Source organism: Oreochromis aureus, linkage group 15, assembly GCF_013358895.1.
Source record: "Oreochromis aureus strain Israel breed Guangdong linkage group 15, ZZ_aureus, whole genome shotgun sequence".
Taxonomy (NCBI): Eukaryota; Metazoa; Chordata; class Actinopteri; order Cichliformes; family Cichlidae; genus Oreochromis; species Oreochromis aureus.
The window spans coordinates 20,577,448-20,684,207 of NC_052956.1; the positions used below are offsets into that span (position 1 = coordinate 20,577,448).

General features: G+C 39.9%; 5 protein-coding genes and 1 non-coding gene across 8 annotated transcripts; 4 read left to right on the forward strand and 2 right to left on the reverse strand.

Annotated features, from left to right (window-relative positions):
• The first annotated feature begins 8,111 nt into the window (after positions 1-8,111).
• LOC120433211 lies at positions 8,112-11,760 on the forward strand. The gene is made up of 4 exons (XM_039599105.1): positions 8,112-8,228; positions 8,423-8,764; positions 8,919-9,203; positions 11,660-11,760. The coding sequence occupies exons 1-4, from the start codon at positions 8,174-8,176 to the stop codon at positions 11,758-11,760; spliced, it is 783 nt and encodes a 260-aa protein (XP_039455039.1). The 5' UTR covers positions 8,112-8,173.
• Positions 11,761-13,471: 1,711 nt separating this feature from the next.
• LOC120433102 lies at positions 13,472-19,948 on the forward strand. Of its 3 annotated transcripts, none has more exons than XM_039598674.1 (10): positions 13,472-13,568; positions 13,764-14,102; positions 14,249-14,533; positions 14,642-14,716; positions 14,845-14,919; positions 15,418-15,504; positions 15,579-15,607; positions 15,759-15,815; positions 17,102-17,161; positions 18,856-19,948. In XM_039598674.1, exons 1-10 carry the CDS (start codon positions 13,508-13,510, stop codon positions 18,976-18,978), a joined length of 1,191 nt encoding a protein of 396 aa, XP_039454608.1. In that variant the 5' UTR covers positions 13,472-13,507; the 3' UTR covers positions 18,979-19,948. The 3 variants fall into 3 exon arrangements, with proteins under 3 accessions (XP_039454608.1, XP_039454607.1, XP_039454609.1); XM_039598673.1 differs by having other exon boundaries at positions 13,482-13,568; positions 13,752-14,102; XM_039598675.1 differs by having other exon boundaries at positions 13,482-13,568; positions 13,752-14,102; positions 14,249-14,521.
• A 1,095-nt stretch (positions 19,949-21,043) lies between these two features.
• Positions 21,044-45,788, reverse strand: cad (carbamoyl-phosphate synthetase 2, aspartate transcarbamylase, and dihydroorotase). The gene is made up of 45 exons (XM_039598672.1): positions 45,652-45,788; positions 45,382-45,554; positions 43,850-43,989; positions 43,543-43,672; positions 43,265-43,407; positions 42,790-42,931; positions 42,528-42,699; positions 40,148-40,333; positions 39,912-40,021; positions 39,555-39,697; positions 39,283-39,414; positions 37,389-37,622; positions 37,076-37,297; positions 36,796-36,984; positions 35,891-36,015; positions 35,206-35,339; positions 34,725-34,837; positions 33,945-34,109; positions 33,777-33,862; positions 33,364-33,610; positions 32,977-33,075; positions 32,242-32,466; positions 31,862-32,044; positions 31,557-31,775; positions 30,427-30,594; positions 30,137-30,319; positions 28,860-28,964; positions 28,169-28,417; positions 27,974-28,055; positions 27,374-27,540; positions 27,041-27,205; positions 26,824-26,955; positions 26,431-26,632; positions 26,154-26,344; positions 25,885-26,025; positions 25,706-25,795; positions 24,950-25,088; positions 24,414-24,607; positions 24,237-24,311; positions 23,871-24,083; positions 23,576-23,701; positions 23,334-23,489; positions 23,139-23,240; positions 22,509-22,603; positions 21,044-22,251 (listed from the first exon to the last, which is right to left on the reverse strand). Exons 2-45 carry the CDS (start codon positions 45,470-45,472, stop codon positions 22,152-22,154), a joined length of 6,705 nt encoding a protein of 2,234 aa, XP_039454606.1. The 5' UTR covers positions 45,473-45,554; positions 45,652-45,788; the 3' UTR covers positions 21,044-22,151.
• A 1,477-nt stretch (positions 45,789-47,265) lies between these two features.
• On the forward strand, positions 47,266-47,337 carry trnaa-ugc. Its single transcript has one exon. It is a non-coding gene; the product is annotated as a tRNA-Ala (tRNA).
• Positions 47,338-47,721: 384 nt separating this feature from the next.
• Positions 47,722-102,649, forward strand: ift172 (intraflagellar transport 172). The gene is made up of 48 exons (XM_031746194.2): positions 47,722-47,912; positions 48,519-48,662; positions 49,201-49,313; positions 49,408-49,447; positions 50,276-50,341; positions 50,784-50,863; positions 51,296-51,383; positions 52,628-52,842; positions 52,930-53,053; positions 53,345-53,440; positions 54,293-54,454; positions 54,940-54,993; positions 55,229-55,332; positions 56,271-56,356; positions 57,899-58,011; positions 61,605-61,772; positions 63,973-64,109; positions 66,512-66,619; positions 67,719-67,803; positions 68,219-68,311; positions 69,206-69,283; positions 70,084-70,332; positions 71,794-71,872; positions 72,017-72,137; positions 72,641-72,785; positions 77,468-77,557; positions 77,719-77,816; positions 78,003-78,138; positions 79,633-79,749; positions 80,194-80,336; positions 80,842-80,935; positions 81,304-81,368; positions 82,572-82,752; positions 84,279-84,388; positions 87,980-88,109; positions 91,687-91,785; positions 91,930-92,039; positions 92,257-92,320; positions 92,786-92,872; positions 94,293-94,409; positions 95,501-95,611; positions 95,728-95,847; positions 96,987-97,082; positions 97,423-97,482; positions 97,681-97,779; positions 98,451-98,604; positions 99,680-99,771; positions 101,167-102,649. The coding sequence occupies exons 1-48, from the start codon at positions 47,874-47,876 to the stop codon at positions 101,254-101,256; spliced, it is 5,250 nt and encodes a 1,749-aa protein (XP_031602054.1). The 5' UTR covers positions 47,722-47,873; the 3' UTR covers positions 101,257-102,649.
• Positions 102,650-103,029: 380 nt separating this feature from the next.
• Positions 103,030-104,418, reverse strand: LOC116325345 (nuclear factor 7, ovary-like). The gene has a single exon (XM_031746193.1). The coding sequence runs from the start codon at positions 104,416-104,418 to the stop codon at positions 103,030-103,032; it is 1,389 nt and encodes a 462-aa protein (XP_031602053.1).
• Between the last annotated feature and the right edge of the window lie 2,342 nt (positions 104,419-106,760).

The following is a 106,760-nucleotide window of genomic DNA, read 5'->3' on the forward strand; positions in this document are numbered from 1 at the left end:
ATCAAACTTATTGGTAATGTCACAAGAAAAATAATGGTGTGCTTGGTTTCAACGTAACTTTATTCTTTCATGAGTTATTTACAAGTTTCTCTTTGTTCACAGCTATTGACATGTCGAAGAGGTTAACACATGAGGAGCGGATCGAAATTGTGTTGATATCTGGTGAATGCAGTAACCGGGTCATTGCAGCAGATTTCAATGCAAGACACCCTACAAGACCACCCATCTCCCATGCTACAGTTTGGTGAAACCGGTTCAGTGTTGGATTTGCCAAAATGTGGACGCAAGAAAACTGTCACTAATGAAGAAACATCAGTGGCTGTCCTAGCTTCATTCAGCAAGAGCCCACAGCGTAGCACTCGCTGCATGTCACTGGAGAGTGGCATTAGTCGAACATCCCTTCGGTGGATATTAGCTACTCACAAATGGCACCCTTACAAACTCCAGCTACTGCAGCATCTCAACGAGGATGACACAGATCGGCGCACAGAATTTTCAGAATGGGCAAAACAAAAATTGGAACAGGACCCTCAGTTCACGCAGAAGATTTTGTTCAGTGATGAGGCAAACTTTTATGTGAATGGTGAAGTTCACAAACAAAACCACCGCTATTGGCCTGACACTAACCCACATTGGATGGATCCCTCCAAGACTGTTGGAACAACAAAAGTGATGGTTTGGTATGGTATATGGGGTACAGCGATAGTGGGTCCATTATTCATCAATGGAAACCTCAAGGCCACTGGATATTTGAAATTGCTACATGATGATGTGTTTCCCTCTTTATGCACTGAAGCTGGCACGTTCCCTGAGTTTTTCCAGCAAGATGGTGCACCACCACATTATGGGTGCCAGGTCTGAGCATTCCTAGATGAACAGTTTCCTGGAAAGTGGATTGGTCGTCGTGGGCCAGTTGAATGGCCCCCAAGGTCTCCCGATCTGACCCCTTAGACTTTTATCTTTGGGGTCATCTGAAGGCAATTGTCTATGGTGTGAAGATACGAGATGTGCAGCATCTGAAACTACGGATACTGGATGCCTGTACTGGCATTTCTCCTGCAGTGTTGCTATCAGTGTGTGAAGAGTGGGAGAAGAGGGTTGCATTGACAATCCAACACAATGGGCAGCACATTGAACACATTTTATAAGTGGTCAGAAACTTGTAAATAACTCATGAAAGAATAAAGTTACGTTGAAACCAAGCACACCATTGTTTTTCTTGTGACATTACCAATAAGTTTGATGTGTCACATGGCCCTCTTCCTATTGAAAAAACAAAAGTTGTATCCAAGATGGCCGACTTCTAAATGGCCACCATGGTCACCACCCATCTTGAGGAGTTTGCCCCCTCACATATACTAATGTGCCACAAACAGGACTTTAATATCACCAACCATTCCCATTTTAATACGGTGTATCCATATAAATGGCCCACCCTGTATATACAGCTGTGCTCTAGTTCTACTTCTTGTCAGGTTGTTTACTGTAGTCATATAACTCACAGCTTATTTACAATATTTCTGTTTTTTACATTTATCTATAAAATACCTAAATATACTTTCAGGATCTCTGGACCCTTTATCCTGCTTTGCTCACACGACTGTAAAAGGCAAAACACTACAGCTTTACAGTATTCATTTTCACAAGGGGCCACATTATAAACTCAGACTATTTTGGAGGGTAGCACCAATTGGCTTATAAAAAGATTGAATACATTTTGAGTAAAGCTGAGTTCAGTTTACTGATGCAGCCCACAGGCATAACTACTCTGTGAAAGACCTCAGGTCAGATGAATTAGGGGGTCATTATCACCACATTTTACTGAAGCAAGCAGCATCCTGTATTCTTTCTCTCTCACTCAAACACACAAATACACACATAAATTCAAAATGTGACTATTTTAGTCCGTGGAATTTTAAATGACTGATTACTTGAAAATGTAATCCATACTTAAAATGTATACTGCATAAAAAAGTGTGTTAGTTCACATGATAAAACCATGAATTAAACCTATAGTGGAACTCTTATATTGTGTCCACTTTACCATTACCCTGTGAATATAAGCACCTTAGTGGAATGTAGATGGGTCCCTCACAAAATCTGGGCTATGACGATTGATGCAAAAGAGATACTAAAACGTCATGTTTGACATATATTACAATAAAATAATCAATTTAACACACTTCAGTGGGCTGAATACATTAAAATAATGTCTGTCTTTAATTAATCAATTAATTGATTAATATCTTAGATAAACAATCTGCTGAAGTAACAACTATGATAATTATTTGAAAGTTAACATTAACTAACTCTAAAGATCTGACATGACTCCTGACTTAAAGTGGAAATGAAACACTAAATGTATAGAGGCAAATTTACACCATTGAGCCCTGCTCTCAAAGACTGACAGATGTAACTCTGTCTGTGAAGTTGGATTTAACAAATAAGTGCTTAAAGTTTTAAAAGCATGTTTAGATCCATCTTCTGTCATTATGGAACCCCATACCCCTTGTGGGACTAATAAAGGTATAATCTTATCTTATCTTATCTTATCTTATCTTATCTTATCTTATCTTATCTTATCTTATCTTATCTTATCTTAACATCTCCTGGTTGGTTCGCTGCGGTCAGTTAACTTACATTAGAATATGTTAGCTAATGAGTAACAGAATCAATAACTGGGGTGAATATAAGGATAATAAAACTAAAAATCAGTCTCAGAGGATCAATTTTGTTTTGTCCCTGGCTGCAACAATAAGTTTTATGTTAAGAAACCGATGATATGCTGTCCACTTTCACTTTGTCTCTTTAACTGTCAGTGAGTCTTTATTGTTTGGCTAGCTGCACTGACATGGGAAAGTTTTATAAATGAGAACAGTGTGGAGCAGAGTGTTTGAATTACCAGACCGAAAAGCTAGAGGCACGCAATCTGGCTAAACAAATGTTCACAAAATGCGATGAGCACTATTTTATGCAATAAAATAATCTCTTTTCCTAAGCACAACAAACTTTTAACAACACCACAAAAAAATAAAATAAAACTCCAGGCATTTTTTTTCCTTCACACACATCAACCTATTTTCCCTGTGGACATGCTGATGGGATTCCCGATCGTGCGTTGGTAAGAAATCTAGTTATGTTTGTGGTGTAATGAACATGTAGTAAGATGTTATGTTGTAAAGTGGTTGGATGTTCTTGGGGGAAAAAAGGTTATTTAACTGCATAAAATAGCACTAATCGCATCAGCTGATTGCGCTGCGTTTTTGCATTCGATTCTTTCCTTTACTGTATGTAAGACGACCCTCATCAAAGAGCTGCAGTATGATGGTGAGGACATCAGGTTGGGCCTTATCCACTTCATCAAACAAGACAACGCCGTTGGGACATGCCGTCAACAGCTGGTCAGCTGACCCCCTTCTTTATGTCCCACATATCCTGGTGGAGAGCCAATGAACTTTGCCACCCCGTGTTTTCCTGAAACTCGATCATGTCCATACAGATAAAACCTTTTTAATGTCTTTGTGCATGTAGTGAGCCACCTGTTTGGCCAACTCCGTCTTTGCTGCACATTACAATTAGAGGAGCTGCTCGGCCATGGAAGGGCACACCTTGAAGCTCCTGGTGCGCAGTTCTTGTGCTGATGTTAATGGAGCTGCTGTTATCCCCGGCAGGCCCTCAATGAACTGCTCCAACACGATCTTTTGTCAGCATGCGCGTCTCGGGAGTCGTCGCCCTCCCCTATCTGATGCAGCAACACCGCCAGCAGGGGAGGGTGGTAAGTAGAGTTGGATGTCTCGATACCGGTCTCGAGACCACTTTTACGTGGTCTTGGTCTTGTCTTGGTCTCGATGGACTTTGGTCTTGGTCTTGTCTTGGTCTCGGATCCCTCGGTCTTGCTGTCTCAGATCAACATAGTGGTCGGGAGATTTGGAGTCAACAGTATCCATGACACACAACGTAATGTTCGATAACGTGTCATGCGCAAAAGCATCAGCTCTAAGAGCCGTGCTTAGAGAGTGCTTTGTAGTGAATCAGAAGAGTCGACTCCCATTGAGCGAGAGCAGGCTCCTCACTTAATTTCCTTTCGCTGCTCAGCTCTCACACAGTGGCTCAGCTATGCTCCAATCCCTCTATATTGTGGCCAATCACATCGGAGGATATAGGATAATATCATTATGTGAAAAATAGAGAGGGTGAGACGGTCAAGTAGAGCGTGCGTCTGTCCTCTCTACTGTGAGTGAGACAGTAGACAGCGGTGAGGAGGGCTGTGCGAGTGCATCGCAAAAACACATAAATATGCCTGACAGCCGTAAACGAAGCAGCATCTGGCTGCAGTTTAAAGACTTTTTTGTCTCGGTCTTGGTCTCACCTCAACTTTGTCTTGGTCTTGACTCGCTCTGTCTTGGTCTTGGTCTTGTCTTGGTCTTGGTTTAGGCGGTCTCGACTACAAGTCTAGTGGTGAGACGTGGCAGTCTCGACCAGCCTCTCTAACACGCACATCTACTGCTCAGCTTGGTCCTGCAGTCTGTCCAGCTGCTCATGATGAACCGCCGCCTGCTCCTGGTGAATGGCTGCCATCTCTGCCAGCAGCTGGAGCGGCTGTGCTGGTGGTGCAGGCTGGGGGTCAGGCATGGCGGCTGGGTTTTGGAACCACTCTGAACACCGCGTTCAATTCCAGTTCAACTGTTTATTTTACAGCTTGTTACCAAACTCAGTGCTTTCTTTACAGCAGCTCAGCCCCAGAGCTTCCTTATCAGCATCTTAACTGCTCTGTCTCTGCATGCACACACACCTCCTCGCTGGTCCTCAGCGTCACTGCAAAAACAGGACCATCCATCAGTGGAATCAACTCCACCTGGCCCTCAGTCTCCCTGGCACCAACCCTCCACTGCAGCGGAGCCAGAGACCACACCCCTGCACACTCTCTATCAATGACCTCTGTCTGTCCCACTACTCTGTGTTTTTCTGAGGAATTTCCCGCCTCCTGAGTTCATTTCTTTTGCTGGTCATTCTCGGGGAACAAACGTCTCTTTTCACGTTCCTTCCTGCATGCGTCACTGTTTGCAATGTTTTCGCTTACAGCAGTAAAATACCTTCACATGACACTCACTTTAATTCAGTCGTCTCAGAGTGTTGACCATTTGTGTTTCTGATTTTATCTGGTTGTGGTTATTAGACTAACACCTCCAGAGCTCTGCTGCTGTGGCCACATTCTTACTAAAAATAAAACCCTCCTAAAATGCCATTATTAGATGAACAGTGATGACCATGTGGTTTCAGACTTGTATGCTGTATTTTCCTATAGCTGCAACTCTATAATTAGGCAATCTCTCAGACATAAAGAGGACATGTTGTGGTGGTTGAGGAGTTTGACCTTGCAAGTACATGTTGTTATTTGCTGTCTGTTTTGTGATATGTAAAGAAAAGTGTGCTGCATTTATTGGAAACATTTATCTTAACTGATGATCTTCACACATTCAATTTCCTTAGTAATCTTTTTATGTCCGTGGTGTCATTGTCACAAATATGCCGCATGAGTGGACCCAGTGTCAACCACAATGTGCAATTTCTCCTACAAAAATTGTAATACCACGGATAAAAAATGCTGAATATCAAAAATGTGAAAAAATGATGTACATGAGCAAAAGAGACAACTTACTAAAGTTTACTGAAGTTGTAATTAGGAAGTGACATTTCACTAATCACAGGAAGTACAAATAGTCTTAAAGAGTCATCATTTGAGAGACTGACAGTCAAGAAGAAGAAAGACGTGAGACAGAGAAGCACAATGGATGAATTCAGATGGATTCAAATGTTTTTATGTCTGATTTAAGTAGCATCTTTATAGATGTCTTTATTATTTAGTGTGGTGAAGAGAGGATAGGAAAGCAGGGAGAGAGAGAAAAAGTGGGGGAAGACACGCAGCTAACTGTCAGGCTGCTGCATTTGACTTTGTGGCATAATGTCACCTGCTTAGCTTGTGAGCTAAACTAGTGCTCAGGCTACAGGAAACAGTTTAATGACAGGAAAACTAAATGTTAGCAATATTACAATCACTTAACTGCAAATTAATGAAAAAGCTGATCATCCATGTTTTAGAGGAGCATTGGACATGTTTATAAGGTTGTTTCTAAAAGTTTCTTCAATCTTCTCAACAGTATCTGAAAATGAAAAATCAATTTTTATGAAAGTTGGAGATGACATCACTCTGCCTTATGTAAATGTGACAGATGAGCAGAATTACTGTGATGGTACTACGTGGACCTTTACTCCAACAGAGAAACAGTAGAGCTGATCACACTTGGACAGATTGGTGAAGAAGCCAAAACCAAATCAGACAGACTGAGTGTTACAGCGAACTGTTCTCTGCTTATAAAGAAGCTCACAGTTGAGGATGTTGGTCTTTATTACTGTCAACAATACAAAGTCAAATAGAAACCTGAACTCACACTCTGGTTTAACTCTGTTATTACCTGTGAGCATTTAAAACAGGATTTTTTTTTTTAGCTCAAACTCTTCTTGGAACAAAAACAGGAATCACAATGAAACTGATTAAGATAACATGACTAATTTGTCTGTGGTTATCTCACAATATATCATTATGTTCACCAGTGACTGACCATACAAGCTGATTTTAAAGAGTGTGATCAAACAGTGTTACAAAATGTCACCATAGTGACTGAAACTGACACATTCAGCCCTCAGGTATGGAAACAGGTGAGATCATGTTTTATGTTGTGTTATTGAATTTCATTCATCTGAATAAAAAACATTTTTTATTCATTTTTATTCTTTGTTGCAGGTGAAATTGTACTGCAGAACAAATTAATAATTGTCACAGTTCAGTTCTGTTAATCACACCTACATCACCTTCTTCCAAGACTTTTCTCATTTCCATAATTTGTTCCTTCTCGTTTTGTTCCTCCTTTGACTCAGTTTTTACTTTCAGGGTAAAAATTCATTTCAGTCAAACTTCATATTTAATTGACATCACTTCAAACTGAGGCTCCAAAGCAAAGGATGTTTCATTTCATTAAACACTTGTTGCCTCAACTTCTCTCTACTTGTGTCTCTTTCTCACCCCTCCAACTTACATTTCCATCCTTAGTTGGAGGAGTTTAGATGGAAGGAGACGAGTCAAAGATGTAGGAAATGAAAAATGGGCAGTTTTCAGTCAGCTCTCCTCAATCTATCTGATCTCGAGTTCCACTCATTTTCTCTGAACTTTTCAAGCTGTTTTTTTGTTTGTTGCACATTTCTTCACAACGTGTTTGAGCCTTTTCCTTCTGCTTGAAGACAATTTCTCTTTTTACATCCACCAAGAAACCACATACAGACTGTTTCTGTGCATTCAGGCCCTCCTTTCTGATCTCTAACATACATGTGACAATAAATACTTCATGTTTCTGTACATTTTTTAACTGTAACTTAAGAAATAAATTGATATTTGAAGTGAGAGAACAGATAGTTGGGTGGAGAGAGAGGCTCAGAGGCTTTGTGTTTCTGATGTTTATCTGATCATCATTACAGAGTCAAGCGTCCAGAGCTCTGCTGCTGCTGCAGTTCCCTCACTCTCACAGAAACACTTTCTCTCAGAAAGAAATTGCTTCATGTTAACAATGAGGAAGAGGAGGGTCTCAGTCCACTAAAATATCTTATCTGCTGTATTTTCTATAGCTGCACTTGGATATCTTTATCTCTTAGACATCAGTCAATATGTAGGAGTTTGACGCTTCGACTGTTTGTTCTTATGTGCTGTCTGTTTTCTAACAAGTTCTGTTAAAAGAAAGAGGATGGAAACATTTATCTTTACTAACAATCTTCACACATTCATCGTCCTCAGTCATCTTTTTTTATTTTCATGGTGTCAAACACGTCATTGACACAAATGGACACAATGTGCACCTGCTGAGTCTTCTTATCATTTCTCTTTACAATAGTTTTTCTTTATAAAAAATGCATTCATGAATTTCAGAGATGTAAATAGCTGATGAACCCTCTATGAAACATAAACATCAACAAAAAAGGGAAAGATCTGATAATTACTAAAGTTGTGGTGAGAATGTGACGACTGACAAATAACAGGAAGTACAAACAGTCTTAAAGAGTCATCAGCTCAGAGACTGTGACAGTCGAGATCGAGAACAAGAAAGAAGTGAGACAGAGAAGCACGATGGATGAATTCAGATGGATTCAAATGTTTTTATGTCTGATGATTCAGATTGCAGGTAAGAATACAGGAAACATTTTAATAGCAACAAAACTAAATATTGTCAATATCGTTACAGTCAATAACCTTTACAGTAAATAAGACAGCTGAGCATGCTCTGTTTATAAACTTGTGCCTGAAATGATCTTCACTCTGTAAAAGCTGCTGAACTCTAATTTATTTGTCTTTTTTTCTCTTCAATCTTCTCAACAGTATCTGTAAATGAAACATCCATGTTTATGAAAGTTGGAGGTGACGTCACTCTGCTTTGTCTAAATGTGATAGATGAGCAGAATAACTGTGATGGTACTACGTGGACGTTTGCTTCAAGAAACAAAGAAACAACAGTAGAGCTGATCAGACTTGGACAGATTGGTGAAGAAGCCAAAACTAAATCAGACAGACTGAGTGTTACAGCGAACTGTTCTCTGCTTATAAAGAAGCTCACAGTTGAGGATGTTGGTTTTTATTCCTGTCAACAATACAAAGTCGAGGAAACACCATCTAAACACACTCTGGTTCATCTGTCTCAGGTTGATCTCTCTGTTATTACCTGTGAGTATTTACATCAAAATAGTTTTAGCGCAAACTCTTCTTGGAACAAAAAACAATCATATTCATAACATTTAAATAATAATTAGTTAAAGTGATTAATATATCTGTCCTAATGCAGTTTTTGTGTCTCACATTTTTACATTATGTTCACCAGTGACTGAACATAAGGACACTGATAAGGTGAAGTTAAGCTGCTCTGTAGTGACATATGAACAGTGTCATCACACAGTGAAGTGGCTGCTTAAAGGTCAAGCTGTGGACAAAGAGAACAAACAAATAGTGACTTCACAGACTGACTGCTCCACCACTCTGTCTATTCTGGAGCATCATTACTTTAACTCATCACGTCATAAAATACTGAAGTGTGAAGTGACTGATACTAAAACAGGAAAAGTGCAGCTGTTTACCTTCAGCCATCAGACCTCAGGTGAGGAAACAGGTGAGATCATGATCAACTATTTAATATGACTAAAATCACCTAAAGCTTGAATTTACAACAGATGAAAAACATGGAAAAGTTTTAAGATAAGATAAGATAAGATAAGATGGCCTTTATTAGTCCCACAGGTGGGAAATTTGTTTTGTTACAGCAAAAGTGCAAAGTTATGTAGCAGAAATTAGAAAACACTGGAATGCAATAAAATACAATAAAATAAAATAAAATACTATATACAATAGAATAAAATAGAATAGAATAATATATACAATAGAATAAAATAGAAATACAAATACTATATACAACTGAGTAGGAAAATACAAAAACACAACTTCGTCAGAAGAAGAATTGCACGTATAGCAGTCTTATTGCACATGTGTGGGTTTGTGTGTTTGATCAGCTGCAAAAGTCTTTATTGTAGAGTCTGACAGCAGTGGGGAGGAAAGACCTGCGAAATCTCTCCGTCCCACACCGTGGGTGCCGCAGTCTCCCACTGAAGGAGCTGCTCAGTGCCTTCACAGTCTCATGCATGGGGTGGGAGATGTTGTCCATCAGGGATGACAGCTTAGCCACCATTCTCCTGTCACTCACCACCTCCACTGGGTCCAGAGGGCATCCTAGAGCAGAGCTGGCCCTTCGGATCAGCCTGTTCAGTCTCTTCCTGTCCCCAGCAGAGATGCTGCCCCCAGCAGACCACACCATAAAAGATGGCTGAGGCCACCACAGAGTCATAGAAGGTCTTCAGGAGTGGGCCCTCCACACCCAAACGACCTGAGTCTCCGCAGCAGGTACAGCCTGCTCTGCCCTTTCCTGTAGAGGGCGTCTGAGTTATGAGTCCAGTCCAGTTTGTTGTTCAGATGAACACCAAGGTACCTGTAGCTGTCCACAGCCTCGATGTCCATACCTTGGATGTTCAGTGGTTGCAGTGGAGGATGCTTGTGCCTGCGGAAGTCTACCACCAGCTCCTTGGTTTTACTGGCGTTGATCTGGAGGTAGTTCAGCTGGCACCAGTCCACAAAGTCTTGAGTCAGTCCTCTGTACTCCTTGTCGTCCCCCCATCAGTGATGAGGCCGACTATTGCAGAGTCATCAGAGAACTTCTGCAGAAAGCACTGGGTGGAGTTGTGGGAGAAGTCTGCAGTGTAGATGGTGAAGAGGAACGGAGCCAGAACCGTTCCCTGTGGGGCCCCGTGCACTGCAGGCGACCCTGTCTGACACACAGCCCTGAGTCCTCACATACTGTGGTCGGTCGGTGAGGTAGTCCAAAATCCAGGTAGTGAGGTGATGGTCCACTCCAGAGTTCTCCGGCTTGTCCTTCAGAACCGTGGGAAGAATAGTGTTAAAGGCACTGGAGAAATCAAAGAACATGATTCTCACAGTGCTCCCAGCGGTCTCCAGGTGAGCGAGGGAACGATGTAGGAGATGAATGACGGCATCATCCGCTCCAATGCCAGGCTGGTAGGCAAACTGAAGTGGGTCCAGTGATGAGCTCACAAGGCGCCGAAGCTGAGCCAGGACCAGCCGCTCCAGGGTCTTCATCAGGTGGGATGTCAGAGCCACCGGCCTGTAGCTGTTGAGGTCCTTGTGGCGTGAAGTCTTTGGCACTGGAACAACACAGGAAGTTTTCCAGAGCTGTGGGACTCTTCCCAGCCTCAGGCTCAGGTTGAAGAGGTGCTCCATCACACCACACAGTTGGTCCGCGCAGGACCTGACGACCCTCGAGCTGATGCCATCTGGACCCGCTGCCTTCTTGGCTTTAATCCTCCTCAGTTCCCTCCGAACCTGGGTGGTTAGTTCCTCTAGTCAGTTGGTTTTATCAGTTCCACGCTCCCAGCTCAAATCTAGAGGTGACAGGGCTTTCTCCATTGCTGCCCCGAGACTCTGGAATAGTCTTCCCCCCTTTATAAAATTCTCTTCATCCTTGGAAGTCTTTAAATCGAATCTTAAGACCTACTTATTTTCCAAGGCTTTCGGATCTCTTTAATATCCTTTTTAATTTGTCTACCTGGTCTCTTAGTTTACTGGATGGTGGTGTTCACATATGTGTGCCTGTGTGTGAATGCGTACAGTTTTGTATATGTATGTGCATATTTGCACTTACATTATATGCTATATACCTTTACATGTTTTACAATTCTTTTTAAAAAAAAATGTTTTCTTTCTATTTTAATTCTTTCATTATATTATTCCTTGTTCAGCACTTTGGCCGACACATGATGTCTTTTAAATGTGCTATATAAATAAAGATGACTTGACTTTATGTTGTGTTGTTTCATTTATTCAGGTGACGCAAAAACAACAAAGAAACCAGCCAGAAAAACTGAAACAACAAATTAAGATGTTACTAAAATTAAAATGACCAAAAATATTTGTTTATTGTGCTTTAAAAGTGGCCTTTTAAAGTATTTTTTAGTATCTTAAAGCACATGAAAAAATTATTATCTTTACTTTTTGTTCCAGATGATACATCAACAAAAATCCCAACTATGGAAAGTGAAAGCATGACAGCAAACAACAAATCATCAGGAGATTCACAACATGGTAACTCAACCATGTGTTAGTAAATGAAAAGTTAAAAATATACTGTAATGTATATTTGACTTTTTATGTTTCTATTTTGGTTTTTATATTTGTATGCCAGTCGTTTCATTACATTTATGTACATTTAGCTGAGTGACAGTCAGACATGTATCCTACAGGAAACATAAGATGGAAACTTTTGGTCTGACGATGTTTTCATTTTGTATTAAACATAAATATTAAATATAAATATCTGTCTCTGAATATCATGGCTGTGGGTGGAGATATATTTATTCATTGAATCACTGTCAGTAAAATCACACGTCTGAACTCAAACTTCAGACTGCACTGATCAACAACTTGCTCATAAAATCACTGCTGTTATGTTATCAGTATCATCTCATCTGGTTTTACACATTAAATGTCTTAGATATGATGTGTCCATTTTGCCCACAAGTGTGTGTGTGTGTGTGTGTGTGTGTGTGTGTGTGTGTGTGTGTGTGTGTGTGTGTGTTTCATGGTATTTTTGTTTTAGTCTGATTAAAGATGTTTTTAATTTCCCAATTGTGTTTTTGTCCAATGTACATTTTATAACGTGTTTAATGATCTTTAGAATCTGTATAAATATTCTGTTTTGTTTATGATAATTTGATCTCAATATTAAGACAGATTTCTATCCAGTTTCAGTGTTTGCTGCAGGTGAAACTGTATTTATGCAAAATAAATTATTAATTGTCACAGTTTAGGGCTGAGCTCTTTTTCATGTAGTACCCTTTTCTGTCCACCAGAGGTCCTCGGTCAGTCACTTTGTGTACAGTCACCTGTTAATCACACCTGCATCTCCCAAGGAATTTCTCATTCCTCTCATTTGTGCCTCCTCATTTTCTGTCCTGCATCCTCCTGACTGTGACTCATAAAATATAAATATCCTTAGTACACCATGATGAGAGGGTATTGTAATTCCCCAAACTCATTTGTAGAACAGAGGAGAGAGAAGAGAGAGATCCATTTAGTGATTGGTGAAACAAGACGAGTCAAAGATGGACAAACTGCAAAATGAGAAAATGGGTCCAAAACAGAGGCTTCATCAGTGTTTTAATCATTTATGTTTCTGATGTTTATCTGGTCATTAATACAGAGTCAAGCATCCAGAGCTCTGCTGCTGCTGCAGTTCATTCATTCTCACAGAAACACTTCCTCTTCAGCTCTCAGAAAGAAATAACTTCATGTTAACAATGAGGAAGAGGAGGGTCTCAGTCCACTAAAATATCTTATCTGCTGTATTTTCTATAGCTGCACTTGGATATCTTCATCTCTTAGACATCAGCCTGCATGTAGGAGTTTGACGCTTCGACTGTTTGTTCTTATGTGCTGTCTGTTTTCTAACAAGCTCTGTTAAAACAAAGAGGATGGAAACATTTATCTTTACTAACAATCTTCACACATTCATCGTCCTCAGTCATCTTTTTATTTTCATGGTGTCAAACACGTCATTGACACAAATGGACACAATGTGCACCTGCTGAGTCTTCTTATCATTTCTCTTTACAATAGTTTTTCTTTATAAAAAATGTCTTAGTGAATTTCAGAGATGTAAATAGCTGATGAACCCCTCTATGAAACATGAACATCAACAAAAAAGGGAAAGAACTGATAATTACTAAAGTTGTGGTGAGGATGTGACGACTGACAAATAACAGGAAGTTCAAACAGTCTTAAAGAGTCATCAGCTCAGAGACTGTGACAGTCGAGATCGAGAACAAGAAAGAAGTGAGACAGAGAAGCACGATGGATGAATTCAGATGGATTCAAATGTTTTTATGTCTGATGCTGATGATTCAGATTGCAGGTAAGAATACAGGAAACATTTTAATAGCTGTGAAACAGAATTTCATCAGTATTATTAGAATCACAAACCTTACAGTAAATAAGACAGCTGAGCATGCTCTGTTTATAAACTTGTGTCTGAAATGATCTTCACTCTGATTGTAAAAACTGCTGTATTCTAATTTATTTTCATATTTCTCTTCAATCTTCTCAACAGTATCTGTAAATGAAACATCCATGTTTATGAAAGTTGGAGGTGACGTCACTCTGCTTTGTCTAAATGTGATAGATGAGCAGAATAACTGTGATGGTACTACGTGGACCTTTACTCCAAGAAACAGAGAAACAGTAGAGCTGATCACACTTGGACAGATTGGTGAAGAAGCCAAAACTAAATCAGACAGACTGAGTGTTACAGCGAACTGTTCTCTGCTTATAAAGAAGCTCACAGTTGAGGATGTTGGTTTTTATTCCTGTCGACAATACAAAGTCGAGGAAACACCATCTAAACACACTCTGGTTCATCAGTCTTTGGTTGATCTCTCTGTTATTACCTGTGAGTATTTACATCAAAATAGTTTTAGCGCAAACTCTTCTTGGAACAAATAAACATTAATCATATTTATAATAATTAAACAATAATCAGTTAAAGTGTCCTAATGCCGTTTTTTGTCTTTCACATTATTACATTATGTTCACCAGTGACTGAACATAAGGACACTGATAAGGTGAAGTTAAGCTGCTCTGTGGTGACATATGCAGAGTGTCATCACACAGTGAAGTGGCTGCTTAAAGGTCAAGCTGTGGACAAAGAGAACAAACAAATAGTGACTTCACAGACTGACTGCTCCACCACTCTGTCTATTCTGGAGCATCATTACTTTAACTCATCACATCATAAAATACTGAAGTGTGAAGTGACTGATACTAAAACAGGAAAAGTGCAGCTGTTTACCTTCAGCCGTCAGACCTCAGGTGAGGAAACAGGTGAGATCATGATCAACTATTTAATACGACTAAAATCAGCTAAAGCTTGAATTTACAACAGATGAAAAACATGGAAAAGTTTTATGTTGTGTTGTTTCATTTATTCAGGTGACACAAAAACAACAAAGAAACCAGACAGAAAAACTGAAACAACCACAACAATTAAGACGCTTCTAAAATCAGGTGATGTTACTAAAACTAAGTTGACCAAAAATATTTATTTATTTTTCAGTTCAAAGTGGCCTTTTAATATGATTTACAGCACATGAAAAATACATTCTCTCTCTCTTTTTTTCAACTTGTAATTTCAGATGATACAACAACAAAAACTGTGGAAAGTGAAAGCACGACAGCAAACAACAAACCGTCAGGAGATTCACAACATGGTAACTCAACCATGTGTCTGCAAATGAAAAGTTAAAAATATACTGTAACGTATATTTTACTTTTTATGTTTCTATTTTGGTTTTTATATTTTTATTCCAGTCATTTCATTACATTTATGTACATTTAGCTGAGTGACAGTCAGACATGTATCCTACAGGAAACATAAGATGGAAACTTTTTTGTATGAAAATGTTTTCACTTTTGTATTAAACATAATAATCTGTCTCTGAATATCATGGCTGTGGGTGGAGATATATTTATTCATTTAATCACTGTCAGTAAAATCACGCGTCTGAACTCAAACTTTTCTGTTCCTGGGATTTTCTTTTTTTGTGGATAGAAATAAACTGATTTTGGTTCACATAATGTGAATGAAAGTGAATGTCTCTGACATTATACCAGCTGACCTTTCAAACATAGCAGCCCACTTTAATTATATTTTCCATATTTTAAACTAGAAAATGCTTCAGAGGTTTTTGTTTTTCTCCTTTTGCCAGGTGTCCTGTGGTTCATCATTCCAGCTGTGGGTTTGGTCTCACTCTTGATAGTTGTTGTGTTTTTCATCAGATGGAAGAGAACTAGAGGTGAGAAGATTTACAAATAAAACTTCTATAAGTTTTCAAGTGAATGTTACAGTTGACTTTTTGTGTCTTTACAGGAAACAAAACACAGATGGATGAAGATGCTGTGAGTTTTACTATAAATAATTAAATGTTTCTTCAACTGACATTAAATAAACAACAAATCAGATCATCTCTGAGGGATGTTAACAAGAACTAAACTGCCTTCACAGACACAGTTTACCACCTGATGTAACCAGATTATGTCTGTTTTTCAGGGACTGAGTTTAAACCCTGCAGAGACTCGGTCTGCTCCTCAAACCAGTCAGGACTCGGTGAGATCACACACTACACCCAGAGCAGAGTTACACCCACTTCTTCTTTAATGTGTTCTCTAAATGTAAATGCATGACACACTGAGACTCTGATGCTAGTATTACTATATTATACACATAATATATGATAAAATAATAAAGTATTTATGAAGAGTTGTTATTCTGAGAGACACATAGCAGATGATATCTGTTACCATGGTGCTGTGCTGTGTAGTATGCTGGCCCACAGCATGGCCTCACAGACTGCTGTGTATTTACTGAACTACATTGAGAGGACTTTAACAGTTTGACTGGCAGTATCACAGAATAGATCAATCTTACTAGCCAGGACTGCATGCTGCACTCAGAACAACGGGTCTTGGATCAGTGTGACCTGAAAAAACTGCTTAATACAAAGACGTAAGCCTTCAGGTCTGTGGAAATGGAGGAACTGAGGACCTACGGGTGCAGTTGAGAAACACCCACTGCTTGACTGTGACTTCTGAACAGATTAGAAAACTTCTGAAGAAACTACATAAAAACAATTCCGCTGAGGACCTGTGCTATCCAGCTGTCTGTCATCCTGAGTCACATTTACAACATGAATCTGAAGCAGGACAAGATTCCAATGTTATGGAAATCATCCTGTCCAGTTCCTATTTAACACCATCAGAGCTTAACAACTATCAAGTTTCTTCATTCACCTTCTACACCTCAGGTTCTGGGTTATATGCCACCTACACTCTGACAATTCTACAGTGGTTTGAAGTATTACTAATTGTAACAGCACAGAGCACTAGTGGATGATTTTGAGGAGTGGTCTGGGAGGAATGATCTGCTTCTGGATGTGAACAAGACCAGACAGATGGCAAAAGACTTCAGAAGGAAGATGATGGCTACATAACCAGTGTCTATCCTGGGAGGGTATTATTGTCTGTCTCTCTCTGTTTCCCCTGCGACTCCCCTGGTGACCTCTCCGTCTCTCACCCTATTATAGCTGGGATAGGCTCCAGCCCCTCTGTGACCCTGATAAAGATAAGAGGATTAGAATAGATATATGGAGTATGTTGATGTGCTGGAGGAGGTACAAGCATCTGGGCATCCACATCTGGCCATCTTCTCTAACAGACTGATTCAGCTCCACTGCACAAAGACTGAAACAAAAAACATTTCATATCCCGCATGTGATAATAATAATAATAATTATTATTATTATTATTATTATTATTATTATTATGGACAAATGGGTTAAATATTTCTCATCATCATTGGTCATGTGTCTGTATCTTCTTGTCTTCACTGTGTAGGTGGATCCTGAAGTTTCCTACGCTACCATCAGCTACACCAAGACCAACAATAAAGTTCGGGTAAGGTTTTTGTCTTTGTGTATTATTTATTTATTTATTTATTTGTTTGGTAACAGACAGTGTTGGGGAGTAACGGAATACATGTACCGCCGTTACGTATTCAGAATACAAAATATGAGTAACTGTATTCCGTTACAGTTACCGTTTAAAAAGGTGGTATTCAGAATACAGTTACTTTGTTGAAATAAATGGAATACACGGCGGTACTTTCCTGTTTCATATTGTCGCGGGTCCGGACTGTTTGGGTTTGTTTGACAGCTACGTTCTGTTGTTCCAGGCGGGAGCATTACGGTTGCCATGGTTACAGGGTGACGCGCTCTCTCTGCGTGTTTCCTGGGTGAGAGAGCGCTTTTTTTGTTGTTGTTGTTGTGCTAAGCTAATAGACAGAATGCTACAGGCATAGCTCTAAAGCATGTAGCCTGATGGGCAGTGTAGTCCGTGCTGCAGGGAGAATGGACTACCATACCCGTTATGTGTCTGTGAGCGAGGGAGGAGAGAAAGGAAAAGTCCGAGCTGTCACGGAGCAAAAACGGGAGCTGGAAGCATGTAAATATAATAATAACCACAGCAGCCAAGAAGAGTGCCTGACGAGCCCAGCTGTAAGTAAGCTATTAAGACTCAACTGTACACTGTGTTCGTGTTTTCCTCCGGAAAAATAAGTTCCGTTGGAGCAGCCTTTCAACGCCTCTCTCTGTCTCCGCAAGCAAAGTTGACCCAGACAACAAAGTAAAGCTAGTTTTTCGCTACCAGCCCGACACGAACCCGACGTATTAGCCAGAGGTCCCTTTACTACGTTTAGGAGCCGCGGACCTTCAGTAACAGTAATAAATCACAGCAATAGGACATTCATGTAGTTGTAAACAGCATGATAATATATTAAGTATTCCAAAGTATTCAGAATACGTTACTCTCATTGAGTAACGTAACGGAATACGTTACAGAATACATTTTGGGGCATGTATTCAGTATTCTGTAGTGGAATACATTTTAAAAGTAACCTTCCCAACACTGGTAACAGAAGTAAAAGCAGTAACTCCCCCCATAAGGGCAAGTGCTATATGTCAGCTATACACCATGCTAACGTCTGCCTGATGACATCAGCATTGTTTTCATAATCATCTGTCAGCATTGTTAATATGAAAGTCTAGTGTAGTGTATGAATCTTTGTGTGTCATTGTGAAGTCATGTAATGCACATTTGGTGTGACTCTGACCCGATCTACCTCCAAATTAAATCAGCTTGTGCTGTCATTGGTATCTACCATCGAAGACTCTGGGCTGCTAACAAACAGTCAGACAGTCAGAACCGATTACATACTTGTTTCGAGCGGAGAACTAGTTGAATAAAAGACAACAGTATATCTGTCAAGGCGCTGGATAACAATGAAAACGAGCCATCTCAAAAACATATTAATGTGCAATTTGTCCAAACTGTGATTCCGATTTAAACTTACATGTTAAAGTTAACTGAGCTGCAGCAAACATGTGAGTACAAAAGACTTGATGGACGACTTTAGCATGGGCAAAGAAAAAATACATCATGTTTTGGAGGTGATCCACATCACTGTCTTTAAAACTGAAAAATAAGGCATTGAAAACAGAAGGATGTGATCTCTAAGCGCCCTTCCAGTACTTCCATCAAAGTGCTTATCCACTTCAGGGTCACAGTGTTATGTTGCTTTTGTTTTCATGCAGGTTCAGGGTGATGATGAAGGTGATGCAGTGACCTACAGCACTGTGAAGGCTCATTCCTCTTCTGTTGCAGCCACTGCTGATCCCAGCAGCCTCTACTCTACTGTCAGTTTTTCAGCCACATAGTTCAAGTTGTTGACAAAAAGGACTCGCATTTAAGTGAAAGACTAATTTTGTGTTTGCATACAACAGATTGATAGCAACATGCTAATTAACGTAAATGATTAGATAGATACCATAATTATAACAAATATTTGGTTTCAAATCCAGAATCCTGCCTTTATAGCCTCCATTAAAATTAGCAATAAACTATATAAATAAATGTAAATAGAAACTTTTTGTTTATTTTCTTAATGAAATCAGACCAGTGTGTTTCTTTAATGTAATCCAAATGTGAATATCTAAATGCAACCACAAAGCCCTTTGTAAATATTATTGATGTAGTTATGCAATTATATTTTACAATATTTCATAGTAAAAAACTTTTCTGCAAACATTTTTACAATGTTAATATATTTGTAACTTACCAAAAAATAGAAATTGGTCCTGGTTAGTGCATGGAGTCTGGTGTAATGCTGAGCCTTATTTTATATGTATTGTTTCAGTTCCAGAGTTTTGGTGTCCGTTTTGATGACCAAGATGAAGTCTTGGTGGGTTTTTTCTATTATTAAGAGTTGGTGTCTTTTTCTTTTCTTTTTTAGATCCCTCAGGGTTTCCTCTGTCTCATCTCCATCCTTTACTCTCTCTGTTATCATGTTTAGTGCGAGTCCTGGCTCTAGTTTTAGTTCCCATTTATTTCCTGTTGTACTTTGAAGTTGACTGTTCTTTCATATCTCGCATTAGTCCTATTCGCTCTGCCCTGATTGTCTTCATCTGTGTTTATCCTCAACCTCAACTAGTCCTCAGTGTATATAAAGTCCTGTCCTCCCCCTTTATCTTTCCCTCATTTGTTAATCTTGTGATTCTGGTGTCACCTTGGACTTTTGCTCAGTTCCTTCCACATTCAGTTCTCAATCTTGTTTTTGTTACATTTTAATATGAGCAGTTGAATAACATTTTTTAAAGTCTACTGTGTACTATTTTTTTCTGCACATAAATAAACATCTATATCTTTTAACTCATTTGTTTATTTTTTAATACTGTTTTATGCTACTAATGTCTTGTCACTATTACAGCTAGCATCCACCTGACCGTGTGTAGGTCTCTGTTGTCCCAAGAGAATAGCTCTGATAGGTATAAGGATTTTCTCAAAGGATGTCTAAATAGCCTCTTGATTTTAAAACTTGACTTGGTGAGCAATAATTAACCCCCTGGTTAGTTTAGCACAGCTTTATTGGGTTTAGGTTTTGAAACACTGGGATTTACCACTGTAAGGGCAGATTTCTTTATTCTATTGATAACATATTATAACAATATCACTTTGTCACTTAGGATAGCTTTACATCTGTGTCTTATGTTTCCACACACACAGTGAGGTCACTGTGAGGAGGTCAGAGATCCAGGCGCCGTGTGTGGGGGTGTTGGACAGAGAGGTAGTGGGGGCCTGGGGTTTGTCTGTGGGAGGCAGGGAGGTGACGGCAGGGTTGTAATTCTTTGAAGGGAAAGTTTTCCACAACAAGCTGAACTGAAGGTATAGACTCACGTGATGTGTTGTGTAACGTTTTTATCTGTGTGTGTATATAAGAGGTCAGGGCGGCCATCATTAGAGACCTGTTTGGCGTTTGACCGGAGCGTTTCTCTCCATATTGCAACATGTAATTAAACCCACCTCAAAAAGACACTCACCAGGTGTTTGTAGTTTATTCACAATTTCCACGACACCACACAGCCAGCCTGAATGCATTTTAGATGCATCCTGAAGCTAGATCAGTTTAGTTGCAAAACTCATTGTCAAATCAATGGTCAATTTTCAATTTCCATTACTGTAACTATAAAATACTGAAGCTGAAAACCTTTGTGGATCCTTGAGCTGTTAAATGAGCTTTGTAGTATTAAAATAATTTATATAGTGAGAAACTTGTTCTTAATTAAGTGGCCAATTTAGACATGACCTTTGCCAGTACTGAGTCAGGATGATAGATGACCAATCATCCGTAACTACAACAACAACATTCAAACAAGCCATTAAATACTTATGTTACTAAAAATTCTGAAATAATTTAATAAATGAAATCAACCACAAAGAAAAACATCCTTTTTTATCATTTATTTCTCCACATGACACAGAAGTTGTTCAACACTTTACAAACATCTGTTTGGATTTTGATAAAAAAAAATTTAAAAAAAAAGTTTATGTCAACGCTAGCAGTGTAAGAAATTACTGACAGTTACGGAGATTACCCCAAAATCATCAAAGACTGTGCTCTGAGGATGTTTGTGCGTTTCCACTTTCAGCTAATGCAACACATTTGAAAACAAAAAAGGGGGAACAGGAAACAAACATTTCATAAAACAAAGGTGTCACAACTCTGAAACAGACTGAAATCATGATACAAACGTGTGCAGTAAGTCGTATCGTACCGTTATACCCATGTAGAGCTGGAAGGATGAAAGTTTTCAGATAAACTAGAAATATGTTAGCGTTTTATTAGTTTTGCTTTTGTTCATGAAAAAAAAACAACAACAAGCAATTGGATTGTTAGATGTGGTAAAAACATTTTTTTCTCTGTATTTTGAAATTTTCTTTATAAAAACCTCGAGGTGTAAACCACCATCGCTGGTTTTCAGAGCACTGTGCCAACCCAAACAAACATCTGATGAAGCAGGTCCAGTAAATTGGTCTAAACATAAAAATGTGCACATTCAGGATTTATCCCCTTTGACATCCTCATTGGTCCCTTTAAACAATTAATCAGACGCAGCAGCTGCAAATTTTACTCAGATACCAAAAATATATATAAAACATATATATTGATAGTAACAACCACTTCCTGTTTCTTCCCTTTGCTCCTCGATTTGGCTCATCGATGCACAAACACTGATCATCTCATTTCATTTTAAACAAGACAGATTCTGGTTCTATATGTTAATTATGTTAATGGTTTTAAGACATGTAAAAATAAAGGAATCTTGAAATACAGCAGGAAAGAAAACAAGTAAACATTTGTGTGACTGGAGAAAAAAAAGTTCTGTGTTACAGCAGCATTTTATAAACTTTGACTCCGTATTAAATCTAGTATTTAAACCTACTTGCACCCCTCGGGGCAGGAAATGAGAAATGTATAGATTTCAGAAAAGATACTGTGTCTAACATTTTTGTTTCTCTGACAGTTTGTAGGACAAAGAAGCAGCACACTGAGTTATCGGCCCAGTACGGTGGCCAGCAGGGCCATTCGGATGTACATGCCATTCTCCGCCTGACGGAAATATGCCGCCCTCGGGTCTGTGTCCACCTCCACACTGAGAGAGAAACAACAAAGAGAAACAGATCATTAGTCCACTTAATCAAGACAATAGCAAATAATCTAAGGTGGGTTTAAAATGGACTACAAATAAAATTCAGTTCAAATTTAAGTTAGTTAAAAGAAATCATACTGAAATTAGACATTGTACACAAAACATGACATTTTTGAAGGCCATTTAAGGGCTCAAGCAACATTTAAACAACACAGCTGGAACTGATATTGTTGTCAGATATTTGACTGAGTGTGTCTCACCTGATTTCATTGACTCTGGGCAGCGGGTGCATCACTACCATCTTCTGTTTGGCTCCAGTCATGATGTGAGGAGTGAGGACGAACTGATCAAAACACTGAGAGAAACAACAGAGTCACAGTTAAAGATCAAAAATACTCTAATCTTATTTTACTACAAATACTTCAGGATCATCCAGTCACATGAGACCTCAGCTGATTGGTTATGTCTGCACCTATGAATGCTTAGCTAAAGGCTTCCACGTCCATATTTCCCCACACATCTGTAGAGGGGTGAGGGAACGCCTTCTTTCACAGCATATCCTCTTGTTTTAAGACAATTCTATACAATAGTTTTGCCTCCAGAAATATTTCATTTGGAAAGAACTTTGTGATGAATAACTGAACAAATCAGCTGCTTTCCACTAAAGATGAACTCCAAATGCAGACAAACTCCAGCTTCACCACCACTGGAGTTTGCAGTCCAGAATAGTGGATTAGGGAAAATGTCACCATGAGACCAACTGAACGATATCAAAACCGATTACCAGGCCAGCATGAGGCAGGAAGCATCAGGCCTAACTACAGATGTGCTGTGAGGATATGTCAGTATCTGTGTCACAAAATAAAACCCGTCAGTGAAATGAAACTTACGGCTTTGTATTCCTCCTCAGACGCAAACCTCTCCTTCTGGATCCTCGTCATGTAGAGGACGTCGGTGTCAGGCAGAGCCTCCTCGATGCTGTCAAACTCCTCCTGCAAACCAACATTTTTTTTTTTTAAATTAGCAGGTTTTCATATATATTTGTGAACACTGCTCTTTGCTGTGTAACCATATTTAGTCCTCACCTGTTTGATGCCCTTTGAGGCTACGTAGCTGATGATCTCTGCTGGCATGTGGAGGTTTTTGGGAGCCACGTAGCGCAGGGTGATGCGGTACTGGGTCAGCAGTTTGGCGAGGGAATGAACCGTGCGGCCATGTTTCAGATCTCCAACCATCGTTATCTGACAGACGCCACAGTTTTAACATGTTTTCATGTCAAGTTTTAATCTGGCTGAAGATTAAATTAAAAATGAATCATGTCGCTCACCGTCATGCCGTTGACCGTTCCCAGCTCCTCTCTGATGGTGAAGACGTCCAACAGGGCCTGAGTGGGATGCTCCCCGACACCATCGCCAGCATTGATCACCGGCTTACGGCAATGACGGGACGCGCTCTGAGGAGGAGTCACGTGCATAAAATATTAAAAACTCATCTTCAAACTAAGCAAGCATCAAAAAACACAACAGGATGCTGCTGCAGTTACTTTTATGACCAATTAGTGTTTATTTTCTGTTATGTAAAGACAAGTTTTATTTTAAAAAATCTATCCATCTAAAATCCACCTCTACAGCTCCAGGTGTTGGGTGACGCAGCACGAGGACGTCAGTGTAGCAGCTCATGGTCTGGACAGAGTCCGCCAGCGATTCTCCCTTCTGCGAGGAGGAAGTGGCCTCGCTGAAATGGATGACGGAGCCGCCCAAACGCTGCATGGCCGCTGCGAAGGAACTGCTGGTGCGAGTGCTGACCTCATAGAACATGGAGGCCATTACTTTACCCTGAACAGGAAGGCATGAGGAATGAGGGATTACTTTAAGGTACCTCATCATTCTATAACTTTGGTCATGTTTGATACGAACATCCACCATCGTAACAGCATATAACTGAAATTAGTGAACAGTGCAGTAACATGAGGCACGTTTACGAGATACCTTGAGTATTTCCAGGCTTCGTTCCTTCTGAACCATCAAACGTAAAGAGTGAGCAACATTGAACAGGTGTGAGATCTGAAACAAAAGAAAGACACAAAAATAAGCTTTTTCTCACACCCGAGATCTTGTTTATGCCTGTCAGCATTCCCAGAGTGTGTGCTATCTTCTTCAGCGTACCTGCTCCTTGCTGAACTGTCTGACAGACAAGATGTGCTGTCCCACCAGTGGGTGAAGCAGAGGAGACATCTGCAGGTGTGACACCTGACCAGGAGGCACCTGTCCTGACCCAGACTGTGGGGACAGCAGCCTGGACAGTGGGGGAGGATGGCTGTAACCGTCAACAGCAGCGGCTGGTGGGAGCATGACCATCTCTGCGGGGGATGAGAGTCGCAGTTTATCAATGATTGGAATACAGCAAAGATGTTTCGCTGAGAATCAGCAGGAGAACATCAAACAACTTTAATTAACCTTGTTTTTATACGGCAATGAACAGTTCTGCCATACTTGATTAATGGACATAACAGCTGAACATGTGAAATGATATGATAAGATAACATCTGCTTCATTTTTCAACCCCTTGTTTTAACTTATTGATACCTTTTGCCTAAAGAAAGCTTTAAAAAAATCCCAGGTACAAAGGCCAGGCAGGCTGGTAGGCTGGAAGGCTTATAATACACTGTTAGAAACTCAAAGCATTATGGGAGCTGTAATACCTGGTGGCAGTCCAGGATCAGAGGCACGGTGGATGCGGGGCGGCAGCAGGTAGCGGCTTTCTCCACCAATGCGTCGTGGGCTCGCAGCTCGAGTCCGCACTCCATCCCGGGGTGGAGTTGGACGCCGACGCTCAGGAGTCTGATGGAGCAGAATTAATGTACATGAAACACATGAAATAATACCCACATAGAGGAGTTCGATAAACACTCGAAACAGTTCTAAGTACAGGCTTTAAATGTTTTCATCTTACGTTTGTAATTAAACTCTGTTAGCTGTGCGTTCACCAAATTCTGTGAACTCTTTAGATGTCATCTACGTTCATAAGACAGAAGACCGGGGATATAAGCACCGGAAAAGAGCTTCCTCCAAACGGTGGCGTCTCAGACCTCTTTCTTAGAAATAAAGTGAGGAGCTGCTATTCCTCCACATCTCAAAAGGAACAAGTAGACGCCTGCTGTTTGCCTCCTACCAGACATTTCAAGCATGGAAGAAACACCAACTTTAATCACTGATCTGAACCTCTCGATTGTGTTTGCTGTGCCTTTTACAGCATTTTAAACTAATTACATCTAAGAAGTTTTTTTATTCAATGTGTTGAATGAAATTCTAGTGTTTTCTTTCAGTTACCGTTACTTAGCATTAACTAGCAGATATCTGCTGCTGTGTGCACTTTCTTCATGGCTATTGCTGTTAAAAAACATGTTAGTGTTGGCAGTGTTGGTCAGCTGCATTATTACCACATTCACTTTTATTACCATTGGAGTTTCTTTGACAGGTTCTGGAGGATGGGTGGAAGAAGTGGGCCAAGTCTTCACATCCTCACCGTAACCTGGAGGCACGAGCACCTGAAGGAGCCAGGACACGTACTTTATTAGATCAACTACATTTATTCTCTTCGTTTTCTTGTTCAAAAGCAAAATGCATGAATGCTGACCTGGCCGTCGATGTAGGCCACCTCTCCTCGCAGGACCACGCGGCGAACTTTACCTTTCACCTTCATACCTTCAAAGGGAGTCCACTTAGACTTAGTGAACTGCATGGCCTGAGGAATAACCCACTCCTGCTCCAGGTCCACCTGAAAGACACGTAATTGATAAATACATAGGAACATATTTCGTCAGAGTATGGATAAGCTGTTAACTGCATAAAAATAATGTCTCCTTAAAATGAATTCCCTATAATTGTGCGTGTTTGTCTGTGTACCTCCACGTAGGTGTTTTCCTGAACGGGCAGGTTGAAGATCTTGCGTGGATTGTCATAAAGACGTCTGATAATATCATCCAGAGTCAGACGTCCATCACTGACGGCGGTGAGCAGCAGAGGCAGCATTGTTTCCAGACCGGGGTAACCAGGAGGAGGACGCTCACTGTTCTTCTCGTCTACAGAGTGAGGAGCTAACAAAACAACAACCCTACAGTTCAGGACGGTCGAAGACAAGTCGGTCTGCATGATTGGTGACAGAAAATGAATGCTCTCTAACCATGGTCTGTAGCAAAGCAGTCGATAATGTCCAGATTTTCCCAGAGTGCCTCCATGTCCTCGCGTGTTCCCAGCATGGGTCGAACCTGCGCTCGACCGTCGCCGATCTGCGCCACATTATCCTCGCACAGGAAGAGGTGGTGAGGGGCGACCTCGCATGTGACCTGGATGCCCTTCTGCTTCGCAGCACGGATTATCAGGATCTGAAAACCATTAAAAAGTATTAAAACTGTAGGAAAGAATAAAAAAAATTAAGATAAGATGCACTTTAACGGCTGAAGCAATCGATAATAAAACAGACTAATTAAAAGTAAAATACCTCAATAATCCAATAAAATTGTTTAATAAAATAAAAGTTGCATAAAATTAACAACAATAAGAAACAGCTCTTTACCTCCTCTTTCTTGGCCACGTGGCAGATGTGGACAGGTCGCTGGTACAGCTGGGCCACCATGAGGATCGCCGCCACCGTCTGCTTCTCAGCGTGAGCCACGATGGGCATCTGCTTGGGCCATTTCTCAAAGTGCTTTAAATAGATCCACATGGTTAGGCTGAAGCATCTCTAATGACCTTCCAGCAACACTTAAAATCCAGCCATTGATTCAGCCTACCTCCATCCACAGGGAGACGTTGTCCATCTTGAGGGTGGAGTACGTGTCATTCAGGTACATCTTCAGACCGGCGGTCTGGCTGGCGATGGGCGGCAGGAGAGCAGCATTGTCCGTGGCAGCGCCCACATACAGGGCGTAGTCGCAGCGGCTTCCTGCTTTGGCTAACTGGTGGCACAACATAACAGGAGTCAATGTCATATTGCTTAAAAATTTTACTGAATACTGAAGTACTCATTTCTAATCTTGTCCATTCTGGTCACTGCCAACTAAAATCTTAACATTTCTGCATTAACAAACAGGAGCAGCCAACAGATTAAAAAAATGTGGGTTTACCTTCTGGACCAGAGCCAGATTATTAGCATCAATGATGGCGGGGGAAGTGTTGGGCATCGCACACACCAGGGTCACTCCTCCTGCCAGAGCAGCTGCTGTGCCTGAGGAGAAGTCCTCCTTATAGGTGGCGCCAGGCTCCCGTAGGTGAACGTGGACATCGATCAGACCTGTGATTCAATCAAAAACCAAAATACTTCACCCAGTATCTTTGTACTAGTTTGTCTACATAGTTCGAGTTCAAATATGTAGACAAAAACTGAAAAAAAACTGTACCGTCTGAATTTATTTGTTTTAGTTTAAAATGAAAATTTGTACTATTAGTGCAACTAATTAGTACAGCTTTTAGTAAGATGAAGTATTTACTGTTTAAAGGAACTCAGGTTTTGAACAACTTTGCTTTAAAGACTCAAGAATTCCTGTTTCAGAAACAAACATCAAAGATGACAACTTGGACCTGCGGCCACAGTCAGAGGGAATAACTCTGAAAAGGATTCAAAAGGGGTTTCTATTCATTTATTTCTGTCTTATCCAAAACGATCAGAGCTCTACAAAATTCCTACAATAATTTTAGTGTTGTTTTTGCTGTTTACGACCACTCACCCGGCAGACGGACGAGTGTCTGGGATGCCATGCTGTCAATATGAGTTTTCACTGGTGGAGTCCTTCCAATCTGACGAAGAGCCTGCAAATGAGTCACCCTTTATTATTCATGTTCCCATAGAACCATATCACACAAAAAAAACCCTAACAAAACAAAAAACAAACAATTCCTCCCCCAAAAAACAGATCGCGTACCTGAACAAAGAGCTTGGTGCACTTGATATCGATGATGAGGGGGACGGAGTAGTCGATAGCCATACGCCTGGTCCTGTAGCCTTTGGTGACAAAGGAGGAGAGCCTTCGACCTCCGCTGTTCCTCATGGAGAGGTTAATGACAAGGTCGAAGTGGTTCTCCTCCAGGTAGTTCATGATGCTGCGCTGCTTCTCTTTGGTGGCGCATTCATCGCTGTCGTACTCCTCAAACGGCCAATCGATTGCAGTCACCTGTACAAGGAGACAAAAGAAACTTAAAGACAATATCTTAAAGAGTCTTAAAGTTTCTATCCTGTTTCCATCCTGTCATAGATTAATACTTAAAATAGAGTCTTATTAAAGTACTTAAGTGAATGCCACAATTATGAACAATGAAATTTATTTAGAAATTTCATTGTATGCTGTTTTTCAAAACCTCTAGCAAAATAAAACATTTTTTACAGTTACATTGTATCCATGTCTAAGTGCTGCTCATCTGGAATCTTTGGTTTAATGTGCAATTCAAGAGGAATGATAAAGATGGGTTATCAGGATTAAAGCATTTAAAAACAAATATACGTAAACACGACCATATTCATGAGTCAGTCACAGATATGCCGCTGCAAAATAACTCGATTTTGATTTAAATAAAGTTTGTTACTCCAAAAAAACGAGCCTGTGTTAAAAGAATTACCTTGACTCCATGCTCTGTGTAGAAGTCAGCCGTGCCCATACTGGCATACAGGTCATATCCCAAAGACTCCAGGGCCTGCACGGTGGGCAGCAGCTCACTCTTGTTCTGCAAAAACAAATCAATGCAAATAGTTTGGATAAACAATAAAATCATAACATCAGTACTGAAAGCTGGAAAAATCTATTTCGTTTACTATGTTTCACACAACCGGAACACTCTGTAGATGCTCCTTAAAATCAGATCACTCTTAAACTTCTTAAATCTATTGTGGTAAACAGAGAGTTTCAATTTCAGCTGATCTTATCTGGCACTGATGGCCTTTTCATACAGTTCTATTTGCTGTTTTTTTAACCCAGCATTCATATCTTTGGATGGCGGGAGGAAGTCGAAGTACCTGACATGAACCCAACCAGCCACTGGGGGAAACACAGAAAGGCCCCGGCCTACAAAACCTGCCTTTTAATACTGGTTGGTGCTGGTTGACCTTTAGATTCAGTGTATGTCATGCCATGTAACAGAAGTTACTGTTCACTGTTTTATTAAACTCTACAACAGTCTACCCCACTTTCTGAGGACTAATCCTTGATTTTGACCATTTATGACTTAATAATAATAATGGATTCCATTTATATAGCGCTTTTCGAGACCCTCAGAGCGCTTTACAATTCCTCTCACATTCACACACTGGTGGAGGCAAGCTACAGTTGTAGCCACAGCTGCCCTGGGCCATTGCGCCATCGGCCCCTCTGGCCATCACCAGAGGGGCCGGTGAAGTGTCTTGCCCAAGGACAGACAGAGCTGGGGATCGAACCAGTGCAATATTCTATATTCAGTGCAAACAGATCCTAATATTTCAACACAGCAGAAAAAATGTGCTTAGATGATTTTTATTCCATTCATGTTACTGAGATGGTTTTGATCAAGTTTAACTGCATCTGGTCTCATGGTGATAATATTTACAGTTATCAGCTGAATGTGGTGGAATCATCAACAGCTGCTGCAAAAACAAATAATCAAGGTTTGTTGCTTGAAATGGTTCATTTTCTTGTTAGAAGAGCACCATCATGTAGCAGATGCATAAAATCTGTTGTTTATTCCCATGTGACTGATCAACCACAAAAACATCTGCCAAACATAACCAACAGTTGTGACTAGACTTTAATGTGCCACTGAAATGCATCATTCCTACTACCGGCTGCATCACTTATGAGCTGAACTCACTGTTCACATCTGGATCCCCATCTGTTGTGTTTTTGTCAGTCAAAACCTTTAAGTACCTTATAGCTGCCGATGGAGAGCAGGATGTTCTTCTTGGGGATCTTGAAGCCTGTGGAGAGCATGGCTTTGAGGTAAGCCTCGTACCGGTTCTCCCCAAAACAGGCTACTTCTCCGGTGCTGGTCATCTCCACCCCGAGCACCACATCAGCTCCGGCCAGCCGAGAGAAAGAAAACTGAGGGACCTGGAGGACATTTGGTTCGAAGGAATCCGTGATGGTCAGTGAGATGAAAAAGACAAAAGTGATTTAACATGAAGGGAAATGTTTATGATTGCTTTCACACTACTTACCTTGACGCCCACAATCCCTTTCCCTTTCATCAGGCCCACTGGCTCCACGTCCTCCCCCATAATGTACTGGGTAGCCAGAGCCACCAAGTCCACTCCCAGTGTCTTGGACACAAAGGGGAAGGAGCGAGAAACTCGGACGTTGCACTCGATCACTTTGAGCTGGTCATCCTGAGAAAACACACACAGCACCATCACAGCGGTGAATAAATATTCTGAGCAGTGCTGATAAAAGATATAACTGTCCTTTGCATAATTGACACAGCTTAATTTTCATAACTTGATCAGGACCTTCAGGTTCTGTACTTTACAATGTAAAACACCTTAAAGTAACTGACAAACAATGCCATTTGTGGTGGCTGTTAAAGGGAAGAAACATTGTAGCTTGTTTTCCCAGTTCTACAGCAAAAGCATCACATTTACTCCTATTTTTCATAGGGCTTGTTAGTTTGCTTGCTCTGCATGAAGATGACATAACCCTTATATGAAAGTCTGACACCAAGCTCAGCTTCTCTCAAAAACTAACACTGCATTAATCTTCGCTTTCCTGGTGTCCTTGGTACTCGCGCTAACGCATTGTTTTTTTGTGTTTTAAATGAACCCAGCAGCCTTTTTAAAAGGTTCAGGAGCACGATAATGAGGTCACCTGAAAAAAAAAAAAAATCCATGTAGCACTTAAGTACATGCAATATTTTCAAATTTTACTCTGTACTGGAAGACTTACTCATTTTCAAGATTCTCTCAAATAATTTTTCTCTATATAAACTAAGTTTTTTTATTTAGGCGTCATAGTTCTGGAAGAGGTCCAGCCAACATTTAGGGATATGTGTTTTTTTTATAGGTGGCCATTTCTGACAGCAGGTTGGGGATTAAAAAGGCCGATTATGCTTGGCTAATTTGAGCAGCTGTGCCAACTTTACAAAACTATACGTTTTCACACCACAACTCCCTGTTCAGCCTTAAATGTTGGAAGAAGAAGAAGAAGAAGAAGAAGTCTCCCTAAATCTGACTCTGTTTATTACCTGAATCTGGAAAATACTGTAAGAAAGCTACATAAAGTATCAGCGTTGGGTAACAATTTAAATTCACGTCCTCAAAAACAGCATTTATCAGTATTTCCATGTACTTCTTACCTTTGCAATTAACTGCAGGTTAAATGGCCCGGTGACTTGCAGCTCCTGACCGATGGCGTGAACGATCTGCATGATCCTCTCTATGGTTTTCTGATTGAGGTCCTGAGGCGGTGTCACCAAGGTGGCGTCACCAGAGTGAACTCCAGCGTTCTCCACGTGTTCAGAAATCGCAATGCCCATCACTACACCGTCACATGCCACAGCGTCCACGTCTATCTCCTGCGAAATTTATAAACAGTACAGCCTCAGCTCAACTTGATCATATTTGGCAATAATTCTGCTGTAATTATCGTGTCTTTAACTACCTTAGCCTCCTGAATGAATTTAGAGATGACCACAGGGTGTTCCTTGGACACTGCTACAGCGTTACTCAGGTATTTCTCGAGGTCGCCATCGCTGTAGGCGACGTTCATGGCCGCGCCGCTCAGAACATACGAGGGGCGAACGAGGCAGGGATAACCGACCGTCTCGCAAAACTTCACAGCAGACTAGAGCGAAAAAGAAACGTAAACATCATCGAACGCTGGCTTTGCAACTATTTTTCTTAGTGTTATATATACAATAGTAAATAACAGTAAATATAATTTACTAGCATATTAATGCAACATTTGAGGGTTAAACATCTTTAACTTTACAGGCCGAGACATCAGTGACATAAAACTAGCTTATCGTCAGTCTGCTGTACCTCAGTGTCTGAGAGCTCCTTCCACTGCGGCTGGCTGATGCCGATGGTGTCCAGCATTCGGGAGAACTTGAACCGGTTCTCAGCGCTGTCGATGAACTCGGGCGAAGTCCCCAAGATGTGGCACTGCTGGCGGTGCAACGACATGGCAATGTTGTTGGGAAGCTGGCCTCCCATAGAGAGGATCACTCCCTCTGGGTTTTCCCTTTCATAGATGTCCATCACCACCTGAAAGACGCATAGAAATACTCATCTCTAACCACAAAACACTGCAGATTAATACGTGTACAAGGAAATTAATAACAGGTGTGGAAAAGACAGCTTTCAGCCAATAAAGTAGACATGATACAACCACAGGGTGCTTGTCGAATCCCTGTTAATTATCTTAATGCCTGAAAGGAAATAATTTAAACTGCAGAGACTATGAAAATGACATAAAATGATAAACATAACAATAAACATTCTGGAGCTCAAGGAAGATACTTATAAATGTGACTGACTCATCTGCCAGCTGTGTAGGATCATTCTTCCAATTTGATTGAAACATAAAGGAAGGATACAGCTATGATATTCTTATTTTACTGATTTACTTCTGGTCTTTACTACAGCTAGAGCGTTAGAAAGTTTGAGGGGATGACTTGCAACAAAGAGCCCAGAGGCTAGTTTCACCCAAAATGTGAGACTTGAATCAAGTCACATTCATCACAATCACAGTTTCAAGTATCAGCTAAAACTTACCTCAAAGGAGATCTCGTCGAAGTAGAGCCGGTCACACATGTCGTAGTCTGTGCTGACTGTCTCGGGGTTGTAGTTCACCATGATGGTCTTATAGCCCATCTGCGAATGGTTTGATGCTTATTTAGTAACATTGGATTATTGGCTCTGGGGTGTAATAATACATGTAATAAGCATCACAATAAATGACAAAAAAAAGATCTAAATTTGTATGTTTTTTCATAAATAAGTAAATTAATACTCTCACGCTAAAGAAAGTAGTTTAGTAAAGGAAATGAACTGAGACATGGAGGCGGTTCTTCCTGCTCCCTGGGTTCAATTTCAGTGAGGTAAAAGATTAACTCAGTCACAAAGAGAGTCTCCAGGATGAAAATCTCATGTAGACCTTACCTTCCTGAGCTCTGTGATGCACCCAACAGCGCACCAATCAAACTCCACGCTGCTGCCGATGCGGTACACGCCCGAGCCGATCACCATGACGTGCTGATCGTTGAAGCTCAGGTCGTCCTCTGTGCCGTGGTAGGTCAGGTACAGGTAGTTTGTGTAAGCCGGCCATTCAGCCGCCACTGTGTCAATTTGCTTCACCACTGGCAGGATGGACCAATCGTGACGCAGCTTTCTGACGGCCAGCTCTGTGCTGTGAGAGGGAAACGTGGATTTAGTGATAGAGGACAAACCAAGGAAGTTTGGATTCTTTAATAGCACTTTATCTAAAGTAAAATTTCATACTGATAATACACTAATCAAAGAGAAAGTTACCATTAAGTTAAAATAAGACAGTGATTATTTCCTTTCCTACCCACCTCTGTACAGCCAGTGCTATCTGCTTGTCTGAGAAGCCCAGCTGCTTGGCCTTAAGCATCACCTCTGGAGGCATGGTGCTCTCATCCTGGACGGAAGAAAATTAATCCAGCATTTAATCCATTCTGAACAGCTCTTAGTTTTTTCATGTTATGTCTTATGGGCCTTACCTGATTGTAGGTCTCCAGCAGCAGCTCGTGGTCGGCGATGTTCTTCATCTTGTGCAGGAACCAGCGGTCGATTTTGGTCAGCTCATACAGCTTTTCCACAGTGTAGCCAGCTTTGAACGCTGCCGCCAGCACAAAGATACGCTTATCTGTGGGAGTCTGCAACTCCTGGTAAGCAGAGGAAGCACAACAACTGTGAAGTGATGTGCTGCTAGTTATTTGCCAGCCATGAGCATCAGCTCAGATATTTGGGCTTATTTTCTCAAAATAAATAAATACAAATAAATCAGCCACATACACAGTAGCAGAACATGATTAACAGCATGCAAAGAAACATTCCTCAAAAAACCCAGAAGCAGGAAGCATTACAATAGTAGATAGCTCAGGGGAGAACTGGCACCATCTATTGGTCCAGTTAAGACAGAACAATATAGTTTTGACCTTTTAAAATGTCCTTATCACAATCATTTATAGAGTCACCATCCTAATAGAGGTCTAGTAAAACAGATTTACATGCTTTAATGTGCTGCACCATTACTCATCCTTAAAAGCCGATGGCATTGCATAACAAAAGCAAGGTGGTGACCTATCGGGTAGTGCACTAATGTTGTGTTCTGACCAAATATGAAGCAAATCATTGCATGGTTGGCTGAAAATGGTTAAAAATCTTTCAACTTGGGATAAAGTATTTGCTGACATTGTGCAGTGAACAGGTCGTGCAGCAGCAAGGTATTTTTTAACCAGTACAACCATTTAACCTGGACTTCAGCTTTGGGAGGTTACCTTTTCAGAGACAGGCTTGATGGTGTGGTCGAAGCCAACACAGTTCTCATCCACCATCCTCAGAGCTTTCTGGAAGGCTTCCTCAAAGCTACGACCAATAGCCATCACCTCCCCTGTTGAGGAAAAGGTTCAAGCACTTAGCACAACATCCATAATAAGCACCTGACTTACTGGCTTCTCTGTCTGCACAGGTAAAGATTAACTTTATGATCAAACTCTGAAATAAAGCAGTAGAGTAAAACTTTAATGCCCTCATCAGAAATCTGCTGTGATAGCAGTGCAGAAAAAATAAAGAAATAAGAACAAAGAAATAAATAAAACACAGTAGATGCAAAAAATGACCATCTGAATTTATTGTTAGCTTTACCGAGACCAAACTTTGTTTCCCAAACATTTTAAAAACACTAACAGTACTAAATCTACTACCTATTTACAATTTGTTACTACATTTTTTTGTTCCCAGCTCGTGTTTGCCTCTTACCAACACTCTTCATGGAGCTGCCTATCTTGGTCGAAACCCTGAGGAACTTGCTGAGATCCCAGCGAGGCACCTTCACCACACAGTAGTCCAAACTCGGCTCAAAGTTTGCCGTCGTCGAGTTTGTGACTGAGTTTCTGGACAAAAATACAAACGCAAAAAAAACTTTTATTAGTAAAATGTAAAAAAACTGCTCAAAGCAATTTTTGTCAAAACAATAACTTCAAATTAACCAAACTGCCAGCTGTGCAGGTGATGAATATTATCTTGTCACCAACATTTCCAAATTTCTTTGCTGATGAAAAATTGTTGAACACATTTATACCCAAAAATGATTGAATTTCAATGATCAGATGTCTTTAAGTGTAATGATTTACTAGCTAGATGTTTCCTGGCTCTGTGTGACACTGTGGGGGTGACTATGCAGGTAAGCACAACAGGTCCACATGCAGTGAAGGCAAAGAGTCTGTGCTGCCTGACTTTACAGGCATCTATGCATCACAACTGTTTTTTGGTCATTTAATATACAAAAATTCATTTTAAGCTTGAATACATTAAACCGCACTTAAAAAAAAAAAAGTTCAGTTTGGCAGAAGGCTGGAACGTCTTTGTTGGATGTCATAATTCTTTAAAAGCAGAGAAACCCCTGGTAGTTCATTATCTGCCATCCTTAAGCTGAGAGACGTACTTGAGCAGCGGCAGCGGGATCCCCAGACCAAGTTTAGCTGCTACGTAGGCCAAAGGATAACCAGTCGCTTTACTGGCCAGAGCGGAGCTCCGTGACAGGCGGGCATTCACCTCAATGATGTAGTACTGCAACACATTATACACAGAAGATACAATTCAATCAGGGATGTTATGGGAATTAGACCAGGAACAGGAATACCAGCTCCCCATGCACACAAGACCTGTTTAGAGGCCTGTACTAATACATAAAGCCTATTCATACAAATCTATTCCTGGTTTGTATGGAATGAATTTACTCAACACGGTCACATTGATACCTAAAACAATTTTCTTTTAAAACTAATTGAACTATAATTTACAGAGGAAAGACTTTGCCGTTTCTTCAGATTTGATTGCGTTGCAACGCGCGTTTGCGTACATAAGATTTTCTGGAGGAGGACAGATATTTGTTTAGAACTCTTAAAGATGTCGAAGAAGCGAGCTCCTTTAAGCAATTACTTTGGTGTTCCTCCACCTCCAAAAAATGGCAGAAGGAGTCCGAACCGCAAAAGAAGCGCGTGTTCTCGGAAAAGTGGTTACAGGAGGTGAGCTGGCTTCAAACAAGTGATGAATGCACAGAGACGTGGTGCAGAATATGCCGTGACAATCCCACTATAGCGGACAAAAACTTCTTATCTGGTGCGCGTCTTTTATTTTGACAGCGAATGCGCACCTGCGGACCACTTATGTGCACCCCTGTATATAAACTGTATATACTTAAAGTCATGTTACCACCCATGCTTATTTGTATATACCTACACTTTCTGTACATTACTGCATTTCCCTGGCTTTATAATAAGGAAAAGCATAACAGAAAATAGTCCTATTTGTGCTTTTCATCACCCAGGTCTTCACATGTATGCTTACCTGTTCAGATTCGGGGTTAAGAGCGTACTGGATGTTACACTCTCCCACGATGCCAAGATGTCTGATGACTTTAATGGCCGTGTTTCTCAGCATGTTGTACTCGCGGTCGTTAAGCGTCTGACTGGGAGCCACTACAATGGATTCCCCAGTGTGGATACCGAGGGGGTCGATGTTCTCCATATTACACACCTAAACAAGAGGAAACAACAGTCATTTTAAATTACCCTCAGTTTTTATTAGTGAGTATAAACTGTTTGTTCTCTGGTCTCATTTTACTCACAGTCACACAGTTGTCATAGGCATCCCGGACCACCTCGTACTCAATCTCCTTCCAGCCTTTCAGGGATTTGTCCACCAGTACCTGAGAGGTGTGAGTGAATGCTGCCGTTACCAGAGAGGTCAGCTCCTCTCTGTTGTTGGCAAAGCCGGAGCCGAGGCCTCCGAGAGCGAACGCTGAACGAACCAAGACGGGGTAGCCAAGACGCTCAGCAGCCGCCACCGCCTACAGCAGAGTTAATCAGATAAATTTAGACTTCACTGGGGCAAAAAACAAACCAGAAGCTATTAATTTATAAGCGAACATGTCTCCTCACCTGTTCCACCGACAGAGCTGCTTCACTGGGAGCTACATGCTCATTGATCTCTTCCATTTTCTCCACAAAGATTTTCCTGTCTTCGGTCATCTCAATGGAGGAAACAGGAGTTCCCAGAACCTGCACCTTATACTTCTCCAGGATGCCCAGCTTGGTCAGCTCTACACCGCAGTTCAGAGCAGTCTGACCTCCAAAAGTCAGCAGGACGCCGTCCGGGCGCTCATTTTTTATCACCTGTAACAACAAGATAGAATGACACAAAGCACTCACAACACATGAAAATGAGACAAACAGCTCTGTGGATTTCACACTGGGAATGTCATCCCGTCCAAGACATTTTGAACTCTGCAACTGAACTAAAAGCAGCTTAAGTGATCTTTTATTTTTTATGTTTTAGCCTTTTAGCCTCTTCGTTTCCACTCTATACTGCCGTATGATGGATGCCAGGTAGAAAGCTGAGCAGGGACTTTTAGATCTTTGAGCCAGCACATTTGTACAGCACATTTGTACAGCAATGTATTATGAACACTGAAACTTAAAAATAAATAAAAATAATAACATAAACTACATTAAATAAAATAGGAACTGGGCAAAGAAGGTAAAAATCTGAGGGAATATTTGTCCTCAAACTATTGTTTCCTTTCATTCTCATTATTAATCTGTACTATTATTTCTTCCGTTCTTTAATTACTGGCTGTTGTCACTAAATTGCATCTATATAAAAACCAGAGTGGAGCAACTAGCTCGCTCTAGTCCACCAGCACCACCCTTTATCTTACATGTTGAGTTCCATGGAGCCGTGGATTTAAGGGCTGTAACACAAAGCTCATGTTTTGCCTTTGCTTTTTAAATGCTAGTGCTGCATTCAAGTGTTCAACCAAACAATGTGATGGACCACGTAAAAGTTTTTCATATCCACAGTAAAGAAATAAAAATAAAAGGTTGCCCTAGAACCCACTGTCCCAGTTCCTACAATACAGACACAAAAGAAGACTGAACTACCTTCAACAGTCACTGTTAGAAAGCCCACTGTTTACACATTATTTGCTTGGTTGAAGTGTTGTGGTTTGTTTATAGATAGTGTTTGCGCTGTGGAAATTGATATGTCCTACGTCATTGAACTCACCATATCTATGCTTACGCTCCTTGAATGCACCACTTGGTGCCTTGTGCTGCCAGTCTGCCTTTGTAGCTGCTAATAGCCAGCATTTTTCCTTGTGTCCTCTCACCAGCATCTCGTGGTTTTTGGTTTATTGCTGTGTGTGAATGCCAGAAGGTGAGTTCTGTTTACATGATGTTGAGGATGTCAGCTGCTATTGTGTGTATTTGTTACCTCGTGACTATGCTAATGTTATTCTATGCTAATACGCTATGTAAGCTACTAAGTTAGTTAATGCTAATTATAAATCTTGTGTAATTGTTGAAGTTATTATAGACGTGAGTGTTGAATACAGTTCCTTGTGCTATCTCTGTGCTAGAATTATGTCTGGGCATGTTGAATGTTTTGTGTGCTGTACTGATAGTTGCTTTATGTATCGTTACTACAGACCACAGCTGAATAAATCTCCTAAACTTGGAAGCTGCCTCCGTGGTCTTTAATGGGAACACACCCACCATACCTTGCCGCTCTAAATCAGCTAAACTCCTGGAGACAACATTCTCTCCATTTTAGTCACCAAAGCTACAAACACACCTGTACAGAACTGCTCTGTGTTCTTTGGTGGGTTGAGATTAATGTGAGACCCCTCAGTCTTTTAGACAAACACAATCTGGGGTCAATAATGACTGATCAGAAAAAACAAACAAACAAAAAACAGTTGACCTACAAACTTCACTGTGTCCACAGTTTCTCTTCTTTCATCAGTCACAGAGTTGCAACAGAGAGAATCCATACCTGAGTGACGTACTCTGCTGTAATCGGCAGAAAGTAGACTTTGTCAGCCAGATCTTTGGAGGTCTGGACAGTGGCAATGTTGGGATTGATCAACACAGTCTGGATATTCTCTTCCTTCAGAGCCTTAATAGCCTGGAAAACAGAGCAGAGTAACATCAGCAGGAGCACAGAAAAAAGTCCTCTGCGCTCAAGTGTTCTTCTTTAAATCCTGAATTAACCCACTGCTTTACAAACAGCCCAAAATAAGACCAAAAAGCTCCTGTTTCACAGACCTGCGAGCCGGAGTAATCAAACTCTCCAGCCTGGCCGATGGACAGTCCACCTGAGCCTAGGATGAGGACTTTCTTGGGTCTGACATGCCCTTCAGCCTTTGGGGAACCAGTGAAAGTGAGGTGGTCCATCAGACGCTGCTTCACTGGAAAAATATCACATACAAATTGCTACTAATTAGTCATTACACAAGCCAGATTTACAAGGGTTTCTCTCCTTCACAGGCATAGTTACATTACTACTATTAAATACCAATTACTACTGAAAACTACAAAAGTACATACAAAAGTAATTTAAAAATAAATTAATATGCACCACAACATTTAAGATGATAAAAAATGAAAGTTAAATTGGAATACCAGATTTTCCGGTGTTGCCCTCTTTATGGTCTTTCACCGTTTCTATGAAGACATCAAACAGGCTGACCAGATCTGTAGGCCCAGCCATGTGCTCTGGGTGGAACTGAACACTGGATGAAAGGGATCACAAATCATTTAATTGGGTTTTTTCCGACAGTACAGAGGCGTTTAAGCCACCAGAGCCAGTTACGTCTAGAGTGAATCACCACTGGACTCCATCTTTCACAGACTGTTACCTGAACAGAGGCTTTGTGTTGTGTACGATGCCCTCGTTGGTGTGGTCGTTAGCATTTGTGAAGAGCACGTCCCAGTCTTTGGGTAAAGTATCAGGGTCGACAGCGAAGCCGTGATTCTGACTGGTGATGAAGCAGCGCTCTGTCCCATTATGGATGCACGGTTGGTTGTGTCCACGGTTACCATACCTGAGAAACAAGAGAAAATAACACACTAATTAAAACATTAATTAAAAGATTAATAAAAGACATTTTCCATGATTAACAAAATCTATAATTATACATTTAACTTAACCAGGGAGCCCTCTAATGAGGCATTATTACAGCAGAAGCTTTAATTAATTTGGCCAAAGAGGTTATACAGGTTATACAGTTTGTTCAGGTTTACTGTTAGTTAGCAGGAGTACTCGAAAAAGTCATCAAGTTTTTTCTTGATTTGATTTTTATGAGAAAATATCAGAAATTAATCCACATCCAGACATCTTTCTGGATCCAGTGACTTCACTGGCAGAGGTAATCAGCATTAGTCTGATTTTCTTGTATTAATCTCCATAAATTAAATTCTTGACAATCTTCTCCATAGTAATATCGCGCACAACAAATATCTTTCATAAAAACAAAAATTCATTTTAAAATTATTTAAAACCTAAACCAGAAGCCACTATAAGGAAAGGCTTGGCATTCAGTGATTCCTGAAAAGAAATCTACGGGGAAATGCCAAAGACGGTGGCTGTCCTGCCTCTCCCTCAGAGTTTGTCAGCACACTCCATCCATCCATCCTCTTCTGTTTATCTTTATCAGGGTTGTGGGGGGCTGGAGCCTGTGCCAGTCACTATAGGACAGTCTGTCACAGGGCTAACACATAGAGACAGATTCACACCTATGGGCATTTTAGAATCACCAGTTAACCTTAGCCGAGTACCCGGAACATGCAAACTCTAAACAGGAAGGCCAAATGGTGGAGCTGAACTCGGGGCTACCGTGCTGCCCCACTACTCTGGATTACACACTTAATTAAGTGACCAGTGATTCTGACTGAGTGGCAAGACTTCTAAAAGGACTTAATCCTAACATGAATTTAAGCACCAATATAATCCAGCTAGATCCAAATGGGGCTTTAGATTGTTCGTCCAGGTACAGACAAAGCACATTTTAGGACCACTTGTTTTACACTTGTAGTCTTTCAGAAAGAATCTCCATGAACAACCTGTAATCTGATGGGATGCAGGCCACATTTCAGCAGGACACAGGAGGAACACATGCTGCCCACTCTGACCTTCAGACTCAGCCTGATAAAGCTGCCATCGGCGAAGTCTCCCATAATAGATATGGCTACAGAATTTGGCAGACGTGTTTATTCAGCCTTTTTCATAACAACGAAGCTCAATCCAACCCTCCAGTGATCATAAGGGAGACGCCAGACTGCTGAGGACAGCAAAAATCTGCATTTCACAAAGAAAGTGTGAGAGTGTGAAAACCTGTGTATCTAGAGAGAGTAGAGGGTGCCCTCAGTGACCAGAGGGCTCAGCAAAAGACAGACATCGGTGAACGCATCACTACAGATTCACTCAACTTTCTACAGCTCAACCTTTAAAAGGTGCGTTCAACCGACTGGCTAATGTGTGTTGCGTAATCTTAGAGACAGTTTGAAGGCGTTATTAACACTTGTATGAGTCAGGAATGTCAGCGACAGGAACACAATGATCTTGCCAAGAAGGCTTGCAAAATATGAGGACAGCGAGACAGCATTTACCGCCAAACTTAATGTTCTATTTCACAACTTTAAGACAGGTCCACATCTGCACTAGAATATACAGCGAGTTCTTCCTTCACGTGTGCTCACCCTTTCCACCAAAGGTCATGAAATTCAGCTTGTGACCAATTGATTCATCTTTGAAACACAGTTCAAAGGGTTACAGTGAAGCGCAGTGGTTCTCACAACAGTGCAGCTGTGGGGCCGGAGCAAAAATATGGAGCAAAGGTAACTTGAACAAATTAAAATAAAAAGTTACACCATCCACCTTCACAAAAATTTCACTCTGGATCTTTTTGTTGTTGTTGCTCATGATATGTTTTTTCTTGTGCTTTTAAATCACTTGCTTTTTTAGTTCAGCTCCAGCCAACAACACTAGCAAGCATTGGCTAACAAGCCTGCGGTAGGGGTTTCTAATTTATTACAAAGAGAAAGAGGTGTGTTAAATTAAAGAAATTAGTAATCATGTTAAGTTTACAATACTGAAAATAACTGAAGACATTTGTTCTTATAATGGAGCACCATTACTTTGTGATAGTAAACGTTGGTAAAAGTTTAAAATCACTTAAGAATCAAAGTTTAACAAATTTATCTTTCAGTTTATGGAGGTGTTGAGTTTGAGGTACTCACTTCATCTTGTAGGTCTTGGCTCCGATGACCAGAGAGAGCAGCTGGTGTCCGAGACAGATGCCAAAAACTGGCTTTGGTTGGTCCACAGAGACCACCTTCCTTACGTTGTTGATGGTGGCCTCACAGAGCTGGGGATCCCCGGGACCATTACTGACGAACAAACCATCAAAATCTGGAAAAAGATGAGAAACAATCATTTATGTAACCACTGATAAAAGTGGTTCCACTGAAAAAAATCCCCGACATAGCGCGTGTTACTGACCGGCGGTGTCCAGCGGGTGGTTCCAGGGCACTACAGTAACGCGGGCTCCTCTCTGAGCCAGGCAGCGGATCTGGTTGTACTTGATGCCACAGTCCACCACTGTGATACGAAAGCTGCCGCTAGGATTGAACACGTTTGGCTCCTGGAGACAACCAAACAGGGAAACATCTAAATATCTGACAGGCACAAAACAAGCAGCAAGCTACCTGTTAAACAATATGTTTTGAGACAACTACAGACAATCTAGCTTTTTAATTTATTTAGTTCAAAACCTCTTACTTGAGCTGGAGTGTGGGCACTAAACCTTTCTTATGTTTTAGAGCTTTAATTGCCACAAAAAAACCTTCACAAAATTAGATCCACAGATCAAATCTCCAAGTTTCTAGTTTATCAGTAACATAAATAACGGCCTCCATTAGCACTCGAGAGCTGGCAGAGCTTCGATGGGACTGTAACAAAACTCCTGGTGGGTTACCTTCATGGAGACCTCTTGGACCAGGTTCCTCTTGTCGGGATTATCGAAGGGAATACTTTCCTCAGGAGTCCCATCCACTATCAGCTTCCCCAACATGGTCCCCTTCTCTCTGATCTTTTTGGTCAAGCAGCGGGTGTCAACACCTGAAGAAAATGGAAACAATTTGTAGCATTCAAATTGAAAAGTTTGCATCTGATTATTTTATGCATTAATATTTATTACAGATGCTGAGCAGTTTTCTAATTAATTTATGCCCATTTTTATTCTGGGGTTCTGACCTTGTAATCCAGGAATGCCTTGCTCTTTGAGCCACTGGTCCAGTGACTTGGTTGAACTCCAGTGACTGGGACTTTCAGACAGTTCTCCAATAATCAAAGCAGCAGCGTGGATCTTGTATGACTCAAACCACTGAGCAAGACAACAACAGATAAGACAGTGTGTTTTATCAGTGTTAAGACTTCTTTCATTCAGATAAAACTCTGTCCCACAGAAGAAAAGAAGAAAAATCCTAATTAGCTTTTCCACTTTAAATATGTTAATAAGTTTGCAAATGAACTTTGACCTGGATTTTAAATAACCGCTTACCTTGCTCAGCCCAAACTCTCCCTTTTCATCCTTCGGCACACCGTAGTTGCCAACCAGAGGGTAAGTGAGGGTCAGCAGCTGGCAGCGGTAGGATGGATCAGTAAGAGCCTCGGGGTATCCCACCATCCCCGTCTGAAACACTAAACACACAAAACATTCTTGAGTACATCGTATCAACTACGAGAGCTTAAATCTGCCACACAGTTAATAATAATTAGGTTTTTTCTTTAAAGAGTCAGAGAATAATCATATTAGCAAGAAACAAAAAGGAACTTTCCGCTGCTCCATTATTCACAAGCAGTAACCACAGGAGGTTGCTTTTGTGTTTTCATTGGGCAGATTTTTACTCCAAATGCCAAGCCCCAAAAGGACTCTTTGTTTCTTCCTGGGATAAAACCAGGAATTTTTTACTTGTTAGGTGAATGTATAAACCACTACACTAGATACAGGTCAGAAATGTAATATATTAAGACTTAATTATGGTTTCATGTTTGAGAAAAACAAAACAAAACAAAAACAAAGGCAGTGTCTATGAATCCAAAAGAGTTCTTCTTTTTTTTAAATGCACACTGATGCACTTTCAATAACAATTAAACTCTTATGATTAGGACTTGGATGACTTGTTATCAGATAATTATGATTCTCTCATATTTAGTACAATTATATATTTGTATCTCACGTGCTGTATCTCAGATATCCAGTTTTTTCTTTTAGTTCATAATATACAGTCTCATTATTAAGACATCCCACATTAACTGATATTAAAACTATTTCAGTCGTTGCTGTTGGAAAATACAGATAAATGTGGAGTCTCTTGTAATCTGAGCGATCACTCAGACTAGAAAGTGCAATAATTACCAGTATTTCCCATTTGATTAACATGAACTCATGAACTCTACATATGATGACTGTTTATTGAGAACGCAATGTGTTTTTCGATCTCTATAGTCGATTATTTTATTGTGTTCTATCTACTTGTGTTTCTGTAATAAACTTACGAAGGGATTATAACACCTGGGTGGAATACAGTCGCATTCCACCCGGGTATACGTCCTCCGTCCAGTCTACGCTTGAATTTTTTTTAATCATTTTAACGTTGCGTTACTCATCTCTGCAGTCACGCATATCGAATGTCAAAATCTGACCTGTTCCAAAATCACTATTATCTTATCTTTAATTCGGCATGTCTATTACGACACAGCAAGCAGTTTCCTAGTCACATCTGCCTGCCAAAATACACACAGGTGGGCGCTGAAGGTGGACGCGCTGGCTGTGGTGGCGTGACTAAATTCCACTCTTTTTCAATGGAGTTTGGCATTGAGGGGAAAACGTTGCGAGAACTTGGCGCTTTACAGCTCTGAACCATGAGCGTCTTGGCACAAAGGAGCAAACAACATTACACATCCAGATTACACAATCTACCAAAGCAAATGTTTAACCATGCCCATGGTGAGTTATATTATACACAGGTGGATTATGCACAATAATAAACTGAGAGTCTGAGGTGAATTAAAACAGTATAAAACACGTACCAACTTCTCCGGATACCGACATGCTTGCACCAAATTGGCGGCCTCTGAACGTCGTCCCGTCCTCCAAAATCAAGGTTGCCATCTTTGCCATTTTTTGTAGTGATTACAGCTGAAGCTAACTGCAGATACCGATAACTGATGGATTTGTGACGAGCCCCAGTCTCCACGTGAACCTTGTGCCGCGCGGAAGCAAGAGATGTAGATGAGCCTGAGTCACAAAATACTTCAAAAAACACGAATAAACATGAGATCTGGTGGCCAAAAACAAACCTTTGAGTGTTGAAACGAATCCAATTTCAATCCGGGAACACCAAAACAAAGGAAATATGTTTAGGTCGACAGTTTAGAGTTTGTTCGGACGGGACGATCAGACCAATGTGTTCCACACGCGCCGCCAGCCGCGTGGAAGTCGGGCAGCAGGCCGCGACGGTAAGTTTGACGAACTGAGGTTTCACGTTTCCGCTAGAGATTTTCAAAATAAAATACAAGCGTTACAACGAGATTCAGGAATATTTTGTGGTTCAAAAACAGATGTCATGAGTCCTGCCGAAGCCAAATGTGTCTACAGCAAAACAACTGTAATGAGTTAACGTTTTTATCATATTTGGTATTAAAAAAATAAAAATAAAAGTACAAATAGACTATTGCATAGGAATTTAAAAGCAAATTTTAGCTGAATTTGAGGTTAGGAAAATTACATTAAAATAAAGTAGAATTTGAGGCTAGGCTGTTTGCAATAATTTTTTCCCAAGTTAGATTTATTAAATAATAATTTAAATAATTAAACCCCATAAATAACACTAACACATTACTGACATTACCCACATTGTCCACATTCATTGGTGCCATAGTTTGCTGGGATCTGATTACCCAAACACCAGAGGACTTTCAACTTTCAAAATTATTACAAAAAATATTCATGAAAGAATTATATCTCTATGCTTTAAACAGAAAATAACATGATTTAGGAAAACGTAGCCACTATTATTGTACGGTATTTACCTTACAATATAAGTGTTAGTGTTTCTATTAACCTAATGAAAGGTTTTTGCCTCAATACAAAACTGACACAATTACTGTGGAATGTGGAGAAGTATGGGATAAAAGGAAGGTGTTTGAAAGTTTTTATACTTTAATTTAATAGTTTCAATAGTTGGCTTCAATGCCAAGTATTCAGAGTATATAAATTCTTATCTTTAGTAGTCAACAAAATGCATGTTGTCATGAAAATAAGTAACTTGTTTACATGAATCAATAATTTAGAGTTCCTTTGTTTTAGAGCCAATATGCATGCTAAATTTTAGTAAACATTTTCCTGTCTTTGTCTCTGATTTTGTGCGACATAAAAATTGGCAATATCTCGTCGTACACGTGAGGGTTTCGCTGATTTCCGGTACACCTTGGTACACTTTGGAAAATTAACACCTCCACGTCACCTCTACGTCACCACGCTAGAGGGGCGCATCTGCAGCGGCAACTTAACATTTTGTTCTGTGCCCAGGAAGAAACGTTCTTACAACTTGAATTTTGATATTGACGTGAAATGTGTGGTGTGTATTCACCATTTAAACGGCTAATAATATATAGAGATAATGAAAAGCAAAAGACAAAGTGATGTTAACAGCAAATTTCACAAGTGCGTAATCTGTCAGGCTGTGCTACTGGGGGCTACATTTCAGACTTATTCATAAATTTACAATTATTTAACTTTAATATTTGTATTCAACGGTTTGGTATACCAGGAGAAAGTGGAAGCAATTTACATATTATATGAGGAATTGAAATGATTTTTTTAAACAAGTATGATATAATGAAGAAATAGCTAGCAAGTATAGTGCGGATGTATGCCACTAAATATACTACATTCGCCGATGCCATAAGGAAGGGGATGTAGCTCAGTGGTAGAGCGCATGCTTTGCATGTATGAGGCCCCGGGTTCAATCCCCGGCATCTCCACATTTTTTTTTTTTTCTTTTTTGGAGGGAATTTTCTTCAAAGCTGTTTAATCTTAACCTGAAATTTGACCATTTAAATATCACAACGAAAGTGAACTGTTCTCTTACTAAACGTGGACATGTTTCCGCTCAGAGAATTCTGTCACTTGAAGGTTCGTATATAATGACGGAAAACGTAATATCTTTAGATTAAACAGAATGAACGGATAGAAATCACATAATCGAAGCAGTTCTGTTCACGGCCTGTGGCGTAACCTGAAACGACTCGACCGGGTTAAAATTGTTTTAATTATTTAATGACATCCTTTTGCAGAAACAAAAGCGCGAGAGCTGACAAACTGCCTGAGAACATTCACATTCCCTATTGTTTTGAACGCACCGCAAGTCCCGCCCCAGCGGTAACTAAGGAGATCACAGTTAGTTTACTTCCAACCTCCTCTGCGCTACCCCTTAGCTTTGGCTTGCTAGCAAAATGACCAAAATCTGAGGAATATTCCAGCAATAATAATATCATTCTGTGTACGAGCTTCCCTCAGAATGCAACTGAAGTATCTCAAGACACTTTTAACCCCCCGGGTACGTTGACGACTTAGCTAACCGTAACTGGTGCTAGGAAGCCAGCGCGATTTAGCTAACGATAACTAGTGCTGGAAGCCAGAAAATAATGTTCATACTAGAAAGCTGTAACTGAACACCAATTTCGTGATATATATATATATATATATTTTTTGCATGAATTTGTTTTTACCGACCCACGTTGAACTGTTATTGCAAGCGGATTTTTGCACTTAACTAGCCAGGCTTGCTAGCACATAAACGCAGCGTCCATATGATTAATACATGGCCAAAAGTCTGCATGTGCTAAACTGGATTTTAAAACAGCTAAATCTATCGTGTCTGATCAAATTTAACATCTAACTGCCGCTCACAAGGAGTATCTCTACTGGCCAAAATAGACAACAGTTAGTCAGACAGAGTTAAAATATGCTTTTATAGAAAAACAGAAACCAGGGCCAAAAACAAAGCAAGATAAAAAAAAAAAAAAAAAAAAAGCGAGAAACACTGATTTTCGATACACAAATCACATTAACATCATTAGAAGGATTTCAAAAGAGGACATCATATAAGAGCAAGTCTATAAAACAAGTGCTTTAGGACTGATTTGTTTCCCTGCCTCCACAGGAGTTTGCTGCCAAAGTTACCTGCATGGCATGGGCACCAAACAACATCAAGTTCGCTGTTTGCACTGTGGACAGGGTGGTGCTGCTCTATGATGAGCAGGGAGAGAGCAGGGACAAGTTCTCCACAAAACCTGTGGACGCCAAGGTTAGACAAATCCCGTTGTCCTTTGAGCTGCATGTGTGTATGAAAGGAGGTGCTGTATATAATATAAAGAAATTATGATGGATTACTTGTGCACTTAACCAAATGTGTAGTTGGAATCATAGACTGTATATGAAAGATAGGTGTAGCCATTGTGGCAACACCCATTTATTTTCAACTCTGTGCTTGTATTTGTAGCCTACACCAAGTTGCTTTGTAAAATCTATATTAAATGCAACTGGGTATCTATCCAGCAACCATCCTCTTGGGGCCCATGTGAGGCCACTGTGGGCAAACCCACACTGTTGGTAGCTCACTGTGGGCTGAAATGTAGGGCACATCTGGGCCCTGCACTGTGAGGCCTCCCTGTGTGTTTGCCCAAGCAGGTCCTACAGTTTTACCACGTGGGGCCCCCATAACGGATTTCTATGGGCCAGGAGCACTGTGGGTTTGTTGGTGTGTGGTGTGGTATGGTGTGGTGTGTTATTATGTTAGACTGCTTTTCTATAATAATAGTTACTCAAATGTATTATTTTTTCAGTATGGAAAGCAGAGCTATGTTGTAAATGACATGGCCTTCTCACCGGATTCCACGAAAATTGCCATCGGCCAATCCGACAATATCATCTTTGTCTACAGAATCGGGGAGGACTGGTAATTACCTCTACTTAATTCCATTTTTCTCATTAGTTTATATTTTGGTACAATTTGAAGCAGAAGTTTTAATCAGTTTTATCGTCTCTCCTAGGGGGGACAAGAAAGTCATCTGCAATAAATTTGTTCAGACGGTAAGAAAACATGATTTAATGCATTGTTATTGCCTTGAGGAGCATGCTAAAAGTGGCAGTGACTATGCTTTTTGTCAAAGTTATAAAGCTAATTGAAACTTTTCTTTCCATAAAGGGAATCTATTAAACCCATTTTCAGCATATGTTTTTATACTTTTGCACAGCGTAGCTTTGCTTAGTTTAAAGTTCAGACTAATCATCATTTAGTCCACCTGTCTCAGATAATCTCACATCTGAAGCAAGTAGTTTTAGTTCCTCTCTTTATGCCAGCTGTGTTTGATTGGCTGCTGCATGCAAACAAAAGGTTTGAAGGGTATGTCGATGGAGTCTCTGTGCTGCTGAATCTGAGAGTTAAGAGTAATCTAAAGCCTGAGTTTTTGGCTTGGAGGGATTATTTGCACACAAACTGTGGTCAGTTTATTTTTCAAACTTTGAACATGTTTAATATGAGCACCTACTATGCTCTACTACTACATAAAACAAAGAAATGCATAACCAATGAGAACAGATTAAAAATATATTATTGTAACTCATTTAGACATATAAAATTAAAGAATGATCAGATATGTTCCGTTTTCTTTTCATATGTGTATAATTGTAGTAGACTAATAGTTGTGTTCTTTAAATTTTTGTGACATTTTAGTTCCATGTGGTCTGATTCGGTTGTCAAAGCTTTTTTCGTAGAGTTCAAAGTTAATTCTGGTATTAGTTTTTAATTGAGTGATAAGATTTGTTTTCCTTAGAAACATTACATTTTTCAGCTTTCTCTCAACTTTGTGTCATCACCCACAACAACATGGTTGTGTTATTTTCTTATCTTTATTGCAGAGTGCTGTGACATGCCTTCTTTGGCCTGCAGAGCATGCTATTGTCTACGGATTAGTTGAAGGCAAGGTATGTCTTGGATATGTCATATGTTTATTTTAATATTAAGTAAAAGTATCAGGAATTATATATGGGTGTAGTAGAATAACAGTTGTGTCCTTTAGGGGTTTTGTAGACGTTTTAGTTCCACATGGTCTGATTTCTATGTCAAAGCTTTTTTCTGTAGAGTTCAAAAACTGTCGGAATCATAAATAATTCATTTAGAAATATACCCATACATATAAATACAAAGATGTTAGTAAAAAGAAATATATACATCAGTGAATTTATAGAACATAATTTAGATGCATTAAAACCTCCTGGAAAAAATTGGTATTTGTTTATCTTTATACAGTAAATGTGAAATATTTTCACAGCCTTTTCCAGCTGGGATGTTAAGTCTTTGTATTGCTCTCTAAATCCAACAGCAGTGTACTTGGATAATGAATAAGTTCTCTGATGTTTTTTACAGATTCGGTTTGCCAACACTCAGACAAATAAATCTTCAACCATCTACGCCACAGAATCCTGGGTTGTCTCACTGGCATCAAAGTGAGTGCTTAAAATATCTTTACACACATATATATATATAACAAGGATGCCCCCATATATTGGCCTAACATCATTATGCGTTTTGTTGAACTGGAACTATAATTGCAGATGTTTGTCTGCTGTGTTGCTTAATTTTCAGTGAGTCTTAAGATGAGCTGATAAACTTGAAAATAGGAACTACTGCGCAGAAACTGCTTTTGTGATTAGGATTTCTTTGTATAAATCCCATGAAATTAAAAACAAAAAGAATTTTTTTTCTGTCCCTAACTTTTACCAAAAAGTTGTGCAAGGGTCCCAGCATGACGTGTGGGCTGACCTTATTAAAGTTATGAGCTATTTCCCATGTGTATAGCTTGTGAAATAATGATCTGCTTTGCTGCATTTGCTCTGCGGGCACTGCGTGTCATTTTTAAGATCTCTGCTCTGTGTCAGTGTCTCTGGTAAAGGGATCATATCGGGCCATGCTGATGGGACAGTTGTGCGGTACTTCTTTGATGATGAAGGCTCAGGGGAATCACAGGTACAATTCACCTACAGGAGCTGTTTTTCACACATGAAATCAAGAAAATGTTGGGAAATCAGGTTGAGACATTGTCCAAAGTTGTTCTTTTCACCGATGGAAATAATCATTTTCAGATGCATTCTCACTATAGGAAAAATTCTGCTTTGTCATGAGGAGCAGGAGTCACACAGAATGAATAAAAAGAACAGGCCTTTAATGAGTGATTTAAAAAAAAAAGAACAGAAAACAAAAAAACAAGAACATCAAGTCTTAAAGTGAATGAAACAGAAAACACAGAGAGCATAATGAGGCAGACTGGGAAACACCCAAGAAAAAGGGAAATACAGGATAAACTATGCACACGCATGTATGATGTGTCAACCCTAGGCACAAGTGGAAACAGTCAAACATGTGAACTAATGAGAGTGGGGCAAATAATTCCCCTTTCTCATTTCCCAAATTGCACATCCTCAACGCCTCTGCTCACGTCTTAGTCCCATCAGAGATGCGTGCAACAAGCATTTAAATGATCTTGGTCTGTATATTCCAGCTGTGTGCCACACCTCTTTTATACACTTAAGATGAAAACACTTCCCTGAAGGATACACCTGTGTATCCTCCAGTAATTCCAACAAGCCTCCTCCATTGTCCTCTGTTCTCTAGATGCATTTTAGGAATTGAGAGACTCTGCAGCATGGTAGACAGAGAATGATTTTCAGGTCACCGACTGGTGGAAGTAGGAGACGAGGAGGCACAAATAAGAGACTCCTGATGATGAAGGAGGGAAAGGAGCAAAAGAAGAAAGAAAAAACTAAAACTAAGTAAAACAGGAAGTAACTAAAAGAAAAATAACAGAGAAAGTACCAGGAAGACTTAAAAGAATAAACCTGCTGACAGACACAGATATAACAAGAACCATGGCACGTTCAGTCTAGATGAAGTATTGCCTGCATATAGCACACAGGAGGCAGGAAACAGGATGACCACTTACATGCTTTAAATTTACCGGACTCTTACCTGCACTGTTCTCATATTGATGCAATCAGACGTCACACAGAGTGTGTATTAATGAGCTGGAAGGTTAGAAAACATTTAATTTTTAATGTGACTGCACCTCCAGCATGTCTGGAAAAGTTCAGGTCTTCAGTGCATGAGTGAACACGGCTACAGATTGTTTGCCTTCATACATTTCTTTATCCCTATTTTAAAAGTTCTACACCATTCAACACATATCTTCTCACACATTTGTTTACTTGCCACAGGGTAAGCTTCTGACACACTCATGCCCACCCTACGCTCTGGCCTGGGGTGCAAACAGCATCATGGTGGGGGGCTGCGACAAGAAGGTGGTGGCCTACAGCAGAGAGGGACACATCCTGCAGACCTTCGACTACAGCCGCGACCGAACAGAGAAGGAGTTCACCGTTGCTGTTGCCAGCCCCAGTGGGGAATCTGTGGTGTTTGGCAGCTTTGACCGGTCGGTGTGTGGCAGCTTCACAGTTAAAGTGAAAGTTCATAGTGATGTTTCTGCTAAGATTGTTTTTCCTTTCTGATGTTTTTCCAGGTTGCGGGTGTTTAATTGGGCTCCGAGGAGAGGAATGTGGGATGAAGCCAAACCTAAAGAAATTTCCAACCTCTACACAATCACCAGCTTGGCCTGGAAGAAAGACGGATCACGCCTCTGCGCTGTAAATACTTGACCTAGCACATTATGTGACTGTCTGCTTAAATAAAGGTTAAAAAAAAGTTATTTTAACCTGCAGTGTGACTTTAATTTCAACATTGTGTTAAGATGCCTTTTTGCCTCCATTTTCTTCACCAACTCTTGACTCCAACAGTTTATTATTACTCTGAAAGCATGTATGTTCTACAATAACTATTAATTTCTGTGCTGCTACCATCTGAAAATGACAAACAAACAGATTAGAAAATGTAAATTGCGTTTTTTAGGTGTTTAATTGTTGATTGTGTCTCAACAGGGAACACTATGCGGGGGAGTGGAGCTGTTTGACTGCTGCCTGCGAAGAACCATCTACAAGAACAAGTATGAGGTGACCTACGTTGGCCTGAGCCAGGTAGGAACAGCCAGGCAACAAGAAAATCATCAGTGCTGAACCGCAGTGTTTGTAATTTCACTAAATTAGACAAACAGACAACCAAATAGGCAATTTCAGACGTCTCTTTGCTCTCCTTCTTCTGCTAATTAACAGACGATGTGAAAACAGCCCCGTTGATTTTGTGAGAGCAGTAATGCAGACTTAATGAATTCAGGTGCAACAAGCAGCCCTGTATGATTAAGAAAGAGATGAGCTCCGAAAACAATCATCCAGCCTTTTTGTTTATCTGATTTTCTTCTTAATTGACAAATTAAATGTAGCAGAAAATTATGTTTACAGTAGTCTGAAAAAAAAAGCCATGCTGGAAATACACATCTTTTTTGTTTTTCATTATTTTTAAGCCATCAAACATTAATATATCTGCCTTTTTTATTATTTCTCGTGGATAATTTGTTGTTGTTTATAATGTTACACTTAGAAAATAGGGAAAAAACAACACTAATTGCTAATTCCAAGAAAACATCTTTTAAAAAAAGCCATGTTTTTTACTTTAATATTTTTATTTTTATAGGAATGAGCATGAGCCTGTGCCGCCTACCACATTACTTGTCGGCCACACTAATTTGCAGAAGCAAAGTAGTAATTAAAACTATACAATAAATACACACATTATGAACACACACAAGATAGAGTCTCTTGCGATTAACTTTGCTGGTTGGAACGACCACCACACTGAACTGACTGACTGGTGTTTTAACAGGATTAACAGGTTGAAGGTATCACATATCAGTGTGTAAATTGATTGTTAGTGGATTTCAAAGCCATAAATAAAGATGGAATTATGTTTTGTTTTGTTTCTTTTAAATCTAGGTGATAGTAAAGAACCTCTCCACAGGAACTCGGGTGGTCCTGAAGTCCTATTACGGTTATGAGATAGAAGAAGTGAAGATCATGGGGAAAGATCGCTACCTGATGGCTCACACATCAGATACTCTTCTGCTGGGAGATCTCCTGACGAATAAATTAAGCGAGGTAGGACCTCACAAAGTATACCATAAAAGAATATACCATAAAACAAAGAAATAACAGGAGTGGTACTCTTGGAAGGGAATAATATAGGAAAAGGGAAACATTGTGACCAAAAATTCAAGTCAAGCCTTTAAAGTTAGGTCTCTGCATTTAATAAAAGGTCTTTTAGTTCAATGGGCTAGAGAGACCCAACATTTATAGGCGTGCAACCCCATCCTAGAGAATATGCAAGCTGACATGCTGTTACATTTTTTTGGTCATAAACTGTCAATTTCTGTTCTCTATCACATATACGTAACAACTAAACATGAGTAATCAGTTAATCACATCATTATGGTGCAATAAGAGTGTGTCTTGTGTGCTTCACAAACATTAATGTCAGATTTTCACTGTAAATGCGCTCTTCACACTGTGTAATTGTGTTATGTTCGCAGTATTGTTGTAATATTTGTATTAAAGTTAATTCTGCTTTCTCTGTCCTCTCCCAGGTGCCTTGGACTGGCTCTGGGGGAAATGAAAAGTTCTTCTTTGAAAATGAAACAGTGAGTAGACACTAACAATTTAGACAGTGTGCAGATTATTTTTGTTTTCTTATTTAAAAAAAACCCCAAACCACTCCTGTATTTATAGGATTGCCAAGGAGCACAAAGGCCTAGTGTTTAGTAAACATAATTATCTCGGCGAAGGAGGTTATATATCAGGTCCTGTCATGTTGTCCATAAAACTACATTCTTCACTGTGCTGTATTCACAGCCCTGTTCTTGTTTCTGTTTTCAGGTGTGCATGATATTTAATGCCGGGGAGTTGAGCTTGGTGGAGTACAGCAGCAACGAGATTCTGGGATCAGTCCGCACGGAATTTATGAACCCCCACCTCATCAGGTTGGCTCCGTTCCTCATAATTATGCAGAAGCAGTGTGTTCAGTAACACTCGAGCACCTCAACCGGTTTGTTTGGTTCTAAGGAACAGATGTGAAACAGTCCCACGCATGTAATATTAGTGATCTGCTGATGGGGGTTGCAACTGTGTAATTCTGATTAAAAGTCAGAGATTTCAGGCGATTACATACATTTATGTCAACGTGCCCTGCAACAAAAACGATTCAGCAGCAGTGTCATGAGTGCATCTTTCATTATCCATTTACAAAATTGTCCAAAAATAGCATCTTAATAATAGCTTGAACCTACACTGAATGACAGTTTTGCATATTGGCAATGAAATCAATATCTCACTTCCAAACAGGAATATTTTGGGTTATTCAAACATGCATTATCTTTTTGAAGACAGCATTTGTAATATACTGAAAAACTAAAGAGAAATACAATTTTTTTCCTGTCTTGAACAAATATAAAAATGACACATTCATATACATAAGGTACAAACAGAGATACAAACATTAACCCTGATGCTTTCTCATAAGTGCTTTCAGCCATGACCATTAGATGGCGGTATTGAGTTTTGGAGAAATCCTCTGCATCATTACAGTAAGGAGTCCACAGGAGTCAGTGAGGCTAAACCAACTAGTCAGCACACATCTATGTTAATGTATTCAGAGCTGTCAGAAGTGTCAGCGCTGTCAGCCCTTCTGTGACTGAATGATGGCTGTCGGATACTCTGGCTGCTGCTCGCCTCCGGCTGGACACTGCAGCATGACAAATTCATGACCAGGTTCATCCTGGGATTTAACACAATGAAGAGCAGCTGAAGCCAGTTACGCTGCACTAATGCTGGGGTTATTACTTGTTAAAACCATATCTTGCTGAATGCAGTCATGTCATTTAAACCAAGTGTGTGTGTGTGTGTGTGTGTGTGGGTCTAGTGTCCGACTAAATGAGAGGAAGCAGAAAGGAGTTGAAGACAACAAGAAGCTCGCTTATCTGATTGACATAAAGACTATTGCTGTTGGTAAGAAAAATATGTGTGTGTGTGTGTGTGTGTGTGTGTGTGTGTGTGTGTGTGTGTGTGTGTGTGTGTGTGTGTCTGAGAGCAAGACTGTGATTGTGTGTATTCAAAATGTGACTGTCCAGGTTCGGAAAAGGATTTAACACTCAGGGTGCTTTCGCAGTAGGCACAGTCCCTCCCCACTCCCTCGATGACCTGAGCTCACACTGCGCTCAGTGACTGAACACACCCCAGTTAGTCTCAGCATGTCAGCTCCTCCCTCTTGTGCTCGCTGTCTGTCTCTTTCAAAAGCACACGCGGCTTCACGCGTTTGTGGCTTAATTGGACCATTTTTGTGAGCTATGGCAGGCTGTTCTCTCACATTCCCTTTATATTTATTAATTATTTACCACAGAGATTTTAATGGAGGCTGTCGTTGAGGAAGTATTGCAATACTGTGCTTGAGTCTTTCACTGGCCAGGTCGCAGTGGGCTCATACTAGTTAAAGAAACTTTGGGTGTCATGTGCTCAGCATGGTACAGATTGTGTATTGTGAGTACACCCTTAGTTGTAATAGTTAAACATAAAGGTAATTCATGCTCTCATAAATTAATTAGATTTTCACATGAACTAATCAATATTTGTCTTTGGCCCACACCTTGAAGCCTTTTGGTTTGTTGTACATGTGTTTTAGGCCAATATTATTTAAACAGGAGTAAACAGTAGATTTGTCGGGGACTATTCTAAGCAGCGGGTGAATATATTATGGAGGCCTACTAGATAGCATGGTGTATGATGGGCTGACTAAAAATGAAGTTATAAGGCCATGTTCTTCATAATGAAAGTCTACCAGTGGTCATTGAGGGGAACATATAACATATATAAATAGCATTTATAAATAAGACATTAAAGTCATACTTGTTCATTAGATCTAGATTGTTGCTTTTGACATTTTCAGTCATATTGTACATATATTATGCACAAAAGTAAATGTCTCCCCAGAGCCACCCAGAGGAGGGTGTTACAGGTAACAGCAGGTTGCTGAGACTCTTCATAAGAGGAGAGCAAACAAACATAAATGAAATCATCATGTAACTGAACTTCACTTCACTGAGGCCCATACACATCCATCTACATGTGCCTCAAAGAAGACAATTCCAGCTTTATCCCTTTTTTGTTCCAAATACAACTCAGTGAAAACTGTCAGTACTTGACCATGTCATAACATATAGGAACTCATCCAGCCCATATGATTACTTACCATAATATTAAACTCCAAAGTAATATACCTACAATAACTGCAGTATAAAGTCAGTTAGCTCAGTGTGGACAATAACCCCCATTTTAATTAAAAAGACTGTATAGGCCTCACATCAGCACACTAATATCAGCTGGATCCCAAAGCAGGTACATTTTGAGAGCAGAGAAACAGCTCAGGCTCTGCCTGATAGAATTATGGAAAGTTATAAAAGAACTAGCTGATTTGTGATCTTGAATAAAAGGCCAGTGTTAGCCAGACACTGGCAGTCTGACTCAGTTAATCTGTCGGTTTATTTCTCCCCTCAGTGGACTTGGCCGGAGGCTACAATCTGGGAACCATCAGCCATGACTCCAAGATTGACTGGCTGGAGCTCAATGAAACCGGGTGCAAACTGCTGTTCAGGGACAAGAAGCTGCGGGTAAGAATAAAACCTCGGCACAATGAGATAGAGACCCAGAGGCAAAAAGAGAGCGAGGGGGCAAATGATAGACAGTGTGATGAGGAAAGTAGAAAAGGCTGTCAATGCTGGGGGCAGTTCTTTAGTTATGGCCATGTCCATCATCTAAAACAGGCGCTGTGGTTCTGTTTTGAACCATCTTGGTCATCCAGGCTTTCTGACTGACTGTCAAGATAAATGTGAAACCGTCTTTGCCACCGGGGGGCGCCATAAATTAACCATGAAAGGCATGAAATTTTAGCTATAGGGTTTAAATCAGAGGTTACCAACTTTTCTTTTCTTGGCTTTGGATCCCTTTAAATGACACAGTGCCTACTTGTCCCGCTGTTTTTTGAATCCCGAAGAATTAAGATTAACCAACAAAAGAAAAAAACAATAAGACTAGAAGAAAATCGGAAAGTGCTTTCTGGTGTAGCGTAAACATTTAATCTGCTTTTATAATGATGTTTAATGTCTGGAAAAGATTTTCTTTTCCAGGGAGGTCCTCATGCGTGTGTTGTTGTAAGCACGGCATTATATTGTATTAAGAAGTTCACATGTTGAGCACTAATTGGTACAGATATGTTCCAGAGAAGGCAGACATCTCTATATAGATCGTACTGTATATAATAATCTGGATGGAGTAAAAGCAAACTACGCCTTTAAATGTGAATTCCTCATGACGATGAACTGTCCCTATTTAAAAGCTTTAAAAGCTAAAACTCTTTTAGTTACGCCTTATGTCATATAAGTGGGAATACATTAATTTTGCTGTCATAGACCCCATTTAGAAACCATATTCATTTTCTTCTGGTTATATGTAAGAGGTTGCTGAGATTCACAGAGGCCTTGTGTGGAGGATGAGAGCAGCAGCGAGTTGTTGTCAGTTGTTGCCTCGGGGTAAAAAAAAAGTTTGATGTTTAAGCCTTGGGGCAAAGACAAGGAGAACTCAGGTAATTGAGAATCCCTCTGTGGAGTCTAACTTTTTCCTCCAGTGCGACTTGCTGTGACACATAATTCAGTTTTACAAATGTAGTGTACAAGTTTCCTTTTAGTATATGCAAAATGAACTTTAGCGATAGAGACTGTAAAATATTTATGACCATCAATGACTTGAGGAAGAAGTAGAAGAATAGAAAAGTTTGACGGTAATTAGTGCCAGAAAAAAAAATCTCTGTAATCACTGAAAATCTTTGTGGCTCGTGTGCAGATTTTTTTTTTCTCAGTGAAACGTTTTTATGCCCAGGTTTACTGTAAATGTTAATTCATCTGATCTGCAGTGGTTATTAACTTTTACCTTTATTACAGCACTAATAGTGGTTTCCCAACTGCAATTCAGTACACTCCACAATCTGGGAGAAATTTCATTTTCCCATTTTTTTTTTCAACAGTAAAGAGTCATAAAATGTTTCTTTAATTGCTCCTTGCTTTCAGATGACCTTATCAACAGGCTGCTTGTCCTCATTGCATTTTAAAGTTGGCAAGCTGAGCACCCGGGTGAGACTATAGGCAAAGCATTATTAAAATTAGTGGTGGTGGGTGTGGGGAGGGCATTAAGGAAGCTGATTACATCAGCGGGCGGTCTGACATACTCACACATGCACATTAAGTGCTGCGGGAGTCTCTGTAGCTTATAGAATCTACATTCTCATCAAGTGCACAGTGGAACAGATTATTGCAGTGGGAGTTTTCATGTGGAGCTGCTGGATGTTAATCAACTTTGTTCAAGCCAAATGAGTTTAACTATGCTAATGTAAACCTCAACCAACAAGAACAGGTTGCTAGCAAAATGCTTCCTATAGAATTTTTACTTTAAGTGTTTCTGCTGTCATATATCAAATAACCTATAATGTTAATCCAGAGATGTTAGAGCGGCAACAAATTATACTATAAAGGATGGAAGCAATAATAAAGCCATAAAGTGTATGTGGAATGTCAAACATGGTTACAGTTTCAAAGAAAGAAGGGAGTGGGCCAAGGGTTTAGGCTTTAGGCTAGACTGCTCTAAATGCAGGCACACAGAGCTGGCGAGCCCTTCTACCTGCTATCCAAACATTTTGGTCTCCAGTGGTAGCCAATTAGAAGAAGGGTGGTCTAAAAGGAAGATGAAAGGGAAAATGCAATCTAATCTATCGCATTGTCTCATGATGGTCAGCATGACATTTTAGGTAGTATATTTCAAAAGAAAGAATAAAAAGTGTGGTGGAATGGTAGTTAGCACTGTTGCCTCACAGAAAGAAGGTCCTGAGTTCAATTCCAAACACCAGGCTGGGGTCTTTCTGTGAGTAGTTTGCATGTTCCCCCCTTGTTTGGTTGTGTTCTCTCTGGGTACTCTGGCTTCCTCCCACAGTCCAAAGACATGCAGTTAGTGGGGTTATATTAATTGGTAACTCTAATTTGCCCATAGGTGCAAATGGTTGTTTGTCTCTATGTGTTAGCTCTGTGGCACATTGGCGATGTGTCCATGGTGTACACTGCCTCTCGTCCTAGACAAGAATAAGTGGAAGAGAACGGATGGATGGAATAAAAAGAAGTAAAATCTGTTGTGTAAACCAGTGGGTTTTAAACAAGACTATTAAGATGTGTTTGAAGTGTGGACTTTCAACTTTAATTCAAGGAGTTTTTAAAAAAGTTTTTAGGATGCTTGACAATAACCTAATGTGCTAAAAATTCCAATAAATTATGAACCTAACAGTAGAAGATACATAAGGCCTATTTTTGTACTGTGGACAAGGAGAAACGACTCTCTCACTTTTAAGGTCTCCTACCTAAAGGTAACAAAATTCACCAAGCAGCTTTTCTATAGATCAAAGAATTACCACATTATATCTTCAAATGCACCCCAAAAATCCAAGTACTAGTTACATATTTTTGCCACAGCAAGGAAAACATAAAGGCTTGGCTTATTCCAGAGACTGAATATAAAGAGGATGCCACAACCAAGAGTCAGTTTACCTACAGAAGTTCAAGAAATAAAATAAAATAAGGTGTGGAGACATGGCCAAAGGAAACAAACAGGTGGAAGGAGTGTGGGTCTGCTGTGCAATGGGCCTCGAACTTACATTCCTAAGGTAATGAGGTTATAAATAAACTGAACCAACAAATGCAGGTGCAAGAAATAAATCGATGATTCAAATAAATCAAATTTAACTTAGCCTGACTTTAAGTGGTGATCCATGATGCTCTGAATACTCTTACAATGACTCTTTTAAAGATAGTAAAAGATAATCTGATGCAAAGTACTGTCAGCATAAACTTCCTATGAAACATTTAAATTATATAGTATATAAAAAAAATAATAATATTATTGTGGATGCAAATGAGCTTTGATAGACTGTAAAGTGGTTTTGTTACCTTTGTATAGAACCTATTTTTTTCATTTTATGCTAAGCTAAGGCAGATTAACTCTATATTTACCAACATTAAATTTAACAGTCACAGCTGAAATTGGTGTAATCCATTCTTATGTACAGTGACACTTGCTGGACTTTGCCTTTACTGCTGGACATGAAACCATTTCCTGATGATGAAAATAGGAATTTCTATATCTTTCTATCTTTCTCTGTCCTCTGCAGCTCCATCTGTACGACATACAGTCTGGCATGAAGACCACATTGCTGAGTTTCTGCTCTTACGTCCAGTGGGTGCCTGGCAGCGATGTGGTGGTCGCCCAGAACCGGGGAAACCTCTGCATCTGGTACAGCATCGACAGCCCAGAGACCGTCACCATGTTCCCTGTCAAGGTGAGCTTTTGTTTTCTTTGTAAGTGTGATTTAAGTATGGTCTGCATCTTTAACTGGAGGCTCTGCATCTGCCCTGGTTGGCTTGTTTTGATAAACCTTTTTATTTTTAATATCTCCACAGTGTTTATACTGAAGCCACATGTTTTTTTTATTTTTACTGTTCTCAAGCCTTGTGTTGCTGGCAAAGCCTTAACAGAGAACCAGCTTTTTGTGCCGCTGTCCTGAGGCAGTTAGTCGCCCCTGGCATGCGCAGGGTTTTGAAAGTTGCTTGCGTTAACACTTGCTGCTGTTCTCATTAATAATAAAAACCAAGCGCAGCAGCCTCTTGTGTGGCTGATTTATGTTTTTGCAAAGTGCACTGAGCTTTGTGCAAGACAATTTTATTTTGTAGACAATAGCAGAGGGTAGTAATGGACAAAGAATTGCTGCTGTTATGTGCTGGTCATAATTCTTTTAAAAGTATTTGATTTCATAGTGTTTAGTGGAAATTCTCATTAATAATCACCATATTATTGGGAACCAAAGTGCCTTGAGATGACTGTAGTTGTGAAGTGGTGCAATATAACTAAAACTGATTTAAAATAAATTGAATTTTGAAATTGAATATTTCCGACATACTTTGCTGCTCAGCAGCCATCTTGGTGATACATCTAGTCATATATGTGGACAGTTATTTTGATGCCTTTATCTAAGAGAGCCATAACTCTAAATTCAAAGGTTACTGGAAGTAACAGCTGCATGTCTAAAATGACTCATAATATGTGAAAAACAAAAGTGTAAATGCTCAAAATTAGGTTTGAAAACTTCTGAAGAGCCAAACTGGGAAACATACGCCCATGCTTGTTCCAGGGCCAATCGGTGTGCAGTTCTGTTCTCCCTGTGCTTATGAAAGTTTTCTTTATGCACTCTGGTTTCTAGAAAAAAAACTTTCTTGGCTAATGCTGCATATCTTGGCTGAGAACACTCTCTAAAAAATAACATTTTTAATCTTGTTGAGTTTGAGTTTCACTTCCTGGTTAAATAAAGGTTTAACAAAAACTTTCATTATAATTTTTTAAGTGTATTTAAGTGTACTCATTGTTTTTCTTGGCTAAACGCATTCATAGTGTGAATTTGGAGGGTGCAAGTTGATTATGTTGGTCGACTGGACTGACCCATTAATGGGCTGTGATGTTGTAAACCTGTGTCCATGCATACTGCAGCTGTAATTACCAGAGAGAAACAAGCATTTTAAACATTTCTTTATGGGCAAAATTACCAACATTTTTTTGTGTGTGTTTTTAAGACTGGTGATTCTTGACATGTAGCTTCTATGGCCTGGTAACCATGCAGTTCTCTCCGCGTGATTGTTTTGGTCATAAGCAAATTGCCACGTTCACCCATAGTTTGCATGGAAGATGTCGTATTTCTCTGCAGACACTTACCAACTAACTACCAAGTTGTAGTGAAACTTGAAAAGGAGCAATACAAAATCGAAACAGAGAATAATCGTTTTCAAAGTAAAAGCTGTGCTTTACTGCTAAAGTCAACACACTGTAAAAGGCACATCTTCTGCTTTGAAAGTCCAGCGTCTCAATTTTGCAGTTGATTTCACAGCAGCTGCCAGAACACTCTGTACCCGGTTCAGGAATACATGTTTTCCCCTTGCGACTGGGGGTCACTGACGACTCTCTAGGTCTTTGTGACTCCAAAGGCTTCAAGAGAACAGCTCCTATAACTCCCTTGAGGTTTTCCCAAGATGGCTGCAGAGTTGCTGTGGTCACTTCTAGAGAGACTTTGGTTAGGATGCTTCACGAAGAAAAAGAAAATAAGTCTTAAATGTACCTGTGAAGTTAAACTGTAGCAAAATCAATGTCCACATGAAGAATAATTGGAACAAAAAAAGGAACTGAAACACTTCATCTAAACAGGAAACGACTAAAATAGTTAAACGCAATCACAAAAGAAGGCAAAATGAACAGGAATGAGACAAAGTGCAGAAGTAGAGGATGATTGCAGGATTGCATGTAGACCAGAAATTACAGAATATAAAAACCTGACAAAATGTATTTTGTAAGTAAAAGCTTCATCTATAAAGTATTTTGTGGCTTAAACTGTCTAATACAGTTTAGCAGTAGCATGAAAAGCACATTTTTCACTTTATTAACACAGCGCGGAGGTTTCATACCTATGCATAGTATGTATCTCCTTTCTTTGTCAGGGAGACATTGTGGATCTCAAAAGAGCCGATGGCAAGACGGATGTGATTGTGACAGAGGGCGTCAACATGGTGACATACACACTCGACGAAGGCCTCATTGAGTTTGGTACGGCTGTTGATGATGGAGATTATAACAGGTGAGTACAGCCCACTAAATAAAACCATACAGCCTATCAAAATGACGATGCAGCGTGAACATCCGTGCGTCCTTCCTTGCACCCGTCACTTTTCTGGGTCAGAGGCGCAGTGACAGCAGGGTGAGCAGAACAGGCCAGATGTCCTTTTATCCAGCAGCTTCCTCCAGCTCTTCTCGAGTATTTCCTCAGCACTCCCAGGCCAGCTGGGAGATATAATCCTTCCCTTCAGTGTGTTGTGATTTGATCACCTCCGAAAGGATGCTCGTGTGAAGCCACCTCATCAGATGGAGTAAATAATTATAACTGACCTCTCTTATTCAGGAGGAGCATCAACTCAGCTCCTTCCTCTAGCACTTTGGGAGTCTTTGGTTGCTTATATGTTTAATGCTCTTCTTTCATAGGAAGAAAATGTCATAAAAAGTCTTGAATTACATTTTGTAAACTAAAACTACCCAACAAGGAATTGAAAAATCATGACTATATTTTTAAAACTCCTATATTTTGAGAGACAGTTTACAACTATTTACTGAATATAGGATTGTTTTGACATGGAACTGTGTGTAGAGGTCATTTGGTCCTCCACTGAGCACCGTCAGGCCTTTGCTGACAATGTCACTAAAGTCACCTACAGTAGAAAAGCTTTGTTTCTGGAAGAGGCATGCTTTAAATAAATTTAGTGAATTAATTGTTTTATTTTGATTATTCCAGTCAAGGTTACATTATCAGTTTTTTCAGCACAGTGCTGTGAAGTTTAGGTTGGCATAATTTTGGGTAATAAGAGACAGAAAATGTTAATTGCACTCTCTGTGGTCTTATGGGAATCTACTCTGTTCTTTCAAATACTCTGTTATCTTCAGTTATAGTGGTGAATGTCCATATTAAACAGGGCCATAATGTACCAGTAATCGCCATTAGCCAATAAGTTTAGGTTTCATACTGTTTTAAATCCTTTCTTTCTGACATTTTATATACACTTGTCTTTGTATTAAGTCAGTGAGAGAAGATAGCTTTCTGTTTGTGCGGGGTAGCCAGTAAGTAGAAGGTTGTCTTAAAGGGGGAGGAGCTTAAACCTCTGTTTATCAGACATTAGATGAACATAGGGTGAGCTAATAGATATGATAAGTAAGGATTTTTTTAGCTATGAATTATGTAAAGCAAAAATTATACTTTACAATGGGACAAGTACCACTGAATATGGAAGCCAGGCATTTTATTTCATCCACTCATGATCTGAGTTAAAAGATCACTGTGTTATTGCAATTATTTTGTAAAGTAATTTTACAGCTTTGTGCTTTCTGGGGAGCAATTTGTTATTCCTCTCATTATTCTTATAAATCATGATCTTTGTAATCCGCTAATCTGTCAAATAAGTCTTCTAAATTCTATTTTACTAATGTTGGTGAATGTGATTGAATTAGATTAAGAAGATAGCCCTGGTCCCTCTTTAGCAGCTGTCACATTGAAGAAGTTCAGCATCTTTTCAGGTCATACCAGCAATAATCTTTCTAACATGTCCACTGATCTCCTCAGCAGACTTTATAAGATGAGAACATCTCACGGTCCATTATGACTTGCTTTATGTTTTGTAGAGCGTGTTATAGTCAAACACTGGACCATACATAGGTCTTATTCATTGATTTACTTCATAGAGTGATACAAAACATCTTCTTTATGGCTCTATATGTGGGACTATTATCGTGATTGTCTTGCCGAAGAATGAATTTGGGACATTCAGGAACCAACTTGATCCAGATTTATGAAAAGACGGGTTCTTTGGGTCACCTGTATCTAATCACCAGTCACCCTTGTGTGTACCTATAATGCCATCTTCCTGTATCAGTTTGATGTGTTTGGTATCATGTTCACCTACCTTCTCTTCATCCTTACTTTGCAGTTCCTTGTTTTTTCCATTTGGACGTTTGCATCAGCTGAATTAGGCTAATTTTTTTAGGGTTCAGTATCCAACAAGTCTGACTAAAACACAAAATAAAAACTTAAGCTAAATATGAAAAATATTAAAAGATTAAAAATTAGATTTGGAGACTGGGATGTCAGTGTAACCGTGAGTCTACTGTATGTGTTGATGTGTTGTTAGACCTGACATATACCACACATGTTTTAATAACTAAAAGAGTAAATCGAAACACGTAGACCTACTCTGGAGACTAAACCAAATTAAAGCATATTTAGAAGCGATGAAAAAGCCATAGAAGATTTTCCAATTCAGACTTAAATTTGGGAGTGGCTGCTGTAACACAGTTTCCTCGATCTTTCCAGCTCTTCTGCCGCTCCTTATCTTTACACACCATTCGTGGTCGGTATCTGCAGCACAGAATACTTGCTTTATGTTCTGTCTTGCCACCTGGCTCAGCTCTACTTGTGCATGTGCGTGTGTTTTCCAGAGCCACAGCCTTCCTCGAGACTCTGGAGATGTCACCAGAGACTGAAGCCATGTGGAAGACACTCAGCAAGCTGGCTCTAGAGGCTCGCCAGCTGCACATCGCAGAAAGGTCAGCACGGCACAAACGCGCACACACACACAGCCACACACAAAGCCCTTTCAAAGTAATGTTCTTGTCTCCGGAATAATTACATTCCGTATCAGTCGTCATTGCAAGTGAGACTTATCTCTGGGGCTGGAGAGAAAGAAAGAGGAAAGAGGCAACAAGGGCACCTTCATCACCTGGAATGAAGAAATACACTCTTGGACACACTTGCGCACACCCGGGCAGTTGTTTTTCATCACTTCAGAGGACATTACATTGACTTACAGTCATTTCCTGGACATTTACTATAACCTTTACTCCTCTGACCAATTCTTTTATCTAAAATAAAATCTAAAATACAGATTTAGCTTATACAGCTAGATTTTTGTACCTTGAAGATAATCAGATAGTTCCTTGAAATATTATTTTATAACCAGATAAATGTCCCCACAACATAATAGAAGTATACCCTCTGCACACACACGGCTGATGGCTGTGTCTCTGCCAGAGCCCCCCCCCCCTCCTCTAACTTCATTTATCATCAAAGACAGTTTTTAATTTTCTATCATTTTATTCCTCTCTCTCCATCTTTAGTTCTCTCTGTTTTGAGAAACCTTTCAAATTTGAATTCCCTGTCATTAATAATGCATATGCTGTTCGTTAGGCATCGTCTTGAATTGCATAAATCATGAAATCGGGGAAAGAAACAGCTTTGTCTGGAGTGGATAATGTTAATGAGGGAGGGAAGTGATGTTAATGAGAGAGGGAAGCAGAAAAAAAGAGTCAGACAGTAGGAGTTTTTAAACTTTTTTTTTTCCGTTCATGACTTGTTCATTAATCTGATGCAACTGTTCACAGAGAGTTGGTAATAAAGTGGCCAAATGCTAAGATGTGCCTGTGCATTTCTCAGCTTCTCACACTGAATCTAAAGGCTAATTAGACAAAGAGCTTTAATTTATCTCAGTTCATTAAGTGAACAAGTTTTCACTGTCCAGAAATGCATTCTTCCTCCACTAAACTGAATATATTTCTCTTTATTTCTGTTTCTGTTCACTTTCTCTGTCACCATCTGCTGCTTAATTGCTTAGTTTCTCTATGGTTTTCTCTCCCTTTTATTTTGTAGGTGTTTTGCTGCGCTGGGTGATGTTTCAACCCTCCACTTCCTGCGCCAAACAAACGAGATCGTAGACAAAGTTTCACAGGAAACGGTATGTTTTATCTCAGCAAAGGCCCAACGCACTGATCAGAAATATAGCAGATAAAGAGCTTTAAGGGTGGCAATAATATTTCTGGCTAATTGGCTAATTATTAGTATTCTCCAATGAAATGCAATACGGTATTTGACATTTTTATGCAACGAAACCTGAATAATTCAACGCTTCCCTTAAAAATGTATGTGTCTTGTGATGGAACTGGAAACCCAGCATTCATTGTACAGCAAGTCTCTGCTGGAGTTGATATTAATGAAATTCCTTTTAGCTGAATCTCTGTGATTGGTCCTTATAAAAAAAATGCAGCTTTGCAATTCTTGAAAAGTTTTGCTATAGCTTCCTTTTTCTCTCGGCAAAGCTCAAAAGTGCTCCCTGGCTTTTGTATGTTTTAATCTCTTTGTCTCTTTATTAGGGAGAAGATGGGACATCATTTTATCAAGTCCAAGCACGCGTGGCCATGCTGGACAAGAATTTTAAACTGGCTGAGATGCACTACACAGAGCAGGTGGGCAGTAAAAAAAAAGAGCATTAGAAATAAGATTGCTTGATTTATATTACTGCATCATGACTACAGCACAGCCTGATGTGCACCATCACAGAAATGTAAGTAAACAGCACCACAGTAACATCTTGTATTAATATTTGTGGTTAAGCACAACATATTATTAACAGAGGAAAATCCAGGAACTATTGCTCCATATCATGAGGCATCTATCTGCAGGTAAACTGACATTTTTAGTCAAATATGTTCATTCTACAGATTAGCAAAAAATAGACCACTTTAATATAAAGCTCAAAATATTAACAGACTAACTGTTTCTAGCTTGCTATATAATGTTAATGTAGCAGGTAGTACTCTGTCCCTTGCTTTCATAGCTCTGATGATACTTGCATAGACTCAGTGTGTTCTGAAGTCTCCTCTCCTTCAGTTAAAGTAACCCTTCACAACTTATTAGCTCCAACTCGAACATAAACAGCTCAGTTTCAGTCGTGATGACAGTGAACAATGCAGCTACACAAGCACACATAAATGCTGTCACCTACTATAGGAGGGATTCAACACAGTAAAATAAGGCTTAGGAGAAACAAGCAGCCACAAACTAGATATTTATAATTTCTTCCCCATGTAAGAATAGGAAGGACAAGCAACACAGAGATGCTTTCACTGCTAAAAGTATTGTTTACCTTACAAGATGGTAACCAACAAATCCCTGTGAGGGTTGCATTGACAAGTCATTGGAGTCTTTTACCAAACACCTGGGATTGGTAAAGTCTTGAGATGAAGTCTTCAAGATGAACTGAACAAATAAACCCAGCTCTGCATCCTTAATGCTAGATTTTTGGAGAATTAAGTCCAACGTTTGGCTTTTGTTTGTTTTGTTTTGTTTTTGCTGTGCAGAATGCCATCGAAGAAGCCATAGAGATGTACCAAGAACTCCACATGTGGGACGATTGCATTGCTGTAGCTGAAGCCAAGGTAAAAAAAGGGAATTGAATCATACTCAATTACTGATAATACGTGGTCACAATTCAGCTCAAGGTAGCGTATTTATTTTGATTACTTTGATTTCAGCACATTTAAAATATTTATTTATCATATTTATATTACAGAATAAAAGCCAAAAGCTAGTCTTTTACTGCCTCTTTATTTGGGAAAGGTCAGCACAGTGGGTAGCTCCACATATTATATTTATATAGTTATTACATTTTTTATTTTAGGGGATTTTAAGGGTTGATGCCCTATCTAATGCATTCCCCAAGGGACAGAAAAAAAGCAGGAAATCCAAATATCAGAAATGATTTGCTTTATTGCTTAATAAAACATATAAAGCTACACTAAGCTTAAATCGGAAAAGACAGGAAAAAACCCCAAAATGTGTAAACAGACAGCCTTCTCATATGACAAGCACAGGCTTCTTAATTGCCTAAAACAGCATTTGTAAAAACAAAATAATTTAGCCCATTTATGCCTTTATCTTGCTGAGATCTATTCCCTGCGTACACTATTTTATAATACTCACTTTATCAAATCTGAAAAGGCCTGTGGGTGAACAGCAAGTGTCCTTATGAGCTTCATTTTCTGAAAACAGAGCCCACAGCAGGGGCAGGAGTCTTGTTACCTCTCAGAGAATTTGAATTACAAAATTACAATATACACCTGCTGTCAACCACAAGACAGTGTTGTTGGTTAGTTATCTGTGGACAGAATAACTGTTTGATTCTTTCTAGACATGTTTAAATGAAACCAACTGAACTCTAAATGCAAAATAACCGCAGGGCTACACAGAGCTCGACACCTTGCGTGAAAACCGTTACCGGTGGCTGATGGAGACGGGTCAGGAAGACAGGGCCGGCGAGGTGAGGGAGAGCGAGGGAGACTTCCAGGGTGCCATAAACCTCTACCTGAAAGCAGGGCTGCCAGCTAAGGCCGCTCGCCTCGCCATGAGCCAGTCAGAGATCACCAACAGCAGCGAGACCATCGACCGCATTGCTGCCAGTCTCATCAAGGGAGAGTTTTACGAGAGAGTGAGTGGATCAGTTCTTCCTCCTGCGATTCCCGCTTCTCTGAGCCCATCTCTCCTCGCCTCAGCTTCAATGGAACAAGTGTTCTTTGTTATTTTCAGTTTTGAACTCTGTCTCCCTCCATCTGCCTGTTTTTTCTCTGTGTGCTTTTTCTTTTTTTCTGTCTAAAAGCTCACTTCTTTTGCTCTAGCCATCTGTGTTTATGTAACAGGTGGGAAAGAGGCTTGGAAAAGGAGACTGGATCCTCAAAGCAAATTTTGTAACCTGATATTTTGTGTTCTGATCAGTTTCGGTGTCTGGAATTAGATATAGAAGTTGGTGATTACAATTTAACTTGCAGTAGCTAAAATAAAACTTAGAATATTTTCTGTAATTTGCAAAGAGCCACTATTCTCCATTGCATTTTATTGTTAGAAAACCCACTGAGTTAGCATTTGAAATGTGTGTATCCTTGTAAAAGAAGGATAATTATAGGTTGAAAGAGTTGGACATGTTTAATTGAGGATAGTCACAGATGGTGAAACGCAAGAAAATATTTAGCTGGAACAAATATCTGATTCAGGTATCATGTTGTTTACCAGCAGAGAAATACAGGGACAAAATGTTCCTACTTAGTCCATTAAAAAAACCAAAAAAACTGAGGTAACTAATTAAAATGTAGCACAGTGTAATTGCCAGCTTTGGTTCACACAGCCTCAGCCAAATTCACAGTTACTGGCCAGGAGTATATTGACACCAGGCATCCTGTGTTTAAATCCACAATACAACAAATAAGAAAACATACTTTCTAAAGACATTTAAAAGTGATAGTAGTCATTGTTCCACAAACATCGACAGCAAGAGGAGACTGCCCTTTTCTTTTTCCCAATTACACCAACAAAATTCAAAAGACACCTTATTATTCTCATTTGACATTCCATGTTTTCATTACTGGACTCTACTAAAGTAACTTTATGTCATTCAGCGTTCAAAATAATCCTGATTCATCTTGTAATGGGCCGTGATATAGCCCCACACTTCATGCACTGTCACAATCAAGCTGTTTCAGCTCTCTTTCTTTAAGACAGCTGTCTTCTGTTTGGCTGCCCCTCACAAATGGCTGACAGCCACACCATTGTTTCAATATGTTATTGGCTATAAGGACAAATTTTGAAACATTTATAAATATCTGATAAATAAATATTAAATATATAAATACTGGATTTCCATAGTGGTGTGGCAGTTAGCAGAGTCACAGAGTTCAGACCTCCTGATTATAAGTAGCAAATACTCCCTGTGCTTTCCTGGGTCCTTTCCAGGTGCTCTGGCTTCACAGTGACATGAATGTGAGCTTAACTGGTAATTGGCTGCTGGAGTTGGTGGCCTTGTCCAGGTCTCTCGTCGATTGACAGCTGGGATATGCCTCAGCCCCACATGACATGAAAGACAATTGATTGTAAAATGTATGTCCTCTCTTCTGACCAGGCAGGAGATCTGTATGAGAAGATCAGGAACAACCAGAGAGCGCTGACGTGCTACTGTAAAGGAGGTGCCTTCAGGAAAGGTAAAACAGTTAGGTAGCTTAGACAGTATATAGCATTTGATAACTTCTACAATGTTTTGTACAATTTTAGATGGTAGGTTTAAACTAAATCAAGTGAATTGTAACTTTTCTGGTAAGAAAGTTTCTCCTTCCTGTTTCCTGTAGCTGTGGAGCTGGCTCGCATAGCCTTCCCCGCTGAGGTGGTGAAACTGGAGGAGTCCTGGGGAGACTACCTCGTCCAGCAGAAACAGATGGACGCTGCCATCAACCACTTCATTGAAGCAGGGTACGTAGAGTAGAGGAGGGATGGATGGAGGGAGAGGACTGGAGAGACAAAGATAAGGACAGATGGAGAGGCAGAAAGATGACACATGAAAAACAGTCCAACAGTGATGGCCAACAATTCTTTAAAATCATCACCAGGATAATGGAGAGATGAGAAGACATATTTTTAAATATGGCTATACCAATGCCCAAAAATCCCAAATAAGACAGGTAGTCAGAGCTCAGAAAGAACTTAATAAAGAAGCTTCTGAAACTGAATTTTGACTTGACTACAAGTCTCTACACAAACAAAGATGTTAAAAATACTACTTTTAAATACAGTTAGTAATGTTTCAGGCACTATTTCGGATAGCTATAAGCTAACTATAAGATCTCTCTCTGCATAATAGTTTAAAAATGCGACTAGTATTACCAACACAATCTGCATTTTAGAGCTGACTCTTGCTATCTGAACAATTAAGGGTGCACAAGCACAGTAACGTGTCCATATTGTCTTCCATGTAGCTGTTCTCTTAAAGCGATCGAGGCAGCCATCGCAGCTCGCCAGTGGAAGAAAGCAGTCCACATCCTGGAGTTACAGGAGGACTCATCATCAGCAAAATACTATGTGAAGATAGCTCAACACTACACCTCCATGCAGGACTATGAGGTGAGAGACAGGAGGAGTGAGGTAGGAGGTAAAATGGTAAATGGCCTGTATTTGTATAGCGCTTTACTTAGTCCCTAAGGACCCCAAAGCGCTTTACACGTCCAGTCATCCACCCATTCACACACACGTGATGGCAAGCTACGTTGTAGCCACAGCCACCCTGGGGCGCACTGACAGAGGTGAGGCTGCCGGACACTGGCGCCACCGGGCCCTCTGACCACCACCAGTAGGCAACGGGTGAAGTGTCTTGCCCAAGGACACAACAACCGAGACTGTCCGAGCCGGGGCTCGAACCGGCAACCTTCCGATTACAAGACGAACTGCCAACTCTTGAGCCACAATCGCCCGATAAGAGGAAAACCTAAACGAAAAACAAAAATAGGTGAAGGTATAGCCACAACATGTTTTCTTTCAGATCAGTGAAAAGAAGTCATCAAAAAATACAAGTTTATGTCTTTATTCTATAATAGATTATATGTTGGACTTTTATTAAATTGTGTAAATGTTTAAGGGTATAATGAACATGAGCTGCAGATGTAAATATAACTTTTAAAAAATGTCTGGTATAACCTGTTATTATCGTGGTAGAAATGATGAACTGAGGAGGTTTAAATTTATTTTTTATGCATAATATAACACAGTAGCACTTACATGCGTAATAGTTTTCTAGTTTTATCCCTGTCTACTGAAAGATTTGTTCATTCAAAGCTTGAATTAGAGAAAATCTTTCTTTAAAAACCTGTCACAAATTGTGTTTTTTAATATATGTTGACCCCCTTTTTAAAAAGCTTTGATTCTCTTTTGTCACATTTGACAAAATATTAGAGTCAAATGTGTTTTTCAGCTGCAGCTATTAAGAAGGGTATAAAGGTGACTTGTACAAATGACATACACTATAGTGGCAAAAGTATTTGCTTGTCTGCCTTCACACATCCCATTCTTAATCCATAGGGTTTAATAAGATGTCAGCCCACCCTTTGCAGCTATAACAACTTCACCTCCTCTGGAAAGACTTTTCATTAAGTTTAGAAGTGTGTTTATGGGAATTTTTGACCTTTCTTCCATAAATACATTTGTGAGGTCACTTACTGATGTTCGGCAAGAAGGCCTGGTTTACAGTCTCGCATCTAATTCTTCCCAAAGGTGTTCTCTTGGTTGAGGACAGGAAACCATGCGGGCCAGTCAAGTTCTTCCATGACAAACTTGTTCGTCCATGTCTTTATGTACCTTGATCTGTGCAGTGGTGCACAGTCATGTTGAAACAGGAAGGGGTCATCCCCAAACTGTTTCCAAAAATCTGGGAGCATGAAATTGTCCAGAATATCTTGGTATGCTGAAACATTGAGTTCCATTAACTGGAACTAAGAGACAGTTCAGCAAACTCGCCCGTCTGATTATCCAAAAATCTCACATTCTCCACGATGATAGCTGAACACACAGTTCATTTTTCCTCCTCACAGCCCTCCATTAAGTTCCAGCTCTGAAACCCTGGCATCTCCTCCAGAGTACATCTAGGATAACAGCAGAACTGCCAGGAAAAGTTGGCTAAAAAGTAAAACATGAAAATAAGTTCACCTTTCACTTTACAACCAAATATCAACATTGTTCAGACATCTGGAAAAGTCATCCTTTCAATGTCATTTCAACAAGGTTTTGCTCAGGGGATAGCACTGGGAAGGTGTTTTAACTGAAAAAGATAAATCTGCTCTACACAGCAGTAGACAGATGGCAAAGTAAGAAACTGGTGAACAGTGGAACAAAAACAAAGCAAAACACGACTACAGATCGTTTCAAATCTGTGTAAACGGGAAACCGCATTTTCAAATGCTTGTGCTGGTCACATACTTTGAACTGACTCAGTGTTACACTTTCACTTGTGTTATATATGTACCTCATAAAAATACTGTACAGGCTTGGCTAAATGCTGGAACCTGGCATTGTGGTTAGGTCAGCACACAAGTTTGGTTTTGCTCCCTGAACACTTCATAGGGCTGTGGAGACAGCCAGAGGGACGAAGGACGCTGTGACATTTTGCCACTGGCAATTAATTTCCACTCATCTTATGTGGACACATACACACACCCACACACATGCGTGGTGGCCAGTTTTCACTTCACTGCAGTCTCTGTGGACACTGTAACCCATGTTTGCTCCAGGGTGCTTTGGCAATAAGGACAAGTTTGGTAGTTGTAACAATAGTTTTAAAAGTTGCCGCAATACCACAAAAAACATGACTGTTGAAAAGAAAACGATAACGAGAGCAATCTGGTATGAATACAAAGAAAAGGAAGCGAGATGATGGTGGCGAAGCGCAGTGTGCTGTGCTTATTCTGATGAGCTCAGCTGAGCCAAACGGCCTCCACAGACTGCCAGGCTCTGAAAATAGCAGCCTATTTCAGTCAGATTGCTCCATGGGCATATTCACAGAAAGTAATTAAGATAACAAGCTCTTTGCTCTCCAAGTTGGGGGGTAGTTGTTGCAGGAAAGTGAAATTCAGTGCAAGCTATAAACAATGAAGCGCACGCACCTGCTGTAGCTATAGAGAAAGTATCCTGGAAAAACAGTGACTAAACACTTTTTAATCAGAATGGCAAACAACCAGCTCATCTGTTTGTTGTACTGAAGGGACTTTTATTACAGATTCATTCTATGAGTATCTTTGGCTTTATGTAGCAAAAGTCTGTTCACTGTAAAGTAGCGGGAACTTTGACTCTTCTAATTTTTTCATAAACTGTTACACACCAGGGCAAGAAATAACACTGCTCTTTATGTTATTATATATTATAATTTTTAAAATGCTATAAAATTTTAATTGCTTTATTCACTCTCTTAGTCACTACTGTGTGTTAAGAGCCAGATCACCTGACACAACATAAACTGGCAACCAGGAGCAGAGTTTACAACAACAACAACAACAAAAACCCCTGTGTTATTCAGTAGGTCTGATATTACAATGTTGTAATTACATGTGTTTCATGTAATGGCACAGTCCTACACGAGCCTTTCTAGACCAGTATTTGTTTACAACCGAACTCATGAGCTGCAACATTGAAAAAGTCTACCGCCAGAATAAGTATAATTAGAATTTGGTTTCACAAATTGCATATCCTTAGCTAGTGCAGATAAATAAGCAGCCTTTGGAGTGTGGTGAACTCTATGCAAGTCTCTGCATATATCACTTTTATTCTCACCGCCTTGGGTATGAACAACGAGAGTAAGGCCTCTGCAGTCTTCCACAAATATATGATAATATATGTCATGAATTAAAATTAAGTTTAGTTTTTTATAGTGTGATGTATTCATTCTAAGTTTCCAGTCTTGTCTTTATTTAACAGGGGCAGTGCACGTTAACGGACAGCAGTATAAGAAAATATGAGATGTAAACACGGCAGATTTTATCTGTACTCCTAATTCACATCCATAGTCCCTGGACAGATCACATAAAACTATATCATAAACAAAAACATGCAGAGATGCAACAAAACAAATAAATACAAACATGTCATATACCATCTGTCCCAGTCTGGTTCCGACTTGGTGGTCTTATTGCTGAGAACCTAAACAAAGTGCGCTGCTAAGTTTTAGGTCATTTAGATGAGAGTTTCACATATTTTGGCTACACACTTTCTCTGTTACTAGTGTTCCCCCCTATATTTTTTAATGCAATTCAATTTTATTTATATAGCACCAAATCACAACAACAGTTGCCTTAAGGTGCTTTATAAGGTAAAGACCCCAGAATAATACAGAGAAAACAGAGAAAACCCCAACAATCATATGACCCCCTATGAGCAAGCTCATTGGCGACAGTGGGAAGGAAAAACTCCCTTTTAACAGGAAGAAATCTCCAACTGAACCACACTCAGGGAGGGGAAGCCATCTGCCGCTTTGGAGGTGAGGGGAGATGGACGGGACAAAGACACGCTGTGGAAGAGAGCCAGTGATTAATAATAACTAATAATTAAATACAGAGAGGAATATAAACATCCGTAGTAACTGCTGCCTGCTCCATTCTGTGTGTAGGGGGAGGGGACTCACACACACAGGTTTCTTTGTGATTGACATTAATGCACTCCAAGCCTCTTATCCCGAAAAAAAGCCAACACCAGAAAGCTCCATATCCTAACCTTAAAGGGGCATCTACACTGGAAGTGATCTGCTCTGCGGCCATTGCTTTGTCACTGACAGGCTCTGGATGGCCAGTTAACACTCTAATATAACCACCTAAAACCAAGTTTTAATCCTTAAACAGGCCTTTGAAGAGGTTTGGAGAAATAAAAGAGCCAGCCAAAAAGTTCCAACTTAGAAAATTTAATTACTCTGATTCGCTAAACCTCAAACGGTTTCTTACCAAGATAGCTGGGCAAGATTTTATTATTGCCTTTGTGACAGATGACTTTAATATATCACTCATGTTGTTTGGCTGAACCCACAATCTGCTTGTTTTGCACTGGCAGGCATGCACACACACATATATTCAATGAGAGTATCCTTAAAACTGTCCCATTTTGAAAATGGTAACTTTATGATTAAGTTAGGGGGAATCTGCAAATTTCAGCAGCAAAAATAACCTGGATTAAACTCTCAGAATGGGCTCTGTACTAGTAATGTAATATATAATTTTTTAATGTGATGTTCTGTATTTTCTGTGTGTTTTGTTATTTTTTTTATTGACCTGTAGATGGCAGAGCAGCTGTTTGTGAAAGGAGGTCACATTCAAGATGCCGTAGAGATGTACACCGCAGCAGGGCACTGGGAGGAGGCTCACAAGGTCAGCACGGACACATTGCAGCATAGTTTTAAATATTCTGTGTTTTCTAGAGTCCTTTTAAAGAAAATCTCCCTGGAATACATATTTAAGAATCTAATGTGGGATTAAATAAGAAATGTAATATTTAAGGCTGTGTTTTTAATATTCTTTTTCTTATAAAGCTGGCAGTGAAGTGTATGACGGAGGAGGAGGTTATGGCTCTGTACATCAGCAGAGCTCAGGAGCTGGAGAGAGATGGGAAGTTCAAGGAGGCTGAGAGGTAAATACAAATCTCCAGATTTACACGAATTTGTCACGTCATTGTCTGCTGGAGTCGAGCTGGTGGGAGACAAACTACCATTTGAGTTCATCTCTGACCTTGAAAACAGCAGGAGAAAAACTCTGGGCGTAGTATTTTAGACCTGAAGTGTTTTAAAAAGCCCTCTTTCCCCTTTTACACATGCAGGCTGTTTGCTACAGTGAAGCAGCCTGACCTTGCCATCACCATGTACAAGAAGAACCGGATGTTTGACGATGTCATTCGTTTGGTAGCCAAACATCAACCTGACCTACTGACTGAGACCCATGTCCACCTAGCCAAGGTACACACCACACTGCAGTGATAATCTGATGATAGTGTTTTTACTACTAGAGTTAAGCCCTACAGATTTAACATCTTACAATCAAATAAATCTCACTGTGACCCAAACCGAGCCTGAGTTCGGGGGATAGGCGGGCTAAATGTGAAAAACAACTCTCTCCACACATATTTGCAAATTGCCTCATGCATCTATAGATTTGCAAATGCATGCATGCTAAAACCCTTCTTTTGTACCAGACTGTAAACATGCTTATTTCTGCTTTAAGCTTTCGGAGCCAGCCTCAAGTGGCTGCTAGAGGAACTACAATGTTGGTATTCTTCAATATGAGCATCCACCTTTGTAACCATATGAGTAAATGACAGAAATAAGGAATAGTTTAATAAGACATCATAAAATAATGTTGAACAGACTGAATAACACGAGAACACTAAATAGAAATGAATCAAATAAAAGCAGTAAATAAAGTAAACACAAATATTTGTTTATGTAATAAAGCAGTCAAATACAATAAAGTAATGCAACAGAATAACTAAATACAGTCACATAAACACTGTCTATAAACCTTGCTTATTTCATATCCTGGGTGAAGTGGTAGCTTTACTTCTAGCTACTTCTACTACTAAAAGCTGCCTTTATTTTGCTTATTGTACTGGTTCATACACTGGAAATACCAGAGCACTAATGCAGGACTTTAAGACAGGTGTAATTTGTTCTCTCCATGCGTGCTATGAAAGATAAATAGGATGCTTGAAATCCAGTGACAGTGTTTATACTGTAAAGCAAAGGTTTTTTTTGTGGCAGTTCATCTGCTTATTTTTCTTGTTTAATTACTTGGAGATGAGGAACATAACTCCAAGAATGTGAGCAACAAAAATAATGTCTTCAGATTCTTCCTGCTCATCTGAAACCAGTTTAAAAGTGAGAGAAGGGTTGCTCTTTGGTTCATGTCATTACTTCACAGCTCATCATTTACGCAGGCACTACTGGTCGGGGCTTCTCATCAGAAGAGCTCTCACGGGCTTAGAAATTGCTGCAGTTCTAGAGCCGTGTGAGGTTTTTATTGGGAGGGCTGTGTCTGAGGCCACTCTCTGTTTCTAATGTTTGTAGCTGTCCAGCTGTCTTGGGAGAAATGCCTTGCAGCAGTTTAAACTCAAACAATAATTTATTCAACATTTTCCTGAATTGTGAAGTTCAACAGATCACCGTACAGACTCAGACCATACTTGACAAATTTTAAAGTCTTTTAATCATGTCCCAACATAATCGCTTTCAAACAGAGTCTCTGAGCTCTGATTTTTTGGGACCAATTTTCTAATTTTACCAACTTTGTTTTTTTCACAGTGTCACAAACTTTGGGACATTAATTCTTCCTCTACATTCTATTCTAGCTCTAATTCAGCGACCCTTAATGGGCTGTGTGGTTGGGTTGAGCCTGCCGGTATGTGATACATAAGTTATGGTAAGTGATGGTGTTGATAAATGTGCTGTTTGCAGGAGCTGGAGGCTGAATCGAGGTTCTCGGAGGCGGAATACCACTTCATGGAGGCTGAAGAGTGGAAGGCTGCGGTTCACATGTACAGTGTCAATGATATGTGGGAGGATGCGTACCGGGTACAAACGCCACATTTGTTTTGTTTTGTTCGCTTGTGTTTAATCTCATTACATTTATAAGATATGGCAGAGCGCAGTAAAGTCTAGAACCTCGTCCCACGCAGCAAATGTTTACACCTCACACTCTGCTTATATCAGCTGTTATCTGTTGTTGTAATTGTTTTAGGTTAAAGCATATAGATCGCATATATTATAATGTTTATTCCTGATGCTAAATACAGAATAGGACGGCTTGACTTGTTGTTACTGGGTTTCATGTCCACAGCATTGTTACAGGTGTGAGGCTCTCTGTTTATTGCTGTAGTTACGTTGGGAATGCACCACAGCTTTATAGCTTCTTTCAAATGTTTCTCCCCGGGATTATGTGTTGTAAGGGGGTTAGGGAGCCACAGGAGTGAAGGGCTGGTATAATGATTTTTTTTAATGTGTTGGTGTGTTCGTCAGGTGGCAAAAAGCCACGGAGGTGCTGATGCGCAGAAGCAGGTGGCCTACCTGTGGGCCCGGAGTCTGGGAGGAGAGGCAGCTGTTAAGCTGCTAAACAAGTTTGGCCTGCTGGAGTACGCCATCAAGTCTGCTTCAAATAAATTGTGAGCATCATCACAACACACAGACCCAAATAATTATTTGATTAAGTTCAATTTACTCACATACTGAGTTTCATTTTATTTGCTTAAAATATTATAAACTTTTTGGGGAGTTTTAAAACAAGTTTGACACTCATTCAGAATCTTTTATCTGTTGTACTGTCTGAAAGGAAATCCTAACGGTAAAACTTGATAAATTGTTTCCTTCCTAAAAAGGAAATGAGCAAGGTCACTTAGTAACCATCTTTGAAAGTTATTTGTGCTTTTAATTTCCAGACCATGTATAAATGAATGGGGAGAAAGCTATATATTTGACTTTTGTGGTCACAGGGACAAAAAAGTGCATGTATCCTCAGTCAAATCCACATTTCTAATTACTTACTATGATATCAATTAGACGTTTACACATGCATACACACTTATCTCATAGATTTTTTACTCAAAGTCCTTTGAGTGCCAGATCTCTTATATGTGACATACATAAAGTCTGTCTTGGTGTTCTCTCCAGCTCATTTGACTTTGCCTTTGACTTGGCCCGCCTTGCATGTAAGGAGAAGATTCCTGAGATCCACCTAAAGCATGCACTGTACCTGGAAGATGAGGTAAATCCGTCACAGTTTTACCACACAGTCAGTTCTCTGCTCTTTCTATACACTTTCAAAGAAGTTGCTACAACTACCCACATGAACACTTTTCAGTTTTCCTCCTACAAAACTGCTTTATGCCAAATTTATTCTCTGTCTTCTTTATTTAACCAGACCAAGCACATCAATATGTGTTTTTCTTTCTTTTTATTACCCAGCATAGTCAGCTCATATGAGAATAACAATAAACCTGCTGCTGCTGTTTCTGTGAACTAACTCACTGAGTTATTGTTCGTACTTTCTGTTACTGAGAATCTTAAAGTCACTGCATGCTGCACACATTAAGTCGTGTTAATCCTGAATTTTTTCATGGTTTCATCTTACAGGGGAAGTTCCCCGAAGCCGAGGTAGAGTTCATCAAAGCAGGAAAACCCAAAGAAGCTGTGTTGATGTGAGTATTGGAGGTGATGATGTTTTGCTCACACTTTGAGCCCATCATTACTGCCAGCTGATCAGCAGATCAGATGAGGAGCAGATCTATATCAGTTTCAGGCTCAGTTTGAAGCTAAATGTTTAAAAACAATTTTGGTTAATATAATAATCGGAATATTTCAATTTTTAAATGTTCTCATGTCATTAAAAAAAGTCCAAATGTGATTAGTTTCTCTAATCACATATCTTTTTTAAGGGGTTCTTTCTTCCATAATTGAACTAAACAACCAAGCCTCATCAAAATCATTTGATAGGTTGGTAATACTTTAAATTATGCTACATATATTAACCATTAATTAGCTCTTAATTAAATGTCTGATAAGGGTATAATTGGACCATGCAGCCCAAGTCATTAGTAAGTGGTTTGCAATGACTAATAAAGAGTAAACAGACTACTAATAAGCATGTTTATAGCAAGATAATTAAAGCCTAATCTAAAGTGTTAGCAGAAAGTTAACTGAGGAAACAGCCTGCATAGCAATCAGAAGTAGAAATACTAATTATGTATAGCTTTCTAAAAATAGACATAGGGAAGTTACACCACAGCCAGCCACACAGCACTGCGCAGCAATGATTCTTGTACGTACAGGCTTAAGTAATTTTAGGTAATATTCAAATTGGGGAGTGTGTGAGTATTCATGAATGATGGAGAGTAACCCATGATAAGTGACAACCCCAATGCTAACACTAATGTTAACACTAACCCTAGGCAAAGAAAATATCATCTTTGTTTTTAATTTCTCTACCAAGGAATGGAAGAAAGAGAATAATGATTCTCAAAGACACATCAAAAATAATTGACTTTTTCCATTTTCACAAGATATAGGATTGGGGTAAGGTTATTACTTCGTCCTCAGAGAGGTAAAAGCAGTTTTAACGGTTCACAAAAGTGTGTAGAGATTTGAGGTTTAAGTTTGAGAAGTGCCATTACTTCCCCAAGCCACTGACTCAAAGCACATATGTCTTGAAATTAATGTCCAGCCTCCCAGATAGCCACGGCTATCTGGGAGGCTGTAAAGTAAATTTCTATGAACCTGAACTTATTCAAAGTCCCCTTTCTGGGACTTGATGAAAAACATTTAAAAAATCTTTTCAGTTAATCCTAAAACAGCTTATTTTGGAATTTTATGTCCTGTGTGTATTTGTGTATGAACTGTTCCAGGTATGTCCACAACCAGGACTGGGCCAATGCACAGCGGGTGGCTGAGGGCCACGATCCAGAGAGCCTGTCTGAGGTTCTGGTTGGCCAAGCCAAGTTCTGCTTTAAAGAGAATGATTTCAAGAAGGCCGAGGCCTTCCTGCTCCAAGCACAGAGACCTGAACTAGCTGTTAAATACTACAAGGTAACTCAAACTCAAATTTATTTACAAAGCACATTTAAAAACAACACACTATCCAAAGTGCTGTGCAAAAGACAGAGTGGATAAAAAGACAAGGGAATAGAAATAAATAAAGAAGTAAGAAACGAATAGATATTAGTGGGTGATAAACAGATAAAATCATGGCCGAAAACGGCACAGGAAATAAAAAGAGCAATTACACACTCAAATGTCAGCAAGTAAAAAGTCTAGATTCAAAAGACTGAATGGAAGGAGCAGATTTGAATGTGAGGGAAAAGTTGTTCCACAGTTTGGGGGCAAACACACAGAACGCCCAGTCTCCTCTGAGGTTAAATCTAGTGCTAGGGACAGTCAGAAGTATTCCGATGAGCTGACTGGAGGGACCTGGAAGATTAATAGGGGTGTAAGAGATCATAGATGTAGGACGGAGCCAAACCATGAATGGCTTGTATACAAACAGCAGTATCTTGAAACTGATTCCGAACATCACTGGCATCCAGTGGAGAGATGCTAAAACATGTGTAATATGACCAGCAGCATTTGCTGGAGGATTGCAGTAGTCCAGAGAAGAGGAAATGAGAGCATGAACACAATTTTCCAACCTCTCACAGAAAGGAAAATGTAACTTTTGATATGGAACAGAGATGAAAAAAGCTGTTTTAACCACTGAGTTAATTTGCTTGTTAAACCTAAAGCCAGAGTAAAATATCACACTAAGAGTTTTGGCCTAGGGGTTTACATAAGTGGACAGATCTCCAAGTTGATCAGAAAAACCTGCAAAGGAATTGGCAGAGCCAAAAAATAAAATTTCTGTTTTATCCTCATTCAGCTGAAGGATGTTTTGTGCCATCCAGTTCTAAATGTCCACAAGGCATATGATGATGCTATTCAGCCTGGACTTGTTGGGATTGAGGGGGAGATATAGTTCCATGTTGTCAGCTTAGGAGCAAAAAGTGATATTATGTTGACTGATTATTTGACCCAAAGTAAGCATGTGTAGAGAGAATGGGACGGGACCTAAAATACTGTTGAAGAAGAATAGTTTCCAGTGATGATGGAGAAGATCTATTTTTTAGGTATAAGGTGAACCAGTGTAGTCATCTGCCGCTGATACCAGCACTGAAGTGCATGAGTTGTAGGAGGTTGTTGTGGTCAATGGTTTTAAATGCAGCCCTTAAGATTGCACAGTCCCCAGAGTCACCTACAGGAGCAGATCATTGTATACTTTGGCAGGGCTGACTGTGTTCTGTGGTTGGCTTGAAACCTGACTGAAACTCAGAAGTCTCGATGGAGAATTTGTCCAAGACATTCAAGAGTAGAGGAAGTTTAGAGATATGTCAGTAGTTTTTGGGTAAGTTAGCTCCTCAAGCCTCACTTATCTCAGAAAAAAGACAAGAAAGTATTTGTAGAATTTTCTTCAATTTACTGAAAAATGTCTAAAATTGCAAGATTCATTTTCAGATTTCAGATGTTGACAATCTGCCTGATGGTCAGTTATTTAATTTATTTCATGTCTGTTTTAAATTCAGGATGCAGACATGTGGAGTGATGCCATACGTATCTGTAAAGAGTATATCCCCAATAAGCTCTCCATGCTCCAAGAGGAGTATGAGAGGGAGGCCTCCAAGAAGGGAATCAGGTGAGATTAAGCCCATAAAATAAGTAACCACTGACCTTCATTTTTTGTGGTGTTCAAATATTTTAGGTCTCACATGGCAGAGTAAAAGATGAAGCACAGTCCTCCTAAAGAAAACCCAAAACCATCACTGAAGCTATATCTAGTTACAACATTTGAAGTCAAGCCTTTCAACTTGACCCGTGATTATTTGTGGGACATGTTTTAACATATTTTGAACATTACCAGAAATGCATCTATGCACAACGAATCAGTTTGATGCTTTTTTTTCAAACACCTCACGTGTACTCCCAAATTTCAACTCCCGATGAGGAACAGCTCGTTAGACAGCAAACCAGCAGCATGCAGCTCATACCCTCCTCCCATCGTTTCTCCCGCTTTAATGACTTGTGGGAGGAAACATCAAAAGTTACCAATGGAAACGGATGAAAAAGAGGGTTTGAAGAGAGAAAACACTGAATTATTCTTGCAGACTTTACAGCTCAGGCTTCAGATAAGTGCAAAGCTTCTCGTCTCCCACGGGCATCCATCTGCAAAGCCGTGATGGAACTGCAGCTTGTAGACGATCAACACAGTTCTAATCTCTAATTTCTAATGAAATGGAAGCTAATGACAAAGACAGATTATTAACAGAACAAGTAAATATATTAAGTGATTGCGATGATTGAGCTGTGGATAATATGAAAATGTAGAGTATATTCCAGACAGATAAAAACATGGATTTGCTGAAGACTAACAGGGCAGAGGAGGGCAAAGGAACTAATACTGCACGATAGAGAGGGAAGTAGTGAGAAACGAGATGATAATAAAATCAAAGGAAATTAAAGGAAAAACTAAACTTAATACTACAGAAAAATGATTACAGGAAGGACAAAGAAATCCAAACAGTAACCAGACTCAGTCGTTTCTCAAGCACTGAAACTTGCAATATACTGTAAAAACAATAACAACTAAAGATAAACCAAAACTCTGATATATTAACCCAAAAATCCCAAATTCAAAAACAACACAAAATGAACAGTTCTGTGTATAATTTCTGTTCCCTGAAGTAGAGGAATAAGGTACACACACATATAGAATGGGATATTGCTTTCCCGCATGTCCTGGCTCAAGAAACCTCTATTCACGCCTGTAAGGCTGATTACCTGTGATGATATGCGTATGGCCCCGCCTGCACATATACCCCCTTCTCTCAGTTCGATAGCCGCTTTTCGTCGAGCCAAGCTGCACAGTGAGGCAACATTGTGTTGTAACTCGTTCCTCTCCGTCAGGGAACAGAAGTTATACACATAACTGTTCGTTCCCTTTCAGTCAATTCAGATGGTACAACACAAATAGTATGGGACATGTATACACGTCCTGCAGAGTATTCATCAAACTGGAGTTGGACCACCACCACCTTAGTGTGTGGTAGACCCAGCAGAAAGGACAGCATGAGCCACTGAAGGGGCTGTAACGTCCAAACAATTGAACCGAGAAAAAAAAGCGTGCGGTGATGCCCAACTAGCTGCACAGACAAAGCATGAAGGTCACCCACTCACTTTGCAGAAGCCAAAGTGAAAAACAGTGCCGTTTTATATGAAATACATTTTATGTCCACAGACTCAAGGGGGCCACAAAAGGCCTCTAGCACCAAACACAAGTCCCATGAAAGAACACTGGACCTCCAGTATCTAGCATCTCCTGCAGGAATGTCAAAACATCCACAATAGAGTACTGGACTGGGGGAATGTGCCCGTCCTGGCACCATTGCTCAAAGGCTTGCCATTTATACTCATAAAAGCCTCTAGAGGACCACACTTGGGGGCAGACCCTTAGCTATCAAATTTGATCTCAGTAGGTAACCATAAAGGCACCATAGATCTGGGCAGATGAAACACTTCTCCTCTTGCCTGAGAGAGGAGGTCCCCACAGAGAGGAAGCTGCCAAGGACTTGCTGCTAGCAGACTGATTATCTCTGCATTCCACGACCTTGTTGGCCACCAGGGGGCAACAAGAATCAGAGAGATGCGCTGCAGATGCACTCCATCAAGAACTGGAAATATCACTTCGACTGGGGAAATGCATAGAGGAGCACGTCTGGCCATTGGTGCGCTAGTGCATCTATGCCCACGGGTGAATCACTGTTGATTATGAAGAAGAACAGGGGGTAGTGAGTGTTCACCCTGGAGGCAAAAAGATCTACTTTCGCCTTGCCAAATAGATCCCGTATTTGGGCCAGTATCAAAGGGTGCAACCTCCATTCCCTCACCGGGAGACACTCCCGGAGGGAAGGTCTGGCCTCAGGTTGAGATGGCCTGGATCATGGGTTGCTCTTAGAGACAGAAATCGAACACTGCACCATAGAGCAAGACAGCTTTAACAGGGGAAGGGAGCATGTCCCTCCCTGCCTGTTTATGTAAGAGACCACTGTTGAATTATCCACCCTGACTAGGAAATGTTGGCCCCTCAGAACTGGACAAAAATGCCTGAGCTAAGAACACAGCTAGCAGCCTTACGTCTGTGTCCAGACCCCTCTCACTGATGCGCCATCGAACAGAACTCCCCACCCTCTTAGGGAAGGATCTGTGGACACCACCTTGTGAAATGACACTCTACCAATCCAAGGTCCCTGGTGCAGTAGCCCGGGCTCCCACCGGTAGCTAGCATGCAAGATGCGGTTACTATTAGCCTCCTCTGGAACTTTCTCTGCAAAGTCATCTTTGCATCTTTCCAGGGTTGAGTGATGGAGCTGGCAACGAAGCACACAGACTTCAGGTTAGTCAGCGCTCTCCTAACCTGGACAATCCCCAGGCAAACAGGGGAGGCACCATTGCTGGTCACTATCATGCAAAGAGAAACTGCACTGAGGACAGTGGCAAACAGAAAATTTCTGTTTTGTTCACTTTGGTTTGATATCCATCCCATAACGCAAAGCAAAGCACTGCATAGGAAGATTTGAAATTAGTGCTCCGTGGGCAGCCTACACACCAGCTGTGAAGTGAAGGCTAACACCAACAAGGCAGTTAGCTTAACTGCCAAAGTGAAGGCTAACTTATGCCAGCAGACAACAGAGCTAACTAGCAGTAACTAGCTAGCCCAACTCAGCAGATATGCTCTTAGCGAGGTGAAGAGCGTAAGAACTGAGGGCTGATTGTGATGGCAGGGGGTATATGTGTAGGCAGGGCCCTACGCATGTTGTCTGAGTTCATCCGCCTTAAAGGTGTGAATAGAGATTTCTTCAGCCAGGACAAATGGGGGCGTGATATCCCATACTATATGTGTTGTACCGAGTAAATCGACTATAAAGGAACCCTAGCATTGACACAATTAACTCAAATTTACCATTTAGTAATGGTGGTTATTATTATAGCATTAACTATTTTGTGCCATAATTGTGTTGTTATGAACTAGTAAAATAACATAAAAAATAATTAAAGTTGTGAAATGTTTAAAATTTTCAATTTTAAAAAAGAGAGTTGGTTCATGAAGAAATAAAAGCATGTGTGAGTTTGCTTTTATTATGGATTAGGAAAAGATTTAAAATGACAATCACATGAAGGGGACTTGTTTGTGCCTGTTTATGTGAGTCTGTGTGTTTGTTTGTGGTTTCAGGGGTGTGGAGGGCCTCTTGGAGCAGGCGAGAGAGTGGGAGCAGTCAGGTGAATATTCCCGGGCCGTGGAGTATTACTTGAAGATTAAAGATGACTCAAACACAGCCCTGATGGAGAAGTGTTGGATGAAGGTAAAAAGGAAAAACAACTGCATAGAACTGTTAATTCACATGATCATTAGTTCTTTTTAACAATATGAAATTAATAGTAAGTTTTTTACATGTGTAGTTGCTACTGAATAAAGAAGAGCTTTTAAGTCTGTTATGGGTTTATTATAGAGGCAGGTTTGAAAAACCAAAAGTTAGCCTTTAACCTACGCGTATTTAAAAAGATCTTACCCTGAATATAGGTGAAAATGTCTTATAGAATTAAAAACATATATATACATTGTGAGGAGACCCTGGGGCAGACCCAGGACAGGTTGGAAAAACTATCTCCTGGGCAGCCTGGGAATGCCTTAATGTTCCCCCAGACAAGCTAGAGGAGGTGGCTAGAGAGAGGTAGGTCTGGGCTTCTCTACTTAGGCTGCTGCCCCCGCGACCTATCGCCAGATAAGTGGAAGAAAATCAATGGATGGATGGATGTATTGTGCAATTTATTTAGGTTTTATCAGGGGGGGGAAATCCCACTGCTGATGTAGAAGTCTCAAAAACTCACAAAAAAACTACACAAATATGATACACTAGGCATAAGGGGTTAAGTTAGTGAGTGGGAGGTTTAACCTTCTAGTATAACAGTCATCACAAGCTTTTGCAGTTAAATATTATTCACAGAATTCATTTTTACACCACAAACACTCCAAAAGGTCCAAACCATCTAAAGGATAAATTAATTATTTTCAGATCTTTGCCCTAGATGCACGCGGAAACCTTATTCATATTTTGAAATGCAATAAATTAAAACATTACTGCAGCTCAGATTGTGAGAATCCCCTTTTCACCTAGATTAACAGTATTAACTCGATTTGTCAACCTGCCGAAAATATCTGCTTACATTGTGTTAAATCTTAAAAGAAAACCACCAAATCTCCTCGAAAAAAGGTGGTCTAAATTTAGCGCTGCTTTAGAAATAAATCACAATCTGTAGTAAGTTGACAGTTTGGCTTCAAGGCTGCGGTCGAGGGTTCAGGTCTCTGCAAAGGTCTGTCCACTCCTCATAGTTTTCTCTGTCTTCCTCTGAGCCGCTTTCCCTGGAGTGTTCATTTTATCTTTGGCATCGCTGTACTGTTTGAGCTTTCATGACATAAAAACTACAGACAGTGATTTATAACCATTTCAAACAGTCTTTATTTCCCTGAAGAAGGAAATTATTCAGTAACTTATTCTCTGGTTCTGCAAAAACAGTCCAGAAATAAACCATGACCTTTAATGGGCCTACTGTAGATCCTATATTTAGACAGCATCAGTAATTACTTTTCATTTTTACTTTAAGCACTGTAGTGGATGAAGGACAGAATAGATGTTTAATTGTAGTCAACAGTACCAATAAAGGTGGAGAAGGGCGAAAGGTCACTATGTCACCAACATCAATAGGTGATTTCTGCTGTGAGCAGGAAGATACGCAGCACATACTGCATGTTATTGATTAAAGTGCAGAGGTCAGATTATTTGAAATGTGAATGGTCAATCTCAGTGATTGTAAAGGAGAGGTCTTGAAGAGATCACAGAGATCAATAGATTGTTTTTTCCCCGAGTGAGTTTCATTAGGTCAGAAAACGCTGCATCTGCATTACAGATGAGTCAGGCGATACACTGATTTAAGTTTTGAACTTTTGATTCCTTCCTGTAGTGAGCTTCATAATGACCTTTATTCCAATTATCTGTTTTTTCAAGACACATTATATTTAATAGGTGAAAGTGAGTGCTATCAAACATGCCAAACGCCTCACAGAAGTAGCTGATTCTAGTTTATTTAAATGTAGAAGTGCTAAATCAGAGATTACACAGATGTTGTTTAAAAGGGACAATGATTTAAAAAAAAAAAATACACATTATAATTACAGCTAAAAGAATTCTGCAGTCTCATTTACAGCCGTTTAGTTTTTCAATCTGAAACTGTTTTTAGTTCCTCAAATGTGAACTTTTCCTGCTTTATGGTGTTTGTTTCTTTTTAAATTAGATTACTGTAGTTTCTCTGTTTAAACCTGTGAAAATGAAATGTGGACATTTATTTTGTGCTATTTATATAATATATTTATAAATTAACCAGTTAACTATTAATGAAAATAGATAGAAATACAAAGTACAGCCATATTGGAAATATTACATTAGAAGAATTAAAGACTTTTTCTTCAAGACACAAACAGCAAAGTCAGTTCATGTATCACCAACTATCCTCACAATCAGAATCAAATGGATTATATAATGATTACGGTGACATTATATTACTTTCTGAGATGACAGATCATGACAATTTTATATTATCATCATTGCAAAGATATCTTTTAATATCTTTTTAATGTCATGAGCTAAACAGTTGAAGAAGTTGAACTCTTTCTCACTCGAAGTATGACATCATCAGTATCAGTACTGGTAGGGCAAAACAGCAGTGGTAAAAAGAGGCAGTTTTTAAATATGTACCATTTCTCACACTGCGGTGGCTCAGAAACTGGTGGAAAAACATCAGTAGCCCCACCCACTTTCTTAACTGTGTCCTGAAAAGGTTATGAAAGAACTGCTACTACTTTTTGTTTACATTTGGCTTCATAATATTTTTGCTGTACAGAATATCAAAAATGCCAAAGACATATTGTAAGGAGAAAAAAACAGGAGCAAAAACAAGTTTAGTACATTATGTCTCTGTGTACATACACATACTAAACATGTGTGTGACTGAGAAAAAAATGCAAAAAATTAGAATAAAATACACTTAAAGTAGGAAAAATAACTCACAATAAATATTTTTTATCGAAAAAGTTGGAAAAATATTGTGCTGCAGCACCCACAGCATTTAAAAAAAATGTAGTTCATTAAAATCAATATCACAGAACAGATACAAAACAATAGAAAATTATAGTAATTAAATAGGAAATAGCTTAAGTCCATAATGAATATTGTGGCAGGTATTATTGTATGAAGTGGTAAAGGTTTTCTGTCTCTATCCTCATGGCAGTGGAGCGGAAACAGACGTTCAGCTGCATGTCCAGTCAGTGGTTCGATCCCGGGCTTCTCCTATCTGCATGACGACATGTGTGAATGTGTTCAAGATCAGGATGAATCACAGTATGTGTGTATATGTGTGAGTGTGAGTCGGGTGCCTTGAGTGCTTAGTAAGTGCAGAAAAGTAAATACCACTAATACCGAGTCCATATGCAGAAGATAAAATAAATCAGCACTGGCTTTATCTTCATATGGTACCCACTCTTTCTGTCTTCCTATCCAGACTAAACTCTCTTGTCACAAGCTACATTTTCTCAAACCAGAAAACAGAGAGGTTGCTGAAAAGGAAATGCAGAATCTATCAAAAGGGTTTCATGGATTTGTTGCCCATTAATACCAAAAACGCGTTGCCTACCTCGATTCTATTTCATGAAATAATTGCAAAAAGGAAAAAGAAAAGAAACGTCTTCAGCAGACTTGGATAACAAAATAATGACAAAACTAAATGGTATATTTCTATATATGGTTTGAATTGATTTTTCCTTTTTGTGTGTCTTTTTGTGTGTCCTGTACTGTTTGGCATGTGCATTTGCTGTGTGCATATGTCCAGGCGGCAGAGCTGTCCATCAAGTTCCTGACAGCAGACGTAGCGGTGGAGGTGATCCAGGTGGTCGGACCACGACTCGCACAGCTGAGGAAGTTCAACGCCGTGAGTGAAAACACACGTAGATGCAGTTAATAAAAAAATACACATACGCACACTCCAAATATATATGCTCTTAATATGTCCAAGCATCAAATATCTGACCGGTTGCCTCTTTCCTGCGTCCATGTTTGTATTTGCCTGTTGAAGGCTGCTGAGCTCTACTTAAACATGGACCTCATCAAAGAGGCAATCGATGTCTTTATTGAGGGTGAGGAGTGGAACAAAGCCAAGAGAGTCGCCAAGGAGCTGGAGCCGAGGTTTGAAAGCACACAAACACACACAAACACTCGAGTGTATCATAGTTATTACGGCCAGAACAGCAACAAAGACAAGGGCCGACACTGAATTAAAACTCAGAATAGAAGAAGCGAACAGAAAGACGAAGACATGCTGGTTATTTTTTCAATGTCATATCAGTTTTATTAAGCATGCGTGCCTCTCTGCCCTGTTTCTTATGAATCTGATATTTGACAGGTATGAGGACTACGTGGACCAGAAGTACAAGGAGCACCTTAAAAACCAGGGCAGAGTGGAGTCTGTAAGTACAAGTATAGACTTTATGACACCCTGAACCAAACTAATAAAGAAAAGCTGACATGTTATCAAGCTAATATTCACCCAATTATGACAAAATTCAGCTTCCAAAATCACTCCAAGCAGTTTGGTCCAGAAAAATAAGATGGTGTAACGTCTATATAAAGCAAAAAGAGATAAATATCTCTCATTTGATCCATTTCTGTAGTAAACAGCAGCATGTTCCTCCCCGAATAAGAATTGTTGCGTTTCACTGAGATGATTTTACAATGATTGCTGTATTTCCTGCACCATTTCACTGCTCTGTGGAGCCCTACATGTCTCCGAGTTGTTTACTTTGCCAGTGCCATTTGATAAATATGAGCAGAGAAAGACAGAAAATGTAATGGCCTAATTTCAAGTTTCATGCTGTGTTTCTTAGAGCTGAAAAAGCTGTTTGTTTTTATTTTTGGTGACTGTGTTTGTTCAGCTGGTGGGAGTGGATGTCATGGCGGCCCTGGACATCTACGCAGAAAGAGGCCAGTGGGAGAAGTGCCTGGAGACGGCATCCAAACAGGTATGTCTTGTTTGATGTCGTTAAGAGTTCATATTATATTGTCACCTTTTTTGTTTTTGAGGTTGTTAGGCAAACAACTTTTGCTCAAATCAGGGTTTTAAAGTTCTAAAACAAGTGCACTCTAAAGCAGGCACAGGGGAAAGAGTTATTCATCCTTTCTTCAAACAACCAGGAACTTTGTGAGAATTTGTTGGGAAGTAAGGATGGAGCGATGATGTTGGGAAATCTACAGGGAATCCAGTGATTCTGATAAGGTATTACACATATAGGCAGCGGGCTAAAATCCCAGGCAATTTTAGAGAAAGCAGATAACCGGTGAGGTCAAGTTGTTAGATGCTTAGACAAAGCAGTGAGCAATTGATAAACTAGAGGTTAAGTGATGCCAGTACTACATTAGGGGATGAAACAATCACTGAGTAGAGTTCAGGTCTGGAGCTTTATGATGCAGGTAGGTGATGAGCAGGTGCCCCAGTTGAAAAAGCAGGGACAAAAACAACATGTACAGTCAGACCGATGACTGGTGGTTGTAATTTTTCTTAGAGTGGGAGAGGGTCAAATATGAGCTGGACTGAAGGTATAGGGATATATGATCTGATGTGGAATGTTCTTTGTTTGAGAGTGTTTGAGAAGGTATAAAAGAGTTCAGGGGGGGTGTCCTTCCTCAGAAAACTGTTTTGGTGTTTGACCTGAATGTTTTCTCCACTGCAGCGTTTTTTTTTCTTTTTCCTTAATAAACCTCACTGGTGGTTGCAATTTTATTTAAGATTTTCCACAACAGAAACAAAGGGGACTAAACCATGTCCTAGCTGCAGCTAAGGGTAATTTGTTGTTACCTCCTGTAAAAATGTGCTGCGAGGCTCCAGGAAAGCACTTCCAATCCTTCTTAGAGCCGAATCCAAAGTGTCCATGTCTGGAAATGAGATGATCCACTTTGGAGCTTTCTCAAATTGTGTTACAAGTTAATTTGAGACATTAATCGAACACTTTTCAGCACTGAGGGGGTGGTTCTTGTTTTGGGTGGGGGTTCTGTCCCATCCAAAGTCCCCCCTGATTCAACCCTGGTGATATCAGACAGAAAAGCAACTTTGCAGCAGCTAAGTAGTTTATGTTGATTTATGTGTCCCTCCAGTGGGCCTTAATGTGCAGTTTTTTTTATGAACTAGCTAAACTCATCCCCGCACTGTGGCAATATTCAGACAAATAAGGCCTGCATGGGCATTTCTGTCACACAAGATGAAGCATATTCGGGTGCTCATGGACAATTATTTTCTGCTGAGGCAACCCTTTTTTTTTGTCGTGCTTTTTGGTCTTGTTTGCTCGTTTGGCTAGTCAACGGTTCTGTTTATGAAAAACATTAACAGGCCTCATTGACCTCATTTTTTCTGTCAGGGTTCATAATTTTTGTGTTGTGTTTTGTCAGACCTTTCAGATCCTCCATAAGTACATTGCTCTGTACGCAACACATCTCATTAAGGATAAGGAAGCTCCAAAGGCTCTCCAGCTCTACATACAGCACGGAGTACCACCAAACCCTCAGGTACACACACACTTCTTATAGCTAATTCCGTTTCCACCTAGTGGGTACCCTAAAGGGACACTGCCTGATAACCCAAGTTTCCCTCTTTAATGTAGAATATCTACTCTTAGTTTTGTAGTCTTCATAGAAGGTGAAATTGTATGAATATTCCAACCAAGTATCACAGCAAAACGTGTAATAGACACACCAGTCCACCATGTCCATTTTACGCTTTGCCTCTCTGCTGTGGCCAGTTAGGCAAAGAAAAGATAAAGTAAGCATAGAGAGACCACAAACAAAAAACAAGACAAAACACAAGAATGGTGTAGACTGGGGTGTGGTGTATTTTGTGCAAGATTTTGGCATGATGGGGATGTTTGCATACTTTCAAACAACCCACGTGTTCATATGCAGTTCAGTGTCGACAAGATTGCATTGATTGCCAAGATTGTCGACTTTGTTGTAATATACAGTGAGAGACTCAATTAGTGCCACAAAAGGCAAACAGCTAGTGTCCTTAAGCATAATAAACCAATTTCTCCTTCAGTTTTTACCCCTCAGCTGTATTGTCATCACCCTGCTAGACAGGCAGGTGGCATGGACACCTAAGTTTGTGAATGCAAGAACTTGAGACTGAGACGATATAGGATTTTTAAATTGATACCATAGGTGCAAAATCTGAGACGAGTTTGAAAGGTAAAGGTCAGATGTCAAGTTTTCTGAAAATTACCCAAGATTTTCTAATTAAACCATAGGTGTATCTATTAGGAGGCTGAGGGGTAGCAGTGGGCGCCACCAGTATTTTTGTTTGCTATAAAGAGGTATTTACAACAAAACTCTATCTTACCTTAAGCAGTTAGAGCCCTGGTTTACAGATTTTTATGGCTCTTGAGTCAGTCAGTTCCAAATTATTTCAATAGACAATAATATCAGTGACTTTAAGAAATTATATTTACACAAATAAAAAGCAAACTGACTGTGAAAAGCCAGCTGTATTTTATTTTTTTAAAAAAGAAGATATTTTGATATTTATTACATCTTTAACAACATGATTAAAAAGAGACATCGCTTGTTTATTATTTTTTACGAGCTTTGCCATTTTTTACAATCAGAACTTTAACATCTACAAACGCCTGTTCCTGGATCTGATTAACCTTCCCGACACCGATGGACCGGAGTCCTACCGCATGTTCGCCGACCTCCGCAATTTCTTCTTCCAACTGGTAAATGAAAATTAGTAAATGCCTTTATCGATCCATTTCAAAAACATGAAAATAAGTTCGTCCTCATAAAATGCCTCAATTTTTAATGTTTTAATTTCTGTTTGCTGTGATTTCAGTGTGAGAACATTTCCAAATCAACCGAGGCAAACACTCCAGCTCATGAAGATTTTGAACAGATGCTGCTAATCTCTCACTACTACGCCACAAGATCTGCTGCTAAAGGAGTCGAGCAGCTGGTATGAAAACACAAACAGCACCTGCCTAAATACAGAATATTTAAGAATGAGGACATCTTTGAAAATGACTTTGTAAAAGTTGCGCAAAATTTGTGAGAATTCAACAATAGAACAAAGCGCTGTGAAGCCTGGAGTCTTGTGGTAACAGCATAGATGATGTTGGGTTAGAGAAGTGACGGATGTGAATGATAACCAGGCGAAAACACCTTGTATTGTGGATAGATCCACCATGTGAGCTGCAGAAAATGTAACCAGCAAGGCAACATTTGCCTGCCACCTCCTTCCACGCTATTCGCTGGTTTATTTTTGTCCGCACAAATCATCATAAAATATCATCTAAACTAACTCCTACAGTCATGTTTCCCCTCACGAAAGGTCACTTGATTTCTGACTAGTTTTAGACAAAATTTATCTTCAAATTTTTCAGTGTTTTTAGAGCATGTATGTATTGCAAGAAAAAAGGTCTGTGTCTTTGCTCAGAAAAATAAAAACGTGACCACATTTCATTTTGGTCCCGAGGTCATCCCCTGGTGCACCTTGGATGCTTCCAGTACTGCTTCTTCTATTTTTAGATGTCCTCCCGTAAGCCTCTTTCTGACCACCTGGACATTGCCATCTGTGATGTATACTCGATCTCTGCCTTTCATTTTGGGAGAGAAGACAAAGTCACCGGGAACCAGACCCCACGGGACATTATAGAAGACTTCAGTGATGATAGTCTGACCTAAGCTAAACAGGAATCCATGAGGGGAGTTACCAAGTGGACAAACAAAAAGAAAGGACTAAAAATACACAGAGCTGAATGTGCACAGGTGAACATAGTTGAGACTTGGCCAGGCAGTCTTAAAAAAAGCACAGGAAGGATGCACAAAGAGATAATTACCAAAATAAAACAGGAAGTGAGAACAGTGGAAGACAAAGAAACAAACAGATAGACGAAACAGGAGGAGACTCTAGAAAAATGTGAACACTTAGAAACACGAGTATGAATATCAGTTAAATTATATCAGGGAGCAAGACAAAAAAAGACCATGTCATGGTACAAATCTAAACCTCTGCTAGGTAACTGATGATGATATTTAGGAAGCTTTACTTTGGGGTTTTTTTAAGTGCTCTCTTCTTCTGCTGTGCATTTTCAGATCAGTATAGCAACCAAGCTCTCCGTGTCTCTGCTGCGTCACACTGAGCTCGTTCCTGCGGACAAGGCTTTCTATGAGGCGGGCCTGGCCTGCAAGGTGAGTCCACCAATCAGAGAGGACGAGGTGCAGCTGTTCTGCTTCGGTAGTGCTGATGTTTTTTTTAGTTCCAGGTGCAGGTTCATAGTCTAAAATGTTCCTCTTAGACCACAAAATTCAATGAGTTTTCTCCACAAAGTCGGTAATATTCCCGGATATTCAATGACTGAAATACATTTAAAAATGCATTGTATACTTCAGGTAGTCCATGACTACTTACAAGCCTTTAACTCTGCTCTATTGGTGATTGGCCATTGGCCATTAGAGGACAATCTTTTTGAAGGAGCAGATTCTCTCGGTCTAGTGTTGATTCTACGTGTTATGTTTTTATTTCTGGCAGGCTGTTGGCTGGGAAAACATGGCCTTCATCTTTCTCAACCACTTTCTGGATCTGTGCGATGTATGTATTGTAGAAATCTTTATTTGTGACCTTTCTGTTATGTATTCTGTGAATACCAGCAAAATCCCATTATAACACCATTACACCATCTGAACATTTAATGTGTAAAACAGGAAGTTTGCCAAAGAAACTTTTTATATTTTTTAAGACTTTAAAATTGAATCTTTTCATTTGTGATTGGCTGATTTTGTTGTCCAGGGCATTGACGAGGGGACTCTGGACACTCTGGACCACACCGACTTCCTAGACACCGACATTCCCTTTGAGGTTCCTGTTCCCACCAAACTCTGCGTCACAGTAAGACATCATCACCGCCCACCAAACACATATCCCACTGGATGCGCTGCGCTCAGACTGATAGATGAAGACAATATTGGTGATGTGCTACAAATCAGATCTGGTCCAGTTAGTGTCACATTCCTCTGTGATATTCTTTACAAATGAGCACAGATGACAGATCGCTCCATTTAAGCACCCAGTCTTAAGCTGCAGGGTCGCAGTAGCTGCAAATTAGAAAGTATCGGCAGGCAAACAGGTGGCCTGTGGGCCAAATCAGGCCCTCTTAACAAAAATCATATTTCACATTTTATAGTTTATAGGTCACATTAAAGCTTGTTTTTATTAGTTATTTTTATTATCTTTGAATATATCTTCTTAAATATGATGACTAAAATTTAGGGGGGTTTAGGAGTTGGGGTTAGAGAAGTTGAAAAGAATAATAATAACTATATAACAGCTCATTTAAGATTGCTTTGTCCAAAAGTCTTCTTTTGTCTGAACAAGCTCAACTTATTCCTGTTTATGACACAGTCACTGAGTTTCTGTGTAGGAAACTCATATCACTGCAGGCTGACATCACACAAACTGTATTTTTTTAATGTAAAAAAATCGAACTCAACCTGACATGCGGCTCAGCTGCAATGAGCAATGTTTAGAAAAGCTGTCTGAAAACAGCGTGTGTGTTACAGGTCACCCAGCGGGACCAGATCCGCGACTGGGTGCTGATGGTGTCCATGGACCATCGGCTTGAGCAGGTACTGCCACGTGACGAGAGGAACACATACGAAGCCTCGCTGGTGGCCGCCAACACCGGCCTTCGCTCGCTGCCCTGCGTCCTCACCGGTAACACACACACGCACACACAGAAACACTCAAGCATGTCCAAGACTTATCAAAGTTTTGTTAAATTCAAAGATTGAAAAGAGATCAGAGGGGGAAAAAACTGCAAACTGATGTGATGCAACAGAGAAAAGCAAAAAGCAAGAAGAAAAGTTTCATCATTTATTTTGTGGAAAACATGAAATAATTTAATAAAAATACTGTAATTACCATAAAGTTGCAACATGTTCTCTGTTATTTGGAGCTTTTATAGTTTACCTATTGTTAAACTTTCTTCTCACACCCATGATGTTTGCATACAGTGCGGACATTTACACACCATCTAATTTACTAAAAAGATAAAGTATGGCGTCATTGGGGATTTTGAATTTTAATCCACTTTGCAATGCACAAGATTTCACACATGCTTTAACGTGTGTATGTTGATGTAATGAAATCTAAATTCAGGAAAGTGTAGGGCTGTTGTTTGAGGTGTTTTGGAGATTTAAGATGGATTTGTTCTCAAATAAATGTTCAATTTTCACCTCTGTGTTATTTGAAGAAGGTAATCTGTATTTAAAGGAGACCTATTTTGCTAATTTCTATCTTCATGTTTGTACTCTTGGTCTCTACTAGTGAAGCTTTTTGTTATTCTCTTATATATCTTATACTGAACCTTAGTGCAGCCACGCAATTCACCTTTTTTTTAGTTCCGCAACCTTAAAGCCAACGTTCTTTTGATTGGCTACCTGTCACAAACAGAAGGTTTGATCAGCATATCATCTCTCACTGTGAACAGCACTGACATGAAACTGTGGCCTTGTGTAATATTAAGATCCAGAAATAAAACAGTATATATGTGACAGAGAAAGAAATGTATAATAGGTCCACTTCAAGAACCTTTATTTAAAACCTAATGGACCATTCAACGATTTTCTTTCTTAAATTTTAATATGAAATGATAGCTACTATATAACAGAACGCTATCATACACAAAACATGCTGTGGCCTTGCTGTAAGTGTTGATTCTCCAGTTTGCTGCGTGACTGTGCAGTCAGACACAGCGTGTAGCCTCGCTCTGTGGTGTTCCTGCTTTCAGGCTACCCCGTGCTGAGGAATAAAATCGAGTTCTCTGCTGCGGGGAAAGCGGCCAACAAGGAAGACTGGAACAAATTCCTCATGGCCACGAAGGTGAGATCAAACAGAGAAACTGTGTTTTTGTAAGCTGAAAAATTTCCGTGCATATAAAAACAACACAAACAGATCTCTCCTTCTTTCTGAATAAAAAAACCTCAGGAGTGTATTTGACTCCACAAGGACTGTAATTAAATGCAGTGTCATTCAAGGTTTTGAGGAGTTTTGATTATTTTTGAGGAACTCAAAACTCCTAAAACTTCTAAAACTTACCCAGATCGTCTGTCCTCAACTTAAAATTGGATGAGAGAGAAAGGAACTCCCATCACGGAGCAGTACTCAAAACTTTTCTTTTCTTTTTTTTCTAAGCAAAGACATGAAGAAAAGGTTTCTTTCAGGTTCAACTCTCTTTAGTGAAAATGCTAATATTGGATTGTAATTATGATTCATTATGACTAGAAAAAAAAACATAATGGTGCATGAGTTAGAGCCCAACAATGACTTCTTATAACTCTAAATTGTATTTTACTGTTGATAATATCATGTTTGTGTTACTTCAAGATGTTCTGCAAAAAATAAGATTGGCTGGGCACCACCACCAGTCATTAGGCAGTTGCTGGAGGCTGCTGGCTAGTTGCTAAGTAAAATCGGTCACTAAGAAGGTGCTACACCAGAAACCTGTTTGAGATTAGGATGTTTGCTAGCATAGTTTGCGTGGAGACACAGAGTTATGTGCAAACGCTCGTCATGTACTCTCCAAATTTGCAAAAGTACAGCATAAAATGGAAACAGCAATATGCCTTCAAAATAAAAGTTCTACCTTACCTTCATGGTGCAACTTTTACTTTGAAGACGAATGTTCTTCATTTCCCATTTACGTTTTTCACAGTTTCACTAAAACTTGGCCGGTAGATACTGAATGCATGCAGACAAGTCAATGTCTTTTATGCAAACTACAAGTCAACATGGCGACCAGCTAACAACCAAAGCAATTTGAAAGAGAATTTCCGTGCAGCACCATATACATCTTTGCAACTTCTTATGTGATAGTGACTGCCAACAACCACTTGCCAATTTGTTGCAGAATAGATACTTTCCCCTAGCAACCAGTGGTTACATGGGGCCACTGGTCACCAGCTAGAGACCAGGTGAATGGGGCATTAGCGATTGAGTTCACTTAGCAACTTCTAGCAACTACTTGTTAACTGACTTGGGAATACACATTTTTCCCCTGCAACTGGTGGTTGCCAACTGGCAAAGCATGAAACTGAGGCCTAACGTTCCTGAGTCTTACAATACTGAATTAGTTCATCACATCGAGAGAAATGAAAACAGTGGTGCTTATTTGAGTTTGAATTAGCAGATGAATAGACATACATCCTTACCTCCCTTCTCACCTGTCTTTCCTGATGGGTTGTTGTTTGTGTTTGTCTCTCCTCCACCTCCCCACAGACCACTCACAGTCCAGAGTGTCAGGACGTCCTCGAGTTCATCAGGCAGTGGTGTGGCGGCCTGCCGCCCTCCGGATTCTCCTTCCACTGATAGAACGACCTGCAGCTCTGCCCTGTGCCTTTTTTTTTAAACTCTGTTACACACTTTTAAACACCTGCTCTTCCTTCTATTCTTCCTCATCTTTTCTCTCCGCAAATTCAAACAATTCACAAGAGACTAACTCTTTTATTGTCCCCAGAACTTTATTTTTTTCCCTCCTGCCCAGAGGAGAATACACAATCCCTTTATTTCCGTTTAAATCAGTTCATGATTTTCTTCTTTGAAAGGCACCTTAAAAGTATAGTTAAACTGTTAAATGTTATATGTTACACGTTATATGTTAAACTGTAAAATGGTAAAATTATGATAAAAGTACATATACATGACTTTGAACCTCAACAATTGACATTTTAAGAATTCAAGAAATATATTTAGTGCTTTTTTTCTGATTCATAGTAAACATGAGGCTTCAGCTGGGAGCCTGTTAGAAAACTGAAATGACTGAGAAATGTAGCACTTTGAGCCGATTTAGCAGTTTCTGCTAGTTCCTGGTCATTAGAGTAAGATACCAGGCTGACAAGAGTCAATAAGCATTTTCGCAACATTACTAGTCTTAAAATTTGACCACTGTCAGAGCAAAAGCACAAGATAAAAACCCATAAGTATTTATTAGAATTCAGGTTCACATATTTCTGAAGCAACCTCAGAAAATCAGTAAGGAGCTCAAAAAATGTTTCATAAAAGAGGTAACAAAAAAAAAAAAATAGACAGTGCTCTTCTTTAAAGCCTCAAAACTCAGAAGAAAAAACAAAAACCTGTTCATAGTCTCAGTGTATGTAGCCCCCAACACCAGCCCTTTTAGTTCCTGTGCATAAACACACAAAAAAAGTGATTTCCTGAAACAGCTCTTGCGCTGTAGTTTTAGTTAAAAACGAATAAACTTTGTTGGGGAATATTTTCAGCGGCGGATTAATCCTTGTTTGGTGCTCTACTGAGAGCGGTGCAGAATCAAAACAAACTCAACATCAGAGCTCTGAGGCACCAAGGAATACGATGCATCGGAATGAAGTGATGCTGTTTGTTTTTTTCAAGATGTTTCATTTTGTTATTTATTTTATCCTCTGACTGGTCAGTTTATCCCAAGGTGCAGTCACCATGGAAACCATATCATCCATCTAGCTGTTTCTATGTATTTTCTCATCATCAGAAGGAGCTTGTCTCAGGTTTCCGTCTGTGAAGGCTTTCCTCTGCAGCAGATATTACAATACTTAATAACCTGACACTATGATGCTGTGGCGGTGGTTAGGACTGTTTAATGTCTGCAGACTAAATTGAGTTCTTTTCTCTGTGAATGTTTTTCAGAGGCCAGTAATGTTTGGCAAAGCTTTTACTGAGTGTTCGATATGGAATATACTTTGTTTAATAAAGTTGCAATATAAAAATGTTCATTGGTTTTCTAAGCATTCATCATATCCTGCTTCATGCTTCTTTTTGACTGTAATGAGTGGAACCACACTCAACTTTATGTTAAGCCATTAAGATGTAAATTTAGCAAAGCATTTTAGACAGAAAACAACAGCTCATGATCTGAAGCATAGTTGATGTTGATTTATTTAGATGTAAAAGCCACTGTGGTGGCAAAACTAGAAAAAACATGTCATTGTCCAAAACCTAACCAAGCTAACTAGCTTTAGCTGATAACTTGGTATTCCACCATCATCCAAATATGGAAATTTTGTCCATATCTGACCGCATTACTAAAGGCTTCAAAATAGTAGTCCACACACCAATAGGTCATTATCCTCTCTGTCGGAATCTAAGGTTCTAACAGGTATTATTTAGTAATATTATTGTTTCAGGTAGTATCTTCAATAGGCGTTTATCACTTGTGCCTATAACTGGGAACAGGGCCTCGGTGGAGGTACATGAGTTGGAGTATATGAGACTGTTGGGATCAGAGAAACTCAGCACCCCTGTGTCACAGTCCAAACAAACTCTGATCCTCTTGATCCTATTCCACACTGAAAGAACCGAGACTGAATCTGATGGTGAGGATGCTTTGTATTTACCTTTACTAAACTCCATTGTCCACAACCCAGAGTGCGAGCCTAAATGTCCTTTCCTTTGGACTGACTCTGGTGCCACGCCCAGGATCCAGTGTGAACTGTGTCCAAGTTCAACTTCCCAGCTGTGAACCCCTGAGTTAAATCCCTGAGAGCCGAGGGTGATGCAGAAGCTGTCAAACCTCTCCGGGTTGTTGGGACACTCTACTGTCCGTCCCTGTTTAACACCACTCAGATCTTCAGACAGGTTGAGTCTCGGATGGGCAGTGTTTGGATCCAGAATCACAGGAGTGTACGAGCTGGCCTCAGCCATCTTGTTCAAGATGTTGAAGGTCAGATTGCCCAGGTGTTTGGCCTGGTCCAGCAAAACTCCTAGAAGAAGCTCTGGATCACCCATCAGGGGATGCTCCTGGACCTGATCTACTGTAACCTTGTAGTTGTTTAGGAAGAAGGTGTCTTCAGCTCTCAGCTCTTCCTCTGTTGCTCTGATAATTTGGGAAAGAGCTGCTATCTCTCTTCTCAGAACCTCCATCTTCTCCATCAGCACCTCACGTTTCTGCCTTTCCTCTGCATTCACAGCAGCGATCCTGGCCTTCTCTTCCTCTTCTAGAAACTTGTGAAGCCTCTTGAACTGCTTCTTAATCTGCTTCTTTGTGTCTTGAGCCTGGACTTTAACATGTTCTGTTGTTCGGGTGTAGTTTCCTTTAGTTTCTTTCAAGAGCTTCAGCTTCTCCTGTAAAGGCCTCAGGTGTTTTTGAAGCTCGTCTCTGCGATCACGTGCAGCTTCATCAACGGGTCTGAACTTATGATTTGCATGATTTTCGGAGTCTCTGCAGATTAGGCACACTGGCTCCTGGTGGTCCAAACAGAAAAGTTTGAGTTTCTCTGAGTGCAGGCGGCACAGAGCCTCAGACTTCTGGTCACTCTCCAGTAAAAAGGCCTCACACAGATTCTTCAGTGCCAAGTTGCAAGGTGGGTGTTTCTTCCCAGATATGCGCTTACAAACAGGACACTCGAGTGCTTCTTTCCTTCTCCACCATCTCCGGAGACAGACTTTACAGAAGCTGTGGCTACAGGAAAGCAGAACTGGATCTTTAAAGATATCACAACACACGGGACAGTGGAGGTTGGCCTCTGATCCGGAGGCCATTTTCTCTCTGAGTGAAGCCAAAAACACAACAAGCAGGTTGCCAAAAGTGTTTCGCTTAATTCTATAGCAATACTTCCCGTCGGGATTTCACTCGTCCTGCAGATTGAAGGCTCAGTATTCCAGTTTGGCTCCCTGTACCACCACCCCGCTCAGATGCAGGTTATGTCTGGTGCGTCTCCTTCCAGTGGAAACATAATAACTTGAGTGAGTCAGAGAATGGGAGGTGCTTTCTCAGTTGTTTTCCTCTAAATGCTCAGCTATAATAAACCAGGGGCGTATTTCATTCCTCTGTGTTAGCGTAATTGGCTTGATGGATACTGCCATTTTCCTTCAGGGCACGCTGACTCATGCTGGCAGACTGATCTTGGATCTCTTTGCCAGTCAGAAACTAAATACATTAAGCTGAAGAGTGTGTTTTTAGTGTTTTAAAGGTTAACGGCACCAGATTTTAGGCATCCGGTTACAGGTTGTGAGGAGTAAGAAAGGTTTTTTGAACCAGGGGTTTGGTTTAGTTTAAGAATAAATAAAATATAATTGTATTTCTTTTAAATGCTAAGTGTAGCACTATCCACTAACTATAATGCCACAACAAACCTAACAATCAGATGGTCAGAATTTAGTGTGAACAGCATGAAAGCATGGATCCATCCTACCTACCTCAGATTAAAGGTTCAGGATGCTGGTGGTGGTGTAAGGATGTGGGGAATATTTTCTTGGGGCTTGTTACCAATAAAGCATTATTTAAATGCGACAGCTTATTGCTGTATGTTATTGCTGAACATGCCCATCCTTTTATAACCATAATGTGAAGCAGGCCTACAGGACTGTGGTGCATTGACAGGAATAGTAAAATATTCTTAGATATTGCACAAAAATTTGTAGACTACAGTTTTGAAAATACAACCGTGAGCTTATTATCTGCACTTATTGCAATAAATTATCAGGCTTAATTAGCAAGCTGTCTTCATATACCATATGGATGCACAGACACACATATCTGCTAATTAGCGCTAAGTAACAGTATAATAAAACACTAGAATTTCACTTTTTTGTAAGCTTTAAACATGGTTTTTGATAATGTAACTTTTACCATTTTAACACAAGAGTCTGTGGGGACTGCCTTGTTTTTGGAGCCAACCTTAAGTGGCCGCTTTTTGCCATTTAGATTCATTTTTGAGCTCTGAAGGTTGCTGCGTGCTAAGCTCCTTAGAGACGTGCATACTAAAATGTCCAACTTCATAGCAAAACCAAATTTTGTACTTCCAAGACAAACCATCAGTCATCAAATGCCTTCTTTATGAGGAGCCTTTTTCTTTAGGGATGCAGTACACTTTAAAGCACCTCTCTTTCCAGAAGAAAGGAACTCCATCACTTTAGCCAGGACAGTAGAAGCTAAAGGATAGGCCTGATTCTGGTTTTTACTGTCATTATTATTTATGGACTTCACATGTGTAGTCACATGTGGACTAATGTAACACTAATCTATCAGGTTTCTGTTGTTTGAAGCAGCTTGTGTTACTGGTTCTGAAAGTCCATAAAAAGGCAAAAAGGCTGCACACAAGGAAGGCAACCGAGAGTAAGAGGACAAAAACTAGAAACAGTGGCAACACAAAAAGTACTAAATAGAGACCACTGCACTCAGACAGGAAACAAAAGGAAACTGTGGAGTACATACAAACAGGTGAGTACCTGGATGATTGACACCGGGTGGGAAAGGTTCAGGGATTACAAAACAGACTAGGAAATGACAGAAATGGTGGCACGTACTGTTGGTTTTAGGCCTTTTCTTTTACTGCACTCTTCTTCTGAAGTTAGTTATTTCTTATATAAACACTCTTTTTCATAATTTTGAAATGTTGCAGCAGAAATATGAATTTCCTTATGTTAGAGCATGCACCAAGAAATCCCAAAAAGTTGATTCTGTTCATCTGGACGTAGCGTTTTCAGTGGGAGAAACGTTTCATCACTAATCCGAGTGACTTCTTCAGCCTCAATGACTGCAGATTTCCCCAACCTTATAAACAGTACATGTGTTATGCCATAATATCCTATTAGAGCGATTAGAGCACGCTGTAGGTATTACAGGTACTGCGCTGCAGTGGTTTGTATCATATCTATCTAATAGACTCCAATTTGTGAATGTAAATGGAGAGTCCTCTTCACCCACTAAGGTCAATTATGGTGTTCCACAGGGTTCAGTGCTAGGACCAATTCTGTTTACATTATACATGCTTCCCTTAGGCAGCATCATTAGAAGCCATAGTATACATTTTCACTGCTATGCAGATGACACCCAGCTCTGTCTATCCATGAAGCCAGGTAACACACACCAATTAGTTAAA

Excerpts from the sequence above, each read along its gene's own strand:
- LOC120433211 (XM_039599105.1), top strand. The coding sequence starts at position 8,174 with ATGGATGAATTCAGATGGATTCAAATGTTTTTATGTCTGATGATTCAG. Across the intron at positions 8,229-8,422 it reads TCTGATGATTCAGATTGCAG|TATCTGTAAATGAAACATCC; the intron begins GTAAGAATACAG and ends TCTTCTCAACAG. Across the intron at positions 8,765-8,918 it reads TGATCTCTCTGTTATTACCT|TGACTGAACATAAGGACACT; the intron begins GTGAGTATTTAC and ends TATGTTCACCAG.
- LOC120433102 (XM_039598673.1), top strand. The coding sequence starts at position 13,508 with ATGGATGAATTCAGATGGATTCAAATGTTTTTATGTCTGATGCTGATG. Across the intron at positions 14,534-14,641 it reads GACCTCAGGTGAGGAAACAG|GTGACACAAAAACAACAAAG; the intron begins GTGAGATCATGA and ends TCATTTATTCAG. Across the intron at positions 17,162-18,855 it reads AGACCAACAATAAAGTTCGG|GTTCAGGGTGATGATGAAGG; the intron begins GTAAGGTTTTTG and ends GTTTTCATGCAG.
- cad (XM_039598672.1), bottom strand. The coding sequence starts at position 45,472 with ATGGCAAAGATGGCAACCTTGATTTTGGAGGACGGGACGACGTTCAGA. Across the intron at positions 42,932-43,264 it reads TCCAAGAGGTCTCCATGAAG|GAGCCAAACGTGTTCAATCC; the intron begins GTAACCCACCAG and ends GGTTGTCTCCAG. Across the intron at positions 30,595-31,556 it reads ACCTGCAGTTAATTGCAAAG|GATGACCAGCTCAAAGTGAT; the intron begins GTAAGAAGTACA and ends GTGTTTTCTCAG.
- ift172 (XM_031746194.2), top strand. The coding sequence starts at position 47,874 with ATGCAACTGAAGTATCTCAAGACACTTTTAACCCCCCGG. Across the intron at positions 54,455-54,939 it reads TGACGAATAAATTAAGCGAG|GTGCCTTGGACTGGCTCTGG; the intron begins GTAGGACCTCAC and ends GTCCTCTCCCAG. Across the intron at positions 69,284-70,083 it reads TTGCTGTAGCTGAAGCCAAG|GGCTACACAGAGCTCGACAC; the intron begins GTAAAAAAAGGG and ends AAATAACCGCAG.
- LOC116325345 (XM_031746193.1), bottom strand. The coding sequence starts at position 104,418 with ATGGCCTCCGGATCAGAGGCCAACCTCCACTGTCCCGTGTGTTGTGAT.